This window comes from Pagrus pagrus, assembly GCF_965226575.1.
Source record: "Pagrus pagrus genome assembly, chromosome: 21".
Taxonomy (NCBI): Eukaryota; Metazoa; Chordata; class Actinopteri; order Spariformes; family Sparidae; genus Pagrus; species Pagrus pagrus.
This window is the reverse complement of record NC_140208.1, coordinates 18,112,210-18,253,693: the sequence shown is the minus strand read 5'-3', so window position 1 is coordinate 18,253,693 and position 141,484 is coordinate 18,112,210. Positions and strand designations below refer to the sequence as shown.

The following is a 141,484-nucleotide window of genomic DNA, read 5'->3' as shown; positions in this document are numbered from 1 at the left end:
ATGCCTTGCTGACTAGCTTCATCACCATGAAGTTAACATTTTTATCACGTCTTACTCCATATCTCACCTCTGTGCCGGTATCAGGCCCAACAATGGCATAAAATAGCCATTTTGTAGACATTTTTATTTTAGAGTTTATAACTTCCTGGATAATGATAAAAAAAACATGTTGATGACTCATCCTGCACTCAGAGGCGTGTACCAATATTCCATCCAATAACACTCACAGATAACTTACAAAAAACATAGTTTAATCACTTAAAAACACAACTTTAGAAATGTATTCACTGATTGGGGTGAAACTGGAGTATTTTCTGCTGTCCTCCAGCTGCTCTGCCTCAACTCTGGACAGTCAAAATCTATGGTTGTAAGGTTTTGTTTACATCTTTGTGAAATCTGGGACCCATCATTACAAATTTTGCTAAGAATTTCATGCAGTTAATTGGCCAATCACAATCACGTTATTTGTACAGAACAAAAAGGTCAGTTCTAAGAAGCTGCAAACAAAGAGACACATGACTGCTGTTAAAAGAAAAAAAAGTTAGAAAAATAAATAAATACACCCCGACACTGTTGTTATCATGTTGCTCTGTGGGCGTTAATGGAGCAGCAACTGGTCAGAAATGTTTAAAAAAAAAAAAGTGAAGCAGCCACAGTGCCAGCTCTGCTTTGCTCAGCACTGAAAGGAATTACAGTTCTGTGATGCAAACGTGGCACCAGGAGCTGCCCTCAACAGCCCCCACCTCCACACACACACACACACACACACACACACATCCCCCTCCTCTCCGCTTCCTCCCTTTTCCTGCCAAAGCCAACGCGACCACTCAGGCCCCAGGGGCAACTTGTGTGGCACAGGATCCCCTCCCCTCCCCACCTCCACTTCTCCATCTTCTCCTCCCTCAAATCTACTCAGTGAAGCAGAGTCTTACATATGTAGCTCCTTATCTATTTCCATTGCAGCTCATGTCAGAACCTTTGACATCGTTCGTAGTACCGTAATAATTCTACTAAATAACTTCTCTGTAAATCGGCTCCCCGCAGCACCACACTGGTAAAACAACACGTTCTCTCGTTCTATCTGTGTTCCTGACTGATGATTAACGAGACTCTTTGTGAGGAGACATTGAAAGTCATCCAGGCGAAGTTTACTTTGACCTAGACTGTCTCCAGTAAGCATTAGTGTACCTTAAACTTTTATTACTGTGCAACCCCCCCGACCAGGAAGCGGGAAGAACAAGAAAGATAAACAGAGATCGCAGCTTGTTCCAAGACTCACACACACTCACACACACATCCACACACATATGGAGCTGGCTCGCAGAGATCAAGAGATGTAAGAATGAGCTGGTATAAAGGTAAGTTTAAAGGGGGAGTTTAGAAACAAGCAGTACATAGAGTTAAAGCTGAGGAACAAACAAAACATCCTGTCAAAAGTTGTTTCTTAAGCGTGTTTGACTGTTTTTGAAGGTCAGATCTGGTCTTTTTCTTTTCTGTTTGTTTATCTCACTGTACTGTATGTGATACAGGACAGCCAACAAGCTGGTGGCATTCTAATAGTTAAAGGCACAATATGTAAGAATTAGCCAATTAGTCAAATTCATACTTACAACAAATAGGGGGCAGCATATCACCAGAGTAACCGCTGACAGCTGCTAACTATAGGCGCCGTTAGCTAGTTAGCTGTGCAGCTAGTGGGTCAGACTGGGAGCTTGTGGACCAGGGGAGTCTTAGGGTTTAGGGTTTGCATACCGGGGATTTGTGGACAAGAACAGGCTGGGGCTAGCTGGTTAGCATGCTAACTTCAGTAGATGCCTTCTCAACACAATACATAGACACCAATGTCGAAACTACTATGTCTTCGCATCCTGTTGATGATTTTTGTTTATTTTTTAATGTTTTTAAGTGCAATTCTTACATATCGCCCCTTAGGAATAACCAAGTGAGGAGGGGGGCTGAACCATGTGTTTCTTTTTATTAAGAAAAGTTTGTTTCACCATTGACAACTAAAAGTACACATAGAATTGAAGATGATGCACTCATATTTCAACCTTAATAGTTTAATGTGACAATAAGTGAGCAAATTGCACCATGAAAGTGGAATAAGGGATTGCCAAAAATGATGGTAAACAGGGGCATTGAGGGGCATCTTGTCCAGCAATTTTAGTTAGTCACTTTTGTTTTTTGTTTTTTTGTTGTTTTTTTTACAGTAGGCTAAACCTAATAAGGGAAGGCTGGACTAATACATTTGGGAAATGAAAAAAGGTGAAAGTCCCTCCCTTGTTTCCCCCTAAGAACAGTGATTACCCACTCTTCAGCAAAAAAAAAAAGAAATAAATAAACCTCCCCCTTTTCTGACCCCTATTCCCTCCCTTATAATTCTAGCTGTAATACCCACACCCCAAGGACACCGACAGGATCCAGGTTTTTTAGGGTTTTGGAAGCAACTAAAGACGCCTCCGAGCATAAAGACACTGGAGACACGACCAGAGACAGCGAGGGCATGACGTGACCAAAGTCAGGGGCCGGATACAAGTCTCACATTTACATGGTGGGCACATTAACCAAGAGAGCAGCCAGGACACCCACAGTCTGCAGCACTTTGCCTCACTCGGTTGGTTTTCATCCCACAAATGTGCTCATGTGCAAGCTTTCTTTTCCAAATGCTCTAGGTATATTGCAGGCCTGATTTGCATTAATCCCCATTTCCCATGCTTATTTATTTCTCATAGGGAGTCAATGGAGGAGAACTCTGTGCCTCATGAAATTTCATCTGGCATTTAACTGCTGTAATGAAGAGCCTTGGGTTTACATGATTGTTTCAGCCATGTTTAAACAACTGTATTTTGGTTGCAACCATCTCTTGTGTAGTAGAGGAAGAAATGTAATTATTTAGGTGCAGCTGAAAGAGAAGGGTTACGGGAACAAAGTCATGCTTAGTGGGAAACACACAATGCTTAGTGGGAAACACACAGTGTCTCAACTGGTTTGAATTGTGCCAATTTGGGTACGGCGCTGTCACCATAAGAGGAGAGAGGCAGAGAGATACAGAGGCAGCAGGACAAAGATAGATTAGAGTGACACAATTGATATTTAAAGTCTGACAAAACAACCACAGCCTGAAAAAAAAAGTGTAGGTATGACTGCATGGAAAATACAGAAGGCATACACAGGCCAGATGATGTCAAACCACACTAAAGGCTGCACACTGGGAAAATAATGCTGAATCACACATAAACCTGAACGCACCAAGCAAGATGTTATATAAGCGCTGTAACACTTACAATGACGTCCTTTAATTCATGGGCAGAGCCGTCTGAATCCAAGTTAGGTGAAATACCAGCAGCTAATGTTCAACAAGAGTCCTGAGTCAATCCACTCTTGGAAAGAAAGAAATACAGGCTCTGTTGTTCACTCCTTACATTTCAGGCAAGCAAGCCGGTGACAAGCAACTCGGGGAGCGACCCAGATCCTCAGTTTCCCACTTAAATGTACTACAAGGAACTTTTAACTGGTTATGAAACGTTTAATACTGATACCTCCATGTGACCTACATAACAAATAGGACTATCTGCGAGAAGATTGGCTATTTCTGTATAGTTCTTCTTCGCACCAAACCATTTGTGCGTTTGGCCTCCTCATCAAAACAGCACAGTTTCATTCTGTGGTCAAGTTATTAATAAAAAAACATGACATGTCGGGTTACATTTTCAAAATAAAGGCAGCAAAACTACTTGGTTAGATTCAGGAAAAGATCATGGTTTCGCTGGAAATAACTAGTTCCTTAAAGTTATAGAAGAACTTATCATACTTTTTTTTCTTCTCATTTTCTTAGCTCCTGTCTCTTTAAGGCCTCCCCGCATGAATACCCAGTCTCCTCTGATTGGTCAGCTTACACACACCTGACCCAGGTCCACTAACAACAACAGAGCAGATGTGCTTAATACATTTTTACATGCCAAACTAGCCGCTGCACATAAATTATGCAAATGTGTGACTCCATGGCATAGTGTGATGTCACAAAGTCACAGAATCAAAGGCGGGACTACTGGCGAGGCATTTCAGGGAACGTTTACCTTTTTTATCATCATATTACAGTTTATTAATATTACAGAGCCACATCACCTCTTCTGCATGCAGCCTGCAAACAGCTGTGTTTTAAAAAGCTGCTTCTAAAGCTTCAGCACATGCTAGCCAGAACTAGATCATAGACAGAAGGTGACGGTGCTCGAAACTGTTTTTGTCCACAGGGGCCGTCAGAATCAACAAAAATTTAAACTCCCTCGTTGCTGCTTTAAAAGTCGATTTTACAGATATGACTAAGCCTTTTGGTAAAACTATGAAAACATTGCATGACTCTTTAAAGCCAATCTAAATCAAACTTCATGAGCATAAATTTTCCCTCAGAGCTGCAGATGCCATCACCAACCACAGAGAGAAAATAAACAGCTGTGCAACCTGATAGGACAAATTCTAGTGACATAAATTGTCATTTTTCCACTATCCTGCCATGTCATGCGGTTTGGATAGAGCACTATGTAGGCCAGCAGTAATTATGCTATATTGAGAATGTGTGTGTTTGTGTGTCTGTGCGTGTTCAATCAAGAGTGTTACTGCCCCTCTTCTGTCAAAACCAACTGATTTATGCGAAGGAGAAAATAACCACAGTCATCGTCGTCTGGTTCACTGACAGGGAGGCCGAGGACGGCTTGAGTAACAGTTTGTCAATGTCGTTAGGCCACAATAATAAACCTTATTAATATGGCACATTTACAAAGCAGAATTACAAACTGCCTCGGGATGGTAATGAAAGATGACAGCGCAAAAATACAGAAGAAAGGGTAAAGTAAACAGATAAATCAAAGCTTTCTGCTGACTTATTGGTGAGCTGTTTATGTGGGACTTTTGTTCACTTTGCCTGAGAATCCAGAAAAAGCTAAGCACACAAGAGTGAAAAATACAGGCTTTGGTTGCAACTTGCTGGTTTCGTATTTGTTGATCTGCAACGTTTCATGGTAACGAGGTTGAAAGTTGACACCAGTTTAAAATAAACAATGAGGCAAATTCAAATCCTGGTACAAGGCTGCAGCCTCTACGGTATGAGCTGCTGTACAATCTGTGCAAGCACAAGCTATACTGTCAGGAAATCACAGCAGAAACTCAAGTAACAATTTTGGTTTGGTAAATTCTTACATAAAATAGACTGCTGTTTGGAAGCAGACGCGAGCCTCAGTCTGAGCATACAAATGCACCGTACTGGAATTCTTTCCATACTTGCGTCTGCATTATCGCTCAATAGTAACGTAACATTTTCAAACAGGAAACCAAACATAATGTTAAATGTGATGGATTGCTTTTCGTGAGCATGTTTCTGTTCTCTACATGATGTTTAATTTCAGACCACACTGAAATGAGAGGCTTCTTGGAAATTATAGAAGGGATTCAAATATACAGTATAAAAGCAACAAGTAGGCTGTACTTGGAAAAAATGCTAAGTAGCATTGTTGTAGTTCATCAAACTGTGGGTTTAGCTGCTACAGTCTTACTTGGTAAGCTAATATTAGCAATCGTTAGATAGAATTGTGAATATCAGCTCAGTGCAAGTGCAAATCTATGGCGACGACGTCACAAATTTGTGGACTATTTTAAAACCTCAAGTTTGGCACTAAAGTCGACGCCATCTTAGTTTTTCTGTAGCCAGAAGTGGCCATATTTGAGAGAAAGACTGGAGCGCACGGTGGCCATTTTCCTCAGATTGGAAATCTTTTTAATTTCACATCTTCCTTATTGATCAGCAACAGAAGACATTTAATAGTGAACATCTAGAGGGACATCGCATCATTTTTCAAGGTAAAACAACATATTTGATAACCCATTAGCTACTGTTACACAGCAGCTAACATTGGCACACAGTAGCTAGCATCAAATGAGTCCAAGTTGTACGTTGATACTTGAGAATCAATTTAAGGCTTTTCTATCATATCATGAAATGCTATCAAACGGTTGTGGGTGATAGCTATTGTTTGCTGTGCCTACATTATATGACTTGCAACCAGCAATATATCACTACGACTTTTGAGCTTCTTTGTCTTCATTTCCCAGAATTCTCTTGAGTTACGTAGAGACATCAACACTGTGACTGAGGACGGAATGACATGCCAGCAAATCAGTATCGTCAGTTACACAACAGTATCATTTCAAATTTGCTAACGTTTGCTAATGTTATTGGTTGACCAAATAGTATCAGCAAAGGTCTTGAGTGAGTTTTTCTTTTAAATTTAAAAGTATTTCTGTGTATCAGCCTGTCAGGTAGTCTATTTGTTTCTCTGACCTTCAGGTGACCACTGCCTCACTTTTTCCCACTGCTATTGGAAAATCTGTCTTTGATAAAGCTCATATCAGTGTCTAATACCTTATAGAACATGAGGAGATTCTCCTAAGCTACAGTCTGGTACAGTAAAAGCCCCGAGACAGTCTGCTGATTAGAACGGAGCTGCCCAGGAGCCTCCTGATTGGCCGCAGGGCAGGGATTGGACATGAGGAGATGGTTACTTTGGCTCTGGGGGATTTAGTCATTGTGTTTCACCTGCATGAGGAGGACGCTTGTATGTGTGTGTGTGTGTGTTTGGCTGGCACACTTGGCCAGCTTTGCGGGGGGGCGGGGGTGGTGTTTACAGCCGATGTAGTTCTCAGACATGGAGCTGGTGTCTTGGTTCAGGCAGATGACGAGGCTGTCTGGTCAGTGTGCTGATCCTGGACACAGAGTTCAGTTAATTGGGTTTCTGTCTCAGTGTTAATAAACATGCCGAGACACGCAGCTGTCTGAAAGGTGTACATCCAGCACTATTTACAAAAAATGGGCCCCACCATTAAAACATTATGTTTACAACATTACATTTTAGAGTTTAAAATTAACCAAAATGATCAATAGTATGTGAAAAAAATAACAGTTTTGACATCTGACATATTGTGCTGCAGGGACATCTACTGAATCAGCTAATGCTGGCTTACCTGGTCTAAAGCTCCTGTACTGGCGGTTTAAACACCAAAACTTCCCCAGTGCTCTAGTCTCCCAGTCTAAACCACTACCTGCATGTCTAACTGAGCTAACTAGCTAAGTAGCTCAGTTAGCCATGGAGCTAGTGGTCCTATCAGCAGATTTCTTCACATTCTGTTTACAATCATTCTATTTATTGAATGTTTTAAAGTAAAATTCTGGCCAAATATTGTACATTGCACCTTTTGATCAGGTATATGGTTAGATATGTCGGCCTTTTCTGTATCATCTCCTAAACAGGACGTCCAGCAAGCTAGGGCTATATTTGTCAGTATCAAGATCAATCTCAATTTAACTAGCAATGTGTAAATCTCTACTAAGTAAACTACTTATGTAACAACAAGGATATGTCTGAACTTAGAAGAAGTAACACAACCAGCTGCTGAAGAATAGTGACCTAAATCTGCAATTCTGCAAAAAGACATGCAGCCTTTAGATGCATCAAAAAGATGGGAATCTTGAAGTGTACACTAAATGAATGAATTTGGTGGCTAGAGGTAATCTTGAAAATTCAAGGAAAGAAAGGGCCTGACAGTCTCTTGTGACAGCCTGTGGTTAATCTTGAAATCAGACTTACGACTGAAGGAACTGAAATGTCAGCCTTTGTGAGCTGTATTTTGTTTTATAAATGGATTTCTTGCCTGATTGTGAGGTGGATTGGTCAATTTGATTCTCAATTCCTCAAAACAGCATTGCTTACATGTTATGGTTAGTTCAATCAATGATTCTCCCTTTTCATGCTATAAACTGTTCCTTTCTATGAAGAAAAATGGCAGCAAAGTGGAAAATTACAAACTGCCATTATAATAAAAAGAAAATGACATCAATGTTGATAGTATACTGTTGGCGGTGGGGGATCCAGGCGCCACATACGGACTTTGTTTTGTAATCTTGCATTGATTGTAGACCCCTTGGAAACCTGCCTCGTCTCATAACACCCTCCATTGGCTCTGCTCCCACTGGGCGCTGTGACGTGGTCTGTCAGGCCATGGGGTGACCAGGTTTGCAGTTGTAGTTTACAGTAGAAGGTATTAAAGGACTCACACTCACACCACAGCATTAGGCGAGGTTTAGGTGTGCGCCGTTGGGTTAGGTAAGTGGAAGTCCGGGGATTAGCTTTAAAGCCACCATCACCAGCCCGACGGCCACACGTACGCCTGCAAACACAAACACACACACAGACGTACACACTAGCCACACATCCCTGTGCTGAAAGGATTTGACCTCTTCTTCTATTCTGGTTTGAGTCCTCTGTTATTCTGGACAACAATCTGCTTTGCATAACAATCCTCTGCATTTATCCAACAGAGAGCACACACACTCCTCTTATAAACATCCTGATGACTCATGAGTGACCTCCACTTCCTGTAAATCAGCGCAGGAGATTATTGTAGGTTCACTAACATCAAGCACACATTACACCAAAATGGATCAGCCGAGCCAATGGTGGCTTTTGTTCAAAAGTGAGAATGTTTTCCCGCTGAAAACATCAAGATATGTTGGAGTATTTGCTTATTCTGAGCTGTTTATTGCTGCTATGAAGCATATTTGGAAATGGAAGTTCCAGCAAACACAATAATCCACAGCTATTTTATTCTTTTTCCGTCAGTCACAAATAATCAAATTAAATCTCAGTTTTACACAACGTAATTTGATCATGCCTTTGAACCACAATGGTTGCGCAAGTAGCAGAAAGAGTGTGTAATAAGGCCTACCTCAAAACCATATAATACCTTCAGTAAACTAACGCTATTGTTCTGTTGGTGCTTCTCTGGGCTTATGATAAGAAGGAAATTCCTCTACTTCTACTGGGGAGAATGTCAGTTAATGCGCCAAGTTATCAGGATTTCATCAGAACATCAGAATACACCTCTGTGGCAGACGGTCCAAGAAAGTACAGGTTCTGGTGTCCCAGGTGTGCAGGCCAGTGAGAGGATGGAACTGACATACTTAACTTTTGTTTGCAGCCATTTGTTTTGGTATAATGTTCAGCACTCAGGTGCTAAACTGAATGTGAAAACCAGCTCTTTCTTGCGGTGTGTTTGTGAGGAAATGCCATGCTAAATCAGCTGAATAAAAACATGGCTGACATTTTCCGCCTACTTCAGGTTTATAAATCCATTTCAGTCAGGAGAGACTAGTGAGTGAAGTAAAGGAAATGTTTGTTACAGCAGATGATATCAGATAATGAGCCTTGTCAGAAAGCCTTGGCGCTTAGGCTCCATGGGGAGATTTCGTGATCGAAGGGCGTCTGCCCTGTGGTCTCCAGACGCTTGTGGTGGTGGTGGTGGTGGTGGTGGCTGATGACTCTTCTGGGACAGATAGGCCGATGAAACGATGAAGCTGGTAAATCTGATAGCAATTGAGGGTCCCAGATAATGAAAGGCAATTATGAGTCAGCCTGTCATCATGCCATTTCCTGCTTAGGATGAGCAGGTGACGGTAGCGTAGCTAGTTCTACAATATCAGCTAGTATTTAATAAAAGCTAACATTCTTGTCAGTGACTGATTTGTGAGGGTAAACCCATTTGACGTGAACATGAGGTCTGGAGCTGTCAAACAAACACTGCTGCTGACAGTTAGCTTTCCATTTAGCTTTAATGGTCAGTAGGAGAGGCTGTAGTCTGATTACAGACCATAAGATGGGAATTTCCAGCTCTGAAGGCAAGATAGAGCTTGGGTCCAGTGGGGGTGGCGATTCAGGAGTTCTGCTGCGGTGTCCAGCTTTGCTCGTTTTTTTAATTTTACTCTCACTTTTGATTCACCGCTTCCTGTGGGCCAGACTGAACCACCATACTGACAGCAGAAAATTTTATTCAGGCAAATGTACAGCGTGGTTGTAGGTTTACCCTGTGATTCAGTGTGACAGGCTGTGTTTGATTTGTCTTTGCTGGGAGATTTTTGTACAAAATAAGTGAGGCTATTTTATTTTAAAGCTCTGGGCTGAAGTACCTCTGGTGAACAGGTCAACAATAGGTCCCAAGACAAAGAGATTCGATGCAGTATATGCCGCACAACTAGAAAATAAAGACAACTCAATCGATATACTTAACATATGTATGTTAATATGAATGTAAACTTTGGTCTCACTGTGTTGGCTGGTGCATTTGAGCACTGTATTTTAAAGTAATCTCTCAAAATGTTAGTCATGACTTCGCAGGTCATTGTGGAGGGTTAGTGTAAACTTGCCGGTATCTGGAGGTTTTGCTGCACACAGAAAAAGGCCAGAGGAAAAAATAATACACACACACACATTATGTAAGAGTTTCATAAAACACACTGATTGAGAGCCAAGCATGGGACAGTGTCATGTCCAGACCCCCCAGGGTCTCTGCTGTGGCGTCAGGGTCATCCTGGGTCTGTCGGTGGGGGAAACAGAGTTTAGAAGAAGGCTGACTGGCCGAGTGACCACAAACACAGCGCTCCCTGTGAAATTCCACCGTCAATAGGGGCTTTTTCCAGGCCTGCTGCACCACAACCCTCCGGAGACCCTGTGTTGACTGTATTTGCAGAGACTAGGAGAGAGAAAGAGACAGAGTTGTACTGCTTGAAAAGTTCCCTCTTCGTGTATTGAGAAGATTTGTTAGCTGCTTCAAATTATGCAGCGTGACAGTAATAATAAGTATTTTCATAGTACAGCAGTAAGGAAATGCCTCTATTGGCTTTTTACCATGACACAGGGAGTAAACCTGAGCAGACTGGTTGCATTTTCTGCTCCAAACACAACTGAACCAAGACAGGAAATGATTAATTTTACAGTTCTGATGTGTTTGTTACAAACAAACAAGGACAAAGTTCTCATTATGTTATACATGATGATGATGATTAGATGGTAAGAGCACCACCTACAGACACTTCAACAAGAGAAAATTCTAGAAAAAAAAAACACTACCTTCCCTCCTACACTGGTTGATTGACAGGTGACTGCTGGGAAATGCAGTACTGAAACATGACAGCGATGTGAGCCCTTAGAAAACATCCAAACCATTTATATGGCCATTAAACCACCTTTAATTGTAACTACCGTGTCCACGCCCTTATTTTGAAGAGGTTAAAAGGCATTTTGGGAAATGTAAGAGCAATTTCCTTTGCTAATGTCCTATAATTCACCTTTTAAACCCTGTAGTGAAGATTCAAAAGTTTGTCTTTGTGAAAAACAACTTTTCCATGGTCCATATTTTTACCTTCTCAGGTTGTCCAACGCTGCTTTCAAGGAACACATACTGTAAATCATGTGATTCATGCCTGAATATGTTAGAGGTTTAAACAAACAAGGCCGTCTGTGTTCCACCTCCCTGCCTTCAGTCCTACCCCGGCCAAGGAAGCCTTGGGTCACTCGAGTATTTGCACAAGGGCAGAGCACCATCTAGTGGTAGAGACACATATCTTTTTCTTGCATGGACACAGTCAGCCAATAAAATCAGATTTTTGCCTCCTTAACCAATTTTAGCCTTCATTTATTCAAAGTAGGAAGAATTATTAAGAATCTTTATTCACCCAAAATTGTATTCAACATGATGGAAATAAAATCAGCATATGTGCAAATGAAAAATAAATTGTGGTTGTCATTTAGAAATGTCCATCATTTGTTTGACTAAATATACAGACACATTCTAAAGGACAGTTTGAAAAAACATATTTAAAAACAATATTTTTATTTGATTTCTCTTCTTTGAGTAATTTATGGCTGTTTATATGTGAAAGTTTAAGTCAACTGCAATACCTTCTTTCAAGTTATTAAAGGGGACATATAATGCTCATTTTCAGGTTCATAATTTTATTTTGTGTTACTACTAGAATAGGTTTACATGCTTCAATGATCAAAAACACATCAGTTTTCTCATATTGTCCATAAACGCTCTGTTTATACTGCTGTCTCTTTAAGGCAATCATCCCGGATACCCAGTCTCCTCTGATTGGTCAGCTCACACATGCCTGACCCAGCACTGCTAACAACAACAGAGAGTTAAACACATTCTTACGTGCCAAACTAGGCGTTAAAATATGCAAATGTGTGACATAGGAATTGAAGGCGGGACTACTGATGAGGCATTTCAGGAGCAGTGTTTTCTGTTGGAGAGTGGAGCTTCTCTTGGTGCGGACTTTGACCTTTTTAATTTTCAACATCTTTTACATGCACAAGAACATAAATAAACACTGAAGGACACGGATGCATAGAGTAAATGTGGTTTGAATTCTGAAAATCACAGAATACGCCCTCAGAAGTTCTAGTAAGTGGAAAAAAGCTAGTAAGTGGTCCTTGGTTTCCTATTTCATACATTAATAACTTTCCCTAATGCCCAAAACTCTTATCCTAACAATTTCCCTCTAGTTTCCAATAGAATAAGAAGCAGAAGTGACATGGGACTTCAACTTTGACTAAAACAATCATAACTGAGGTGAAGTTGCTGGATACCGGACATGTGACTTTGGTCATCTGGCCCAGGTATTAAGCAAGTCCCAAATCCCTTTTTCCTGGGCAAATCATGTCAAGTCACAGGTTGTGTTGAGTCAAATCATATCAAGTCAGCAGGTCAAGCCCCAAGCCACTCTTACCTGCAGTATCAGTCTTTTTAAAGAGAAAAGACCAGGTATTAGTACCTGTCTAATCTTATTTTACCTATTCTAAAAGTATGACACTGAACTGACTTTGTATTTTATTTATATTCAGTTTATAAAAGCTTATTTCTGAATTTCTTTTAAATAAAAAAACGCTTTTTACATAGTGAAATATTGACAGCAAGACTGAAAGAAAATTAAATCTAAACATAACAAAAACACAACATGCTTTGCTTCTCTTCACCCATGTACTGTGTTTTTAACTGGAGGTTGGGAAAGCAGAAGAAGACCTCAGTGTGTCTGACCATGAGTCAGAGTTTACATGTGACATACTGAAGTGGAATCTGAGCAGCGCTGTGACCTTGAGCCCCTTTACCAAGTCAGAGACACAACATGAACTAATGACGAAGTCTCTGTTCTGCACTTTCAGCGTTTATTGCACATTGCATTAACGACATCGGCTTCACCCTCACTGGTGTTTGCACTTTACCTGATTTGGCCTCCTGTCAGGACTGCAGAGAGTGCGGCTCACTCCAGATCACATACTTCTTCTTATAACTTCCATTACGTCCTGCAGCTGCACTCACAAAGTACATAGTGTTGAATGTATGCACACAATTGGGACATACTACTTTGTCATAACATTGCCTTGAACTTTGACCCTCTTGCTCACACATCTGTGGCAGTCCAGATTTTTTTTCCATAGTGCACAAAAAGTAGAAAAGAACATTATGCTATTTGGAACAAAGTTTCAATGAGTTGTCATCTGTCTGCAGGATTGTGGGTAGTAATATGTCCACGGTCAGAGTAGACCCTATTCATGGCAGACATTTCGGGTGTGTTCCTAAACGCAAACTTTCTCTTTTTACTTTTAGTATGTACTGCAGCTGCCTTTACAAAGTACATACTGTTGCATGCAGTATGCATACAATTGGGACATACTACTTCATCATGACAGTGTGCCTTGAACCCTGCAGTTTATCCATAACCATCGCAGCCTTAGCACAACATTTTGGAGTACAAAGACTGAGTCCTTACACTTAAATGTGCTTTCATCTGTCATTGCGGTGTCTGTCAGTCTGTCAAATAAGCTGTCATCTTTCACTGAGCTGTTAAATATTTGTGCTTTGGCCAGAAAAGGATGCTGGCTTCCATACTGCAGAATGCGACCGGATTTACAGTCGTAGTAGTAGTCCATTTTTGGCATACTGCATTTCACATACTTCTTATTGGGACATACTAAATATTTTCTATCATACTAAATAGTATGGTAGTAGGGGTATTGGAAAACAGGGTAGGTTATAGCATAGCTCTATATTCCGACAGTAATCACTGTTATAGACTGTTCAGTGGTCAGTAACCCATGTCTCTCCTCCACCCGCTCATGCAGTGAAAGAGAAAAGACATTTTCTGCCATCCCTGCACATTTTATCCAGTCAGGACTGAGCACTCCATAAGGAGGCGGTCCTGTCTGCTGGTGGACCCGTTCAGAGCAGAATGGTCCAGTCTGCTGCCATGTCTGCCGATTACTGCTCCGTGTTAATGCGGTGATGTAGATGTAGAGAGGAGGGCACTGTTAACTGCGAAATGGACAGGAAGTTAGCTACAATGACAATGCTGACAGCAGCTTTAAAGGGGAACATCACATCATTATGCATTTGTATTCCCTTCTCTTAACACAGTGACACTCAATATTTGAATTGCTTGTTGGAAAATGATTGTTTTTTGTAACTTGTGCAACCCTCAGTGAGCAGGTTCCTTCTAGAGATCTCTCATACCTCTTTTCCACCAACATAGAACTGGTTCCATTTTGGTTCATGCAGCTAATTTTTAACCATTCAGAGCATTTTGACCAAAAATAAATAGGAAAACAAAAGGTTTTCCTTCACCTGAAGTGTGAATCAAAGTGGGGTGTCGCTGGCTGCATCCAAATGTCCGACTTCACCACTCTTGCACTTGCAGACTCCCATCGATTACGCTCCGAAGTCTGCAAATGCTGACTGCTGTGCAAACCCACAATATATTCAGTCCACAAAGAAGCCGCTATTGGGTGCAGACTTCACTGATTTACAATTCATTGCAATACAGACTTGACATTAAATAACTTACTATGAATGTGTGAAACAATTAAGTGAGCGCAGGCTATAGAGGTAATCAAATGCATTTATATCATTGCAGTCTTTAAAACTGTCTATCAGTGGCTTGTATTAGCCTTGCAGTCTCACGCCCCCGCAGACTAGATGTGATGACAGTGAACATTGCGTGTCTTGAAACACCCTCCCTTGATGACGTAGCTTTATTTTTCCCCTCAGGGATCAATAAAGTATTTCTGATCCTGAATCTGATTACAATGGTTCTGGTGAAAAAGTGGGCCGGATAGCACCAAGAAACCGATATGAGAACCAGAGCTAATTTGTTGGAAAAGGGCCCTGAGGATTGCAACTTGAGGAACTCCTTAAAGTTCCTTAAGCCCTTTTATGTTGTAGTAATGTTGTACCTTGGTTTGACATGACACGATGGCTAATGGCTGTCAGTAACGAGTTAAAAGTCTCGACAAGCACGGGGACCGATAGTCAGAAACATGAAGACAAACACCCACAGCTCACTTCAGCAAGCACACCGTAACAGGAGACGCTATCGATGAAGTTGTCAACAGAGCTTTTTCCCCACCCCGAGGCCCAATGACACCTCAACCTTCACAGCTGAGACGTGCACAGCAGAATGCTAAACGGACACAGGGAGGGAAAAGTTGTGTAGGCATTTTTAATGTTGAGATATTTACTCTGTGAAAAGGTGAGAGCCCATCTGAAGGGTCAAGACGACAGCTGAGAATACATTTTCAAAGTGACAAACATGAACATTTGAAACAGTTGACAGAGGCATCAGAGTATAGCAGGCTTGTACCTGTACTTTGACATTTCTTTAACAATACTCATAGCTGGTGCTCTATGAAATCTGTAGAGTCAGAACAAACATGATATGAGGTCTATGTCTATTGTATTGCACATACAGAGAAAAATGCTGATTCAAGTTTGCATACAATGATTAACAAAAATCCCCAGATGAACCATTTGTAAAAGAAAAAGCAAAAAAAAGGTTCAGAAATAAACCAAAGAAAAGTGTGATTGTGATCAGTTGAAACTGGATAAAAAGACACAAACATTATGATTTCAAATAAAACACTTTCTTGATGTGGTGAGCTGTGGCTCAGTTAGGCTTCACACTGATGGTTCAGTTTTATTCCCTCTATGATCACACTGCTTGAGGATTGTGTGACAGGAGCGGTGAATGAAAACAATGCACATCGAGCTGTAGACTAGTACGCTGGAGAAAAACAGAAAATACTGAACTCTTGTGACACCCACGAAATACAGGCTACATTCATAAAGCAGGTCTTGATTCTAAACCCTAAACTGCCTGAATATCTATTCCGGGATGTAACCCAAATCTGATACCGACATGACCTGAAAGAGACGGGGACGCAAAGAAGCAGAGCAAAGGGACTTTTATATCTTTGCTTCTCACCAAGGGATAGAAGACATGTCCAAAAAACTTACTCCTTGTTGTTTTTAATGTAATCGCCAAGAAAATAGTATCAGTCGTATCCTGGTGTGCGCTGGAATATTATCATTTTTTTGGTCCACAGTAGAAAGCAGGTCGTCTGAATTTCCCTCAAGATTCAAGATTTTGTTTTTTGTTGTTGTTTATTTTGTAAAAGTTTCACAAATTGATAGAAAAAGATTCATATTCAACAAGTCTATAGCTATGCTAGCAACTCTGTGAGGCTTTACATAGGCACAGACATGCTTTGAGCTATATGCTACCGTCAGCATGCTAACATGTTCAAAATAACAATGTTAATATGTTTTGCAAGTATAAAGTTCACCATCCTAATTTTGCACATGAGCATGCTAACAGAAGCTAATTAGCACTAGACACAAAGAACAGCTGGGGCCGACGGGATATTATTAGCTTAGCATGTATTTGGTCATAAACTAATGTATTGGATATTGGATGTTGGACCCAACTCCATCAAATACTAAATATAGATATTTCAGTCTGGGCTAAAGTGGTGGACTGCCCCACAGAGCCATTCCTGGAGCCACACCGCTAGCATGACTAGCATTCTAGCTAGCAAGAAACAAAGTCCTGCGGTATCTTAAATTTAGTGAGTCTGTCATCTTGCAGATCTAAAAATTTGAGTCAGAAATCGTATCTTGGTTACTTGAATCTGTATGTGTGAATTACAATGGCTCACTAGAAATGTGAAAAAAAAACATCCTAGTGCTATAAATTGGTATTCGCAGTGGTATTCACAACAAGGTATTTAGTTACTGATAAATATATAAATCATTATGGCCTTTCCTTGCCTCCATATATATGGACTAAGCTGAGAAGAGACCTTAAACAGCAACTATGTCTGTCATGTTCCCTTCAGTGCGAACATACTGCTCTGAAGAACTGCCATGTAGTTAAACATATAATACATGTCTCAGATTGAAAATGCAAAACTTTATTGTGATTTCAGGCTTTAGAAAAATAATTTCTTGCATGCCCGCATAACTCATGGGAGCATGAAACCAAATGCAGCTGGAGAATTTTTTTGATGTTCACAGTAATCAAAACTCTGCTTCGTCACATGTGATTGTGGGGGAATAACTACACTTTGAAATTTGAGCTGCAGTGTGAATGTAGCCCGCAGTGTTTATGCCACTTAGATTGTCAGGCCAAATGGGAACTTGAGCCGTGAGCTGCCAGCGTAAATTCAAGGCAATTATGTTCGTGGCCGTCATGTTTCTATCTTCCGGCGGCCGCTGCGGTTGTTGACAAAGCTGGAGACTCTCTTCCATTCAGAACAAACATCGCTGTCATAAGACAACGATCAGTCAGAGTCGCTGCAGCTGTACTTCTATTTACAGGCAAAAGGCTGGTACGGCTCAGTGTCAAAGTGAAGAATTCAACTAGCAGCTATCTAAAAATAATAATGTAATGTTTCTGCTCGAGCAGGCCAACAGTGGACAGTCACAGAATGTATGGAGAGTAGTGGCACTCCCTTTGCCCTCCAGATGAAACAAAAGGAAGAAAAAACAGTTGATGAATAACACTCGTCCAACATGGTGTCTATTTTTTAACAATTTCTGATCAAATCTGAATGTTTATTTCAACAGAATAACATCTAATTAAAGGGGAGCTACAATGAATAAGTGATTCACTTCCCTAAACTCATATTGTGAGACATATTAAGAAATTACTGGTGAAAATTAAGGGAGCAGAATCCGAGATGCCTCAACTTTAAGTCCCTTGTATGGGGACAATGTACAAAAAAAACTGGCTCCTACATTTCCCATAATGCAGCTGGACATGGATTTAGGTCAGAGCCTCGCTGACTGCTAATGCCCATTTCTTTTAAACGCCGCACCTCCAGTTTTTAATGAAGCTTTTTGATGTAAATTTGTGGTCTCGAAGCCAGAACTGAGATAACATCGCTGACATCATCAGGGTTATTTTCTCCGACCCAATAAAGCTCCTCCAGATCACCAGAAGGCAGATAATAATTAGCTTCACACTTACCACAACAGGCACACTGACCTTCACGTCTAAATCGGTGGAGTGCCCCTTTAAGCAAGCTAGTACTGTGAATCAACACCTAAATCTACAGCTTTTCACAGCCGTCCGCTCATTGTTTTGTATCACCGCTCCATATAGACTGCTAATTGCTCACCAATCCCACATAGAAAACGCACAGACAGCCGTTTCACCGTGCCGTCTGTATGCTGGTGACAAAAGTCAAACATCGAGTGAAAAATACGTGACAGATATTTTTCTCTAAAGTCATCGGAACACATCAAGAATAAAAGGCAAGTGAATACTGGATTTACATTCATCAGGTGGCAAGAGAAGGAAAACTAGCCCTAAGCAACTGAACTGAATATATCAGGGCTGTTCCCTAGTGGTCTGAGGGTCATTAAAAGTGGTTAATAATGCAGTTTTTAGGACCGTCCTTTTTACATGGGAATTCCTCTTTTCCTAGATATTATGATATGATTGACTGCAAAGCTATGTCTTGCACACCAGGTAAACAGTCTTGTCTCTGTGAGCTACGTTAAACTGAAATGTATATTGCATACACACACGGACACACACACACAGACACACACACACAGCCCCGCCAGCACCCACACAGTAAATGTTTTGTCTGCAAGATTCATGAAATCATTAAAAAAGGCAGCAGTTATAGCTCAGATTGATCTAAGAGTTCCTGAATCTAAAAAAATACAGATGTCTTAGCCTCGTGGTAAAACTAGCATCTTTCAGAACATTAACCCTTTTTTTGTTTCGTCTTTGAGAAGGCACACAAACTACCACAAAAGTATAGTAATAATCTTCAAATGTGCAAAAAAGCTCAGTTTACATTATTTCCTTGATAAAAGAAAGAAGGAAAAAAAGAAGAAGAAGAAAATGTTCAGTATCTCACTCTCTGCCGGCCCCTCCTGTTTCTGTGGAGGAGAAAAGGTCCATGGGCGTCATAGTAGAAATGTGCTTTAGAACCAACACAAACCCCTCTGCATTTCCTCCATTGGCACTTTAGTTAGCATTAGTGCAGATACAAAGGCAGAGGCAGAGTCTGCATGTGCACCTGGGTGTGCACATACTGTATGTGGTTTAAAGGCTGCACACCAGCATCGTAAGTTTGATTCAAAATGGTTCGAAGAGACACGGGGGAGGAGGTTCTCAGGAGCTAGTGTGGCGACTGGATTCACTCAGAGAGCAACCCAGCAGACGCCCAAAATACAATGACACATGGTAGATAAACAAAAGCAGCACTTTTGAGTTTCTCCCTCATGTTTTTGCTTCAAACTAGTTTTGTATCTCCACAGTTTGATTTTATTTCAGTAACAGCAGCTGTTTTCAAAAAGCTAACCAGTTATCCAGCAATAATGAGGCACCTCTGGTCCTTTAGAGTCTGCCACCGTCCTCTCTACCCACTGCACCACCACTCCATCCATCCTCTGTGTCCTCAGTTATTCAGATGCAGGTGAGGAGGCAGTGGTGGTAGGAGACAGCTTGGGGGATTGGAGGGCCTGCGGGTTGACGATGACCTGGATGACAAAGTCCTTCTGGATCTTAGTGTCTTGCAGCCGTGTCTTGTCCGTGAGCAGCTTCCCGGAGAAGAACCAGCGCTGGTGGATGGCGTCGATGTCTTCCTGGGCCTGCAGCTGCTTCTTCAGTTGCCCTATGGTGTCGGCCATGCTGGCGCTGAGGCGCAGGTCCTTGCCCGTGGAGAGCCGTACCTACAGGGAACAGGAAGTGGGGAAATTAACAGTGGCGAAAACAGCAAGGGTAAAATGTGTCATTCCAAACCAAGACAGTAACGTGTAATACTGGCTGGTCGTGAGATGGTGGAGACTGACATGGATGTCAAAATTTTGTGTTGACCACACAAGAACAAACTACTTATAATACAGCAATGTAATATTACTATGGTTTACATCTACATTACCTATAATTATGTGATAAAGTTACTATTCTCTGGACGAGCAACAACAATATCAAGGTTATAAATCAGTGTTTGTGCCCTTTCTGTCTCATGTTCACATAAATTCATAACCATATAAAGAACCTCACAATTTGTGAATCTCTTTACCCAAAATGACAAGCCGCAAAAATGCCATATCAAATAACTTCTACTAGACATAAGCAGGAGATTAAAAACTGGTTCTTATTTCTCTGCGAGATTGCTCAGCATGCTAACAAGCTCACAGTGTCAATTCTAACACGCTAATGTTGATCGACGTTTACCTTGTTCACCATCTTAGCTTAGCATGTCAGCATCCCTGCGTGTTGCTGAGGCTGATTGCAGTGTCATTAGTTTTGCAGGTTTCTGGTCATAGGTTTTGTCCCAACTACACTTTTCATCTAATAATAGCTCTACAGGAAAAGGTAAGGAATTAAAACTATTTAACAATACATACTGTATATCCTTCTGACAGCTTGTTTGTTATCCAGTTTCACTGAGCAACAAAATATGGCAGTGTCCGTGTAATGACAACATCCTCCAGGTACGCAACATGTTAGGAATGTATTGAGTGACCTAGCATAATTCTAGCTCTGGGATCAACAAAGTCATTATTATTCATCTGCTGGGAACCATGTATGTCAAACAATTCAAGGCAATTCATCCAATAGCTGTTGAGATATTTCAGCTTCAAGTGCTGAACTGATCCACATAGACTGGGCTGGAGCAAGCTGGTTAGCATGCTAACTTCTGTAGATACCATCTAAAACACAATACATACACGTCCTGATGTCAAAACTGCTATTTCTTCATATTCTGTTGATAATTTTAGTTCATTTTTTAATGTTTTCAACTAAATTCTTATATATTGTACCTTTAAACAGTGCAAAAAAGTGCATTGTTTGTGGCTGACTTACTACAGTTACAGTACAAATACTTACACAAGTTACACACTTAACTTTCAATAAAATTAGTGAAACAAACAGTGTCACGGTACCTTGAGCTGGAATTCCTTTTTGGGTGCTACAGGGGGCTCGGGGCTGTCGCTGGGGTCCTCGTCACTGCGCTCTGAGATAAGGTTGACAGGTGGAGCCAGGCAGTAGACGGGCAGCTGGTAGCGGTTCCCGAGTTCATCGTAACACTCTGCGAGAGTACCTGCAGAGGGGCGAAGAAGAAAACAGGACAAGCTGCAATTTAAATCTACGCATAGAACAAATCATGTTACCCAGGGTTATTCTGTTCATGTTTTTTTGTGACCTATACATCCTCTGTCCTCACCATGTGGCAGTGTGATACTGGCTCCATCCACTATAGCCTGCGCCAGCTCATGGTCGTTACACTCCAGGGCCACAGCCGCAGCTTTCAGGGCGTCCCAGATCTCCTTGCGGCCCTCGAAGGCCGGCGCCGTGTCCCAGAACTCGTCCCGCTTGCTCCGTAGCTGGCCCTCTGTCATCGGATAGTCGCTCTTCCACTTGGGCCGGTCTTTCTTCAGAGGCTCGTTACGTCCTGTGATGGAAGGGGAAAGCAAGGAAAGATCAGTGCAGGTAGTGAAAAGGTCTGCGATTTCTTTCGGTTTGATACAGTCCACAACAAGTGTGTTACAGCTACTAAAGCTTTGAAACCCTTGAGGACAAACAGCCTTCAGGGTTAGGGTTAAGGTTAGTTATCTGTATTGCCACAAGTAGTAGAACCTTTCTGGTCCGTGCAGTGATCAACAGGGACACAAATGGAGCCCAAGAAAGAAGAAACTTGCCGTGAACACGCTGACCTAAATGATAGGGAATGAAGGGAGAACAGGAAGCAGGGGAGCACACAAGATAAGGTTTAATGTGTGGAAACAGTGGTCTACATACAAAAATGACACAGCAATTGAGAGATAGTGACACAAACTGACAAACGGAGGGCAGAAGGTCTAATAATGTATATTTACGAGTCTGTGTGTGATGCATGTTACTAATCCGAACTCATTTTTATATGCATTTATTGTTGCCAATATTAATCTTATGCAAATCCGCTGCTAATAATTTATGAACTAGAAGTCAGAAGTTTCACTCATAACAAGAGTTATTGGAGAAGAAAGAAGTGGAATCTATCGACAAAGGTTTTGAATGTACTTTCAGTACCACGGGAGATTAAAATGAAATTTGCAGTCGTGTAAATGTGCACCACAGAATGCAAAGAATTGGCAGATTGATTAATGAATCATACCATGTCCCATATAATTCATATCCTGTGTTATCATCTCCTTAAACTCATATGCTGAGGTGCTAGCGGAGAGAAACGCTAGCCGTCACTGGAGATGGATCATCCCATCCAACCCCACCGCACTACGCCATCCGATTCTAAAATTAGGAGATTATTCAGAGTTTGCAATATGCATGAAGCATCTGTGGCCTATATCCGTCTTGACTTGTAACCATACCTGTGTTTCCCACCATTCAATATTAATACAAAGCACACCTACACCAGGACAGAGGCCAAACGCAAATAGTAAGCATGCATCAGGACAGAAAACCAACTTTTCTAACCACCGTCAAGCAGGTAAACATCAACAATGGCTACCTGCCAAGACACTAAAATTACCATACAAGCAACTCACTGGTGTAACATTTCCCACCATGGCTGATTCTTTAATAAGCTGTGATGAAGTCCTCTGCAACAACTGTAAATGTTGTCAGCTGCCAGCCACCACAGACGATGTTATCAAAAAGCACCTTTGGATTTAAACCAGCATGAGCTTATATTTCCAAATGCCTGAGAGGCTGAGATGCCAGGCAGTGAGGAATGTAGGGGTGGAAAATGAAGAGGAGTATAAAGGAGACGGCGCACATCCAAGAGGTTGCATTTCTTTCAAACTAATTATTTATAGTGCGGGCGGCTAAGGAGGAGTAATTTGGAGGACATAAGGTGGTGTAGGATGAGCACTTGGAGCAGAGTGAATCCCAAAGTGAAGCGAAGGGGCTTCCTCACTACTACTCTGCCAAAGTAGTAGTGGACACGTGGTGTCTATACAGTATAAGAGACATTGGGTATAAAACTATATCTGTCCAAATGCATACTATATATACACTCAAGGTGGTGATATTTACATGTTTTTATGGTGTTTTTTTCTCTGTAATGGTGGATTAACAAAGACACAGTTTACTGTAATATGGGACAAGTGAAAGCAGCAAATGCTCACATTTGAGATGCTGCAGCCATTAAATATTTGGCATTTTTTCTCGAAAATGGATTCGAAAATTCATTCATTCGATTATCAAAAGGAGTTGCAGATTATATGACTAATCATTGCACCTCTAAATTTAACCACATTTAAGTTGTGAGCACATCCATATTGGGTACAAGTTCAAACAAGAACTGCTAAAAGCTACTTCTGCATATATTTTACAGTGCTTATTTGCCACAAAGTAATTATAGGCTTTAAAAAACAAAACAAAAAAGGCTCCAGTTGTAGCCCATGGCAAACTAAGTGTCTCACTTGCAAAATGATACTTCCTGTTTACAAGGAGGGGGGCCAAATATACCGCTGTACATCCTCTTTTCACGGGAAGCTTCAGTAACAGCTATCTGCAGCCTGTGTTTGTGACACAATCTCTTGGATAAACGCATCACTAGTACACTGGGACCAGTGTCTGTTCTGTTGCAACATAGAGACAGATGTGATGTGATGTGATGTGATTCGAGTGAACTCTGAACACTATTCTGGTTTCTGGCAACTCAATCTGCTTCCAGTAAGCCAGTGACGTCCTGAGGTCTGGTCAAGTCATAGTAACCACCCGTGAAACTACATTTTGATGCCTTTACTATAGTGAGACCGATAAATTGGTCAGATAAATTGGTCGCATACATCGGTAGCAGTGTTTCGCTGGCTGATAAGTAACAATAAGGTGCTGTACAGAAATGTCAAACTAGGTTTGAGGTCAACAGTTGTTTCCAAATAGATTGCAAATAGGTGAAGTAGGGGAAAGGAAACTAATCTAAAGGGGATTCATAAAGGTCTTTCAGCTTTTGTTTTCCCAAATGCAGATATCAATATAAGCCTCAAAAGCCCACTATAAGCCAGACTATTGTCTTTAGACTTGATTTTTGTATGAATTAAACAAACAAGATATAAAACACTTATTTTGGAGCTTTCCAGGTGCCATCGGACAGTGTGAGGCTAGCTTTTCCCACCTATTCCCAGTCTTTATGCTAAGCTAGGCTAACCATCTGCCGGTTGTAGCTTTGCATTTACCATACACAGAAGTGGTATCAGTTAACAGGGTTGAGATTATTTGCAGTTTGGTGCACATGGTTTCATTAACAGAACATGGCTTTGCACATTTATATCTTTTTAATACACTTTTTATCAATTCATGTGAATAAAGTTCTTGCTATGCATTTCTTATCACAGCATCATGTTGTGATGTTAAAGGTGCAATATGTATGGATTTTGGTTCAAAACATTCAAGAGTTCACTAAAATTATCAATAGAAGGTAGAGGAATAACACTTCTGATGTTATGACATCTATGTGCTGTGTTGCGATGTTTAGCATGGTAACCATGCTAATGAGCTAGCCCCAGCCTGTCCGGGTTCAAAGCTCCTGTGCTACTGTTGCTGTGTAAACACCAACACTTTCCCGGTGCTCTGAGCTCCCAGCCCGGACAGCTAGCTACATGGCTAACTGAGCTAACTAGCCAACAGCAGCTACAGTTGGCATCAGTTAGCGGTTACTCTGGTGATGTGCTGCCCCCTATTAGTCGCACGTAATAATTTAACAAATGGCTTATTCTTACATGTTGCACCTTTAATTTAGTAAAAATAATGTTACATTGCAGCACTGTGATTTCAGCTGTAGTGACTCTTTCCACAGAGGAGGTCTGACTCAGAACTCTGCCTGGTTATCTCTTAGCGACACATTGAGTCAACATGACATCTGCAGAGGATATTTTCTGAACAGTCGACATGCGTGACAGCTAAGGACTTTCAAGCTTGACAAAAGTCATCAGAGGCGGACTTGAGTTAAGAAACAGAGACAAGCAATACAAATCAGAGAAGCTTCCTCTGCTTCTGACTTTTTAACTGTATTTATGCGAGTCCTTGAAGTTAAAAGTGAGCTAAACTCTTTACAAAAGAAAAAATACTGAACAAAACCACTTGCCAGAAATTGTATGCTATAAGAAAACACTGCACAAACAAGTGGTAGGAATAAAATCTAAAAGGGACACTTTATAGAAATAAGTGTGGTTTGGTGGAATGTGTGTATGAAAAGCAGTCAGTAACATAAGGAAATCATTCAACAAACGGTTCTGTTGAACCTGACTGAAGGCCACCAAAACACAGACATGAAGCAATGCATTGCAGACACGTGAAGCAATATCAGGGTGTTTTCATACAGCTGGCCTCATAAAAGCAGCTGCCATGTGATGAGGTTATCGTGAAGCACGCTGTATTTATGAGCGTTAATGAAATGTGCCATAAACGATCCTTCTCCATGCTGTATGTTGGGACACAAACAAAACAACACACCCAACAGCCATAGGTGGCTGTTAAAGGATTAGCTGCTCCTGGGAAAAGAACACCTAGCTGTAACATAACGTAGCTTTGGCGCTGTAAAGGCATTTAACAGCCTCTCACATTCCCCAACATGAGGGAAATGTTTTCTGTGTTCCTCTTTACAAGCAGACATCAGTGAACACACACTGGAGGAGATCAACAGTGGATAGAAGGGAAGTTGGCTCTTTAACCGGACACGCACTGAATCCATGTATGACTGCATTTCCTCAGTAGACACACAGTCCCACATGCCGTCAAACATTTGCCTTTTAGCTGGTTATCTTATCATCACAACAGTGCGTTCAGCTTTCTGCACATGCAGATAGTCACTGACACAGAGTCCATAAAATTACTTTTGAAAACACCCTCATTCTGTCACATACTGCACGAAGTAGTATTTCAGAGAATACACACTTTTATCACTGACCCTACCAGGGACTGGTAGACCTCTAAAGAGGAGCTACAAAACCAATCTACTGATCTTCGATGATGTGCATGCATTATTCCCTGAGAAATTAACAAAAATGTTGGGAAACAAACCCTATATGGCAATGTTGAAGAATGTGAGAAAAAAAACCTAGATTCGTCTCTTTACCTGGTTCGCACCAAAAGTAACTGGGGTCTACTCCGGGCCGAGACCCATCCTCCGTCCAAGCTTCGTTTAAATTTCGTTCAGTAGTTTTTGTGCAATCCTGATGACAAACCAACCAACCAAACAAACAAAAACACAAACCAACACATGCGAAAACATCCTTGTTTGAGGTAATACGTGTGTCAGTGCTTACTCTTTGGTGGACAAACTACGCAATACCGACATCAACTTTAAATAAGTTAAGAGATTAGTTAAGACTTTATGTATATTTCTGCCAATGTCTTGTTACTTAATGGCCAGAATATACTCTGATACCAATAAACCTATGATGAGCTAATATCGGTATTTATCAGTCACTAAAGTTGCTGATAGATGCTACACAGTTAGACCTATAAAACCTAGCTATGAAGTTTAACTCGAGGATGCAAAGATGTTAGCAGGGCTATCAAATCACCCAACCGTAGGGATACGATTAATACACAGCCCTAATCACAGAGGTATTTCACCCAAAGAAAATACAAACAAATCTTGTTAAGAACTGAAATCAATGATTGCATATCGTGAAAGATGGGGATATACAACATGAGCCTTCTTTTATATTTAACATGTTTCTTACACTTGGCAGTCTGTATGTCTGTCTGTCTGTCTGTCTGTCTGTTTGTTTAGTTGCTTCCCCTTCTAATGTTAGTGAATGACAAAAATTGATGATTGGTGGGGGCATGATCCTTCTTTCAGGTTCTAAAGAGGGGCATAATAGAAAAGATTTGAGAACCTCTGCTGTACGAGGGTGTGTCAACAGGAATATTACAGGAGCCAGTGAATGACGCAATAGAACATGATGTGACTTGCCATTTTTTGATCAAATCCTCGTCTTCGTAGGGAGTGTCTGTTGATACCAATCAGAGTGGGAAATCACCATGAGACACTGCTGAAGCCCGGGAATCTTTCCTGTGACGACTTTAACCTTAATTAATGTGTACATCTACAACTTTGGCGGGCGACAAATATAAGACACTTTAATTTGAAGGTCGCACTGTGCTGTATAAATTAACATCAGATGTTCAATCCTAAAAAATGTCCCGTCTATGTGATGTAAACTGGAGACAATTCCTGCTGGAGAAAGACTGCAAAACTTTCCGTCAGTACAGTTGGAGGAAACAAAGAAGACTGAACCTGCATCCAAATGAATAACAGACACTTAGATTCCTCAACAGTCGCTATAAAAGGGAACTTTATTGCTCCAGTTATGCTGAATGCGACAGTAATGCAACGAGCTGAACTGAATTTGTTTAACTGCTGAGTGTGTGGTAGAGCTGACCTCAGCAGACATTTAAATACATCTCAGAAGGGTCCTAAATGGTTGTTTCCTGTCCAGATTGAGTTTATTACAACATTCATAAACATGCACGTCAGTAAAGCCTCTAATCATCCAATAAACATTAAGCATTTTCATGTGTCACACCATTAATTACAAAAAGGTCGTGCTAAATATCATTGACATTGTCGTCTGTATGCAGAAATTCAGAATGTCTGCCAGTTCAGCTGCTCGGCGCCTGCGTCACTCGGTTTAGTCTGGCTGTAAATATAACATTTACTCTTCCTAAGTGCTGACGCAGCGATCCAAATTCTATCTGTCACTATCGAACACAAGTGTGAAGGAACAAAACGTGGCGGTCGTCCAGTGTTTATCTTCAGGAGAATGTTATCTTCCGGGAAGGTAAGTAACTAATGGACCTGAACTCGAGTCCCTGAAGTGAATAAATCTCCATATCGGCAACTTTGGGAATCAAAGCGTTTCCATTTCCAGTAACCACACCAACTCTACCATAAAACAGCAGCCTAATATGGTGTTCACAGGGCTACAATACTACCACTTTTAAAATGGCAGTTGGCCCAACAAGCTCACCGTCGCGGAATTAAGTGTGAGGGTGGGAACTGCTGGGTGAGAAAATTGTCGGCCTTGTTATAGGGGCACCGTCAAGCGATTGTAGGTGTAGTGTTGGTGAATTCTGAAGTAATCAGCGTCAAGGGTGGGTCTGATAGTAGAGTTCGCCTAGGTGCTCTACTTAAACAACACAAGGGAGTTACACTAAAGCCAGTGTACTTGCAAAACAAGGGAGGGACTTTCACTAACCAGCGAGAATTAGCAGCTGACTGGTGTTTGCCCTGCAGAGGACACACACACACAAACACGGACACACAGACAATGGCTCTGCACTGGTTGTAACATGTGAGCTGAATCCAGACAGTATACAGGTGAACTACAACTGCATTTACAATTAAAACTAAGAAAGTGTCTCCAGCATCAAACAGATTTCTGACCGCCTATCCAGCACCTCAAAACGCACATCCATCAGTGCACTTCTGCTTTATTTTCCGTTGTGTCGTTCATCACCGCAGGCCTTTTTGCATATGTGATTGTGCACAATACGATAGCTATTTAATCGTCCCGCTTGAGGATAAAAAAAAAAATTGAATACACATTTCCAAACATGCCGATGTAAAACGTATTTGTGGTGCATTGTGAATGCAAATTAATTCCCTGTGAATACCATGGAGAAAGACCACCCAGAGTGATGTACCCAGTAGTCCACTCCTCACAGAAAAACAGTGTGAGCAAGGAGGTGAAACCCAATCACAAGTGGTCACTTGAGATGCATTCGACTCTGAGGCAGGGGTGAAATGAAAGAAGCGAGTCTCGACCACATCTGGTGCTGTTTGTGTGCATTTAAATGTGTATTGGGTGTGCATCCTCTGTATATACATGCAATTAAGCAGAGCTGGGAAAGCTGTCAGGTGTCAAATGCCATTCTTCATCCCAGCAGGGGTTAACACATTGAGCTGGCAATGCCATGACTGAGGATAAAAGTGCATCAGAGGAAGCTACAGATAATGGTGTTGCAAGACTAACAGCTTTTAGAGTTACACACACACACAACCCACAGACTGTAAGTAGTCTCACCTCCTCGTCCACCATTCCTGGATGAGCCTCGGCTCTGCGTGTCCTCCCAGCCTTCCCAGTATCTCCCCACACATCCTCCCATGGTTAGAGGGCTGCAGATCGTTTCCACGCGTCGTACTAGCTGAGCAGGGGGCCCATCACGGGCGAAGACGGTGAACTAGGTCCGGTGAGGAGGACGGGTCGCAGGTCCAACGTTGCGAGCCTGACAGGTCATCCGTAACGGCAAAGAGGGAGACACTGATGTTTGATAGCGCCGAGCTGATCTAGACATGTAATATCAGGGCTCAATGTGCGTTTTCTCTCTTTTTGTATCTGGTTGTGTTTGACTCGACCCCTCAAGAGTCAAAGCTCGTGGCCCACACTAACGTTACAAGAGTTTGATAGCCAAACCAGCAAGCCGCCGCGACCTCTGCCAAACAGGTTTTTTTTTATGTTAGGATATATGCAGCAACGTGACAGTTCTCTTACTTGCCTGGTAAGTTTGGCTAGTTGTAAATGTTGATGTCTAGCAGTCCAAACAGCGCGCACCTTCCTCGCTAACAAGCTAACAGGGCCAACCAGCTAGCTACCGCAACATCAGTAAACACAAACTTCCGCGCACTCGTGATGATCATTTCCCTGCTCGTTGAGCTTCTCCCAAATGCAGCAGATAGTTGCGCTTTCCCGCAGCCCTCGGTATGCCGCTTCAATTCTTTGACGTTGTCTCCAAATTCCTGTTCTTTAAATCTCCCAAACGTTACTTCCCTCTCTGCTGGTAAAAGGTGACTAGCGGCGGAGCTAGCGCCACCGAACTTTTTTACGCCTGCGCGTAAGCACGCAGGCAGGTGTTGGGTTCTCTTACGTCAGGACGAAAAGCAATTATGAATGGACGTGAGTGCGAACGATTTAAACACCCACGGATGTGTCACATAGTTATTATCAAAAGCTACAATGTGATGTCACTATAACTAATACACGTCGTAACTCGTTTGAAATTGTTGGTTCAAAAACACAGCGTGCCTCGTTGAAAGGGGGAGGTGAACATCACAGAGAATTCTGCCTTTGCCAGGTTGTACTTTGTGTTTCGGAATTCGGACAGCACCTGAAGGCAGCACCAAAAACTAACAGTGGCTTTATTTCAACATTTTGGAAACGTTTTAATTTGCAGCGACATTCACGTAACCTAACGGTCCTTACATTAACCTCGCATTGTTTATTAACGGTCCCGTTTGATAAAAGTTTATATTAAATTGGTCACTTTTGCGTCTCATCCCTAACTTTTCGCGCATGCGCGTATCCTCTTGTTGAGTTTCAGGGGCACGATGGCTGCGGACACTGCCTTGCTGTTGTCTCTTGTGGAGGAATACGTGTCGGGACTACAGGACAGCAAGGCCAAAGATACAGCAACAGGTAAACAGGTCTTTATCACGTTTCTCTCTCACCTGACCAGAGAAGCTCGTTGCGAAAAAAGCGCTGTTGTAGCTGCTAAGCTGCCGCTTCGAGGATGCGCAACACGGCATGATGGTTAACTAGCTAACTTAGCGCAACAACATCCTGTGTGGTGTAACAACCTCATGGTACAAAAACACGCGTTTTGACACTGGTCTGCTCGTTTTATCATGATGCCTGCACAAACTGAATGTATCCCTAACGTGTTATTGTACTGTCATTCAACCAGTAATGTGAACTCTGATGCTAACCCGTGTGGTTTTACAGCATGCTGTTTGCTAGCTGCTGTGTTTGCCTCCGACTGAAAGCATCCTGTCAATGAACTCTGTACATTTGAACCCCGCCGATGCTGCTAGTTAATCTGTAGTTGATGAGAGATACCATGAGAGATACATTAGTTATTGCCATGTGTTTGTATGTCTGTTTTCTCTGTGTGTTTGTGTTTGGTTAACGTTGCTACAATTCACTAAACTAGGCTTTCTGTTAAGGTGTCAAAGATGGACAGTTTACAGTACTGCAGCTAGTGGAAGCACTGGGGTAAGATGCCACCATTTTTACCAACATTATAGCAATAATATGAACAAAACAAAAGCATGCCTTATATATCTTACTCTTATTTTTAGTTTTAGTACGTGTTAGACAAGGGAGGTGGTGGAAGTTGTGATGTTACAGAACTTGTTTCACTTAAAAATATTAAGAAACTTTTTGGCAGTATCACCCAGCCAGTCAGGGTAGAGGTATGTTTAATATATTAAGTATATTAAATAATCATATATTATAAAAAAAAAAGAAATCTACACTATATTAATGACTTCTACTCATTGAAAGATATCTATTTAACTGTAATCGCTCTTTTCTTTCCCCTCTGTTTTAGACTGAGTCTGACCAGCTCTCAGCCTCACACTCGAGCCAGAGGCGTCCAGCTCCTCTCTGAAGTCTTACAACAGTGCTATGGAGATCTTACAGAGAGAGAAGGTACACATCTCTTTCATTTTGTAGAGTTCACATAAAGATTGATTTCATCAGCTTGTCCCCCTGTCTCTGTTCTCCGCAGTGGAAGTGCTCATTGCCTTCTATGAAAACCGGCTAAAGGACCATTACGTCATCACACCGCCTGTTCTACAGGGGCTCAGAGCGCTGGTGAGTGTCTGTCCATGATAGACTTTCAGTGAGAACCGTGTGTGAAACATCCTGCGTAGGATTAACTGACCGTTTAGTTTGAACGTTAGTGTCTGCTCAGCAGGTTTAATAATCATTTTGAGAAGTTCCAGATGGGATCGCAGCGACCAACATGCACATTGTAAGTGTGTTTATGCTTTTGTCCCCTCCAGACAAAATGCACAGCTTTGCCTCCTGGTTCAGCTGTGTCCATGCTGAGGTCTTTGTTCCAGGATGTTCACGTTCAGGTAAGACTCGCCACTGTGTTACAATAAAGTTGTAGAAGTTATCACTGGCCTTCATCTGAGGAAGTCTGTTAATGTCAGAGGAGTTTTTTTGTGAGGGATTAATACAACAGTGGTTTTAATCCATTAGGGACACCAGTACATTAAATATCATATATAGATATATATGTATATGTTTTATTTGTGAGAAACAAAGTTCAACAGAGAAAAACTGTATATGAGTTAGTGTACAAGTCTTATATTCATCTGATCGTCCTTGGCCAGATGTTAAAATGCACAACAGCAGTGTGTAACCGACTAAATGCATCAAACTTCCTCTTGATTCCTGATGTATGCAATACACACCCATGCAATATTTGACCACACTGAGAGTGTGTGAAGATGCTGTCTTGTTTCCTCCATGTATGCAAAGCACTTCCTCTTTTATCAATTATGCTTTTTAGGTCAGCTTGACAAATCTAATTTGTTCTTACATTTGGGCATCGTGCGTAAAATGCTCATATGGCCTGTTTGTTTTTCTCCAGTCTTTGATGCTGGCGGAGAGAGCTTGTGTCTACAACATGCTCATCAACCTCATGGAGACCAGAGAAGCTGGTAAGAGATAACAGGTTTAAGTCTGACTCACAGCGGCTCAGTTAATAAAGTCCAAACAGTTTCCCACAATGATCAAAGCTTTTACTGCAGTAGAATTAAACATAACAGTAGCAAAAAATAACAGAAAATAGACCCAGGTATTTTCTACTCTCTGGTCATAGAGTTACTTGTACTTTACTTAGTTTCACATAACAAAATGAATCATTTTTGTTCCGGTGGGATTAGATGAGATATTTTCTGGTTTCTTTACTCCTCTAAACACAGAACTGAAAGTCTTTTGGTTGTGACATTTTTTGCCATTTTCCAACTTTTTATAGAACAAAGAACTAATCAATAAATCAAGAAAATAATAAACAGACAAATCCACGATTTAAATAATCGTTAGTTGCAGCCCTTGATTAAGTAATCTCATTACAGTTGTAGCCGACACCTTACATCCAGACAACTTTCTCAGATTGTCAGAAAGAGGTAACAGTGTCAGCTGTCTGACAGAATTAAAACAAAATTGTGTATTCCTTTGTGACTGTTCCACAGAACTGAAGGGTCTGGGCGCGGACTTTGTGTTTGGTTTTGTCCAATCGATGGACGGCGAGAGGGATCCTCGCAACCTCCTGTTAGCCTTCCAGATCGCTAAGACCATCATCCATCGAGGTTATGATCTAGGTGAGAGCACATGCAGGTGCCAACAGCATTTTTCCTCTCCATTGTTTTTGACTCTATTTAGCCTCCTGTTAATTTCCTGTGTGCTCTCTCAGGTAAATTCACAGAGGAGCTGTTCGAAGTGACGTCCTGCTATTTCCCCATCGACTTCAGCCCCGTAAGTCCCTGTTTACTCAGCTGCATTTTCCCGAGAGCTGACGAAAGCAGAGCGGACAGCAGACAGAAATGTCATCACTGGCTTCCTGTGACCTCAGGGGAATTGTGTAGAAAACAATAACACAGCGTCTGCCTCCTCATCTGCTCACGCACGTTTCCCATCTCTGCCTCACAGAGGATCGCAGCTCTGTGATTGTTTGTTGACTCTCTGGAGGAAACCAGTACATGCCACAATGCTGCTTTGTCATGTCAGGTTTCGTGTGACATAAGCAACATTGTGTTACCAGATAATTATGAATGAGCTTTTTAAATACTTTGTGGATCTTTGACACTATGTTTAGATGTTTTGTCTTTTGGGCTCAAAATATACCTTGAAATATGGCAGCAGGAGAAATCCTGTAGGTTTAAATCCAACCAAAAAGCGAAGCTGCAAACAGTGATTTATCAACAATGATTAAGATGCTCAAAACCCATGCTCTTTGCCTAAATGGTGATCTGGTCTTAACATGGAAAAGCCTCTGAAACAGCACACAATTTCCAAAAGCACTACATTTCCAAATTACTCTCCATAAAAACACAGAACAGTTTCCATTTTTACACAAATACATCAAACTCCTTTTGAACCTTAATGAATCTTTAAACTTGATTGACTACTGATATCTAGTGTGAGTTATTTGATGAAATGCAAATACCAATCTGACATATCGTTGGACTGAATATATAACAGAACAACTTGATTTTCTTTCTGAAACAAAATGACTAAGATGCATCCCCTTTGTGGACCTGCCTTCCCTCTCTATACCCCTCTGAGATGACTTATAGGCTGACTGCTGTCTGGGTCCCAACATCCTATCCTTATCCAGACCTACAACTGTGAAATTGTTAAGCGTTCAAATTTTAAGCTTTTATAGCTGTTTACAGCACTCACAGCCCAGGAAATTCAGACCAAATGCATGAGTTTTGAATCACTCTTGACACTCACTTGATCAGACATCAACCCAAACATTAGTATTTCGCAACCTGGAGATAAGACTCAACAATCAACTATCTTTTTCTCTGAAAATACGTTAGAATTGGCCACCTTGAATTCATACTCCAAAGAAATAGTGGCAGCATTTCACCAGAATAACTGCTTATTCCTGCTAACTTTATTCTTTTTATACATCCATGACTTTAGCTACTGTTAGCTTGTTAGTTCAGTTAGCCATGTAGCTAGCCAGACTAGCTGGTCAGCATGCCACCTTCAGTAGATATCTCTTCAACACAATACATAAAGTAGATATCTTTAACCTAACATCAAAATTGCTATTTCTTCACATTCTGCTGTTGATGTGCGTTCATGTTTTGAACTGCAATCCCTATATATCGCACCTTTTTATAAATTCCAAATATCACATACCCGAGAGCCTCATGTTATGGATATACACATTACATGCATGACTAATTTGTTGGTGTATTTATGATATTTGTCTGTCTCTTCTTTCCTCACCCTCATCCCACCTATGCACACCACCCTCCCATCCATCTCAGCCTCCCAATGACCCCCACGGCATCACCAAAGAAGAGCTCATCCTGACACTGAGGGACGTCCTCGCTGGCACACCACAGTTTGCTGAGGTACCATTATCAATTTAAGTTTTGATTTTTTGTACGATGATGTTTTGCCCTGAGAAGAATTGGATCACATAATTTTCTATGAGTGCCGTAAAGAAAATGTATAATCTTTTACAGTTTCTGTTACCTCTCATCATCGAGAAGCTGGACTCAGATGTTCAGAGTGCGAAGCTGGACTCGCTGCAGACTCTGGTGAGAAATCTGTGCTATTTTCTAAAAAGTGCCCCTGATGATATGAGTCTGTTGAGTTAGTTATTTAAACATTTGACTAGATATTTACCAGCTAATATGCTCATCTGCAAAAAGCCTATAAATGTAGACGATGTACTGTTAATATTCCCTTCAGCAGCACAGAACCTCATTACAGCATCTGTGCCCCCGTTTACTTATCTCACCACTCTTTGTTTTTCAGACTGCCTGTGTGTCACAATATGAACATAAGGACTTGGCAGAGTTTCTCGAGGGACTGTGGGCGTCTCTGCGCAGAGAGGTTTGAGAAACATTTATACGGAAGCAGTAATAACACTTTTAACTGACTGATTTGAACATCTTTAAAAGGTGCAATATGTAAGAATTACTGTTCAAAAATTATTTCAAAAATTATCTTAAATTCTCTACAGAATGTGAGGAAGCATCAGTGGTGACGTTATGTCAAAGACTTATCTGTATTGGGTTGAAGGGATGTCAAGTGAAGTTAGCATGCTAACCAGCTAGCCTGAGCCCTGGTTACCTCTTTCTCCCAGGGGTCCAATCTCCTGTGCCAGCAGTATAAACACCAGCACTCCCATGGCTAACTGAGCTGACACGCTAACCATAGCCACGGTCATGGATGTGTAAAAGAAAAACATTTAACATCAGTTAGCGGTTATGCTGCCCCTATTTGATTGTCGTATGAATTCATGGTGGCATTTTTTTATATATTGCACCTTTTTAAGTGTGTGTGTTTTTTTTTGTGTAGATGGAATTCTACTTCTACTAGTTTTGTACCACTAAAAAACAAGAAGTATCTTTATAGCTGTGTTCAGATCAACCAACTCTGCAACTGTAATAATAGGACATATGGAAATTGTGAGTCACATTCTTCTAACAATAGAGCTGATGGATGGATAACAAGAGAAGAGAAAACTTCCTCCTGCTTGACGCTCTGAACACTTTTGAAATGTAAAAATCAAACACATAAATATGTCAAAATGAACTTCTTCATACACATTTAGACTGAAGTAAAAAAAAAAACTGTTAATGTGGATGCTATTGCCTCTTAAAGAATCTTGAAAGACAAACTGATGAAAAATGTTCCGCTCTTGTTGTTTCACTGAAGGTGTTTCAGACATCTAGCGAGAAGATTGAGTCTGCCGGCCTCGCTGCGCTCACCGCACTCACTTCCTGTCTGTCTCGCTCAGTCCTCAACTCTGACTCTGAGGACTCTCTCTGCATCTTCCTGGATCTTGTACTCAAAGGTGAAGTGTTGTGAAGTCGAGCTTATAAGAACATATAATTGCAAAAAAGCATTCAGTAGTGTATAAAACGTGGATAATGTCAGTTTTATTAGAGCTGGAGTTGGATCAGACAAAATCAACAGAGAGTCAACTAAGCATGTCAAAGCTGTGGTAATGGGAGGGTTTATTGCAGTAGATGGGCAGGAAGTTCTACCACAGTGACTGTTCAGATCTTTAATTTTACATGTCTTGTCAACAAGATATAAAAGGTTCCCCTCAGATGATGGTTCGTTTCCTGCCAAAGTGCAGTTAGAGTTAGAAAATATTCACAACCAATAGAGAGTTTTATATTTAGTTCATCGACATATAAGTGATTATAAGTACCTTAATATAAGATCTTTCATAATTTAGAAGGCACTCGACTGTAATTATAGTAAAGACAGATATTGGTTGATTTTTGTAAAGTCAATTTAGATTTATTCTTTTATTTTTTTATTTGGAACTTCCATCCAAACAAAAGTAACTGCCCTAACAAGGACACTTTAAGGTTTCAAATGAGACCCCTAATGTAATTGTTGAATGTGGTAAACAGACCTACGGCCCAAATCACATTACTTTGCATGGAGGCAGCTGGCTTCACAAGATTACAAGATCCCATGAGAATGGAGCCCCAAGATAATATAAAAGAGACACACCTGCCAAGGCAGTGTTGCCAGATATATGATAAGTATCGCATTTGTGCAACAGTTATGTCCTTTTGCTTGTACGATCAATAATGCCCAAAAAGGTGTAATGTATGATAATTTGATTGATTGATTGATTTTGTGGCGCTTATTAGTAGTTGGTTTAACGTTTGTGTAGTCTCATTTTAATTTATTTCATGACATTATCAAGAAAGCAAAATATGGTGCTTACTGGTCCATCATTTTTATGATAGTGTAATATCTCCCATCTGCCAACGCTGTGCAGTGTAAAACAATATTGCCAAATCTGTACCTGTGGACACATTTGTACAGTCACATGGTGTCATATCGCCCACCCCCAGGGTAATTTTAGTGCTCTTACCATATCATTATGATGCAGTAAAACATGTCCAGTGGTCTTGTTGTTTTTTTTTTTCTGAAAGCGTGATATCATTCCAGACTGCAAACATCACCTGTGTGAACCAGACCTGAAGCTCGTGTGGCCCAGCGCCAAACTGCTCCAGGCCGCCTGCAGCGCCTCCAACAGGGCGAGCCACATCATAACAGCCGCTGTCATGCCCTCTCTCATCGAGCAGTACAGCAACAGAACACAGGTAAACAAGTGAAGCTAAACTCCAGATGTTTAATTTAATATGAACAAGTTTGGCTATAAGATGATGTAGGCTCTTACTTGTAACGTTTTATTATAACAACCGGGTTGTATTTTTGAGGCGATTGTCTTTTTTATCTTAATTCACATATTTATGCAATCTTTCGGTCAGAATGTTGGTTGTGTGTGATGATATCATTGTCTTTTTCTCTTTGTACAGTATTCCCACAGACGAACATTACTGGAGGTGGTGCAGCGATTCATCAAGTCAGTAAAAACCTGCCAGTCCCCAGAGAATGGTGAGTGCTGTTTATTGTTGTCTTTCCGCAGGGTGTCCACTCATGCTCGACATCTTTTACTTTCAGCTACATCTTGTTTCACTTAATAGCTAATCACACAGTTAGCTTGTGTCTGATTTGAATCTGTACATCTATTTTGATAATTGATGCTTGAATTATTATTTCTTTATAATGAAATCGTCTTGATAGATTATTAAGAATATTACTGAATTACTGCTCTGCTGTAGTGTGGACCCTGATAAAATCTAGATATTTAAAGGTGCAAAATGTAAGAATTGACCACCTGTCGAATTCAAAACAAATGAGGGGCGCCATAGAGTAACCACTAACTGCAGCTAAATAGCTAGTTAGCTTCATTAGCAGTGCAGCTGGCACGGAGTGTTGGCGTTAACATCGCTAGCGCAAGAGCTTTTAACCAGGATGGGTCAGGCCAAGCTGGTTGATATGCTAACTTCAGTGTATATCTTTGCACCATGATAGGTAGACATGAAAAATGTCAAAACTGTCATTTCTTTACATTCTGTTGAGAATTTCAAATGTTTTCAAATAAAATTCATGTTAAAATACTGTAACTGTTAACAGTGCTGTTTGTGCATGACCACAAAGACTAAAGACACAGACCCCAAACTTGTTTCTGTTTTCTTTGTCCTTCCACATTAGAAGAGAGTGTGTTCGCAGCCTTCCGTCCGTCCCTGTGCAGCATGGTGTTTTCAGCTCTGACAGAGAATATTGACACCCTGCAGATCACAGCCACCTCTGTGCTCTCCTCACTGGCACAGCAAACAGGTGAGATGATCTGTGACACTCACAGCAGATTCAGATTTAGTCAGAAATTCAGCGCTGATATAATAATACAAACGTGCTGTGTCTGTCAGGTCTGCTGTTGGACTCTGATATTGAGCTGGCCGTAGATCACCTGACCAGACTGTTGCTGACGGAGGAGGACGACGGAGTCAGGTCAGCTCACGTGTAGCATACTTCCATTTGTCTCTCTCTCATCCTTTTATTTTCTGTGTTGCTAATTCTCCATTTCCCTTAAAATACACAAAGCTGTCATATTTTTACCTTGTTTTTTCTTTTTGACATAATCAGAAACGAGATATTTCTCTCTCTCTGTTTCTGCCTCCAGTCTTGCTGTGGTGGAGTGTGCTGGAGCCTTAGCAGAGTTGCACCCCGCAGCTTTTATCACTAAACTGATCCCGAGACTAAAGACGGAGATGTTTTCTGGTAAGTGGAAAACATATATTGGAAATATAACCTATGGCTAAGGGAATATATGAAAATTAATATATATATTAATATATTTTGGCACTGATAGACAATTTGTTCTTTAATTTTGTAGCGAAAAGAAATCTCTGCAACCCTAAATCCAGTCATTTTCTTCATTTATCAGTTTAACATTATGTCGGCTGACTGGAACATCATGAATAAACCTGACAAACCATTTCCTCTCCCCTGCTCAGAGCCCATGGATCAAGACAACAACAGAGAAGCTTCTGGGCAGCAGTCCCATCATGCATTGCGCCAGCGGTGTTTGTCTGCCCTGGCTGCGGTGTCCATCCAGCCCAGTGTCGTGCAGGAGAGCACACCTGTCCTCGTGGAGGTCCTGAGCTCAGCACACACAGGTAATCCGCCTGGACTGATAGTTTTCTTACTTCAGATGCAGACTAATTTTTGTCTCACCTGATTGGTGGAAGTCGACTGTCGAAGAATAAACATCATCGTTTAGATGACACAAAATGCTTTTGCATTTTCTCATAAGTTGCCTTAAATCAGTCCCAATGATCGCTCCGTATTTCAGCAGAAGTGTTAACTAAGCTTTCGAGCCGAATAGACTAAAAGATGACATTGGTCCCTGATAGTCCACATATTAGTCTGTCAAGCAGGAAAAGAGGTACGATACAGTAACGTTAAAAATGGTGTATAATCTAACGGTAAACATGTTTATGATGCTATTAACACTTAGAGTCTTGTTTATCTTAATAAACATCTTATGAGGGAATATGACATTATGATTAACGCTTTTTCCTCGGATATTAATATACGCGTTACCGGGTTCAGACGATTGCCATTGTAATGTCTTGGTTTTGGTTTTTGGTTTTGTTTTTTTCAGGTAGTGTTGGTTTCTCAGTGGAGGAGGTGGTGTTGGCGTGTCGCAGCCTCCAGAGAATAGCAGGGCAGATTCAGGACACCGAGGAGACGGGACGATGCTTCCATGACAACATCATCCCGCGCCTGCTGTCTCTGGCTCTGCAGGCAGCGCTGCAAGGTGAACAGCTCTAAGCCTGAAAAATGATGACAATCTTCTCTTTAACCTTTCACCAAAACCCCACATCTTTTCCTACTGTGTCCGATATAATGATTCACACTTCCACCAGAGTCATATTCAAAATAGTCTGTCTTCTTGGCGTATGTTTAATGGCTCCCTCTCTCTTCATAACTGCTCCACTATTGGTTTACCTTTTTTTACATGACAGTTGAAAAGGTGACTTACTTCAGTTGAAATTCCCTGCGATGTTTTGTAGGTGAGGGGTCAACTGGTCGTCGTAGTCCTCTTCTGGAGGAGGTGGTCCTGTCTGCCATGGTCCCTGTCATCAGTACTTCCTGCTCCCGGCTGCAGCCCACGTCAGTACAAACTCTCTCATTAGTCTCTCGTTATGTGTCAGATATAAGTGATACTGATATCTGAACTAACTCATGTAAATGTAAAAAAAATACTAAGCATTGTCATGAGAAGTTGTTAAGTTTTTCAATTAGTTGAAGAGAACAGGGTTATAATAAATAGATTCATGTCATACGCTTCATTACCACGTGCATCCTGTATTTAGTTGAAGGACAATGAAACTATTCAGTTGGGAATGAGTTGTTTTCACCTGCTGAGTTTTTTTTTTTTCTTTGTTTTCAAATTGTCTATCAGTTCCAAGCTTTCCTAAAAAGAACAAACACGTAATATGTCTCCAGTTCCTGTCTGTTTCTCACCTTTTCTTATTTAGTCAGTCTCTTTGATTTGTTTTTCACAAAACACTGTCGGAGCGTTTTTCATGAGGTTTGTGTGGTTTCCTCTCGGGGTGTTTCATGTCTTCAGGTTGGCGGAAAAGACGGCGTCGAGGGCTGTGTCCCTCTTCCTGGACGGTGATGTTTCTTTTTTGCCTGACAACTCCTTCCCTTCACACATCCAGTTGCTCAAGGTTTGTATTTACCTGGATTTCAAGTTTGTTTACTTAAAACTGAATACAACCCTGATTCCAAAAAAAGTTTGGATGCTGTGTAAAACAATAAAACACTGGCATTATTCTCAATAGAAAAAAGTACAAAAAGTATGGAACATTACACAGGAACACTGTGTTGTTAAACACAGTTCGTTTGCAAATGATTGCACTCTGTATTTGTTTTACACAGCATCCTAACTTTTGTGGACTGTGGATTGTATTAAAAAAATACTTCTTAGTCATTTAAGACACAGTCATAAAATGTCAAGAATTTTTCATATCATTTCTATTTTACAGACCGAATGTAGTGACTGAGAATCTTTGGATTTGCAGATCTTTTTCAAGTTGGTGTTTCGTGAAAATGTTTTTTCATTAAGACAAATGTTTCCACAGAAGCAGAAGGGGGACTCATGGAGCCAGTCCCAGATGGTCTGTCTGCTAATGGGATGTGTGTGTTCGTTACCTCGCAGCGTAAGTCTACATTACATTTAATTCTGCTTTTACTAATTAGTCACAAATGTTTCTGTCGCTGTTGCTGTTTTCTGAGTGGTGCATTTTGTCATCCAGGTGGAGGTGCCTCAGATGGATCAGCTGCTGTCTCAGCTGGAGGAGCTGAGCTGCACCTGCAGCCACCCGACGTCATACACCTCAGCTGCAAAGTGCTTTGCCGGCCTGGTTAATAAGAGAGCGCAGGGTCAGTTTGTCTGTACACTCTCCTCCTCCTGGTTTTTGTTCCAACATGACAACCTAACCGTGTCAACTAACAGCAGCTGTGATGGTTTCTTCTTCAGGTGATTCTCTGGACAGCCTCATTCAGAGCACAATGAAGAGAGTGTGTAGTGAGCTGGACTCTGAGTCTTCGTCTGTACGCACTCAGGCTTTCACCCTCATGATCTGGGTAAGAGTCGCACTGTTTTCAAGAAGTCTGCTTCATGATTGTCAAAATGTTTGAACAGATAATTAAGACATTAAGTATGTGACATTACACAAAGGTTTTATGTTATTTTACTTACTGATTTGCAGTCAGTTGTCTATGAACATACTAAGTTGATTAATGAACTTATGTGAGTGTGAAAAGCAGCAGGTGAAGTAAAGTTGCTCTTGTCTCCAGGTTGCCAAGGCTCTGCTTCTCAGATACCACCCTCTGTCCACAGCACTGATTGACAAGGTAACAACAGTTGTTTTCGTTCCATTTACAGTTCCCAAACTTTTGTAGACTTGTGGTTTAAATATTTGTCCACTTTGTGTTGTTGAAGCTTTTCTCTCTGCTCGATGATGCCGACCTGGGTCCGATGGCAGCAGACGGCTTCTCGCTGCTGATGAGCGACTCTGCCGATGTCCTAAGCCGCAGTTGTCATGCAGACATACGCATCATGTACCGCCAGCGCTTCTTCAGCGAGAATTCAGCCAAGTTGGTCCAGGGCTTCAACGCTGCACCCCAAGGTATTTGGCACTGCTTAAACCATTGTTTGAAAAATGTCTTCTATCATGAAAGACACTTTAGCAGGCAGCCCTGGGTTTAAGCATTTACCGATTCAAATTGATCCTCATTTTAATGGTCTGAATACAATTCATAAAATCCTGAGATTGATTTTCAGTGCATGCCATTTCCTGTGGATGCATCAGGGTCCAATATTTACACTTGCCAAGCACCAAATGCACGTAGATTTTCTAATTGCTGAGTAAATCTCTGAATGTTTTTCGCCACACATGGACAAATGTTTGTACCAAAACAGTCATGTGATTAAAAATATGCTGTTTCTGTCCTCTGCCGTCTGTCTGTGGCAGAGTTTCACACACACAAGGAAAGGGACTTCATGGTGCATTGAGGTCCACTTGAATGTACCTCGTATACTCAGAAATTGCTGCTCAAAGGCCACAAAGGTTGTTAAAACAGGAACAGGTCTTGATTCTCTGGTCTCTGGTCTCTGGTCCGAGAATAAAATGAATGAATATATAAGGAAGAAAAGGGAAATGAGAGAAGGAAATACAACCTTCTTATTCCTTTTACTCTCTGATTGAAGTCTCTGGCATTTTAACCTCTGATCTTTTGTGGTGTGACCATCAATAGACACATAGAAGAGTCAAAAGTTTTTATTTAGTTCTGCAGTTTGAGATTAAATCAGTTACCTTCCTCCAATTGCAGTGTCTTAAAGATGTTTTTCTCCTGGGCTACATGTAGTTACAAGCTGCCACAGAGGCTTGTTCATGCTCAATAACTCAAAGAATATTTACAGGACATTTGATATGTGACATTTCCAAAAGAGAACAAATGACCTCAGGGTGAAGCTACTTTTTTTTGGTCATCTTGATCCCACATCAGCTTTGCTCACTGTCTGTCTCCCCTGCAGAGAAGAAGCCCAACTACCTGAAGGCTCTGTCGAACATAGTCAACAAACTGCCTAAACAGGTTCAAGTCACTGAACTACCAGCGGTGAGTAAAGACCAAACTGCTGCGAGCTGTCACTGCAAGTTCATTTTGAGTCACTTCTTTTAAAGAACTTCAATAACTACAAACGGTCAGCATTAATGTGAAGTTTTTGTCCCCGTCCAGCTCCTGTCTCTGCTGTTGGAGGCCCTGTCATGTCCTGACCAGGGCGTCCAGCTGTCCACCTTGTCCTGCCTGGAGCCCGTCCTCGTCGACCCACCAGCAGCACTCATACAGCAGCTAGAGGCTTTGGTCAACAGGCTGCTGGCCCTCATAACTAGTCGAGCCATGGTTAGTGAGATGTCACACCTTGGAGGATTTTCTCTGCTGATGTTTCAGAATAAAGAAAAACAGAATATGTATAAGCGATGACAAATGCATGTCCACCCTAAAAATATACATTTAAAGCCAAAGAAGTCTCATAAATGTAGAAAATTAAGAAAAATACCAAAAAAACAAGATTAACCAGCTAATCCCTTCTGTTCTGTACTGCACATATTCAGTTGGACCATACTGTATCTTGATTGGTCAAATGAAAGCTGCTCATTCTATATTATGAGCATGGTAACTATCTGATCTGTATCTCTTGTTTGTTGCAGGACGTAAGAATCGCTTCATTGCGGTGCATCCATGCTGTTTCCCGCTTCCCCGTACATGAGGTAAAACACAAATCTGTCCATGTTTTAGCTGTTAAAACATGTAAAATCACACATTTATTGTCTCTTCTCGGTCAAGTAAAAATCTGCTTTGAGGAAACTCATTTATCACAGAATTCTCAATGTTTTAACCTAAAGATCTTACATATTGCACCTTTAATTTCCCCTCCACTTCCACCAATAAATGTGGATTCTTCAATGAACCCGTTTGGGTTTCTTATATATTGAAGACAGATAGCTGCACAAGTTATGATTTTCTCAAAAGAATATTCCTGTGAAAGATGGCTGCAGTAGGAAATAGTGTGCCACCCCTCCCAGTATATAAATACAGCATATTTGACCTATTAAATTATTACAGTATTAGTATTTTTATGGACACTGGAAGAAAATCTTCACAAGCCACGAGAAGAAAACCTGAGTTTTGTGATTCTGTTGCACTCAAATTTTTAAACTACATATTATATACATGTACAAACCCAATTATGCCCATCTACAACTACTACAAAACAATAAAGTTCCTTCCACCATCTGTCACTGTTTCAGGTGTTGCCGTTTCGGGCCCGAGTGCTACGAGCTCTGGCCCGACCCCTGGATGACAAGAAGAGGCTGGTGAGGAGCGAGGCGGTTCAGGCGAGATCAGAGTGGTAAGAATCAGATCCCACACTGAAAACTCAAATTATAAATACATTTGAAATGACAATGTGTCACATTTTGTCATAATGTCAATGACTTTAGCCCCTCTAATCCTGTAAAAATGAAGTGACTATGAACCAGGTGTTAATATGCAAAGGAATGAAATATCCTTACTGTTAAAACATAAAGAAAAGATACAAAATATTTAAAAGGTACCAGTTACTGCACTGTGTCTTTATAGTTGGTTCCTCACAACACGGTGTCCCTTTCTTGTTTTCCTCGTAGGTTCCTGTTGGGAAGTCCTGGGGGAAGGTGATTTTGTTCCTCAAGTCTCCCTTCTTCCCTAAACGTGAAGAATATAGATGTGGGGAAAGTCAAACTCCAAGACCAGGTACCGAGAATCACAGCTGTGCAATCCAAACAGCAGCTCCCTCTCCTCGGTCGCCTCCCTTTTATTATTACTGAAATGTTTTTGTTGTAACTGTCTGTATCTTCATGAACGCACAAATAAGAGTATATGGACTGACTGCGGAGCATTGTCTAAGTAAAAAGAATGAAAATGATCTGTTTAAAATGTAACACGCCTTGTTTATGTTGCTGTCTTTCTTTCTGCCTGTTGGAGTAAATGCAACATCAGATTGCATGGAAGCATTTTTGTTGACAATGCCCATCACAAGAGCCCAAAGTTTCATCTTTTAGGTTTCCTACTCAGTCATATTAGCAGCTAAAGTAACACCCAGAATTAATTTTGTGATTAGAAATGAAGGACAGTATTATTGCATATTGAGTATGGTTACTTTATAATCGTTTTAGTATTATCATGTGATGTTCTGGAACAAAATAATAATAATTTTTCATCTAATCTAATCAAAGTTGTGTGGATCTGGTAAGGAAGTTAAAGATAATTAAGTTCTAAAATTCAAAAATGGCTCCTGATGAATGCACTTTGAATGGGCCAACTGCTATACATCATTTTTCTTTTTTTTTTAATGAGCATTTTGAGAATGTTTGGCTCCTGGAAACAACAAGAATCACTTTGTTGCAGATAAAGATGTGGACCTGAAGCCAAATAAGAGCAGCACTGAACCCAGCAGGCACTGACAGCCTTTTAACTTCTCATCTGGATGAATGTGTAACTGAGCAGTAATGTCTTAATAGCTGGTGCATTTGATTTGTGTCACTCTAGTATGCCAGCTGGGTGGATTTCTTGTTGTGACCTGGGAAAATGTGGATGTGCCAGACTTTCACTGGATTTTCACTGGGTGGCATCAATCGAGCACTTCTACATGTATCACACCTCCACTGACATGAGTGACATTTTAAAATTCATTTTGCAAGTTGATGTACATTGAATGAAGATTGCAAGTTATGAGTGTCACCCATCTTCATATTCTTTCAATATTTGAGCAAATATTGATGCTATATTGTAGTTGAGTCATTTCAGCGAGGTTGGCTGACTTTTGACCTCACATCGACTTATGCCAAGGAAGTGAAAATATTTAAAATGTCTAACTTAACATGTCATTAAACTTTTCTTTTTAATTAAACAAAAATAAACCATTTGATGTCATTTGTATTATGTTATATATGCACACTTACGTGTCATGGTCGCCACTTGTGTGTTGTGTCTGTAAGGATAAACGGCTTTGGCATCACATCACCACTTCCGAATCACAAAGGAAACTTTAACCGGAAAACCCTCCTCTGCGTGGGACGCAAAGACCCACTTCCTTCACAACACCTCTCTAACCAGTTTACTACTAAAGTTAGTTCTCTTTGACAGGAGGAGATAGTGCAGCAGAGTTATGTCCACGTTCATCAGATACTGTAGTGGCTTCAATATAATATGTGTAGTATTTAACGTGAATAACGGAGGAAATGAAATAAAGGTAGATGTGTGCAGCACAGTAAACAACATACACCCCCCTGCACAGTCTCTGTCTCCATCTAGTGGCCAACTGCATGTACTTCTGGAGGCAGCAGCTACAGGTAGGTAATTCACTGTGCAAAACTATCGGTGCAAACCAAGTTCACTGTCATTTCACGTAAAGATAGAGCATCCAAGGGGGTTTAAATTCTGGTGTGATGTTTGCAGTAATAAAGTGTATTCTTTCACCAAACAGCCAGTTAACTGTAAATAAAGCAACGAATGCAGTGTTGTAAAAAGTACCCAACAGTCATATTTGAGTAAAGAAAAGTAAAAGTAAAGTTAAGAAATATTACTAGGGTAAAAGTAGGAATAACTTAGTACTTGATTAAAAGTGTCAATATTGACTCAACTTAAGTATCAAAAGTAATTTTCTGGCAATAAACATACTTAGGTATCAAAGTAGCCAACAAGTAAAAAGAAATTATACATATATATATGTGTGTATGTTTATACTGTACTATACTGTATTATTGACCTGCTCGATTATCTGATCTGATATTCATCATTTTTCTCATTATCACATGATCAGAAATATTTCTTTATATATAATTGACAATAAAAAATAATAATTTGACATGGAAACAGATGACTTTTCCAAGTGGATTTTTTTTCTGTTGTTCTCAGAGTAACAACTACCCAAAACACAGGACAAAACTTGAGTTAATTCATTCATTTAGTCTATAATGGAGACGTTAAAGCAGAAACAAATGATGCCAGGCTGCCTGCATGACTGGATCACCAGTCAGCCTTCATTTTCCCAGAAGATTTCATCCCTTGTAGCAGAAAAAAAGGCACAATGAAAACGAGCTTTATGGGGAGCCAATGTAAACACTGATGGTGGGTTTGGGTGAGAGATTTCAAACTTTCTGCCATAATCATTTCTAGAACACAAATTAAAACCTGGGACAGCTGGTTTTATTTTAGTCCCTGGTCCAGTTTTAGGTTAAGTTCCTTGTTAGTAGGAACATGTCTAACCTTTGTGCTTTGCATCCTTCAGGAATCATGACAAACATGAATATGCAGCTGAGAGAGGAGGTGCAGTCACTCAGACAGCAGAGAAACACTTTTACTCCTCCTCATTCACCATTACAACCAGGACATTGCTGGTGCTTTCCAGGTGACCGTGGACATATCGTTGTCTCTCTCTCCCACCCGATCTTCATCACTCACGTGACGATCAGCCACATAGCAAAAAGCCTTTCCCCCTATGGCAACATCACAAGTGCACCAAGGGAATTCGCTATCTATGTAAGTCATCCATTTTCTGTCATTATCCTAGATATATCCTGCATACAGAGGCAGTTAAACTAACTTTATTATAGGTAGAGGTAGAGCTGCTATTAAGATTTTACAGTGTTGTAAGCACACAGAATGTGTTCATATAGCACAGAAGTATAAAGTAGCAGAAAATGGAGATGCTCAAGTGAAGTACTAATACTCAAAATTATACTTAAGTTCAGTACTTGAGTTAATGTACTTAGTTGTATTCCTTCACTGAATGAAAGAAACAAGAGTTTGTTGAACACTCTCTGTCTTTACGGATGTTAAAGACATTAAAGGTAAGTATTTTCAGGGCCTGCACTTGTGGGGTTTTCTCCGGGGACTCCGGTTTCCTCCCACCACCCTATCATGCCAGGTAAACTGGTGTGTTTGGTTTGAAAAAACACAACAATTATAATTTGAAATAATAAAAAAATAAAGGCATTGAATTGGATCTATTTTGCTCTGTGTGTTTTATACAGTATTTTCTTCAAGTATGACGATGCTTTTTTTTTACATTATTTTAAGTTGAATTTTAGGTCCAGCACATCCAACAAGTTTTTTTGTATGCAGGCATATTTTTGGTGTATGTCTTATTCAATAATAAATGAACTCATCATCCATCCATCTTGCAAATGCACACACTGGTCATGTGACAAATCCAACAACTACCTGTATGAAATAAGTATCACTGCCTAATGTACAACTTGTTGGTTTCAGAACAACATATTAATTTCATTCACTACATTTATTTATCAACTTTAGTTAATAGTAACTTCACAGATTGGATGCTGCCTCAGACAACCACTGATTGTGATGATCAAAAAAACCCCACTGCATATCAGATCCTATAATGGGTCGACCCATAGTATGCAGTATATGCATACATGTAAATATATGTAATTTACTCAAGTACTATTTATATCAGTCACTTTCACTTTCAACAAAGTCATATTTTTAACACAATATCTTAACTTTTACTCAAGTAGGATTTTGGGGTACTTTTTACAACACTGGATCCAAATCCAGTGTATCTTGAGTTGTAGCAGAACTTCCCTGTTATATTCAACCTGCAGCTTCTATATGAACAACCTGCCTGTTGGCCTTTTTCTACATCAGCAATTCTTAATCAGCAGGAATGATAAACTGTCCTGGTTGGTTCTCAGGTTGTTCTACAGTAAAGTCAATGTAGACTTTGCCTTTATTATTTTACATTGATGAAAAGGAGGTTTCCCGTTGGCAAAAACTATTTACAGTGAAAATAAATGACAGCAATTGAAAATAATACAACAAGGTTTGAATAAATACTAACACAAGATATCAAACTAAAGTTAAGCATTAAGCAGTCGCATGTTAGAAGAAAATGAGTTGAAAATAGTTGCTGATGCTGGAGACGCTTAACATGGAGGTTGGGAGCCGTGGAGACGTTCAAGCAAACAACTGGAAACTGTAACAATGAATAGGTTTTAAATTCAGGCTCTGTCAGACTTTCCTACCTGTCCTTTTGGGTAATACTACTGTGTGTTCATGTTAAATGAAGTGATGGGAGTATAAGCTACGGTTACAGGAACTGGAAAGATTTCATAAAATTAAAGGGACAGTCAACACATTTTACAAAGTAAGGTTTAAAAATCCATTACAAGCCTGTATGAACACATGGACTTTTAATGGTGCACTAAGCAGTTTTGAGGATTTCTGACTGAATAAACTGAATAAACAAACTAAATATTAAATATTAAAATTTTCAGTTTAAATTTCTTCTCCAAAACTACATAGTGCCCCTTTAAAGATGTGGTTATTTAACAGTCAGAAAGGGTCTTATGAAAACATTCTTTAATATTAGTGCTATATGTAGAATGCAGCATTTTTGGAGCATGGTGATCCATTGTGACTAAAAGTCAGGATATCAGCCTCAGATTTTGATTATTCTTGTTTTTCAGTCAGTCTCTTCTGGATGCCCCAGCTCTTAAGAAATGCAACACCAAATCAGTGGAGTAATTTAGTGTTAAATAATTTAATTCTTGACAGTCGCCTTCGTTGAGAGAGACCACATCGCGGATGTTCACGTGGCCCGGATTGGCGTCACCGGGGCCCCACCCTGGAGCCAGGCCCGGGGCTGGGGCTTGCAGGCGAGCGCCTGGTGCCCGGGTCTTTGCCCACGGGACCCGGCCGGGCACAGCCCGAAGGAGCAATGTGGGCCCGCCCTCCCGTAGGCCCACCACCCGCAGGAGGGTCCATAAGGGGCAGGTGCGGTGGGATTTGGGTGGATGTCCTGGGCGGGTGACCCGGCGACCCAATCCCCGGACTGTGACTCTAGCCATGGGGACATGGCTCGCCTCCACGCACAGTCTGGGCTCTGGAACCCAACTCCTTGAGAGGGGCTGGACTCTCTTCTACTCTGGAGTTGCCCGCAGTGAGAGGCGGCAAGCTGGTGTGGGCTTGCTCATAGCTCCCCAGCTCAGCCACCATGTGTTGGAGTTTTCCCTGGTGAACGAGAGGGTCGTTTCCCTGCGCCTTCGGGTCAGGGTGAGTGGATCCACTGGCAGGGGAGGAAGCTGGACAGACTTGGCAGACCTAAATGTATTGTGAGGGTCTGCTGGGAACATCTGGTGGAACCCTCTGTCGGGGAGGTCTTCAACTCCCACCTCCGGGAGAGCTTTGACCAGATCCCGAGGGAGGCTGGGGACATTGAGTCCAAATGGACTTTGTTCTCCGCTTCCATTGTTGACGCGGCCGTTCGAAGCTGTGGCCGTAAGGTCTCTGGTGCCTGTCGTGGCGGCAATCCCCGAACTCGGTGGTGGACACCGAAAGTAAGGGATGCTGTCAAGCTGAAGAAGGAGTCCTATCATGCCTGGTTGTCTCGGGGGACTCCTGAGGCAGCTGATGGGTACCGGCAGGCCAAGCGTGCTGCAGCACGGCTGGTCGCGGAAGCAAAGGTTCGGGTCTGGGAAAGGTTCGGGGAGGCCATGGAGGAGGACTACCGGTCGGCCTTGAGGAGATTCTGGCAAACCATCCGGCGCCTCAGGAGGGGGAAGCAGCCCTCCACCAACACTGTTTACGGTGGAGGTGGGGAGCTGATGACCTCGACTGGGGATATCGTCGGGCGGTGGAAGGAATACTTTGAGGATCTCCTCAATCCCATTGACATGCCTTCCATAGAGGAAGCAGAGGCTGGGAACTCGGAGGTTGATCCATGCATCACCCAAGCTGAAGTCACTGAGGTAGTTCGGAAGCTGCCCAGTGGCAAAGCACCGGGGGTGGATGAGATCCACCCTGAGTACCTCAAGTCTCTGGATGTTGTGGGGCTGTCTTGGCTGACACGTCTCTGCAACATTGCGTGGCAGTCGGGGACAGTGCCTCTGGACTGGCAGACCAGGGTGGTCTATTGGGGGATCACACTCCTCTGCCTCCCTGGTAAAGTTGCTGCTCCTCCACATCGAGAGGAGCCAGCTGAAGTGGCTCGGGCATCTGTATCAAATGCCCCCTGGATGCCTCCCTTGGGAGGTGTTCCAGGCATGCCCCACCGGGGGGAGGAGACCCCGAGGAAGACCCAGGACATGCTGGAGTGACTATGTCACCCGGCTGGCCTGGGAACGCCTTGGGATCCTCCCGGAGGAACTGGAGGAAGTGTCCGGGGAGATGGAAGTCTGGCTGTCCCTGCTCAGACACCTGCCCCCGCGACCCGGCCCCGGATAAGCGGAAGAAAATGGATGGATGGATGGATGGATGGATGGACAGTCGCCTTCGTCTTTGTTCAACAGATCTCATGAAAATGTTTTTGAATGCCGAATAAAGAACAGATTTCAAAATCACCCTTTTAAAATGAGAAGAAATGCAGCATTCTTTATGAAAAATGATCCCCCCCCAAAAAAACTATTGATTATTATTATTATATTAATTATTATTGTTATTATTATTATTATTATTGTTATTGTTATTGTTATTATTAATCATTATGCATGACCATTTTGATTTAAATCCTCCACTCAAAATGCGTTTTGCTTACTGTTACTTTAGCTGGATGTTTGTGCTTCATCCGAAAAGTTTGACCAAAGAAGTATGTTTGCATGATCATCTGCTGAAGGTTACAACGTACAAGATGATTTAGTGGCATCACAACAAGTTTGGAGGCCAATATGTTCCACAATGCAACTCGTTAAAATGTGATGTGGAAACTTTAAAGCTCGAGTGCATGCATACACTGTGAACAGATTTTTCATTGAAGTAGGAGACAACTTGTGTCCAAAATTTAAACTTCTGAAGTGAAGATTATCTGCATATTAATAGATTTTGAATGTTTCAATGAGTATAGGAAATTTTAAGAATTTTAAATGAGGTATATGACTTTTTTGAAGAAGAAACCCAGATCACACATCAAATTATTATTCAAATAATAATAATAATAATAATATATGTATATTATCTTAAAATATGTCTGGTGGAGTTCTCTCAACATACACAGTCCACAAACTAATGTTACTGCTCTGGTATTGTACATTTTCTATGTTAAGGTATAGTATAGTCTCCTTTTTGAGAAGAGGAAAGAGGACACTGTGGAAATTCCTCCATTTAATTGTTTCCAGCTTTATAGCTGCTTTTTGTTTCTGTGACATTTCTTGAAAGAGATCAAGACATTTTTTCAACAGAGTTGTTAAGTGGAGACAAGCGTCTTATTATGGAGGGATGACAACGTTCTTAAAAGGCCACATTGGACCGTGATAATGAATAGAGGTTTGCATGTGTAGAAATATGCAGCTTAAATCCTCTTTAGACTAGTTTCCAGTCCTGTTTATCCAGCATCTTCTCAGCTGATCAGTGTGAACAGTGACAACTTAAATCAGGGGCAAGAATCTTGTATTAGTTTGCTGCATTTGTACACAAATTCACTACTTTATGTATTCAGGCCAGAACCTCTACTCAAACAGTCCGAACTCTTGATAGCATGTCATTTGTGTATATTATTATGCCACATTATGTGCTATATATTTTTTTTTTAAAAAGGGCCAGACTCTTGGCCAGTCCATCTGTTATCAAACAATATCAAACACAGACTTCTTTTCATATTCTTTAAAGACATCCAGTATTAAGACAATATGAAAGAGAAAATATGGTGGATGCAAATTTCCTCCTCTGTGGAGGCAAACTAACCACCATATTTATTCCTTTTTTCCAGACGACGTGATGCATCTGAGCTGTCAAGACCCTGCCACTCAAAATAGGTTGCACAGATTTATATTTATACATTTACAGGGACGCCAACACTTGATTTTGGAATCTAACTATTCTTTCAAAGTCTTACTAGAGCCTGCTTAATAAGACCAACATGACAATTATGACCAGATGTCAATTTTAATGCTCTGTTCATTTGCTCAGGTTTATGTTGCACATTTTGTACATATTCACTGAGTTTTAAGGAAGAGGATAGATCAGTATATCACTGTACATCTCTACAAATATACCAGCAACTCAACCTTATAGATAGATTTTAGTAACATCACTGGAGCCAATATAAATAAATGAGATCTGTGAATTTTTATTTTACAACCCATTGGCATTTCTGTAATACAGAAAAGATAATCTGGGAGCAAAAAAAAACCCCACAAACACTTAAATGTACATGGAACCAGACACTTTACATACAGTGGGTCAGAGGAAGAGAGTGGTATAACTTCACTTCATGTGATTAACTTCTTCTTCTAAACATTTTATTGATCATCTGATCTGATGTACTGATCCTCAATGTTGAGGATTTGGAGTGAAATTCAGTTAATTATACCCAAAGAGGACCAAAACCAGCTGACACAGTAACCTCGGTTTGTTCTGAGTGGCCATATTGCCCAGTAAAAGCAAGTTGTAATATACAGCATCACATCAGTGTTCAGTTCTTCTACATTGTTCACGGTAGAATTGAGTGTGCAATACAATTTCAGTTCATTGGGTTAAAAGTCACTTGTTACCCTCCAAAAAGGGCACTGATAGTATGGGATGAAAGAGGAAATCAAAGTTTTAATCATTATTGTACTGAAACCAGAAAATGCACTGCAATCCACTCCCCTTTTCCCACAAACTCTCCTACTACATTTCAATGGACCCACTGCTATGGAAGCACATTTCTGCCAAAAAAGGGGCCCGACTGCATCATAATACAACTGATTAAAACTTTATTGATTATGTGTTGTGGTTAAATAAATCACAAATTCATCAAGCAGACGGAACCATTTTTAAATATAAACAAACATAAATATAAAGTTTATTTTGAGATGTTTTTAAATCTAAACCTAATTTGTATATAGAATGTTCATTTCTTCCACGGGGCTTTGATGTGACGTATCCATGACAATATAATATTGATGTAGCCTGAATCATTCTCTGAACACCACGTGCTTTAAAGCTGTGTGAGAGGAGCAGGAGATATAAAATAATCTTTATAATATCACTAAGGAAGACATTTATCTAGAATCTATTTACCAACAAGGATTTCTACAGGACCATCAAGGATTTCTACAGGACCAACAAAGATTTCTACAGGACCATCAAGTATTTCTACAGGACCAACCAGTATTTCTCCAGGACCAACCAGTATTTCTCCAGGACCAACAAGGATTTCTACAGGACCATCAAGTATTTCTACAGGACCAACCAGGATTTCTACAGGACCAACCAGTATTTCTCCAGGACCAACAAGGATTTCTACAGGACCATCAAGTATTTCTACAGGACCAATAAGGATTTCTACAGGACCAACCAGGATTTCTACAGGACCAACCACGATTTCTCTAGGACCAACCACGATTTCTACAAACATGTTGAGAAGAAGCCTGCGCCTGCAGCTGTCAGGATATTATACGGAAGAAGGAACTCCATATATTTCCTACAAGGAGGTGATATACAGGTCAGTTCTCTGTGCTATATGAACACATTCTGTGTGCTTACAACACTATACATTAAATCTTCACACGTATCAGTCTTTTCTAACTTTCATTGTATCCTTCAGGGTCTTTCGCAGGAGGAGATTCCACAACCGTGGTCACATGAACGCCATTAACAATGGAATCGGCTCCCAGGACTCTATTGCCAGCGACGACCACTTGGATGAGTATCAGGACGTGACTGACGATGAGGAAAGCACTCAGGCCAGTCGGACTAAGGCATCACTCAGGTCTACTTGCAGCACCGTGATGAATGCCACTTTCCTCCTGCTGGTCCTTCTGGGTTTTGGTGAGTGATTTCAAACTTTCTGCCATAATCATTTCTAGAACACAAATCAAAACCTGGGACAGCTGGTTTTATTTTAGTCCCTGGTCCAGTTTTAGGTTAAGTTCTTTGTTAGTAGGAATGTATGTATGAATTACTGTAAGTCACTTTGGACAAAAGTGTCTGCTAAATGTCCTAAAATGTAAATGTAAAATGTAGGAACATGTCTAACCTTTGTGCTTTGCATCCTTCAGGAATCATGACATACATGATAATGCAGCTGAGAGAGGAGGTGCAGTCACTCAGACAGCAGAGAAACATGATTATTCCTCTGGCAGACACGATGCCCAACTTTGCCTTAGAATCACAAGGTAAGTTATCTTATCATCCATCATCCGTCATCAGTGTTATGATAATTCATATGTGTGTTACTGTGGAACGTGTTTGGAGGTTGATTTCTAACTTTGTGTTCTTGATTTGTGTGCATGCAGGTGCTAGGGTTCGGCATAGTTTATCCTCGGACACATATTGGCACTGGAAACCCATCTGGAACATAATGGACAGACTGAATCACTGGTGGTATTCATTCATTTCACAGCGACGTGTGATCCAGGTAGGAATTCATATTCACTAACTCTCCTAATCTTTTCTTATAAAACTTAAAGTTGCACTATGTAGTGGAAGAAATAATATTTGTATGAGTTTGTATTACCTCATTGATATTGTAAATATTACAATTTTAGTTTGAATTTATACAAATACATAGGGAGAGGGCTTTTTTACAGTGTTCATAGATCATTTTACAGTGGATTGTAAATTACACTTTTGCAACTTCTGGTAGTTCATGTGATCATAGAGAAACAGTGGTAGTTTATGGAGTGTGGAAACTAAAATATTTCATTTCTCTCCTCAGGGACATTCACCATTACAACCAGGACATTGCTGGTGCTTTCCAGGCGACCGTGGACATATCGTTGTCTCTCTCTCCCACCCGATCTTCATCACTCACGTGACGATCAGCCACATAGCAAAAGGCCTTTCCCCCTATGGCAACATCGCAAGTGCACCGAGGGAATTCGCTATCTATGTAAGTCATCCATTTTCTGTCATTATCCTAGATATATCCTGCATACATTGCACATCCAACGGTTCAACTAATCACTTTCTCTGTATTTTTTTCTCCAGGGAATGAGGAGAGAAGATGAGAACATCTACTTGGGAAGACTAGTTTACGATGAAGACGGTCCAGCAATACAGACCTTCGAAGTGCCTGTGAGTATACTATAAGTGATGCAGCATCACTCCCATGAACATGCAATGCAATTGGGTCAATGGACGCCTAAATTTATTGTCCGACTCTATTTTTTACAGTTAAAAAAACGTTTAAATGGAAAAGGAGAAACCACAGATATGCAATATATTTCCCACATATATACCTACTTTAACTTTTCAAAAACAGCAATTTTTGTGCTCTTTAATGCGTCAAAATATCATGTGGTGCGACTGTCCGGCCTTAATTGTTGTTTCGAAAACCTCTTTAAAATTACCCTAAATCTGTTCAAATTTATTTTCTTTCCTATTTGGCATGATTTCCAAAGTGTTTTGTAGTCCTGTACACATTTTCAAAGCATTTTTAAATGCAGGCCAAGCTGTGGCAGACCCCAGACTTGATAATTAATCCACCAGTGTCCTCCACACCAGATCAGACACGGAATACAGCAGAAAAATATTGCAAAAGACTGCAAAAAGAGAAGTGTGAATTGAAAAAGCAGGTCATACATCTGAGGAAACAACTAATTGAGATGAGAAAACAAAATGACAAATTCAGACAAAAAAATCAAAAGAAATTCAAATATTTTGTTTCTAAACACTTTAATAACTGAGGACAAAAAAATGTTAAGTACATTATGGAAAATAACTAATTTTAAGATGAATCACGGTCGCACCACATGACATTTTTTAAGGCCACGGCCAATTCATATGAATTGAAAACCACTAAAAATGCTTAATTAAATGTTTAATTTTAATTTCTATGTGCACAACATTCCTAATGTTTGAACAATTGCAATATATTCTAATTTTATTTATTTTAAATTTGGCCTGTTGAAAATCCTTACACGTCATTGACCCATTTGTAATTCCAAAACATTGTCTCTGATGTCCTGTCCTCTTATCCGTTTTGTTGCAATGCCTGACGCTCTTTATTCATGTGTCTCTCTTGTCTCTTACCAGTACCAAGACAAAGGTGTCTTCCATCATGTGAAGCTACAGGTAGACAACAACTGGGGAAACACGGACTACACCTGCCTCTACAACTTCAGGGTTCATGGTCAACCCCCCATCTAACAGGACGGTATTGTATGTATATTCAAGGTAAGTATTTTCAGGGCCTGCACTTGTGGGTTCCCTCCTACCACCCTATCATGCCAGATTAACTGGTGTGTTTTTGTTTGAAAAAAAAAAAAATAGTTAGCTTTATTAATCCCTGAAGGAAATTAGGTAATTGTAGGTATATTTAAAGTAAGTATTTTCAGGGCCTGCACTTGTGGGTTTTCTCCGGGGACTCCGGTTTCCTCCCACCACCCTATCATGCCAGGTAAACTGGTGTGTTTTCGTTTGAAAAAAAAAAAATTGTTAGCTTTATCAATCCCTGAAGGAAATTAGGTAATTGTAGGTATATTTAAAGGAAGTATTTTCAGGGCCTACACTTGTGGGTTTTCTCCGGGGACTCCGGTTTCCTCCCACCACCCTATCATGCCAGGTAAACTGGTGTGTTTGGTGTGACAAAAAAAACATAGTTAGCTTTATTAATCCCTGAAGGAAATTAGGTAATTGTAGGTATATTTAAAGTAAGTATTTTCAGGGCCTACACTTGTGGGTTTCCTCCCACCACCCTGTCATGCCAGGTAAACTGGTGTGTTTTCGTTTGAAAAAAAAAAAAATAGTTAGCTTTATCAATCCCTGAAGGAAATTAGGTAATTGTAGGTATATTTAAAGTAAGTATTTTCAGGGCCTACACTTGTGGGTTTTCTCCGGGAACTCCGGTTTCCTCCCACCACCCTATCATGCCAGGTAAACTGGTGTGTTTGGTGTGACAAAAAAAAAATAGTTAGCTTTATTAATCCCTGAAGGAAATTAGGTAATTGTAGGTATATTTAAAGTAAGTATTTTCAGGGCCTACACTTGTGGGTTTCCTCCCACCACCCTGTCATGCCAGGTAAACTGGTGTGTTTTCGTTTGAAAAAAAAAAAAATAGTTAGCTTTATCAATCCCTGAAGGAAATTAGGTAATTGTAGGTATATTTAAAGTAAGTATTTTCAGGGCCTACACTTGTGGGTTTTCTCCGGGGACTCCGGTTTCCTCCCACCACCCTATCATGCCAGGTAAACTGGTGTGTTTGGTGTAAAAAAAAAAATAGTTAGCTTTATTAATCCCTGAAGGAAATTAGGTAATTGTAGGTATATTTAAGGTAAGTATTTTCAGGGCCTACACTTGTGGGTTTTCTCCGGGGACTCCGGTTTCCTCCCACCACCCTATCATGCCAGGTAAACTGGTGTGTTTGGTTTGAAAAAAAAAAACAACAATTATAATTTGAAATAATAAAAAAATAAAGGCATTGAATTGGAACTATTTTGCTCTGTGTGTTTTATACAGTATTTTTCTTCAAGTATGACGATGCTTTTTTTTACATTATTTTAAGTTGAATCTTAGGTCTAGCACATCCAACAAGTGTTTTTGTATGCAGGCATACTTCCGGTGTATGTCTTATTCAATAATAAATGAACTCATCATCCATCCATCTTGCAAATGCACACACTGGTCATGTGACAAATCCAACAACTACGTGTATGAAATAAGTATTACTGCATAATGTACAACTTGTTGGTTTCAGAACAACATATTAATTTAATTCAATTGGGTGTTTCAATTTTCTGCTACTTTATACGTCTTCTCCACTACACTTTGGGGGCAAATATTGTACTTTTCACTCCACTACATTTATTTATTAACTTTAGTTAATGCCTAAACAAACTAAATAAACAAACTTGTTTTCTTGACTGAATAAACAAACTGAACTTGCAAAACAATACAATTTACGTGGTGGACCCTGCCACCTTTCTAGCTTCAAACAGTGTTCTGGGTACCTTGTTCTCCTCTGGGAACAGCTTGTTTATTCAGTTGTGGAAAAAATAAATATTTCTTGAGTTTGTATTATAACCTCATTAATATTGTAAACATTACATTTCTGTCTTTGAATTTCTTTTCAAAACAAACATAGTGCCCCTTTGAATAATCAAATTTTTGACAGTCGCCTCCATCGTTGATGGACAGGTCTCGTGAAAATGTTTCTGAATGCTAAATAAAGAACACATTTCAAAATCACCCCTTTAAAATGAGAAGAAATGCAGCATTTCTTTATATAAAAAAAATATATATCCTTGAGTCAATTCATGTGCAGTGGGTTCAAGGTAAGAATGCAGTTTAAAATTGGAAATTAGGCTGTTTTCTGTGTCCTACAGTGCAGGTAACGGTTTTTAATAAAGCACCTTTGTGATTTTTGAGGAAATAAACTGAAACACTGAATAGTGTTCGACTCAACTAAAGCACCTCAAAGGCAGCACTATTGGGGTAATGTTAAGGTAAATTGAACTACCCAGTTGTTTGATTATTATTATTATAATTATTATAATTATTATTGGCTACAACTATGGTTTCCCTATAATGAATAATGAATTAATACTACTTGGTTTGAGGGTGCTCATGCTGCCATCAGGGTTCTTTAGTCGTTCACAGAGGTTTCATGAATTTCGTCCAAATAACCACAAATACCGGCTACGGCAAGCGAGAAGGTTCTGTCTTGTTTAAAGCTTTCCGGTTTCCCACTGTCAACACTTGGCTCGAGCGCTGCTGCGGAGCAACGACGATGTCGGAACAGGAGTCTCTGAGGTGCTCCAGTGCCAGGAACCGTGGAGGTGTACAGAGGGTGGAAGGAAAACTGCGAGCCAGTGTAGAAAAAGGGGATTACTATGAAGCACACCAGATGTACAGGACTTTATTTTTTAGGTAAGTCTTCGTTTCACGCTCGTAGGTGCAGTTGTAATTGTCACTTGGCTTTGGGGCCTGCCTGTTCCAGATCATTCGACTGTCAACCTTGCTTCTATGCCTGGCCGTTTATGATTGGATGAATTTCACCGCGGACCCACCCACTCACGTCGGTCCCACTGTTTGTGTGGACTGCTGTGGTGTCAATCTCCTACAGTCACAAACTAGGACTGATAACTACGGCTAGTTAGCTAGCTAGGTGTTAGCAACACAAACTGATAATAGCCGAAGCAGAGCTAGCTGGACTGCTAATGCAAGACAGCTAGACAGTCTGTGTATATGCGCCTCTGGAACAGATTCGTCACGTGTAAATTGTCAGAATATAGAGGCTAACTGCTCTGTTCACCGCTGTCATTTCCTTAACGTGTGTTGAAGCTGTCCAGCTGTGCTAGCGCTAGCCAGATAGCCACATACTGCACCACCGCAGTCTGAACCTGACATGTTTTTCCTACTACCTGGTATATTTTTTTGACTAGCTTGATCTACAGCTGGTTATGCTAACATGACTCCCTGCCATATTTGCAGAATCGGACATATGCGTATTCAGAATAAGTTATGGTTTGTTTTCCAGTGTGTACTTCATCAATGAACACTCACATACTTGCAAGTGTACATAGCTACCTGCTTCGGTTCAGTATGGACACCCGGATAATGTTCGGGGTAATGATGGTAGTTATGCCACCAAACTGGTAGGCTGTCCACCTCGAGAATAGCTTACTAAACAAGGTGATCTGCTCAAAATCCAATCCAGTTAAGGCCAAACCTTCCCCATACGACAGATTGGGCTTGGTACCCTCCTACTTCTACCTCTCTTGTTCTTTCTCATGACTAGCACTCATGACTGCAACATTAACTCCTGAAATCCTAAAACAACTGCAGCTGTCCCCTGGTCTTCAAGAATATTATATGATTATTCTAATTATTGTAATAATTTTGACACCTTGTTTTGTATCAAGCATAATCGGTGTGCACGCATCTTATCTTGCAGCCCCATGCTGGACTAGTTTTGAGTGACGTAAACAAGGCTTGTGTCAGTCTTGATAAGAAGATAGTATCATCTCATGTGCGTAGTGCTGAAACTTCTGTTTTCCCATCAGGTACATGTCACAGGCTAAACATGCTGAGGCCAGGGAGCTGATGTACAATGGCGCTCTACTCTTCTTCAGCTATAACCAGGTACATCATCCTACACTGGATTTCTGTTTTGTTGGTTATGTGTTCATTGTATACATGTTCACGGAAACACTCTAAATAAGGAAATTATAATGTTATGTTTCACAGAAGCTGACTGTGTTTATTGTCTACTTTTGCATAATTGAGTGTATATATTATAATTCTGGTGCAATATGTAAGAATTGGCCAATTCTTACTCCAAACAAATAACTGGGAGCATATCATGGGAGTAACTGCTAAATACTCCTAACTTTAATTGCTGTTAGCTAGTAAGCTCATTTAACTGTGCAGTTATTGTTGTATTAGCCGACTCTGCCCAGACTGGTGGCTCATAGGACCATCACCTGTTGAGGTACAAACTGGCTAGGGGCTAGCTGGTTAGCATGCCAATCTCAATAGATATTTCAGATCACTGTAACACAATTCATTGACATCTTTGACATAACATCAAAACTTCTGTGAAATTTCTTCACATTCTTCTCTCGGACAGCGTCTTGACTCAGTCCCTTTTTTTATGACTATTGTCATAGAAGTAAATCAGCTTAGATACTGTTGTGCCTAACACACAGTACATACATGTTTATATTAATCTTTTAATAATAGATAAAAAATGTTATGCCCTGAATAATGCGTCAGTTTTTCCCTGTGTTATTGGACATCATACATTTTTTCAAGGGATTTTGTATGTTACAAATACCAGTATCATGACAACCCTAGCTTTGAGTGTGCATTAAAAGAAAGCCAGGAGTCAATTAGATGGCAGATTGCTAGTTGGCTGATACATTAATGTGAGATCAATCGATTAAACTAACTAAACCCAAATTCTCTTGCAAAATATGGAATTAAAAATACGGTTGGTTGTGTTTTCATCCCCAGCAAAACAGTGCAGCAGATCTGTCCATGCTGGTACTGGAGGTGTTGGAGAAATCTGAGGCGAAAGTTGAAGATGAAATATTAGGTGAGTGGCAGCCTTCGGCCTTTAAAAGACACCTAATCATGTACAAGACTACCAGTTCTAAACAGTATATACTTTTAGAGAGTTGTTTAATAGTGTATAGTTGCAGGGATTTGTTTTCTGCTTTCTCATCTGTTTGAGAAGTCCCATTATTAGAATGATCAACTTTTCAAGTTGATCATTCTATACCAAGTGAGAGATACTTTTCACCACTGAGCAATGGAAAAAATAATTAAATTAGACTTTCTTTGGAAATAATGCTTTAGATGAAGAAGGTAACCCTTGCCAAAAGTGCAAATGTTAAAATGTTTTTACAAGGTCTCCATTATTTACAGTGCGTCCTGATGACACGTACCAGTGTTTTATTGCAGTGAGTTGTATTTATATTGAGATGGCAGTGGGCTTTATGTATGCTTTATGTAGCATATACAAACTATTTATACTATATACTGACCTACTATTGATTGATTGATGCTAATACTGTACTGATCAGCTAGTAATATCTCTAGTCTCCATAACAATAACAAATCACTTTTAAGTCTGCCTTTCAGAAGGACACCGGGATATTTCAGATCAGAACGGACATTATCTGATGTTATTGGATGTGTGTGTCTGTGTGTGTGGTTGTGTGTTGAGTAGAAAACCTGGCTAAGCTGTTCAGCCAGATGGACCAGAACTCCCCAGAGAGAGTAGCATTTGTGTCTAGAGCCTTGAAATGGTCCACAGGAGGATCCAGCAAGTTGGGTCACCCAAAACTACACCAGCTGCTGGCTGTCACCTTGTGGAAAGGTAATCGATTAATCATATAGTCTAAGGTATAAAGGACAATTACAAGCGATCGTCACAAGACAATAAATGTTGAATGTAAGTTAATATCAAACAAAGTTTCTGAGTCTCTCATTTGATTTCATTAATTATTAAAATATCTATCAGTCAAAGTCATAAAGATGCTTCCATAAAGACAAACGAACTACAAGGTAATGTGTCACAATAGGCCACTGTCCTCTTTCTCAGCTCTGACATCGGTTAACACTCCAGGGAAGCAACATTTTTATTCCATTCGCTCCCCAAACTGCTGCACTTATTCTTCCATCTGTATGGCATCACTGGTGTGCATTGCCCTTAATATTGTTCGTAATGTTGAAGCTGCCCTGTCCCTCCTTAAAAGTGAATATCTTAATCGATTTAATTTGGATATTGAACTACTTGTGTCTCCAGAGCAAAACTACAGTGAGTCTCGTTACCACTTCCTGCATTCGTCTGACGGGGAGGGCTGTGCACAGATGCTGGTGGAGTATTCAGCGTCACGAGGCTTCCGCAGCGAGGTCGACATGTTTGTGGCGCAGGCCGTCCTACAGTAAGTGAAGAGTTGATCCCACAAAAATAGGTCTATGATATCATCACAATATAAAAGCTGAAATCACCTTCAATGTTTAACCAACATCAGCTTGCCACCAATAAATGTCTTGACTTTTCATCTGAAAGTGAGCGCATCAGTAGTATGTAGTGTTCAGTAAATGTAATCTAAAATGCTCTATTAGATTTAAGGTGGAGTATTCAGAGTCTGTCTGTTCAGTGGATCAGTGTAGTTGTATTGATGTATCCTCCTCCAGCATGTTGGCCTGCAGTCGGATCCATTTTCTGTTCGTCAGCAGCCTTTTTAAAAACTCTTTTGATTTCTCTTTTTCTCTCTCTCTCTCCTCCTTCATCCTCTGTGCCACACTTTGTGTCATGTTTTCTTTCCCATCTTCTTTTTTTTGTTTTTAACCTCTGTTCCTTTTTCTATTTCTGTCCATTCCTCATGTGAACCTCCGCCCTCCAGGTTCCTCTGCTTAAAGAACAAAAACAGCGCTTCTGTGGTGTTCAGCACATACACAGAGAAACACCCGTCCTTAGAGAAGGGCCCTCCCTTCGTCCAGCCTCTGCTAAACTTTATCTGGTTTCTGCTGCTGGCAGTGGATGGGTGAGGAAAAACTTGTTTTTAACACTCAACAACGTTCGTCTTATTCTGTCGTATATCTGTACAGACTCCTTGGACTGAGGATTTTAACGTACAGTATTTAAAATGTTTCTTCTCTTTGTATCTTCAGGGGTAAATTAACAGTTTTCACAGTGTTATGTGAGCAATATCAACCTTCCCTGAAGAGGGACCCCATGTATAATGAGGTGAGTGTTAAAAAACTGCTTGATGCTTAGTTATTTAATGCCATGAATCAGGCATTAAATGGCCTTTATTATTGTGACTGTAGCTGGAATGAACCATGTGTACCTTATGTATTATACTGCATAATTTGACTCACCTTTACTCTGGTTAAAGGTGCAATATGTAAGAATTTACTGCCTGTCAATTTCAAAACAAATATTGCTAGAGTGACCGCTAACTGTTGCTAATTAGCTGACAATAGCTTGTTAGCTCAGTTAGCTGTGCAGCTAGCAGTCTGGACTGGGAGTTCGGAGGACCAGGGGAGGGTTGGTGTTTACACTACTAGCACAGGAGCTAAAGTTCTTACATATTCCACCTTTTCAAGGTAATCAAAAACATGACAGTGTCCTATTTATTGTCATTTTTATGTTATGATGGAATGTTTCAGTCCATGTAAAGACAGTGACTGTCTTCAGCTGTAATATTTTAATATATCTTATTCACAAACGCATCTCTCTGTCTTCTTCTTCCTTTGGACTTCCTGGCTTCTCAGTATCTCGACAGAATAGGGCAAGTTTTCTTTGGAGTTCCACCCAAACAGTCCCCATCGTACGGTGGTCTGCTAGGTGAGTGGACCAGGACTTTGTTTATTTGAACTGATGTCAAAGATTATTTACACACAAGTTTTGTTCCCCATATGTGCTGATAAAACTCAACTTGACATCATGCCATCATGTCTTTATGGCACAAAGGGAGCTAAACATTGTCTGGGTGCAGTGACTTCTGTAGTCATGTTATCAGGAAGGCAACCAGCAGAGAGCTGAGTCTGTACTGTTGGTATAGTGAGCTTGAGAGATTTTATTACCTTTTGGACAGGCTAGCTGTTTCCCCCCGTTTCCAGTCTTTATGCTAAGCTAAGCTTATTTTGTATGATATAATATTGATCTTCCCAACTATTTCTTGACACAATATTTTATTTCCTAAAATGTCAGACTATTCCTTTCAAAATGCTGCAGAAATATTGAAACACCACTATTTGAAAAATAAATCTTGGCAATGCTTAATTTGAAGTACTGACATGGCTGTAGGTATAAAAGTAATCTAGGGCTGCACCTAACCATTACTTATCAATTATTCTAATCATTCTTTTTTTTGATTAGTTGATCAACTAATGCAGTGGAAGGATGGCATTCCACATCCCCCCTTCCATCACATTCACATTACAACAACAACGTTAACATGCTAATGCCGGCTAGCCAGTAGCCACCATTAGGGCAGTACAGTCAGAGACAGTATGCTGAGCACATACTAAAGAACTCAGCCATTCTAATGTTTTTTTCCACAAACTGTCAAAAACTACAGTGTACCTTTTTAAAAGTGACATAATAGCTGAAAGACACTTAATGACAACAGTGATAAAGACTCCAGCATGTTTATGACAGATGTCCCTGCATGTTATGTACACCCCTTGAAAGAAAGTTGTTGTTGTTGTCTGTACAGTGTGCACCGTTGCAGCATTGTATGCACAGAATGACGATCACTATGTATCATCCTGCAGGAAACCTGCTGAACAGCCTGATGGGTTCGGGTGAGGAGGATGACGTGGGTGAAGAAGCCCAGGAGGACAGCAGCCCCATAGAGCTGGACTGAGCCCGCCCCAGGACAAAGAACAAACGAACACACAAAAAAGAGGAAGACCACGCCGCCTCCCTCCTTCACCTCCACAACGAGGGTGGGGCGAGGCGCCGGTCTGTGTTTTCAGAGGCGTGCTGTTTCCAAAAACCCCTTCCCTACCCATACAGTCTAAAATCAGAGCAAGTATCAGGCCGCCAAAACATCCCTCTCAGCACTGCCGGGACTGGCTGCGCCAAACTGCAAACTCTTCCCCTGTTGAATTATTGTGAAATTATATTATTTTAATCATTATTTTTGTCAGTTTGGGACTCTTGCTCTCTGTTTAGGGTGTATGATTTTTAAACATAACAAACCCTCTCCCTGTGAAAACCTGCCCCCAGAGATGGGAATGGTTGCAGTCTCCCAGTGGAGAGGAGAGCATCACACATGAAACCCCCTTCATAACTGATTATTACATCATTAAAAGAGGGTTAATCAACTCACGGCCAAGATTATCCAAACGTTTTGTTTGCCAGACGGCCACGCAGAGCTGCTGTTGTTGGCACTTGTCAACAACTTTTTCCGTTAAAAGTTTCTTCTTTCAGTAGTAGATTAAATTGTACTAGTCATGGCCAACTCTTAGTTTCTCATCTTGTTTGTCAGTTAGCTAAATGGACAAAAAGGCAACAGAGTAAGTTATTACTAGAGGTCATCTTGCATCTTAAATATCAACAAAACAAACCCTTTATAATAATAGCTCCATTGTAGAGGGCCCACTTTTTACCGTGCACTTGCTGATCTGCAGCTTGTTTGCATCTCCAAGAGGAATTACGAGGAGAAATCTGTTTTATTTATTTTTTTGTTTACAGTTTGAATTGAAGCGTTTAAAGCACTTCTGAGTTTGTGTTTTGCTGGTTGTTGGCTCTGACTGTCTACATGTCTCTGTGAAAAAGAAAAAAAGACAAAAAAATTCTCATCAGATGAGCAAAGTGAGATGACCTGTTGGAGTGAGTCTTGCTTTTCATGTTACAAAAGCTGTGTACCTAGCTGCTTCTGACTTGTCTTTCTTTGTCCATTCTGTTTTTAATTTGGTGTTTTTCCGTTACAACAGTTCCTCTTGGAGGTGGATCAGGAGTCCCACATCACTTCAATTAGTGCACAGTTGGAAGTGTGATTCATACAATAGCTACCGTTTATCAGTGTTAACTTGATTGGCCCTCAGAGAACACTCTCGCTCTACTCGTTCCTCTGGATAGCTGTCTTTTCTTGTCTCACATCATTCAATCTTCAGCTTCTTTTTGTCCTCATAGTGACATACTGTTCAGCTCAGCTGTTTTAGGATTTTATTTTAAATTATTCTAACCTGTGCTCCAGATCATCTTAAAATGGGGAATCAAATTTAATTTAATATTAGGGACCTAGGAAAGTCCAGAGGTCTTCCAGCATAGAGTAATTTACTCTACGTTAGAGTTTATTTACTTCTATGTGATTATCTGTGTGGGACTTACAGAACACCAAAATGGCCAGTACTAAAAAAGAAATGATGAAATCAATAATTGTGTGATGGAATAGAATAAAATATATAAATGAACCAGTATACAGCTTGAAAGAACTCCTTTAAGTTTCCTGCATTAATGAAAAAAATGAAGTCTCTAAAAAAAGCAGATTTAAATAATTCCACAAAAATGAGTTGTTTTAATAACTTATTCAGTTACATGACAGGTTATTGGTTCATTTGAAACATTTACTCATTGTATTTGCATGATTCTTTGTTTGATAAAATTCCTGTTTAATATTGGCTGTTTTGGCGTACTGTTCAGGACTAGCTGGCTCGACGTCGTAGTGCTACAGAGGGACAGATAGAATAGTATTGAGTTGTCGATGTACATACTCTGCTGTGATTATATCTATTAATGTTGGCATTGAAGAGAAGGAAAGCAGCGAGGTGGCAGACAAAGACTTAACAGCAGTGGCCATTGGAGACTGAAAAAGAAAATCTAAAAGAAAACCTAACAGATATCTCAATGACTCGGCTTTAACAGTATTGTGTTTAATTGTGATGGAAAGTCCCATTTGTTAAGGAGGATTGTCTTTTCCTGCAGACCTCCCAGTTAAACCACTGAGGTCGACCGTCTGAAGGGAAATCAGGCAAAATTGACTTTTAGGTTCCTCAACTGCGCACATTTTTCCAAAGAGATCGATCACTTAAACAATACCACAGAACATGCTCTGATACACACATTACACAAGTTTTATTATTCAGTGTTAACACTTTTAGTTCGCTGACTGCAGCGAGCAATAAAACATCAGCAGATCATTTATTTGTTAACCTGAAAGTCAGTTTTGTTAGAATTTCCCCTTTTTAATTAACTGGCAGTGGAAAAAAAGGGTGTGTGACCAAATCTGTCAGAGAACATCATTACAGCTGTTTGCTTTTGTTTTTTTAATAATTCTATTCCTTTGAGAACTAAAGGGGAGTGTTTGCCTTTTCGATGATTCACTAATTGAGTAAATAAACTACAACTGAGAAGACTTTGAGAATGTCTTGAAACTAATATTGTCCTGTCCACTTTTTTTTATTGCATCAACAAGGGGTGCATGATATGCATCAGACTGATAAATTACTGCAACATTTACAAACTCTGATACAGTCGGGGGCTGTTTGCATCTTAAAAGTTGGATTGTGATTCGCCAATAAACACAGAGGAGAAGAAGGAGACGAACAAGTGAAGCCCATTGTGCAAACCTGGGAGAAGCCACGCAGTGTAGAGTAGAGAGACAAACAATTAGTCGCTGATGTGGACATCTTGTACAGTTTCGGAGGAAGACCACACAGCTGCAATTTGCAATCTCATCATCAATCTCAAATCATCCATGTTTGCTCACTACATATCGGCCTTTCTTACTGTCAGCTGTGCATAAACTACAGGTTAGGAACTTATTTTTAAAATACAAAAATGTGAAATAATCTGTTTACCAATCAGTATCGGGCCATGAGAAGCAGGTGATTTCGGTATCAGCTGAAAAAATCCATCATTCCATCCATATCCCTATTAAAAACGTTGGTGCAGGGGGTAACAGGAAAGAAAACCAAAATTGTCATTTGTAATGTAGGAGAGACTAGAATTACCACATCACATCCTTCAAGTTGCTGAGCTATGGAGTTCAACATTGGCCAGAACATTTTTCGCAGAATATTATGATGTCATGTGAAGTTGACCTTTCACCTTTTGGATATAAAGTGTCATAACTTCACCATTTTATCCTATAGACCACATTCACACGGCGGCCATTTTCCTCTGATGTCATGCTCACAGTGGGAAGCTCAAATGCTAGGATAATGTCATGCTGCTGTGTTTTAGGTTGCAAGTCGTATAAATGTATGGGAATCTGGCTAGCATTCAATTGCTACCAAGCAAACATTACTCTTCGACTATATCCAGTGTATGTCACTTCCAGGCTTAAATAAATGTGTCCATGATGTGTGTTAGTATTTTATGATTTATTTATGCTTTTTATATCATGCTGTGTAACACTATCAAATGGTAATGTGAGCTATGAAGTGGTTGGACACTATTATGAGCTGTTGTTGGTTAACGGGTTGTCAAATATGTTGTTCTACCTTGAAATATGGCCCAATGTCCCTCTGGATTTTTACTAGCCATCGTCTTTTTAGGTGTTGATCAATGACACAGTGGTGAAATGATAATTTCAGATTCCCTACGTTTATAAGACTTGCAACGTGGGAACACATAACATTATCCCTTCATTTGAGCTTTCCACCCTGAGGAAAATGGCCGCCGTGTGAAAAATAGTCTATCAGCAAAGCAGGACGATTGTTTATTTTTACACATTTATTAAGAGGACAACATGTTAAATCACTTACTAAACCTGCAGTATTACATTAGAAAAACTGTATGTTTGAAGATAGATTATGTTGTAACACAGAGATCAGATGTGGTGGATTTTTTTCTTTGTTGAAGGTGCAGGGAAACACTGCAGGTAACAACACCAGACATGTTTATAATGCCTCTTTTGGCCTCTTCTAAAAGTCAGTGACTTATGGCTATACAGTAGAGCAGAGAACATGCAGAGAAGTGTTATTTTTCTTCTTCTGAATAATGTACCCCCCAAAACAGTGACACTGCATAAGAGAAATTAACAATCTTTAAATATTTATTGTACTATGATGGTTCAATTATTTGCTATTTTTAACTTGAAAATGGCAAAAACAAGGAATTTTGGCACAAGAACAGCTCCCTGTAACTTCAGTCTACAAGTATCAATACTGAGCTTTTTACATTGGTCCAAACTGACGGTAAACATTCAGTGCCACGTAACCAAAGTGCTTTTTATCCATGTACACCTCTTCAGAATACATTAAGGCATGTTCTCTCCTTCGTGCTTGCTGGCATCTTTTATTTACACAATCCTGGAGCACAACCACTTTAACATAATTCGTTGAGGTTGATGTTCAGGTGCGGGACTGTAGTGCTAGCCTCTGGACTGTATCCGTCAGGTGACTCATGTCAGGCTGCAGAGCCTGGTGTTTGATGTACTCCAGAGTCCGAACCTGGAGCAGAGACAAAAAGGAAGTCACTAATGCTGCATTCACCTGAAGCATGTTCAATGAATGAGATTGCTGCACTCACCAATGATAAGAAACATTTAAATGAATTATGGTTACATATGTTGGAGATGTGAGGGTGTGTCAACTCACTGAGACACGAGTCTCACAGTATCCGTGTTTGTGGCTGAGGTTCCACAGGTTGACGGCCAGCTGGCTCAGCTTGTTGTTCCTCAGGTCACCGTGAGCCAGCAGGACTCCGAACAGGGAAAAGGCCAGAGCGCCTTGACGCCGTGTGCTCTGCTGCAAAGGGGGCAAGAGGAACAATGTCAGTCAGGTTTTGTGAGGTCACAATGACCTTCACCTTTGACCACCAATTTTTAATCAGTTCATCCTTGAGCCCATGCAAACTTTGTGCCAAATTTGAAAAAAATTCCCTCTAGACGTTCTTGAGATATCACGTTCACAATAATAGAATGGAAAGAGGGATGGACAATCTGGAAACATTATGCGGCCACGGCTATTAACGGCATGGAGCCATAAAAATGTAATACAATAAAGTACAGGAGGAGAAAAAACACTGCAGCCGATGGCAGTGGGCCCCCTTTGCCTCACCTCGTCCCGACCGAGAGCCTTCAGGTGGTCCAGGATCTGTCCGATCAGGGTCTCGCACAGCTTGTTGATCTCTGATAAAAACTTTGGGTCTCCTCCATAAAGTGTCTCATTGGAGTCCACTGAATCCAGGAAAGAAGAAAAATGATCAATTTAGTTGAAAAAATGCTCGCATAAGATCCCCCCATAAACCTCTACAGCGTACAGTAGGAAAGGATTAAAAGTACAGCCTCTTGTCATGCAACACTTAAAACCTGGTAATCCAGACGTATACAGAAAATAACCTTGGAGTAATCCATAGAGGGGGATTAGGAAGTTCTGTTATCTGAAATTCAGGAAAATGATGGATTTAGTGTTCTAAAAATAAGTGCTCAGAGAAAAGCAAATTAAACTTGTCACCTGGATTTGTTTTTGAGAAAGCTTGCCTGCTTTTAACATGCATAGCCAATGTTTTTAAGACTTCCAGCATGAAATAGCCATCTGAATAAAGGCTTTTTAAACATTTTGATAGTAGAGTGCCTTGGATCTTTCTTTTCTGACCTTCTGTGTTTCCTACCAAACAGCACCTTCATCACACTATTTTTAAACATGAGCACTCCTGACTTTTTCTTTCTGAAAAAACATGAGCAGTACAGTTCATAAGAAGTAGTTTTACAACACTTTGTGTGTGTGTGTTTGTGTGTGTGTGTGTGTGTGTGTGTGTGTGTGTGTGTGTGTGTGTGTGTGTGTTTGTTGACCTTTAGGGATGGAGTAGAGGTAGGTTTCCTGGCTCATGGCGGCCAGCAGGGGCAGAGCACTGACGTAGACCCGCACCTTGGCGTCGCTGTTGTCCTCCCAGGTGTAATCTTGGACCATGTTGAGCAGACCGCGAACTAGATAGAGCACACCGTGCTCTGGGTGGTCCTGCAAACACATTCGCACACACACAAATGTGTAACTTTTAGAGAGACTGGCCTGTTGCTTTGGTGCCTCATCGTCTTTGACTCTAAAACTACACCTGACCTCCGAACTAAAACGTCTAAACAGAGGAATGAAGAGGTGCTGAATGTTTCTGCTTTGGATGATTTCCCTTATCTTTCTTTTCTGAAAGGCTTATGAGAAGAGATGGATTGTGTTACCGGGACAACAAGAAGCGTGGCCAGGAAGTTGTTGATGAAGTCCAGCAGGAAGCTCTCTGAGGAGCGAAGTTTCCCCTCCACGCTGATGGAGCGAGGAACCTCCGGAAGAATACTGACCGCTGCCTTTAGGAAAGCATCCGCTGGAGGTGTGCAAAGAAGGGCGGACAGAGGGAGGAAGGACAGGTGGTAACAAAGAAAGGAATATTAGGAAAAAGGAGAAGTAGTGAGAGGGAAGTATGGGAATGTTTTTTTTAAAAAGGTAGGAAAATGATTTGGAAGATACAGAGAAAAGGGAAGTAGGGAGGAAAGACCGATGTCAGTGAAGAAGAGAGGAAAGAAGGGGAAGAAAACAGAAGAAGAATGTTATGAATGACTAATTAAACAAGATAAAATGAACTGGCCATCATCTCATGTGCTGAAAATCCTTAAGGGAAGCAGCAGCTCACCCTGGGAGAGACACTGGTTTGCCAACGCAACCTGACCAGACAGCAGGTAGAGGCTGAGACGACTGAAGATGCTGCTGAGAGACGGGATGGTGATGAAACTGTAGGCAGCACACGCCTGGAGGAGAGATAAACAGATCAGTCCCTGAATTGGCAATGATTGGTTGATGAGACCAGATTTCAAACACTGTCTGCCTCCTGTCTGGTGCTGTGACGATCCGTGATTCTGTGTGACGGATGAGGTTGACTCACCCTGACAAAAGCCGCTGTTTTCCTGGAGTGACTCCCTCTCATCACCCTGCTGGTCTCCATCGCCAGCTGGTTCACCGTCTGGAAACGACACGTTGAGCATTGAGGATGGTGTGCGCACGAATGTCACATACAAATGAAACATACTGATGTATGCTTACATGAATGAGCTGCACCAGCACTGGCTCCAGGTTACAGAAGGTGGCTCTGGCCTCCACACAGAAACTCAACTGCTGCTCGAAGTCACGACCAAAAGAAACCTAAACACAAACAGACAAAGTAAATGAGCGGAAGAAGAGACAATGGTATTTTATTACATTTACTACGATGACATCGTAGTGTCATTGATTGATTGAATTAGTAGGGAAAAAAAGGTTAATGATGAGAGATTGTGTAAGTCAGAAATATATACTGCGTAAAATAACAACAATGTGAGGAGGCAAGTTTTATCAAATCCCATAAGAAACACCAAAATCCTACTAACAAGTATCGTCTGTGCATTCACAGCCTGATATATGTTATTTCTCTGTGCCACAGAGCTCCAATTCTTGTTCAAAAATCAGTGATGTGCACTGGGTGACATGTTTCTGCCATTAACATTGGCTCTGTACTTATTTTAGTCAGCCCCACGTGCACCTAACTGGACCAGCAGATGGCTTTTTACACAGAACCATGTGGAAAGGCAGCGGTGGAAATTGTTTAGAAAAGGGCGGGCACTTTCACAAAATACTTTGCAGGTGATTGGACGAACCATCTGTCTATGACCATCTATTATTGGCTAACTTCAACCAATCAGATCGACAGTAGTAGAGCATTAAAGGTCATATCAACAACATTTTTATGTAGACAAATCATTTTTTACAATAAATAACATTAGCAAGAGTAAGCAATGTTAACGTTTGCTAGCTATGTTAGCAACTGCCAGCTACTTGAGGGGGCAGATGATTCAAACAACAGTGGTGTTGAATGCAATGGAAAGGGGGAGATGAAATGCTACATTTAGTGGCTGAATGTCATCAGCAACACCTTTAAATCAAACTGTTACAGAGCCACTTGAGAGAAGAGTGAAAACGTCTTTCAGTGCCGTTCTTTGTTCTTTGAATGAAATAAACTCTCCAATTCTGATATAACAGATGCTATAGTGGCCATGCTAATCTCGTTAGGAGCCATCATTGTTGTTTTCAAACAAACAGTTGCTTCTTTCATACCTAAACGCCTGTAGCTGCCAGTAGTTCCTCATATGACGCTAACTGGTTCAATCACTGTGTGATTGCGCAAAGCTTGAAGCCTAGCAATTTGGCTGCCTCGCAAGGTAAACACGCACCATCCTGCTACTGGAAGTACTCCACATAAAAGCACCAAATGTGTATTAATTTTCCACAAACAGCCCCGAGCAAATACATAATCTGTCCTGTTTGCCTTTTAAAAAAAACTAAACTACGTTTTTGTGAGTTGTTGTTAAACAATACAATGGAAGTTAGAAAGTATAGGGACAGACTAATGAATATTTCCTCAGTAAGAAAATCTAAAATAACATCTAGAAAAGTCTTGTTTCTAAGTCACAGACAAACGTCTGAGGAGTCTCACCATGCGGATAAAGCCGATGATCAGCAGAGCCAAAGATCTTTTCTCATCCTCAAGAGTGAGAGCGCTGCAATACAGAAAGGAGACAGATGTCTGACGGGTGACTTAGTATCAATCTACTTTAACAGGGCAGAAACTAGAAAGAAAAATAGATGTTCACTGACATTCCAATTCATATTAAATATATTTTTAAATAAAATAATTTCTCCAAGTCTCTAAAAGAATAAAAGTAATAACTAGTATATAACATTAACAAACACACAAAGAAATATCCTACTTGACAGAGTCGTGCATGGTCTTGCAGATGTGCAACATGGCGTTGAGGATGACCGGGTCTCTGGTGGGCTCCACCTGGTGTCTGCAGGAGACAAACAGATAATGCAACATTTGTGAGAAGTTGTCACTTTTGTGTCAAAAATGGAAAAAATCTAATTTCATCAATCTCTCACTTGATGAAGACCTCCATGATGGATCTGCAGACCTCCACCCTCACGCTGTCCTTCTGGAACATGTCGAGAAATGGCAGGAAACGCTCCTGGGAAACAGAGACATTGGGTAAAGATAATTTATTATTGATTATTTCAGGCCTCCAATGTTTCATCGTAGTTGCTCACCATGGAGAAGAGGACGGAGAAGTCGTGGAAGTAGGTGAGGATCTTCCTGATCACAGACTGCAGCTGGATGCGGAGAAAAAATAAGTTAGAGTCACTACAGAGCAGATGGCAGGAGGAGGAGGAATGCTTCAGTTTCAAGGGAACTGGGCTGAGCTGCTAACCTGTGGATAAGCGTCCTCAAATGCCCGGTCAGGAGTCATGTGTTTGATGATGTCAGCCAGGACAGTGTTGACCTCACGTTTCTGAGAAAAGAGATGAAAGGTAGGAAGGAGTCATTTTAAATTACACACAATAACAAGTGCCAAAGGGCCTCCTCTCTGCTGGGATTTACTCACTGTGAAGTGTCGGCAGGTGAACTCCACCCAGATCTCAGCACAGCTGACGTAATCCTAAAAAACAAAATCGCATATACAGTCATAACCTGTTTTAATGGAAAATACCCATCTGTGTGTGAGCAGCATTGTCCTCACAGTACCTGAGGACTGCGCACTTTGGTGACGACCTTCCAGGCTTCATTGAGGATCGTCAGCCTCTCGGATTCTGGAGGGTCAGCGCAGGCCAGACTGCGACCCAGAGACCCAAACAGCAGGTGCTGGAGAGGAGACGAAGGATTAGCTTTTTGTTTACACTTTTACTTTTATTGGATCAGCACATCACAACTGTTGATGTCCTCTGACCTTCGGGAAGCCGGTCTCGTCACAGTCTTTGATCATACCGATGAAGTCTGTCGCTCTGGCTGCAACAAACTCTGGCCTGAACGCCCTCATTACTGAATTCAGCAGCAAGGCACTGTAGGAAAAAAGTTTGGGTTTTTTTGCAGTGGAAAAGAAATTCCCTGTTTTTTCACCTCAAAAAGAAACCCTTGAAACATGAGCTGTAGTTCCATAGACAAACTTTCGTCAACCCAGTCGTAATCGTAGAATTAGAATAGTTTTACATGCTTTAATGCTCAAAAACACAATTTTTTTCTGATTGGTAAGCTCACATATATCTGAGCCAGCACCGCTTACAACAACAGAGCAGCTGTGCTAAATCAATTCTTACATGCCAAACTAGCCACTAGGCCTAAACTATTCACAGAATTAAAGGCGGGACTACTGACGAGGCTTTCCAGGAGTAATTTTTCTTCTATTGGAGAGAGGAGCGTCTGTAGGTGTAGTTTGATTTGCTACTGCCATGTAGTGACTGATTTGAAAAGATAGAGGTACAACTGTTCTGGAATTCACAAAAGGGAAAAGCAAACACTAGATTAAAGTCTGAAAAAAAAATCATTTGGTGTAGCAGAAATATGTGTTTTTTTTTTCTTCCTGTTAATCATCCTACACTCCCTGAGATGTATCTTTCATCCCCTGGTGGGGGCTGGGTACTCAGGTACGCTTCATAATATGATCAACTGTAACATACTGCTTTTTTAGTGAAGACCTCTTGTAGGACCTTGTCTTTCCCCAACAGAAATAAACCTACTAATTAAATTCACCTCATTATTACTCACTTGTTCCCCAGCTTCTTGCATCTCTCCATCATCTCTGTCAGCAGAGGCTGAAAAGGAAACACGAACAGCATTTTTGACTGAGTCCGACACTGAAACTACAAAAAGGTTAACCATTTCTGCCAACATTAAATATCTTTTAACATGAAAAAAATCCATCTGAATAGGCTCAAGTATAAAGTGTGTGACTGCATGCCTCTGGAGCTCTGTAGGCGATGCACTGCAGGATCCAGTTGATGGCGGGCGAATAAAGTGTCAAATACTCGGGCACCTCCACCCTCTGCAGGACCAGCTGGTTCTGGACACTCTCCCCGCTGATCTGCCGGAAGGTGCCCAGCAGGTCGAAGAAGTTACGATTCAAGCTGTCTTTCAGATGGGGGGCGACTTCCATGCCCACCTAGAGGGAGAGAGGGCACTGGATCACTTATCTCTGGCCCAAGACCTCCTTGATTTCCCTGAACCAGTGATCATGGGAATAACTGGAGGTTTCTTCTGGACATGCAAATGCAACTGCCAAACATCTAAGAACTTCACTTGGATCACCAGAATTGTTTTATTTTTTTTCCATTTGCCTCTCAGGGCTTCCATACTTCACCCACTGGTATCACCCCACCAATGCAGAAACAGGGAAGAAAAGACTTGGAGAAAGAGAGACAGACAAAAACACAGGATGTAAAGTAAGACGTCGGTAAGTCTCACCCTGCAGAGGTAAGCTCTGGTGTACGCTGCCACCAGAGGGTCTCCGATCCCTCTGATCATGGCTGTCAACCGAGGGAGTGTCTCCTGAATACCGCTGTGGAGGGCGAGAGCCAGCCGTGTTATTAGTCTGAAAGTCCTCTCAAGCAGAAAGGTGGGTGCAAAGAAGGTTTTTTATTTAAGTTTTGGCAGGTGAATATTTTTTTTGCCAGGGTCATCTTTTTTGGGGGGGGTTTGTAATACTCATTTTGCCCACACGAGGAAAACATGAATGCTTTGAGTCCTATTTTGAGCATGGGTAGGGATTACTGTGATGCAAAAGTGCAAATGCAAAAAACTTACGATTTGTTTAAGAAGCGGTTACACTTGAGAATGGCAGCCTCAACGTATCTGTTCACAAACGTTAAAGAGTCAAATTAATCCGAGGTAAAGAAAAAAAAAAGCAAATCAACCTATACCAAGACAGTCTACCTCTTCTTCTAAATATAAAACTAATGCTCAGATATGGAAAAAAATAAGAAAAAATGAGAGTCAACAGAAAGAGTGATCAGAAGTCTAAGTCAAAATAGGTCTGACATTATTTCTGGTCCTGGAAGACAGGCTGAAGCAGTGAGGCCTCTGCTGACAGTGGTAAAGGATACAATCTGGGCAGAAGCTCTCTGATGGAGGCGATCTTGAAGAACCAGTTGAGACACGTCTCCTTTGCCGTGTCATTCACATCTTCAACTGTGAAGGACTCTGAAGACGTAGGAAACAAGATTAAATACTCAATACATAATGTGCAGTGTCCCCTCAGAAGCTAGACAAAAGTCTAAATGCTTTGACCTCATGTGTATCAACAGGTTGAAATTAAATCCGACTAGATATGGGAAGGTAGCAAACACAACATCCCATCTGTACCTGGTAGGGGTCTTGGGTCCGAACACATGGTCCAGATTCTATCGTACACCAGCCGGCCTACAAACAAGTGATATGACAGTCAGAAAACCTGCAATGCAATTTTTACTGAGCTGAGAGAAACAAGGCTTCTGTACACACCGAAAGTGTCGAGGATATCAGTGATGAGAACAAACTTGCTGGGGTAGAACTGGATCACCGAGGTGTCGGACAGAAGCTTGGAGCACTGGAGCACAGATCACAGATCAGCGCTGATGATTTCACACGAGACAAGAGATTTTTCCTCATTGTTTTGGTGACTGCGTGTTTTAAACTGCTGGATTACCTGGATGACGATCTTCAGGGCTTTAACCTTCTGGTCGGAGGCCCAGGCCTCCTTCAGGGACTGGTTCAGCTCCTCAATGCGGTTGGCGTAATCCTGCTGGGAGAGGTTCAGCAGCTCTCTCTGGGAGCCCTGAACACGCAGACAAACAAGTAGGTCCATAACACATCCTTGCTCTCATATGGATTCACTCTGCTTAGCTAAAGTGATGGTCAATGAAAATCTATTGAGCTGCATCTTATTTAAGCACTGATGGAGGCAGTTAGGTACCTTTGTATGTGTGTGTACAGTATGTGCATACATATAAACACAAATAACTGAGCGCTCACTTTGATTCAAGGAGTCTTACAGGACCAGGAGTGAAGAGGATTTTAAAATGAATACATTTGGAACTGAACCTCTAAAGCAGGGCTGCCACAAGTAGGTCCACCTAAGGTTTGTGGCTTTAATTAATTAATGAGCAAATGATTTTTGAGTAAAAATACACATTAAATATGTCGAAATCATAATTATCAATTATTTTTCATAATCCTAGCATGGTGTGCTGAGTGACAATTTTCACAGGATGTCAGTCAATTAAGGGAATTGGGATTGCAGTACCAGTTAGCATCTACACAATACAATAGGTGTGTGCTTTTGGCCCATGGCCCACCATTAAGTTTCATTTAGGCCACCTCTGCTCTAAAACTTGATTTATGGCAGGGCGCTCAACACTGTTGCTCCACAAAAATCACATATTGTCGAAAGAAAAGTCTTTACTTTTCCATTCATGTCGTGCACCTTGAGAAATTTGTTTTGATGCAGATGCCCTCATATTTTGTTCCACAATGAACTTTAGCAGCTAAAGGAAGCAACTGGTCGCCAAAAGAGTCAAGAGCCCTAGAATAAATCAGGCTTAAAGGTGCAATATGTAAAAATTTGCCACCTGTTGAATTCATACTCCAAACAAATAGGGGGCAGCATGTCACCAGATTAGCCACTAACTGCTGCCAACTGTTGCTGCCGTTAAAGACTCCACCACAGAGAAAAAAAATAAGTAAAGCCAGACAAACAATCCTGTATGTCCCATGTGCACTTCTAGAGAAAAGGTACCTCCTCCAGATCGTCCAGTTCCTCCAGGCGAGTACGAACTTTCTCTGAAACTGCTGATCCTGGACTTGGAGCTTTTCCTGCAGGGACAGCAGGAATGATTATTTAGCTTCTGATGTGTTATTGTCGTATCGGCGTAAGTTGATGCGTTTATCAAGTTCGCAATGTCAACAGTTAGCAATTAAGAAGTGTTTCCGAACACTGCGAAAATTCCAAGTTAATTATATTATTATGATGAATACAAACACAGATCTTACCTTTATCAGAGCCCATGAAAAGATTCTATGAAGACAAAGAAATTGGAATTATTTACGGTCTAACAAAGCAAAGCTGTGCACACAACCTCTGATCACACATAATTCTTTAGGAACAGAACGACTCGGTCTTTGCAGTTGTGATGGAGGATGACTCACAATTGAGAGTTTTTCGGTGGTGGTGAACCGGGCCAGGATCTCTCCTCTTTTTGACGACCAGGGCTCAAAGTCCGGTCCCACCGCCTCTTCCTCCTTCTCCCTTCTCTTCCTCCCCAGGTCCTGGAATCACAATATCTCTCCTTAAAAACAAGTTTGGGTATCATCACCTCTCCATGTCTTGTGTGTGTTGAAAAACATTTGTCTAAATATCAACTGGTCTGTATGTGTTACCCCGGTTGAGGCGCTGTGTGACATGGTCGGAGCCTCGCTGGCCGAGGCTGCGGCAAACAAGGAGAGGGGGTCGGTCCCATCCAGCATGGAGCTGAGGGGGTCCGCGGGTGCCGAGGAGGAGGAGGAGGAAGACGAGGAGGTGCTGCCTTTACGAGCCCCGCGGCGGGTCTTTGTATCTGTCACCTGGGTTTAGAGGAGGAGAGGAGATCTGAGCTGATACAGGGCCATCAAACAACTGAATTATGATTTTCACCACGTCAATGGTGGATTTAAATTTCTGTCATATAACATAACAGACTGTGTTGAACTATGCTGCCATGTTTTGACAGAGTGGTGTTTGTGAAGAGTCGAAGCGGTAAGAAAACAGTGACAACAGCAGATGGCCTACCATGATGGGCTTGAGGGGATGGTAGTCTCCAAACTCAACCGGAGCAGCTTCAGGACCACATCTCTGCAGCTCTGCGTCATAGTTGCGCCCACGGGAACGCCTTGTTACACGACAGACAGACAGGAGACCACAACAGGTTCAGCTTTTTCTACTGACTATCCTTCCAGTCACCATGTGGGCTTATATTGACACTCTGATTTGGCACAGTGTTTATTTACTTGCATTAACTTGAATTCAAATAGGCAGCAGGATATCACCAGAGTAACCCATAACTGCTGCTACCCGTAGCTAAAATTAGCTCTTTAAATCCGTTTAAATGTGCATTATGTAGTTTTGGGGGAAGAAATTTTAATCAGGAGAGAGAGATCTTCACCGATTGATTTTTAATGCCTAAACAAACTAAATAAACAAACTCTCTTTGTTTTTGTGACTGAATAAACTGAATAAACAAACTGACCTTAAAGGACAACTCATCTCATACTGTTTAACTCTGTTTATATGTGGCGGACCCTGCCACCTTTCTAGCTTCAAACAGTGTTCTGGGGACCTTATTTCCTCTGAGAACAGCTTGTTTATTATGGAAAAAACACAAAGATGAAGGTCTTGTGTGGCAAAGGACACCCAGCTGTCAAGAGGGAGGCAAGTGTCAGCTCATGACAGAGATATGAGTTATTACAGTATTACTCTAGAGAATGAAAGACAAAAACACTTGTGTAAGGATGCACTGCTGCTTTCGCAAAAGGGAAAAAAACCTATCATATGTTTATGACAAAATGCTATTAAAACTTAGTAGTAATCCAGGGTACGTCCTCACACGTACATTTAGCCATTAAATCTAAAGTTCCTGAACGTCTGCTAAAAAAAAAAAAACCTGCGTCATGTCTTATAACACATCCCCATAAGCTTTGCTAGACGACAACCAAAACATAGTCAAAGAGGGGATTTGATTTAGGCCACAGCCATAACAACACTTGGAGATGTTATGGTGAAAACCTGCAAAAAAAAGTGGACATTTCATTTGGCACGCTAAATTACAATTAAGCTCACGACCCACGCTTTGGTACGTTCAAAAAAGTGCAAAATGTCAATATATACATGATATAACCGATTATTTTGCGCATACTGAGAGTTTTTGTATGAGAAAAAGAGCATCTTACCACTGCACCGCAGCCATTTTTCTACCATCATATGACACCTCAGTACTTCCTGGTTATGCCAGGTTTAGAGAAAGCGCTGTTTTTTGTTTCAAATGGCCGGTCTATTCATTAATGTCTGTTGTTATCTGGAGGACTGATAATGTAACAGTGGAATACGGCGTTATTTTCCCGCTCGTAACAACGGCAGCGTGAATTCAGGGACATTTAAACGAACTGTTACAGCACAGTACAACTACATTTCCCAGGAAACATTGCGCGCTCCCAAGCGAATTGCCACCAAAGAGAAGAATAAAGATGAAGAGGTCCCACTTTGGATTTAATTTGTGCACTAAACTTGTGCACTGAATTTTTTGTTGCCTAATGTGTTACTTGGAATAAATGAACCAAACTAATGTGTCCTGGTGGGTCAGTATTTGACCCAACAACGCTACATTGTTCTTAAAAAAATCGACATTCCTCCAGCGGTCCACCGGAAGACGTGTTCGTTCGCTACAGTTGAGTGAAACGTCTTTTAGATAGACAATCTTCGTCAGCACCGCCACTCTTTGCTGTGGTTCTGCAGTGGGGACCTTAGCTAAACCTTCCGCCTGACCATGACCTGACCGTAGTGCCAAAGGCTTGTCCGCCCAGCTCACCTGACCAGGTACAGTATTCCATTGACAAGTGTGGTCGGGGTGTGTGTAACATAATTATTTAAAATGCCTGGTAACATGGGCAGGTTGAAGGGGTCTGGAGGCAGCTAGCAGCTAGCTAGCGTTAAAGCATGACATGTTGTAGCTAATGGGAGGAATGCTTTCATCTACTGGCTGACAACATTAACCACTTGGTTAAATGACTGAATGGTGTGAACTGTCTTAATGTGGACATTTGTTAAACTGTTTCGTCTCAATCGTCTATTGAATTCTTCAGCCCCCTCATTTCCTGATAACATCTGTGTACTGAAGAAGCAATATAGTACATTACAAAGTAATACAAGATGTTTATATAATAGTATAACCATGATCTGGGTGTGACTGTTGGTGCTATCACTCAGTATCTAATCCGAACTATAGGTAGATTATATAATAAGAGGGAAAAATGGTGACCAAATGGAGGGAAAATATGTTAATTTCACTCAGTTAACCAATTAATCTGCAGATTATTTTTCTCTATACATAAAGTAAGCTGAAGGTGACATCCTCTCATGTCTTGTTTACAGTATAAATTGAGAAGACATTAAATTGACAATAACATAAAGCATAGAAACCATCACATTGGAGAGGCTGGAACAGGATATTAACCATTTTTGCTTGAAAAATGATTGACAACAGTGCCACACCGAACTGTAATAAATCCAAAGGAAGTGTTTTCATCTAAGCCCCATTTCAGTCTGCCTCATGCAGTATGTACAGTGAGTGAGTACATCGGTTTGAACAGACATCCAGAGACATTAATTTGTTTATACCTGGCCAAGTTTCAGATTTAATAATCAGTAAAAGACAAATGCAATAGATCAGTTAATGTGGTCAGAGTAATTGAAAACTCTAAATTAGTGATTTTAATGATTAGTCAATAATCGATCAATTGCAGTTTAGAATATAACCAATTAAAAATCTATTAACTGACCATCAGAGATGGCCACAAATACATCAAACATGATCTGTTACAAATTACAAAAAACAGGCAGATCGAATATATCAACATTGAAATACAAAATGCCAGTATGAGAAAATGTTTTTAATTAAAATCCAAGTAATTTGTAGTTTAAGAATACAAAAAGACATTCTATATAATACTTTTATTATTACTGTTTAGCTTTTTAGTAGCTTCAGAATAAACTGGATTTTCTTGAGCCAGTTGTTGAATAGCCTATCCGTTCATTTAATTCCTAATGTAACCTACTGGGATTTTGCATTGAACATAAGTCATATCGATGGTTAAAACAGTGTTTTAATGGAAAAAACATCCAACATATTACGTATATTATAAATGATTAACCAACAATCGATTGTTAAGGCAGCTGGCTATCCATTAAAAAAATCAAAAATTGCTGTTAATGCTTGTGGTGATTGATGAATTAATATCTTCCCTGTAAAATCTCAAAAATAGTGACATATCAGTAGCAAAGTGCCAGAGTGACGTTAGCCTTCAAACTGATTTCCAAAAAGTATTTATCTGCTACCACTAAAAAAGGATGTAGATCTTCATTAACTAGTGTTTTTGGATGATTTAAACACATTATTATTAATTATTATTATTATTTTACTGAAAGAAGATAAATTAAAAGTAAAAGTCAAGCAGGCACATGTTCCTCCTCTTGGACTCAGAGAGAAAGACAGCAGGGCAAAGTAAAGCTTATTATAGTGAGACACACAGACAGTGATCGGCCTCGCTCTAAGACCAGAATTAGGGCAGCGGGTTGCCATAGAGACTGTGGTGCCCTGCTGTGTGCCACTCTCTCATGTTCTTACTATCTCTGCCAGGTACAGGACATGCAAATTAATACTGCGCCTTTTAAAGGTCCTATTTATTCAACAACAGCCTGCCTGTGTGACGAGCAGAAGTGTTGGCACATTTTTTAATTGATTTCCTCTTTCTCTCTCTTCTCTCTGGTTGATCACAAAGAAAAGGTAGAGGTCTCGTCTGTACGGAAGCACATTTATGCCAGCAACAACAAAAAATCCTGAAATGTTTTGAATGACAATAATATTCAAAAATGTCATACTTAGTCAAAATTATGAGACTGACAACATTTTCAGAGCTGTGTTGTACGGCTAGTCAGAATCTTGTTTGTCTTACCAGTCAGTGTGATTGGGTTGGTCTGAACTGAACTCAGTAACACCTGCTAACATTTGACTTTTGTCTTCAATGTAAATGTGCACTGTACAATCTGCATTCACTCCCAGGTCAGAAGACTACAGTTACTGATATTTATCATCTCCACCTTCGATTGGCTGTAATGTTAGCAACATAGCGTTAGCTAGTGTTAGCAACGTCAGGTAGCGCACAAACTGCCAGCCACTTGAGGGGGCAGGTGATTCGAACAACAGCTGAGTTGTAACCTGAATGTAATGGTAGGGGGAGAGGGAATGCCACATTTGGTGGCTGAATGTTGTCGTTGCAACGTGACACACGAAGGGAACAAAAATAAATCCACAACAGGGAAACTTGTCCACTGGCAATGTGAATGGAGTTAATCACCTGTTTCTGGCAGGTTAATCCACATTTAAAGGATTAACCTATACACTCATTTCCATACATTTGTGTAGAGTAATTACACTAATGTAATTAAATTAAGTTGGTCATGATTTATTAATGTTGTATCTTTCACCTCTTAATGAAGATGGATCAGTGTCATCATTTGCGGTGTTAGACCGCTTATCGCACGTGCACTCTTTTACTGTATGTGTGTAAAACAGTAATATGGATCAAAGTTTGCAGCAGTGGATAGTCAAGAAGCAGCTGATAGCAAACAAAGGGGGCAGATTGTTTCCAGACCTTACTGTTACTGTCTACTAGAGGTCCCAGGTTGGCATCTCTCATTACTAATGCCATGCTATTTTGGAGAACCTGAACAAGCCTTATCAGTGTAACCAATACTCACTTTCATGAAATGATGCCCTGGATCAGGTAGCCACTTTATTTCCCTCTTGAGACATTCACCCCTTTGCATTTCCCTCTTACAGGGTTACCACTCTGCATCTCCCCTGCAAGTTTCTAATAGGTTTTTGGCCTGGAGATGTGGATTTGCCTTGAATTATTAACGGGAGAAGTTTATTTGTAGGAGCTGATGGGCGTAGCTCATTACCTGATAGCCCCAGTTCCTGTTTTCTTTGAAGGACACATGTCACACAGAAGACGCCGTCACCAAACTTTAGTAATTTCTAAGAAAGGGAGCACTCTCAGGCTGTGGAAGTCCCTCACGCTGACTTCTGCCTCTGCTCTTGTATCTTGGCTCACTCGTCATCAAGTAACTTCACTTGAGATGACCATGGAACCCTCAGCGGCCATCAAGCTTCGCTACGAAGAGCTTCTGTTTTACGCAGCCTGCGTTTCTAACTGTTGGTGTGTGTGTCTGTGTGTGTGCGTGTGTCTGGAGGGCAGAGTGTGTAGGAGAGGGGGTGGCGGTGGCATGCGTATGAGCAGCAGCTGGAGGTGGCAGCTCTCCCGGGCCATGCGACTCGCCCTGCGCTGGTGCCGGCTGTGCCGCCCGCAGCGAGGAGGCCGAGGCAGTGGAACCAAGCCGTGGATCAGCGGCAGGTTCTTGGAGCTGTGGAACTATAGCAAGCTGCTGCTCAAGTCCTTGTACTTCAACACCCTCAGCAACTCGGACACTCTGCTGGACTGCGCGTTTGAACCCGTCTACTGGATTGTGGACAATGTGACCCGCTGGTTTGGAGTGGTGAGGGGCTGGATTTCTATTCTGGATGCTTCCACAGTCCCAAACTGTACTCCTCACCCTCTCTTGTTTTTCCCTCTCAGGTGTTTGTCACTCTAGTCATACTGCTCACGACCTCAGTTGTAGTCATCGTCTACCTGTTCGTCCTACCCACAATACTCAGCGCTTACCCTTTGCACTGGGTCGTCTGGCACCTCTGCTGCGGCCACTGGCTTCTCCTCATGGTTGTCTTCCATTACTACAAGGCCACCACCACTTCCCCAGGACACCCACCCAAGGTACTGATTCTTCATAAGCTGACATGGTGTAGCAAGATTTCTACTGTGACTGCTGTCAGCTGCAGCTCAGCTAAAGGAGTGCCACACTTTGTTTACATTAGAGCTGCAATGCTTATTCAGTTAATTACAGAAGACGAGGATTCGGGAACTGTAAAAAAACAAACACTTTGTGTTCTGACTTTTTTTTCACAATTCTGATTTTGCTAGATTTTTTTAACCACATTTTGACTTTAAAGTTTTTTAAACAGCAGCCCTAATCCTCTTCCATAGTTAACTGATTAGATGGTCGAAATAAATCAAATAACCAACTATTGGGTTTACTGATGCAGTCATAAACATTTGCTTGTTCCAGCTTTTTAAGTGTGAGGATTTGCTGCTTTCTTTGTTAGTTGTGACAATAAATGAAGAGTCTTTGGGTCACCTTTGGCTCTGGTAAATTGTGATTAGCTTTTTTCCCATTTTTAACATATTATAGACTAAACGATTTAAGGGGAACTATGTAGTTTTCAAGATGAAATTCAGACTTTAATATTTACAATATTAGTGAGGTAATAATACAAACTTAAGCGATAGTTATTATTTCCATAACTGAATAAACAAGCTGTTCTCAGAGGAAAACAAGGTTGAAGTTTGAAGATAGAACGGTGGCAGGTTCTGCCAAATATAAACGTAAAAGTAAAATAGGTATGAAACTGTGTTGTCCTTTAGGTCAGTTTGTTTATTCAGATTATTCAGTCATGAACATGAATTTGTTTAGGCAGAAAAAAATCATTCAATGATGATCTTCTCCTCAGATTAAAATGTTTTCCCCAAAACTACATACTGCACCTTTAGTCAATTAATTGCAGCCCTAGTTTACATGCTGGTTGACATCACATGTCAGCTTAACACAAGGGTCCTTAACAAAATTGTGAAACTAAAAAACAATTATTCTTGCCCAGGATTACCGCCATATACCAGTTTTCATGGTATATCGTGATATGAAAATGTTAGTGTACAAGTGTTATTTAAAAAATAATATTTAAAGTTTATATAAAGTTTAAAGGATCTGTTTTCATTCTGTTGAGGGTCATTGTAACTGATATTATAATTATTATCTTCATTGTGTAATACTGCACATGGTGAAATGGCGAAACCCTGATATTTTTGAGAGGGTTATTGTACTCTATTGTACTACTATTGAAAATCTCATACGTTGCAACCTTGTGTTTTGCATTTGTTAAAGTTATTTCACTAGTATTTTGCAGATAAAAGGTCTATTTTTTCACTGCCACAAGGTGAACACTTCTTCCAATAAGACATTTCTACATCCTCTCTGTTTTTTTATGTTTATTTCAGGACAAAATTCATATTCCCTCAGTGTCCATCTGTAAGAAATGCATCACTCCGAAACCGGCCAGGACACACCACTGCAGCATCTGCAACATGTGAGATGATCACACAATGATGCTCGTATACAGAGTTTGTTTATTTCATTTTTTAAATGATTTTTAATCATTCATGGTGAACTGTCTCTGTTTCATTAAAGGTGTGTTTTGAAGATGGACCACCACTGTCGTATCCTTCTAACAAGTAACACATTAAAAACCCAAAAGAGAGTACATGAAAAAGAAATGTTACGTTACTTTTAAATTTACTTTTTAATATCCAACCTTGTACAAATCGAACTGAACATGCTTCCAGCCTGGTTGAACAACTGTGTGGGCCATTTCAACCACCGCTACTTCTTCTCCTTCTGCCTGTACATGACCCTGGGCTGCATCTACTGCAGCATCAGCAGCAGGGACTTGTTTCTGGAGGCCTACAGCGCTATAGAGGTGAGGCCGGATGAACTGAAACGCTGCCATCATCAGACCTTTGAACAATAAATGATTTCCACTTCTGCTGGTAGACTCTTGGCCACCTTATTAACCCCACAAATTAGACATTAGTAGATTAATGTTCTTTTTTCTTGAGGTTCGTCCAGGTGTTGTTAGTGGTGCGAGTTTAGGTGAGGAGCTATAGCTTCGTACCGTAGCACCTGCTAGACGGTAGTAAGAAGGCAGAAGCTGAGCTCAGATGGCTAATGACAAGCGAAACAGGAGACTTGAACAGGATCTTTTCTTTCTGCGCTGATATTTATCGGATCCAGGATGGTCTTGTCTCAAAGTTGATTGTGCACCATCTGGTAAACAAACAGCTCTAGGATTCGAATACCAATTACTTTGCAAATTGGATGTCCTGTGCAACCAAAGATCACTTAACCAGGAACAGGATCCAGCATGTTAGACTTGTAATTTTACCCATATTGCAAGTGGCCTTTTGATCCTGAGCCAAAATGACCTCAGAAAGCACTGAACATCCTCAAATCAGACCTTTAGAAGTGAAATATATACACATATATGATTCTGATATAAACACTCTCTCCTTCAGAGATACTATCAGACCCCTCCTCCAATGGAAACCTTAAAAGAAACCACTGCTCACAAGTGTGTCATCTTCCTCTGGGTGCTGACCAGGTAAAAAACACTTTACTACATGCAGCATATTCCCCCTGTTTACATATCAGGTGAAGGCTGACAACATCATGCAGACAGGTCAAGTTGTAATGTGTCCCCCCTGCAGCTCAGTGGCAGTCGCTCTGGGAGGACTCACACTTTGGCATATCATACTCATCAGCAGAGGAGAGACCAGCGTGGAGCGACACATCAACCGTAAAGAGACCAAAAGACTACGGGAGAAGGGCAAGGTACATGTGCACTTTAACAAAGTCAGTATTGGATGTGTACATTTTAAGACAAAAAGCTTAAAGGTTTCTTCTGTTCTCACACAGGTGTTCAGAAATCCATATCACCATGGTAACATAAACAACTGGAAGTTACTGCTTGGTGTAGAAAAAAGGAGGTGAGTTCAGTTACCCATTGTTTAATATGGAGCGGCAGCAGTGGGAAATGTTGGGCTTATATTAGCAATAACATAATATATCCCAGATATGTTGTAAAGATAGTAACAGTAAACAGTGCAGCTGCTGTTATGAATGAGACAAAATTCCTTTAGATTACATGCACGCATTCTTGTGAATACCTCGGGCATGTGAAGGCAATCTGAATCCGGGCAGGAGTGACGGACCCCGCCACTACAAATAGAAACTACATAGAAACTATCTAGAGAGATAATTACAGAATGTAATACATGGAATGGCTGTTAATTAAAGATATGATATTTAGTCATTCTTTATTAAAAGGTCTGAAAATGACAAGGTCTTTTTATATATTTTGTTGAGTTGTGTACTTACATTCTCCCAAATGTTTACAACAATGTTCAACCCAGAGAAATCCCCAAGTTTACTCAAAGTCACAGTGCGTTTCATTGGGGAAGTGAACAAAGAAAACTAAACTTGCATCGAGAACAGAGGTCTCCTCCGCAGATCACTGATTCAGTCAGGTTGATAGACGGGAGTAAAGATAAATCCACTTTTTAATCTCAAAAGTTAGGGAGTAATCTCTGAGAACAGCTTGTTTATTTAGTTATAGAAAAAAAATCATATTTCTGAGTTTGTATTATTCCCTCATTAATATTGTAAATGTTAAAATTTTGAGTTTGAATTTCTCTAAGTAAGTATGATTCAGATTATTTTTAAAACAACCTTGTTGTTTCTAGCCATAATTCAGGCTATTTGTCCTTCTGTTCCTCAGTCATTGGTTCACACGGGTCCTCTTGCCGTCCAGCCATCTGCCAAATGGAGACGGCATCATGTGGGACTGGACTTTCTCCAGAAGAGATCCCATGGCCATCTGATCTTCACCCTTTGAACCATACCAAAAAACTTGTACCACCTATAACCTGCATTTAGACTTAAAGCAGCGTGACTCTTGTCATACTGATGAGAGCAGCTAGAGACCGCTCAAGGAGAGAGGCTCTCTCTTCATGTGTGTGAGCTGCTGCTATGATCATTTGACAAGGAAAAAGAAGCTTTGTGGCTGCACATCAGAAAAGAGTGTTTTTCTGCATTAGTATTTGCACTACTGGAAGTGTGAACCACATGGATATAACACTGACGATTCACCTTTTTAGGATCAGTTATCATATCTCACCTGTCGCCAGTCGACCTTGTCCAGTATGTCTGCCTGTTGATCTCACCACCAGCCGGTTTCACCTTGCGACTGCAGCGCTGAGGACTGATTAGAATAATAACTGGTGCTGCTGGCCGGCATCGTTGTCGAGACTAAACCTCTTTTCCTCTCTCCAGCTCATTTGTAAACACTCAGCAAAGACGTTTGTGAGTTTCATGGACTGAAAATCTAAAACCAACCCTACATCCGCTTTTGACCTCTAATTGTGTAAGATAGAGGGATGGATAATGGATAAGATGGTATGTGCAAAGAACGAAATGGCATGTTAAAGGTGCCATGTGTTTTCAAACATCAGCACAGTACTGTACACTGTACACTCATGCTAAACTTTAGCATGAGTTGTTGCCGCCATCTTATTCTTATAATGCAGGCTTTTCCTTATCTTTGAGTTCTTGGTCACCCTTTGTTGAAATGTTTTTTCTTATTCTGTTCTTACGAACTACCAAGCGCGCGTGGCACTCGAGAAAAACAGTTTTATTTTCATCACCTCAAAGTGATCCTTCAGGTATTTTGATGCGGGGTTGTATGTGGTACTGCATCCCTAGTCAGTGTATTGCCTGCAGTAGATGACCATCAGCTCAAGCAGTACGCAGCACCAACAGGGTGGCATTGTACCGCTAAACGGGACCGACAGCAAGATGCATTTTAGCCACCCATATCCTTTTAAATGTATGCTGTATTTTGAACTCAGACAGCCTTTTCCTCTGGGACTACATTCCCTAAATTGTACAACATCCGTGTTCCTACATGCCTGCCCTGCATTACGCGGCTGTCTGACGGCAATGTAAAGCACCAAGAATGTTCAAAATATAGCGAACACTTAAACAGATACATTTATTGTTAGGTGTGCCTTTTTAAGTGGCTAAAATACATCTTGCTGTCGGTCCCGTTTATCAGAGCGATGCTCCGCTTCCCTGTCGCTGCTCCTCCACACGGGGAGAGCTGACCGTCATTTACTGCAGGTAATACACTGAGACAGAGACCTGAAGTATCACTTTAATGCTGATTTGGTAATAAAAAGAAATTATTAAAAATTCTCATATTGAACTCCTATTTTGATTGCATAAGGCATAATTGATTTATTTGTTATAAATATTTGAACACTTCTGACCCACCTGTGACTGTATCTGTTCTCTGGTCACACTAAAAAGCTCTTTTCCTTCATCATTCGTGTTTTCACTTTTTTCCTTAAGGTTCTGTGCTCTTTTGTCCTTTTCTGTCTGCGCACCGTGCACGCTACGCATCTCCAGCCTTAGCCACCTTTTCTCAAAAAGTACAGGGAAAAGCCTGTATTATTAATGTTTCAAGTTAAGACTACATTTCCCAGATACTGTGCGAGGAAAATATGATAGTCTTTTCTGGTTGGCCTTAACTATTTCCATCAGAAACTTTACAACTTTATCCTATTTTTGCTTATTTTCTGCGACAGCACCACCTTACTGACTCCTGCTGTAAGGCAGATTTTCCTCAGTCTTAACAGTCTGCTAAGAGGTCTTTTTTTAAACACTGTTTTAATGTGCCAGCTTCAGTGTACTGATGGTTCATTAATAAGAAAATGTAAAACAAAGCACCATTAATGAATGATGCTGTACTGTTGCCTGACTCCATGTTTAGAGTCGAGACATCATCCGTCTCTGAGAGGTCTTTAAGATTTCATTGTACAGGTTGTTCATAGTAACTGTGTTTGCGTGTCTTGGGCTGATGACAAATCCAAGTGTTTCTTAATGTGAGAAAGCAAGTCAGGACATCAAAACATATTTTCGATATTAATTTCCAAAAAACGTCCTGTGATACTTTGCTACTGTGCATGTTTTTACCTGCAATGTTTTTGCTGTTGTTGTGTTTTGGGGAGCGTGTGAGAACCATCAGCTGGTGCTTTAGTGCCGAAGAGAGCGAACAACCAAGAGTTTGATTCACTTTTTATAAAATTATGTCTTAAATCTTTCCCTTACTTGCCAGTTCAAGTACAGAAAACAAAACCCTGGCTCACTGGATCATCTTTAACCTTTGTTTTTTTGACACTGAATCAGAAATAGTCTTGTGCCTTGTTTGGTTTTTCAGCCTTTAAAATGAGGCACTTTAAACAAGTGAGGTAGGCACTGTGAAATGTACATTTTGAATTCCCACCGGATCATATTTCATACCAGTAACTCAGAAATGGATGAGTTGGATCTGCTGTAGTTGCCATAGAGACATGATGTACAGCTGTGATATCATTTGTAACCAATGGGAGCTGTGCTCCAGTTTGATTTATGTTTCTGTTTTGTGTTTTTTTAAATAAAGTACCTGTTTGATATTTTAAGCGTTCCCATGTTCATGTGGTAGGAGTGTGCATCCCTTCCTTGTAAGACGATCCGACACACATCGGGATACATGGGCTTCGATAGGATTCAGGGAAGATACATTTTTATTTAAGGACGATTTAGTTCGATAGGATGTAATCTAATACAGTTCCTACCATTTAACTAATCTAGTCATTCATTTTCCATTATGAATTAAAATAAACCAATAAAACTGGCAGTACTTGGGGAACCCCTGGTCTTTTATGAAGTATTTCTGATATATATCGCTCTTCTACAGAACTTACAAATGGCCTTTATTTTCCTTCTTTCTTTTTAAATCCAAATGTCTTCCAAATTTTAGATTTGATGGTGCACTGTGAACCATGTCGGTGTGGTCAGACATGTTTTTGTTTATCCATCGCAAGCATGGATCTAATGGCAACGGAGGCAGTGCGCTAGCGTGACATGAAGTAATGAGAGTGTCGATGCAGGGCTCGCACATTGATGTAAAGGCATCTTTAATGTTCAAAAACCAATTTCTAATTTACATCGGTGAATCTCTGCACCCCTAGTACCTGAGTAAATGTTACCACTACTACTGCTACTACAGCCATTATACTACTACTCTCACGTTTTTGAGAGTTTGTCAGTTCTGTGAGCTGCTGATAGACAGTAGAGGAAGCGTACTGCTGCCACACAAGAAAAATTAAAAAAAACACTATCACCTCATAACATGAAAACTTTTCTTGTACAAACGTGATAGGTATCACGTAATAACACGATCATGATAAGTATCATGTAATAACCTGATAATTTCTCATTGATCAGCTGGATACAAGCAACCCAGCACAGCTGGTGACAGAAATCTGTCTACATGAAGTTTGCCTTTGTTAGTCCTCTGATCAGACAAGAACTATCATTCTGATTAACAGGGGATGAGGTGAAGGGTGGGTGAAATAATTCATCTTTAATGAGGAACATATTAATAACATAACCTGCAATGGACTCCAGTAGCAGAAACATTCAGTGCGTCTCCCCCTGAAGAGAGATGCAGCGTCAAACTGGCAAAGAGAGACTCACAGTTTCTTTTCGGAAAACCAGGACCAGAATTTAAACCACCAAGCGAGTGGTTCTAACAGAGTGTGTTAACTTGTGACCTGAATCTAACCACTTGACTAGGAACAACCTCTGCAAACCAAAAAGTCAGTTTAGTCTAACATTTATGAAGAAGACAGGTTCTAATTGTTCAACACATTTAAAAAAAAAACCTTCAGATAGACCTGCTTGGAAGTTTTCTCCAGAAAGTAAAACATTAACGGCTGTCAGTAAAAATGTACAACATGCCTTCTTTCACTGTTACTTTTACTATTTTATGGACAACTTGGATGCATATGTTTCTGACACTGTTAACCCCTGATTGTAGTAAATATCACATACATACTTGGAGGTAGAGTGGTAGTACTCCCACCTTCACCATGTTTATCCATGTTTTGTTGACTACTCCGAGTCATTGAAGTATATGGAAAAACAGATAAGAAGGCAAAAAAACTATACACATCCATATCCATCCATTTTTTTTTCAGTTATTTAGTTTTGTAAAAATCCTCTCTTATCTTGCAGTATAAAGGTATTTCTTTTATCTGCTGCTTATCTGTGTCCCATCTGTAACATCATCACCCCCTCTGTTGTTTGTATTGTACTACTATATTTGTATGATTCCCTATCTTACTTTGTACATTTTGTCTCTGTTAAAATGCCATATAATTCAAACAAAAGTTACTCTGAAGTGCTAAATCCACAGATAGAGTGTTATTCGTTGTAAACATTTACCAACCTCCACATCTTGGTGCTTTAACTCTTCATCATGAAGTAAATGTTGACTGCACAATGTAATGGCTTGTCCCTTAATAGGATGCTACTTTTGATACTTACATTTTATATTAAGACTTTTAATCAAGCACTATTCATATGGGTGAATTTCACCTTCAACGCGATGTCTTTACTTTTACTTAGTATGACTTTTGGGTACCTTTTACAACACACTGCCTTCATTGCTGTATATGCTGTTAATTGGCTGTTTGCAATAATACAGTGACAATTTGTTCAGCAAACATCACACCAGAAACCCTCAGGGATGCAGTTAAAGGCTCTGTTTACTTGACAAGTAATAATGACACAGAGTGAACTTGGTTTGCACCAATAGTTTTGCACAGTGAATTACCTACCTGTAGCTGCTGCCTCCTGAAGTACATGCAGTTGGCCACTAGATGGAGACAGAGACTGTGCAGGGGGGTGTATGTTGTTTACTGTGCTGCATACATCTACCTTTATTTCATTTCCTCCGTTATTCACGTTAAATACTACACATATTATATTGAAGCCACTACAGTATCTGATACACGCCGACATGACTCTGCTGCACTATCTCCTCCTGTCACAGAGAACTAACTTTAGTAGTAAACTGGTTAGAGAGGTGTTGTGAAGGAAGTGGGTCTTTGCGTCCCACGCAGAGGAGGGTTTTCCGGTTAAAGTTTCCTTTGTGATTCGGAAGTGGTGATGTGATGCCAAAGCCGTTTATCCTTACAGACACAACACACAAGTGGCGACCATGAAACGTAAGCGTGAATATGTACATTTAAATGGATAGCGTCACAACATTAGCTAGTTTTCCCATCAGAGAGCACCGCGGCGTGACAGGCAGGAACTACGCTGAGCAGCTAGCTAACCTAATGTTTAGAGTTGGGTTAGTGGCTAGCAGATGTAGCATGCTAACGGCAGCTAGCTAACTTGGGGTGTCTGCAGTAAACAGGGATGACGAGAAGGTTTCAAAAGTAGCCGGCGTTAGAAATGAGTACGTAATGTTGTAGTTGGCAACCTTTCACGTTCATAATTGGTGCTTGTGTCCGATTTTACATCGTAGCTTCAGTTAAACCTGCGTGTTTTCTGTTCAGGTTAACTCCCACCCCAGACAAGCTAACAATAGCTTAGCATGTCTGTGTTTTGGACAGTGACAGCTGTAGGCTGCTGCCCCATGACATCTGTGGAAAGGCCTCCTGCAACGTGGATTCACCTAGCCCATATAATCCTTTCTAATAATTTTTAACCTGCTCAATAGCTCTGCCACACTGATAGAAGTACCGCGGCTCAGCATCATAATCCGCAGAGTAAAGGAGCAGAATAGAGAGAAGGGTTTGGCATGGGACGAGATCAGATATCATTCATCGCCTGTTGAACCTTTGCTCTTTGTGTTTTCTCAACAGAACCGTTCAAAGCTCCGTCCTGCTGAAATGGGAAAACGCCCCGTGCTGATTTAGTCATACAGGTAAGAAACGTGCTGAGTCCCTATCGAGCCTAGCTTACGACAGACGAGGTGGGAAACATCCGTAACCCCACTGCTGCTCACTGAGAATGGGTTGTAATTGTTTTCAAGCTGTGTGATGGTGATACAGAGCAGCTGTCTGTCTCTGTGTATACCTTTTGTAATTGTGATTCATATCTGAAAGGCTAGTGTGGGCGTGCAGAGAGGAATGCTGGAGTACAGAGTGTCTCTCTTCAATGCATTGCACCAGAGCAGTACACACAGTGCATGTCAGAACAGCAGCCCCTTCTTGGGAAAGTGAGGATGAAGCAACTGATGTTGCAGTGAGCATCTCTGGAAACTCATCTCTTTAATTACTCGTGTTACACCTGACATTGAGGTTGGTGTAGAGTCCCGGGCCCTGAGAAACTGAATTGTTGTGTACGCCACAGAGATATAAAGCCAAACATACTTTCTGATGTCTTGTTGATGGGAGATATACATCTCAAATATATGAAGAGGCAGAGATCACATGTTGTCTTGAAGCCACGTCAAACATTACAATGGTTGATTGCACTGTTTTTAATTCTACGATAATAATAACTGTAGATACTAGCAGTACATTATCGAGTACTAGTCAAGGTACAGGCTACTTTCTCATCATACTGCAGCAGCCTGACCCTTCATTCTCGATTTAATGCTGCACTTTAGCACTACAAAATTTCACTGTCATGTTATATCCTTCCCTTACCAAACCGGTTTCCTGGTTTGTTTCTTTCAGCCTGACTGGAAAGGCTTGTGACTCCCTTCGCTAGACTTGTTTTGACTGTTAACATCAGTACCATGTGATATCAAGCTTATATTATGAACAAGAGGAAATGTCCATGTGCACCTCCAGTCTGTATGCGTTTGCTGCTGGATTGAGGTGAGTCAGATTAGCAGATATACGAGAGAATTTGCTCACCCGTGCTGTCATCACACTGTAATGTACTTGATTGGTGGATATCGGGTGGTGTATCGCACACACGGTGGTGAAGATGTATGCAATTCCAAAGTAAGGTATCAAAGAGTATTTGTATTGATGGCAAAACTCTTTCTTTCGTTGTCACGAGTGCTTATAACCACATTTGAGGGATCATGGCAAAATTGTGTATCGGCTGATATCAGAATGCTTTTCGTTGCCAGTATCAGCATCAATCCTAAAAATCAAGTATTGGCCAGTCTCTGATGTTCACTACAGGCCAAAAACATTGAGAAATGTTGCTGTTTTTGGTTTTTTAAATCTAGTTTAAAAACACAATATTTGAAATATTACCTTTTGGAAGGAAGCCCATTTGCCTTTATTCTGATAGGTCTGCAGATATTCTTATATCTTTGTTTTAATTTATATTCTGTAATAGCAAGCATTACAAAAGGTCACCAATGTGTTAAACTTAGCATGATAACACTTTCACACATCCTGAGCCCAGCGACAAGCATACATTTAGTGTGTCATGTGGTTAGTGTGCCGCTATTCAGACACATGTGTGTGTGCTGGCATTGTGAGAGAGAAGAGTGACATCTCAGACAACACTGCCTCATTGTTTTCAGGCTCGCTGTGCAGCAATGACAGAATCCCCATCAGAACCCCTCGGCTAGGAAACACATATTTGCACAGAGAGCAAGAGAGAGATCAACACACAGCGCAGCAGCAGCAGGCGGGCCTGCTTTTGTAAACAACCGTTAGTGATGTGCTGCCCAAGTTACTGGGCCTGTTCAGTCCAGGGGAGGGTTTTCATGAAGGAAGAGAACCAGTTACACCGGGCGGCTTACTCCAGTAACTCTGGAAGAATCCGTTCTGTTAAGCAGGCGTAAATAAATTTGACCCTGGTTACAATGGATGCATATCCCTCTACAGCAGGCTGATCTCAGACAGGTTTGTGTTCACGTCACTCAGATTAACCAGTTTGTATTACAGATGTACCTGTCAGTCTGAAACATGGTGTTCCTCAGTAATTACTGCTGTGCTGTGCACATCAATATTTTGGAAAAATAAGTGGCATTTCAATGTATGTAAATACAACTGGGTTCGATATTAAAGAGTATCAAACTTCCCAATATGCTACTAGGATTTAGTTTCTTTCTAATTGATAATATTCCTTTCTCATAGAAGACATTTTGACTTGTAGGAAAGGCAAAGGTGTAATTAATTAAATTAATGACGGCTGAATTCCATTTTCTTGCTTCAGTTTCAACATCCGAGTATTGTGCATGCTGACCAACTGACAGCACGACTTACTGGGACACTTGAATAGAACCGAGTCGTTGTTAATGTCATTAGTAACACGTCCTTTTCCTGCTATGACAAGTCACAATGTCAGAAATGTCAAAAACCACGACAGCTGTGCACAGTTTCAAAAAACAGCTAGAATTATAAATAGAATGAGAATTAATAGCAGATTTGACATTATGCTGTCTGTGTATTGTGTTGCAGAGATATCTACTGAAGTTAGCATGCGAACCAGCTAGCCCGGGCCTATTCTGGTCCAAAGCTCCTGTGCTAGTGGAGTAAAAACCAACACTCTCCAGGTCCCGAGTTCAAAGTCAAAACCGCTAACTGAGCAAACTAGCTAACAGCAGCTACAGTTAGCAGGAACTTGTAAATGTACATTCATTTAGGGTATTGAGGAGAATTCACATTATTTATGCTGGACTGGGTCCTATAATGACACGTTTACAAGGAGAGGGCTGCTACAAATGCAGCCATTGCAGCAGTTCAAGGTGTCAAGAGTCTGTACTCACTAGTGGTTTATAATGTGCTGCCAGAGTTTCTCTGTGGCTTTGTCTGTGTTAATTTATGTGTAAAATGTGCTGCTATGTGACCATCAAAATTTCAGCTTTCTTTTAAGGCTCGAGGCTTGAGTTCGTCTGAATTGCCTGTAAAGATGTTAAGGCTTATTCAAGTCAACCTTTTTTACAGTAAGCCCCATTTCAACTTTCAGCTGAGCCTTCACAAACATTCACATCTTTTATAGCTTCCTTTATGAAATGCCTCCAGCTGTGAGGCTTGTTGAAGTTGTTACAAGGGTTAAATGTATGGAAATCACTCTGCGGTTGTTAAGAAGTTAAAAGAGGGGGAAAAAATCCATAAACAAAGTTGAGTCTGTCCGAAGCAGCGGCCACAGCAACAGTTGTAAAAGCTCAAACATGCAAATTCTTCCCTGATGGCGGATTTTAATCCCCTAGCCTACAGCCCTGCATTCTTCTTCTTCCCCAGTTGTTTGTGTGTATGTGAGGGAGACAGACAGACAGACAGACAGACAGGGAGTTAAAGAGAGGTCTTTAGTTTCCTGGGAGGGAACTTTTTGACTTGTTGTAGCTTGTAAAACGGCCCCGGGTTGCATTTGGTTTTTTTTAATTCAATGACTGGGTTCAAAACTCGACTCTGATTGGCCAATACAGACAATCTGAATATGCAGCACTTTTTCCTGATAAAACAAACCCTTTCTGGGGAAATACACTGTGAGACAGATGGAACAAAGGAGGAGCTAGGCCTTCAGAAATTAGACCCAAGGGTATCTTTACCAAACGTTGCCACATTTTACTAGTGGAAAAGTACAGTATACATACTTCTAGTAAGTATAAACTGGCTCAGGTGTTTTGTTGCCACACTGCTCAGGCTCACAGTAGAATATATGGCTTATTTTACTTGTACCATCTTTGTATTTCATTCCTGTCCAACTGGCAAATGGCTAAAAAGACACCAAACAATGAAAATACCACAGGTTGACTTTAAAATGTTATAGACTGTGATGCTGCGATGACTGTTGATGATTGAAGACAAACATCAGCCAGCAGGATTATGTGCTCTGTAGCTAGATCATAAGCTGCTTACCTGTCAGATAATGAAATGCCAACTCTGCATCAGGACTAAAGTTTTCTAAGTCTCGAGTCCCCAAGCTTATTCAATAATGCATTTTCTGACTTAGATATTAAGATAAAACTGAACAAAATCCATAGCATGTGGTGGATTATATATTTTACTGTTATTTAAGTATTACTGTCTGCACCTCAAAATAAACATTTCCAGTTCATTCTCAGTAGCTGCCGTCTACATATCACATGGAGTCTTTTGATGAGTTATCAAACTATTAATGTCCGGTTATTGCTACAGGTCTCTCTGTCACCATGGCAACGCTACACCCACAGAAAGGGGAGGAGCCTAGTCCTGGCAGCATGGAAGCCTCCAAGACGCCAGGTTTGGCCCCGAGCCCGCAGAGTGAGGCAGTGACCAGTGAGCTCCAGGAGCTATCCCTTCAGCCCGCACCCGACCCGATGCCTCTGCAGGAGAGAAAGAATGGTGAGATCATGTTGCATGCACACGTTTTGATTTTCGATCACCATGCTTAATGCCACATTTTGGTATTTTCTTTGTTTTTGGATGGATCATCCTGGCTCAATTTTTTTGCAGCAGAATAGTCCAAGAAACAGTTGTAAAAACTGCTGTTCAGTGTTTCAGCTTTGAAAAAAGCCCATTATTTTGATGCAAATCTATTTTTGACTTGAACACTGCTTAAAGCAGATGAATACGGAAAACCTATTTCAATGTGAAAATGAAAAGTACTTTACAGAAGCGTTTTTTTGGATGTTTTCAAAATGTTACCAGTCCACACTCATCTTCCTTCCTTCTTCTTTGGTGGTCAATCACAGCCATCATCTGCCTGGTTACTTTTCGCCATAGCATGTTAAACCTCCGTTCTTGCAGAAGGGGCTTCATTCAGCGATAGCCCCTACACACTTTGAATGTACAGTAAAAACATCACTCCGCAGACCTTGTAGGCCAACACTCCTGCCTCCAGCTCATGTAATATTTTGGCGGAGCACTAGTCATCCTTCACACAGGTGGCCTATTTCCAACATGAATTCCTCTCAGCTAAAAAGCGTGTACGGAGAACATGTTACATAAGTTGAGGCTAAGTAGAAGTGGGGAAGAAACACTTATCTGAGAGACAGAAGTTAAATGTCAAATGTGTCTGTACGTCTTGTTTTTGTCAGTGGAGAGCTTGCCTCACTGCAGAGGGTGGTACAGAGAGAGAAACATGAAGGTTTAAGTACTAAGGTGAAGCTGTGTGTGTGTGTCTGTGGGGAGGGCTGTGTGTGGTGAAGCCTCTAGAAAGAAGGGAGTGAAGAAGCTGCCGTACCTAATTGGCTTGCTCCTCTGCGCTGACCTCTTGTTACACTAGATTAGACTGTGCTGCACGTCTGCTGTGTGTGACTCTGAAGGCCTTTTTTTTTTGTGTCTGGAGTTAGCGCAGAGCTTAAAGCACTTGGCTCTCTGTGCAGAGTGACGTGCAGCAGCTTCCATTGGTTTGAATCACAGTGGAAAAATTGACATCACCGAGTTTATGTGTTTGGTTTGTTAAGGTTCACACAGCCAAATTACAACTGATCAAAGCTTATAAATGACAGTCACAGAACTCAGAGATGGCGTGTTTATTGGACAGGGTTTTGTTAGCATGGCTAGCTCTTGGTGATGGTTTTAATATAATCTGGCTCAGGTCTGTCAGTTGAGCATAAAAACCTTTTCTGCTGTCATGTAGTAGAAGCTGGATATGGGCATATACAGCTGAACTGATACATTGATTCAGTCAATTATACAGCAACTATCGTGAAAAACAATTAATTGTTAATAAGCGTGTACCGAATAGTTCGAAGCAATTCATAACGTTGACATTTAAATTCCAAACCAATCTTTGATTTGTTTTTATTTTCTTTTGTTTGCATGTCTAATGATTCATTTTAATGTGTTATTGCAGCTAATACTAATATTGTTATGAATATACAATTCGTAGAATTAGATTCCAGTGATTGCTGGAATCACTCCATTCAATTTAAGCATTTTATTTTATTCTGATTACTTTAGGATGGTATGGTCAAATTTTGTAAGTTGAAAATCTCAATAGAAGCTTTGAATGTAGGAAATGACATTTGGTACAGCCCTGATTTTTAATAAGTCATTCTACGAGAAAATATGACAGACATTTTCTTTCATTCTTGCTTCTCAAATGCGTGGATTTGTGGCTTTTCTCTGTTCTATATCATTCTGTTCATTGGTACTTGTTTTTTTAAACAAATCTCGATTTGCCTTGTTGAAAGATGTGATACATGCTCAGTATCTTTGGATTTTTGACTGTCTGACGAGGTATTTGAAAGCAAAGTTATTTAAAGCAAACATAAGTTCAGTTTGCAGTTAGTTCTTGCTTCGTGTTGTTATGTTTTTCTCCAAGCACCTGCAACTGCTGGCTTGCAGATGTAAACAATTATGTTTTTAGAGCTATTAAAACCGGATTCAAGTTATTTCCTTTCCTTGTCAGTTCCCACTATAAAAAAAAAAAACACACCAAAACTGGGTCGATAAAAGATCAAGACAAACAGTTTCTGTTGGTTTGTGGCAGCTATGTATGATCAGATAGCATCTTTCTCATCTGACCAAGTTCAACTAAACTGCTCTAAACACATTTGCACCATCAGTTAGCACACAACTAGAGGCACATAATATAGGGTGCGCACTGGCATGTGCTACTCAAAGTCTTTTAGTAAAACAAAGGCTCCAAATGTTTCTGCCGCCGAGTCTGTTTGATAAGCTGAGATATCAGAGTGTTGGTCAGACCTGATAATGGAGTAACTGTTACTCAATTTCATAAACACACCTTGCATTATCAGCCATTGTTCCCAGCTGGGCGTTGGCCGTCTCGTTTTGTGGAGACGCAGTTGGTTGACCCACTCTTGATTTGTCAGGCGAGTAAGGTACTGCAAGGTTGGACCAGTAAATGATTTACCTTCTTTAGGGTGGGTTCAACAGTGGCAGAGAATAACACACAGTGATACATACAATAAAAACAGTATAAAAAAAGAAGTTGAGGCACAGTACAGCTAGAGTTAACCGTGCACTGCAACGTAAGAAATAAAAACAGAAGAAACTTAATTTATAATACATGAACAACATTTCAAGAAATGTTTACATCATTTCAGAAATGTTTAAGAATGGAACTGTGACAAGTCATCACAGGACCATGTTTACCTCACTGAAACACACAAAGGCTCACTCTTTCTCACACACACATAGCCTCAGGCCACCACTCCCAATTTAAACAACCCCTGCTCTCGTCCCGTTCCTTACACACTTCATTCTGCTAGCCAGAAGCAGACATGTTGCTGCAGGCACTCCCGTAGCTCAGCTTACATGAAGATGCTTTCAGAGCTCTGGAGAGATGCATCACATGTGACTGCATACAGCTTGGGCAGTGAAACAGACTGGAATGCCCCTATAGTAAAGCTTATCAAAGCCTTATCTCTGACAACAGGTTATGCAATGTGTTTATTGCACAAGGTTCCTTCCTCAGTCATGGCCAAGTGCTGGGAGGTTTATTGTTAAACAAACGTGCAAGTATAAAAGGGAGAGGTGAGGCTGAGGATCCGGAACAGATGTTTAGGATATGCATTGGTGTGCATGCGTGTCTGTGAGAGAGTTAGCTGTGATTCTCAACATAAAGGCTGACACGACAGAAAATCATCTTCAAAGCAATTTACATTTCTTGTTTTCCATCACAAACCTGCCTCTCAATTGTTCCACTGCAAACAAAAGCCCCGTGAAAGCTATGATAATGTGACTGAGATCATTCAAAACTTGAAAAGAGGTGGAGAAGCTAGTTTGAGTGTGGGAGTGTGGGCTGCGGCGGCAGCAGCAGCAGCAGCAGAAGAAGAAGGAAGGGGAAGAGGAGAGGAGGGGGAGGTCATGTCTGTAATGGCAGTATTGCATAACTTCTCAGAGAGGGAACAGAAGGAAAGCGAGGGAAAATGGAAAGCAAGAAAGGAGGGGGCGTGTTGTATTTTAGGAGGTGAGGCTTGGCACTAGCTTGTTTTTCTTTTTCAGTTTTTTAACTTCCAAACTGGCTGAGAGAGTGCAGAGGAGTGACCCAAAGTTTGTACATGGGAGTGGAACAGAGGTGTAGCCACAGAGGGATTGGAACCATTGGGTGTTGTTATTCAAGGAGCAATAAAGGGGCAGACACACACAGACCTACACACGCCCTCGCTGTTGGGGCGTGCACACACTTGTAGACAGACAGTCAAGAGAAAGGGAATGTGAGGTGCACTACTACCTGTGGAGTATCAGCTGCGAGCCGGTGAGAGGAAAACATGTTTTAATGTGGCTTCTTCTGTCACTGGAACTTCTCTCCAGCCTTCTTTTCCCAATCCCTTTTTTATTCTGCTTGTGTTGGGAGTATGACTCGCTAATCTTGCCGGGAGGGTGAAGCTTTCCCTTCAGCATGGTGCAGAGGGATATGACTATCCAGTCAGGTAAAGTCCATTTGAGTACGCCGTCTTGTGCTTTCACGTCTCTGTCTTGTCTTTTAGAAATCGACGATAATGATTAAAAGTTACCTGTAAAGTAAGCTGGGCTTTGCTGACTGCAGGTGTGGTGTGAGCTGTTGCATGTGTCAGTAAATGTTAGGTGTGTTGACACTGCGGTCTTAAGTGTTGGTGCCCTTCTGTATAAGATGACGGCTGCTCTGCATTGTTCGCTGCAAAACTTTAACTCTGACTTCAGGCATTCTTTTCTGTACACATAAACCATTAATATCGAGCAAACATGGTCGCATTTAGGGTTGAAAACATGATTTATAAAAGTTTATTGAAAGTAAAAAAGTTAGAAAAAAAAATTCAAATCTTTTAACAGAAGATTTAAAGTGCAAACTTCCAGATGTTATGAAATGGTTAATGATGTAGAGCCTGTACACAGTTAAAGCAGTTGTTTAATCAGTCTGGGTTGGTGGCAAATACATGTAGTATGTAAATGTAGATTCCAGGGATGTACCTTCGAGGCTCCCCAGAACAAAAGCGAACAGGCGGGGCAGTGAGGCCAAGTTTGCGGGGTCTGCACTGAGCAGAACTGGGTGGATGAAAGTGTTGAGAAGGTGGAAAGGTCAATGCAGCTGTCAACTGTCCATCCAAGGCACTGCTGCTCCCCGAGGACCGGCTCCAGGCCAGGGGCCAGGACACGGTCAGGGCTGGAGAGTTGGAGGTTAGCTGAGGGTGGAGGAACAGAGAACACAGCCCGGGCTCACTGACGGGGACTTGTCGGGGGAAAGTAGGTTAGAGGTGTCACAGACTCCGCTCCACATTTAAGTGGAAATGACCCACTCATTTCATGTCGGAACAGATTGTTCCAGATCGTAACACAGACTACGGCTACGACTGCCAAGACTAGGCGGTAGATTGTAAATGATAAATGCAACGAGGCAGTGTTTTATGTGTCCTCAGGAAGCCAGAACAGTGAATTGTAATCATGAGCCACTGTGGCAAGAGAGCCTGCAGATTTATTTTTTGTTTACTGCAGCTGATTTTTCTGATTATTACACCTACAACCACTGATAGGGACTAATCAAACCAGTTGGCTGCTGCAGTGTGAGGCTTACAATGAAACCCTGCAGATTCTCGTGTTGCAGAAACACAGGCAAGTTAAAATCAGCTGGCCAGACCATGAATATCAGACCCTGACACTGGAATACTGTGATTTTTATTGTTTTTTATTCATGTCAAAGTGACAAAAACAATCTTGACTGTTAAAAGGAACATCGGCCAGCTCGGTTGCCACTGGGAGTTTAAGATTTTTGAAAAGTGGAAGCATGTTGGGACATCTTTCAGAAAGTGGTCTAAATGTGAACAGAGACAGCGATTCAGACTGTGGCTTAATGTTGGATGAGGAGCGGGTAAGCTCCAGCTAAAATTCCATCAGTGAGGTTTGGGATTTGGCTGACTTCATCACCCAGACTTGTAAACATAAAGCGATAAAGATCACGTCCCTATGCGTCCCCACCCTTGCATAATGACAATAGATGGGCCGTAGCTTACTGTACACCACAATGTTGTGCCATTAGTGCCGGTCTCTGCTCGACAGGCGCCAGAAACGATCAGTTTGCCCTCTGAAATTAAAAATGCTAATGCAATCTGATCCCACACAGACAGACGCTTTGCTGCTGGGCAGCATTTAAGATACGATAGCGAGATATGTAGCCTGGCCGAGGCTAGCCTAGCCCCGCAGTGATTCAGGGAGGCTGGCAGTACTGTTATGTAACAGATTGGGAGGCAGCCAGCAGCAGAGGCCCCACAGCACTCTGTCAGGCTGAGAGTAGGAGGGGAGAGGGAAGAATGAGACAGAGAAACTGATAGATGGCAAGAAAGAAGAGAGAGAAGAGAAGAGAGTGACGACATGTAAAATTGCATTAAAGAGGACCAGAGCGTTGAAAAATAAGACCATTAAAAGTTCTGTAGAACAGGACATGGGGAAGGAAGGGAGGGAGGGGGGTTACGTTTCAATGTAATCCAAACACACAGCTGCAGCAAACACAATCCAGCTGTCTGTCTCCTCGCCTCTCTGCCTCGCTCTGTCATGCTATTAGATAATCTCCATATTCCCAAGACAATCACATACATAGAAGACTTACAGTCAAAAAGAATACCAGGTGATTAAACGAAAGACAAAAAATAAAACGCGTCAAAATTATTATACAGGTTAAGATTAAACTGCAGCACAAATCTCAGCTTTCCAGTACCATAATGAAACAGGCTGAATCCAAACAGCAGGTGACCAAATGTCTTTGGCTGAATGTAAACAGCTTTCAGTCTAATAAACATACAGGCAGAAACATATTTATGCAACTGAAGCAAGTTTTGCGAGAGGTCTAAATCTTAAATGTGTCCACACCACGCACACACCCACAGACTATGCATGACTCACCAGGACTCACACACACACACACACACACTCAGACACACAAACACACACACACTCAGACACACAAACACACGCACTTTTCATCTCCCGTCACTGTCGGGACCTGGACATGCACTCACAGGCTTTGGTAGCCGTCCATTTTCACAGTGTGTCCTGACAGTACGGTATTTCAACAAGCACGAACACACTCACATCTTTGATTTGCGATCCAGTAAATTCCTGTTAGATAATGAGAAGCAAGCGAGACTCGCTCAGATTTGTAGCCTGAAGCTAAAGAAAAGCGCTTTATCAGCTTTGTAGGTCTGCTCGTAGCAACAGGAGCATGGTGACTGCACACCCACAGGTACAAGCCCACTCACGTAGCTAAGTGATGTTTAAAGACACACACACAAGCACACACACGTGCAGATCTTATACCATGCACGACTTGAGGGCATGTAAGCCTGCGACAGTCTAAAAACATGCATCATCGAGCAGCACATTTTCCCACAAATATCATACTATGTACATTTAGAGGTCTGTAAACACCTGAATACTGTGTTTGTAAATGCATGTATGATGTGGTGCATGATTAGAGCACAGCTGCAGCACACACTCACATATGCACATGTATAATCAGTGTTGTGGGTAGAAAGACTTTGTGTATCATCCTGTTCAGACATGCTGCGATTGAAATGTGTTCAGTATTAATTAGACTGCATTGTATGGCAGGACGAGCTGTACTGCTACAGCTTGTTTTTGAAGGGGGTGATGAAACGGTTCAGGTTTCTTTTAATAAAGGGTGATTTTGTAGCATAAATACTGTACTACTCTGCCTTAAAAACCAACTCAACCCAACATTATCCGCTGCAGAACCTCTACTTTAAAATATGCAAATGAGAATTAAAAGTTCCTGCTGCGACAGTTACAAACCTGATGCTGCTGGACTATGTAGTTTTGGAGAAGAAATTCAAACTCAGAATTTATTTACAATATTAATGAGGTAATAATAAAAATCTACTACTCTTTGAAGCTAGAAATGTGGCCAAATATCAACAAAGTAAAACAGTATGAAATTGCGTTGTTGTTTGTTTAGTCAGTCATGAAAACAAAGATAGTTTGTTTATTTTGCGACGCTAGTTAACTGTTGCATCTGAGATGTATTTAAGTACCTCATCCCATTAAAATGCAATTGTAATAATCAGGCACGTTTCCTAAATCATTTTGTTATGTTTATTATTTTTTATGATTTTATTTTTTTGGAGATGTCATGGTTTATAGGATAATGTGCAGTGTTGATAATTCATGGCTCAAAGTCCCAAACATTCTTAGTAAACATTCTTTTTCAGACATTGTTTAACCTTATAGATTAAATTGGGCTCAATTTTGACTGCTTTTAGAGTGTTTTATTACTTTAGACTGGGCGATAGGAATGTAACAGTATGAGATTTTTTTTAAAAAAGTGGTTTCGTAAGATCTTGGGGTCTTGGGTTGAAGAAGCTAATATAATTTCACAAAATATTTTGTCCAGACAAACATGAAACTTGATATAAAAAATGTCAATATATTAAGCAAATGTACATGCTACAGTAACTACCAATCAACCAGTAAACTTTTTAAACATCATGGAAATTAGTTGTTAGGAACATCCCTAGCTTAAACAAACAACCACACAAACAGAAGACATGTATCCTCTGGTTGATTTAGTCTCTGCCTCATCGACAACTCAAATTGCTCTGCCGTTTCTGAATAATAGAACAGCCATTAGCCTGTGACTCACCTGCTGACACAGAGTGTGGCACACTTAGCGTTTCCTGGTGAATGTAGCAGAGGTCAGTGCAAGCTAACCGGAGTCTTGTTTTGTCACTAAAGTGACTCAGATGCCACGCCATGTGCAGACGAAAATTCACAGCTGATGACAGCATCAGGTGGAAGCAATGTGGGTCATAGCTGTTTCAAGATGTACTTTATTTGGGACATGTGTGAAATATATTTACGAAAACATTAATTTATTTCTCGTGATCTGACAAAGCCAAGATTAATACCCAATAGTTTAGTCTGATGTCCAAGTGAATGTGAGAATTGAGCTGCATTTCTCCCACACAAACAGGAAACTTTGTTGTCAACAGTAGATTGCATCAACAGTGTCACCAAATTCCAGGGAAAACTCAGCTCCTGTCTCGTCAGTTTGTTACTCTCTTACTCCGAGAACACTGCCAGCAGTGTATACCCACTGTCAGACCAGACTGAAGAACACAGCTGTCTGTGCTCGCATTGAAATGTTCATGGTCATCAGGGACTTGTCATAATCACAGTACCTCCTCATTCTCACCTTCACATGCTCTCGACAAAGTGTTTCAAGTGTTGTCGGTGTTGTGCCTTTGTTTCTTAGCTTGGTGAGAACATAGCCGGCTTTCAAGTTTTGTGTCTCTCATATGCTTACTGTGAGAACAGTCTGTCACAAAGACAGGATAGGTTATCGGTTGGATGCATCAGAAAGCGAAAGACTTTTTATCGTGAACCAGATCTGCAAACACCACGAGTGTGTATGATATGTATAGTACATTGAAAAATTAGGTAATATTTAAGTAGATTTCTGTTTAAAATGAAAAATAAGAATAGAAACCAGTGTCCCAGTTAAAGGTCAGTGTCTAATAAAAGCACTGTCATTTTGGTTGCTGAAGCAAATTAACGGCCAGGCTTTTATTAGATGTATAAAGGGGGAAGGCAGGAAGGAGAGGCCTATAAAACTTGAAGGAAAACACCAGAAAAAACACACGCATACATTATCAGAGTGACTTTCTCATATCAGGCCGAAGCACTCTCTGTCCCACACTCATGCTGCACACATGCCCTCACTTCAGCTTTGTTGTCTTTATTTCTCTTTTCTCTCCTGATTTGCTTCGACAGCCTTTCTTTGCAGCCAGTCTACGCCGGAGTCTGTTGTTGTAGGACTGAAATGGAAGCCAGTCGTAAACGAGAAAAGAAAGCAGTGTTTCCCCTGTAAGTGGGGCAGGAGGTTAGGGGGTTCGTTACATTAAAAATGATTTTCAGATGTTTCAGTTATGTAACAGTCTGTTACAAAGCCGTCATCCCTGGTTCTGGTACTCAGTTTTTCCCTCTGTCTCTTTCTCTGCCTGTATTCCTCTCTGAAAATATCATTTGCTGAACGGGACCTCACCTCCCCTCCTCCATCCCTCCCTCCCTCAGTCCTCCCTGGTTTACAGTGAAGGCTCATGTTACCAGATGCTAACAGCTGCCAGCTGGTCTATGCCTCTGTTTGTCCTTTAACACTGGCGCTCTTATAGCTGCTTCTCTCTCCTTCAACAGTACACAATTAGACCACAGTTGGTTTACTTTTTATTGACAAGATGTGAGACGGCTGATGGGTGCAACTGCAGAGTGGTCAATGCCTACTCAACAAAGGAGCTTTGACCATTTAGAAAGCACTCTGTTACTTTGCTCAGTACCTTTTTCTTCAACCACAAAAAAATTGACCAGTGTTTAAAAGGCTTTAATTTCCTTTAGTGTTCTGTATGTGGGTGTGCACATGTGCTGAAGGCTCAGTGGGTATCGATGTGCTTGTTTTTAAGCTTATTGAAACCTTATGTCTCACCCTTTCATAGCTTAAATAAGCAAAATAAAAATAAAGCAAATTTGCAAATGCTGTCCGGTATGCACAGACATCCAGCTGTTCATGCAGTCACACGCACATAACCTCACAAACACTTGACCTCTGTGGCAGATTTCAACCTCCATATATATATATATATATATATATATATAGAAAATTGCAGTTGTTATAGGGTAGATTCAATGATAGCTTTTTGTTGAACTGATGGACCAACAGAGGGTGATAGAGCAATGAAAAGGGAACTCAATGATGCCACCCACAACAGTGTACAACAAATGGGTCATGAGTTTTGAGAGGGGAAGTTATGCGCCTTTTTGTTATAGTCCTCTGCCACTCCCTCTTTTAGTCAGTTGTCATGATGCTGAGAGATATGGCCATTAAATAATACTACAATATTTTAAGCTATATCACAATACACAATATACATCTAGATATTTTGAAGTTTTCTCAAAAGCACTTCATAAATGTTAAGACTGTGTGACAAACTGAAATATCACAGTATTTTTGACCAAATACGTCGATATCGATATTACAAGAATTAGAAGAACAAGTAGAACGGCCTGATAAGTTTGGAAAATAACATCACTTTCCTGTAATGCAGCAAAGACCTTATACAGTTTATATCAGGATACCAATATATATTGTATATATATTTCCTAGCCCTACTTCACACACACAAACACACTCAATTGAAGTTCTAGCTGCAAGAGGGTGTGGAGATTTTTTTGGACTAACTGATTGACCAAAAGAGAAACCAATAGAGCTGCTGGTTGCAGCTAACAAAACAACTCCATCTACTGAAGTTTGATAATACATAACATGTGTAAGATATCGAAACCCAAGACACCACATTATGACAAGACATCAGTACAGCAATGGAAAAATGTAATCTGTTTTGCACATCAACATGGGTACATATTAGTAATTAAAGACCTACCAGTGGTCTTGGCAGAATTAGAGATTACTTTGATGAGTAAAATGTGAGTACTCCACCAACTTTTTTTTTCTGCTCTCTTGTCCATTGTACAATTTCCCCTATGATGCATCCTTCCTTTATATGTGTCAATCATTTCTAGATTATTTTGCAGTAGTTAATAAATCTGTACATTGCACAGCAGAACTTTCTTTCAAGTCTTAGAATAAAACATGATTCCTCTTGGGAACCAAGTTAAAGTGCAGCACTAAGTCAGCTAGGGATCATGCCCCTGATATCCCAGAAGCACTTGTATAAATGCTTCATCTGCAAACACAGGCAGAGTTGGCTTACTAGCTTCTGGCGATGAGTTTACCTCCGCCAGAACAAACAGAGTGAGTACAGTACAGTAAGTAAGTGCAAGCTTGCTGTACCAACATTTACATTAGGGTTTTGTGCCAGATTCCACATCCTTTCTTTATGATTACACACATGGCTGCCATGCAGCTACCAGTGTGAGCACCTTGGTTCAGATATCATCGACTACATTCCTCAGGCTGGTTCTCTTTGTGGATCAAAACTAAGAAACCTTAGGCCTGATGTCAGTGTTGAGTCACAGCCTAATGCAAACAGTGCTGGTAAATTCCACAGCAGTGTAGGTGGGGTGGGCGGGGGGACCAGGAAGTAAAAGGAAAAAAACACCTTCTGTTTTTCCTGCTGGAATGTTAATGGCTGGTCTGACCTGTGGTAGACTGGCGCATGGCCTGGTTTGTTTTCTTGGCAGGTTGGGGGTTGGTTTGGTTCGTCTGTTTGGTGCACTATGTATCCATCTGTCTCGTTGGTGAACTTGATTGTGACTAGAACGTCACCAGTTAAAAACCCAGGGAATCCTGGGAGAATGCAAATGAGGAGCACTGCAGAGTATAGTACCAAAATATTACTCAAGTGTCTGTACAGATAATAAAAGGCCTTCTCTGACATCTTAGTTTGCGAATATTTTTATTGAACGGAAATGGCCAACTTTTGTATGCATCTGTGTTAACTAGAGAACATTGCCTAAATGAAACATAATCTAAAGTTAAGTTTCATCAATTAGATAATAATATGTCCGGTCAAAGAACAAGTACACATGCCTGAGATGCCAAATTTAGATACCTGACACATCACACACCACGCCACTAACACATTTTGGTCAGTACTGAGTGAGCAGAATGAATATGTAATGCTCTCCCTTTCTTTTAAAACCTATGTAAAGGTACACAAAGGAAAATCACATAATCCAGTTAAGCATATTGCAAGAGATGCTGGTCTCCCAACATACATATTCATTCAATCTGCCAGTGTTAGAGATGTGTTTCCAATGTGCATCAGTGAAAAACTTTTCTTTAGCAAGCAATCAAATAGCTGCTGTTTGCTAAGTTTATTAACTCAGGTCAGGTCACCATTAGACACACATTTATTGGCCAGTAATATCTTTAAGGACATAAATTGTTGCCATGCCAGCACAATTTTGCTGTAGCCCTGCACAAACAGCAAGTAAAGAAGAGAAATTGGTTGAAAAAAATGCTTTATTTACCGAACAGTGACATCAGAAAGCATTTTTTTCAAACACAGACATTTACAGACATGAATAGAAGAGAGTCTGAGAGCAGGAAGAGTTTTTTCATAGATCTAGAGAGTGTTCATGGGGCATGTTGTTGAGATTAAAGGTCAACTAAGGATGGAAATTCATGCTCAAATGGTTTAATTTCTGAGAATCTTCCTTTGTGGTTGACCTGAGTCCGGCTTGCCTGGTCTTGTTAGTTGGCGATGATTGGGGGGAGGTTTTCACGGAAACTGCTAATCGTTGTGGGAAGGTAAATGGAATGTGGTGGGATAATTGTTTTGGGCAGGTCGTGTCTGAATGACATACACTCTCTGCTAAGAAGGTCATGATGTTCTGTCACCAGGATAGAAAATAAAAATATTTGGACTGAAGTCACTTCATTCCCTCAACTTCGGCCATTTTGTAGATAAAAAAAAAAAAAAGCATGATGTGGAAGTCATGTTGTATTCTTCCAGCTGTTAGGCTATTTAAGTGTTGCTCTGATGTTTAAGATGCCACAGCAAGTAGTGGACAAAAGGTTAAACATGGTGCCATTTTATAAGAAATCACTGCTTTTGCTGTTTATGCCCTCGGTGGTCCAGGTTATGATGACCAACTGAAAGCTGTTGGGGAGTTTTCCATTCATTTACACATCCACAGGAAGTCTCGGAGTCGCTATTTCAGCAAGGCCTTCATACAGTAATTATATCCTGTCTGCACAAACAGCAGGGATTTTCTTTTGGTTGATTCCCAGAAATGTTTTTCAGTGACGAATAAAGAAAGACCAAGATAAGGATGTCCAAGGCCAAATAGTTTCACTGGAATGTTCCTGAAGCCAGAGCCATGATAGATTATTTCTATTACTAAAGGTTAACATCCCGACCCAATGCAGTGGATGTGACTAGAATACTGTACACAAACGCAAGAGCGTCATATAGGAATAGTGCTGGTATACATTTAAACATTGGCAATCATACTGGGAATCAGGCCCATCGTACTTAATAGTTCTTAGACTTGTTGTTAGCTGTTTTTAGACATGATAGCGGCATGTCTCTAGGGTTGTTAGTGAGTTTGTCCACTTTGGTTCAGACTGAAACACTACAACTTTTAAATGGATTGCCATGAAATTTACAGATATCCATGGTGCTTGGGGGATATGTTTTTTCAGATGACTGTGGCTGACTTTTTTCTCTAGCACCACTATGAGGTTAACATCTCTGGTTTTGAGTGATGTCACGACAATAATTGCAGTAATTGCCATGAATTTTGGGAAACATTCATTCTGTCCTCTGGAGTAATTACAGTATTTTGTTGGTCTTCCCCTCACTTTTTATGTGGTGCCACCGTTAAAGCAACACTATGTAAGTTTTTTACCTTAAAATAACAGCTCAAAAATCATTTTGATGGTACAGTGTCTTGTAATCAGGTGAATGGTGTCTCTGTCACAGCCACTCCGCCCCCCATCACTTTGTGTCTGCACTATGCAACTTCAATGAGAGGGTAGGATCACGGGATTACATACTTGTTTATTTCTAGATAGAAGTTTAAAGACATAACATTATTATGATGTGATGAGTTTTGTTTGTAGTTAGCACTTACATTACATCAGTGGTGTTGCACAATACATAATGTTGCATAAAGTCAAAATCTTGATTAGACCAATTCTTGATTCATGACGAAACACTTAAACCCAAATAATAAAAACTAATGACATTTCCATCAGCTTCAGCTGCACTTTGTCTTTGCTAACAAGCTAACATGCTAAGCTAATATGGTAAAACATGGTAAGCAATTTACCTGCTAAACACAAACATGCTATCATTATCATTGGAGGCATGTTGCCATGCTAGCCTTAGCATTTAGCTTAAAGCACTGCAGGGCCTACATACAGCCTCACAGAGCATGGCTGTTGGCTCTTAGTTACATCAATAGTTTCCTTGATACTTAGTCTACGGTTTCCTTAAGTGTACAAAGCTACTAATTCAGGTATAGTCAGGTCATGGGAAAGAACATAACCGTACTTCCCACAGACTATGGCCACCAAGTCCTAAAACCCTAAAAACTCCCCTGCAATCTTCTGCTTTATCCCGTTGGTCAAAGTAACAATGACAATTATCAAAGAACATAGAATTACACATTAATGTTGAGCTATAAATTGACGTCCTCTCATGGCATTTATGTTGCCATGGCAATTTGGCAACATAATCTACATGTTTTGTAGATTAGAAACCTCAAACAGAATAACAAAATCAGAGTAGGTAAAATGCAGTTGCAAGAAAAATGAAGTGAAAATAAACAATTCAGGATCTTTAGCCATTAAGATGAAAATGAAACGACATGTTTAGCATGCTGTTTGTGAGTTCATGGTGTGTGTGTGTGTGTGTGTGTGTGTGTGTGTGTGTGTGTGTGTGTGTGTGTGTGTGTGTGTGTGTGTGTGTGTGTGTGTGTGTGTGTGTGTGAGCGAGAGAGAGTCGCTGAGATTGGCTGAACCCACACAGCAACATCCTAATCCTTGTGTGTGTTGTCATCCCTGTGCTTCCTGCACAGACTATGAATCATAACAGCAGGTGGACTCTAATCACAGACTCATAACAGACAGTTATTGTAGATGGCAGCCACCGTTTGTTCAAGGTGTCGCCTGTGTGTTTTCAGGTGCACTGCAGTCATGAGTGTGTCACCTTTATGATAGGGGTGTTGTGGACTGGTCAGCAACGATGTCACTCTGTGTGCTGAGCTTTCATGTTTGATATTTTCACTCTTACTTGTTTTATTAATACTCCTCTCTGTGCTGTATGTATAGTGGGATGAATGGTATGAAAGCAATGTTATCCCCCTTTGTGTCATGCCTCATAAAACATTGATTTAGTACAAGAAATTGCAGCTTAAAAGTTTCCTTATGTTTTTGCAGGCTGTGATGTGTGTACCTCAAAGTAACCTTACCCTGCAAGCGCATAGGTGATACCAAGCTGAATATAGCCCCCTTATGGCCAGCTGGCCTTGCTATTTAAAACAGAGTGGAGAGAGGGGGAGGGGGTGCGTCCAGGGACGGCATTTAGCATCAGAATTCTGCAGGAGCCTGAGACAGTTTGGTGGACAGGATTAGGATGCGTCATCTTTGATTCTCCGTTCGCACCAGTCCTTCTCAAAATATATTTCATTGAGTCCTTGTCTGAATGAGATGCCTCTCGTCAAGGGCAGACTGTTCAAAAACAGTTTCAGAATTGCAGTCGTGATTGAGTATCAATCAATCACTCTGAAAGTGTATGATTCATCCTAGTATCAGATTTACCCAAGCATCTCTGACAAAGGTCGATCCTGTCAGATGAGGTCATCACAACCGAAAACGGTTACTGCCATCCAATAAAAACTGCTCATAGATCGACTGAGTCACCTTTCTTGAGAGCCAGTGTGTAAGTCTAGAAAGTGTTCAAGAACATATTGTTTGTGCTGTGAGTTTGTTCTGTGTGCTGTGTTTGTGTGTGTGTTTGATAGGGAGGAGGTTTTGTACGTGGCACCCCCCCTCAGCCTGTAACAGTGAATGAATGGCAACAGCTGAACAGGAGAACTTTATCGGCAGCACTCCCTGCTTGTGTGTGTGTGTGTGTGTGCGTGTGTGTGTTTGTGTGAGATTCAGGAGGAGCTGCAACCAGAGCAGTCTCTCTGGGCACTCTCTCTGGCGAGCTCACTGCTGTCCTCTCTTCCTCCGCCGCTGGCCTCTTTTCAGTTCTCTCCCCTCGGCTCTCTTGTTCTTTTCATCCACGACCGGCCCTGTGGATTTTCTCCCCCTCTCCTCGTCTCTCCGGGAATCCTTTTGCAGAGCGGAGCGGCGCTGTCGTGACTTGCCGGCTGCCACTGCAAGGGAAGGAGAGATCTGGAGGAAGAAGAGAGAGAGAAGCTGAGACAGACCAATCGATTACTCTGATACAGAAGAGCGAGGCACTGGAAGAGGCGAGGCCGTAGCAGCGTTTTCCCCAACACGTTTTCGTTTAGAAGGAGAATCTCTTGGACTTGTATGGGAGTCTTTTGAAGCATTTGATATCCATGTCCTTCCCTAGGAAAGAGAGGACAGCTAATTGAAGGGACAGCTGGTGCAGTTTTGACACATCGAGGACTCTTCTTTCCTCCCCTCTTCAGCCAGAACTGCCAACATTTGGGACTTGTGAGGAGGGCCGCTTTTGAACGAGGAGTTCAATGTTTACCAAATAATTGATCTCCATTCTGAATGATAATGCTGGACACCAACCATTGCCTCTCCTTTGAACCCTCCCCACCGGGCTCTCCTCCAATGGGAGAAGACATGGAGAAGGCAGGACTGACGATGGATCATGACAGACATGTCTATCACAGCCTGAAAGAAGGTGGGCGATTTCTGGAGCAGCACAGTCAGTAAAGACACAAGATATCTGATATGATTTGTGTTTATGTGACTGTCTGGTTCATATCAGTACTTTATGGCTTCAAACAGCATAAATAGTTTATGGCGTGTTGCTAAAGATAAGCACTTTGCTTCACTGGCCTGTGTAGGAAGGAAGTTTACGTGGTTATATGTTCTCTCTGATAAAGATGTTTAAAAGAGTAGACTTGACCACTATGAAAAAATTAAGGAATTATCGGCAACTGCAGGTGTGAATGGCTGAATGTGTGGTGTTAAAGTAACAATGCTTATTACTACAATCTTAAATGTGCCCTGTGGAGTTTTCTTGTAAACAAACGAATCAATGTTTATAGTTGGTGTTAGTCAAGCAGTCTTCTTCTTTCCTGCCTTTGATGGCACCTTGCTGCATTTCTTAAAGTATTACCGCCACCTGTAGGTCAGTGGTATAGTATGACTAACTATCAGCAGGAAAAGGTATCACATCACCTGCATGCACAACAACTAACAAAATGGGACCCACTCTTAAAAAACTTTATTTGTATTTAAAAAAACTGAACAGGGAACCGTCAATTTATGACCCAACTGTAGCTGCTAGCAAACACAGCAGTAACAGTAACACTGAACATTGAACACTGTTACAACAGTTACGACAGTCCTTGACAGAGGGCTTTTTTCTTTGTCTTCTTTCCCAAGAACATTCATTTATATTCTGGCATTTAGACATTCAAGTACAGCATAACTGGAGGCCATCTTTGTAGAAAATTGTCCGCTTTCATTTGCAGTGTTGCTGCCATGTAATCCGTTACATAAACTTGTTTCAGTCTCCTGAGTCCATTGAATTTGGGTCGGTGAAAGTGCTTTCCTCCTATTTACAGTCATGATTTTTCTAGCAATCAGTAAAAGTATATGAAGTATGCATCTCTGGTCTTTCCCTGTTACATTTTGGGCTTGTTACTCCAAGTTAAAAAACACATGATCCATTGGGATAACAATTTTCTCCCATCATCCCACAATTCCTCCAAGCAAATATTAAATACTTAAAAATCAAATTTTTAGCCAGATTGGAAGTTGGAAGTTTGAAGTAAGGCTGTATGAAATGTGATGGTGTGACACTTCCTGTCACAGTATATTTTTGTATTTAGATGTGATTTGCACATTTTTGGCAAAATGAGAGGAAAACAAACGGTCTTAGTGCTTACAAAAATATCTTTTTCTATAGAAAGGGAAAAGTCAAGACTGCTAACGGTGACATAATATGAGGTATTGGGGATACAGTCTAATATGGAATGGTTTGAGTTAAAATAAGCTTCTGTTTGTTTATACCCAACATTACAAGCAAGATTGAGGAGGTATAGAGAAAAGTGAGGGGGATACATTTAAAAAACCTGTGAATGAAACTTCTACAGTGGCGTAACAACAGCTGACACTAACACTGTGCATCCATGATGCTACAGCTGTCAGTTGAAAAGTCATTCCAGGTCTACTTTGTGCTCACTGCCAACCTTTGTTTAAGTCTTCAATGGAGGTGCACGTCATGTCTCGAGAAAGTGTGAGTGACAGGAAGTGCGCAAAGCCACGAAAGCTTTGGGAATTTGACTCATCTTTCCTGAACTTTAAGATAATTAGTATTCACTGCAACACTTCTTGCTGTCATCTGGCTTCCCAGCCCAGTGCTGCAGTGCGAGTGAATGGCCTTAACCTTGTATTGTTCCTGCCCTCTATCCGCTTTCCAATCTCACCGATGTGTGAAGCATTTGCTGTGGTCAGGTGCTGTTTTCATCTCTCTGTTGAACAGATGCAATCAAACTACGTTAAAAATTATGAGCTCATGCTGGAGAACATTTAGAGGCTGCCCAAATAGATTTCCAATACCGATGCCAAGTGTAACGTCCACACAGAGCGTCTGTTAGCTGGGCATGTGTCGGCGCGATCATGTCTGTTTCCGTCCTCATGTGCCTACTTACTCACCCGAGTGGGCGTGGATCGTGCTGCCTTCATGCGTGTTGCTATGGTCAGTAGCTGTGCCAAGCCTGGGGGTCTTTTGGGACAGTGACGAACTCAGACATGTTTAATCAGATCTAACGACACATGAGCACAGCAGGATTAGCCCAGTTGGCTGCCAAGAACTTGGCTAAACCTCGCTGACTTCCTCCTCCCTCTCTAACCTTAAACCTAACCCCCGGATCCATCTTTCCCCACTACTTTTACTTTGTCGAGGGTCTTGTGTCAGTGTAAGCTGACAGAGTTCCCCACCTGCCATGTCTTACTACTATACATTTGCAAAGAGTCACAATAGCACACGACATGAAAATCATGAAAGTTGGTTATCAAGTGAGAAATATTAAAGGCTTGCTGGTGCTGTCTTAGCAATGGTACAATGTGTTTGCTTTTCTTTGTTACATAACAAAAACATCTTACTTTTGACATCACATTGGGTTCCAATCAGTTCTGATGGGCATTTCTTAATGTTTGTGCCATTTTATTCATATATTTACAAATACTCATTTACTCAAAGATAACTTGGCAATTAAAATAACATCAAGATGTAGCCCTTCACTTCACACACAAGCATTTTAATTAAGAAATGAGAGTGTGAGGTTGTCATTCTGAAACTAAAGCTGCGACTTTCACTGTGAATCTCTGGCTAGCAGGTCATAATAGTGACTGAAACGAGCCGTCCTGTGACTTAAACATCACAGGCTCAAGTGTCCTTGTTTGAACCAGCAGGCTGTCGTTCACCACTGTTTCCTCTGCTTCATCTAAAAGCTGTAAATGAAGCCGCATATGCTGTCTGCCTTTCTATCTCTCTCCCTCTGTGTTCCTTCGCCATAACTTTTTATGACTGCAGAGGCCAGTTTTGGCTGTGGCCTAGTATCCCAAAAAAACTGCCCTGCCTTTTCATCCTTTTCTTAAATTAACCAAAATGCCCCTCAAACCTGATTTAGATGAAGCCATTGTCATATTTAATGTTTCATACATTTATCTTAACAATTACCAAATCATCAACATTGCTACCGAGTGTGTTTACATGCACACATGAAACATTACTGTAAGAAATTATACTAAGGCAGGATCAGAGCACATGTTTACATGCACTGCAATAACCTATTTATCTTGCCCATGTTTACATGCAGCTGGTCAGTATCATATTATATTTGTCTGTAGCCCTCTAACATATATATATTCTTACTGTGTGCATGTTTACCATTTGCCAAATAGTTTACTGTACCTCTGTGAAAACCTTTTTAGATGTATTTTATTTCATTTTTAGACTGATAAGTTAATTATTTTGGATACGGTTTTGCATTATTTGGAGTAATGGTCTTTATTTCATCCATCCACAATGCTGCCACTGCGATGATTCCCCTGCTTGCAAACATAAAAATTACATTAAAACCTCAGTCGGCAGTATACATGGGCATGGCCGAGATATCAGGTTTATCTATCGGAAGTCTAACTGTCCTTGCCTAAAACTGGACTGTCTTTACAGTAGAAAGACCAACCTTGACCAGAGAAAATAGTGGTATTTCCCTTTGAGGTAGAAAACTAACAACAGCCACCTTGCACTTCGCGTGACTAGACCAATAAACACTCCTGCTGATGGGTGATGTGAGAGTTGGGTGGTGCTTGGTTTTGACTCCTTTTTGAAACAGGAAGCAGTATGGCGGCTGGCTGGTAGCAACAAATATTGTATTACAGCTAAACGGTATGCCAAAAGAAAAAATGTTGGGTGAGAAAGTCAAAAGGAATGTGGTTCATATTTGATGAGCACTGCCCTGTTTACAGTACAGGAACAATATGGTGGCTACCTCCTATTCTGGACTTTCTAAAGTGCAGCTAAACAGCTTGCTAAAATATGTTTCTGAGAACATTTTAGAAATAGGCAGTATAGTAGCAGAATCTTGATTATCGGTGCTGCCTAGTTTAGACAGTTGGATCAGAGGTTGATGAGATGCTTTTCTTTGTCATTTATGATAGTAAATGAAGAGTCTTTGGGAATTGGACTGAACAAAAGAAGCAATTTGAGGACACCACCTTTGGGAAAGTGTAATGTGATTCTAGTACAAACACCTTTCGGCCTCAATATTTAAGTATTTGTTTTCCATTGCTATACATGTATTTCTAGATAATTGAGTTGTTATTGCTGCATGATTTTGGTCTCGCCACATCAGCCTACAGTTTCAACACCACTGCAGCTTTTCACAGTTGACACCTTCATCAGCATGTGTGATGTGTCACTGTGAGACTTCTGCATTTCTTTTTCAAACCACAGAGAAAATGGATTTAATAGTGATGCTATCATTTTGAAGTCTTGCTACGCACTGATGTCTTTACGTACCAGTTCACATGGTGGATAAAGTGATGGTAAAGAGAGTGCAGGAGAGAATAAATAAGTGAAGTGGAGTGTCCTGTCTGAAAGAATATGCAGAGGGAGCTTGGAGATGTGAGGCTGAGATAGAAGGAAAGTGTAAGATTCTTTTTCCCAGAATAAACCTCTTCCCTGGAAGTGCCAAGTGGCTCAGCATCGTATCCCGCACTCTGCCATGGCACGGTCAGTGTGTGTCTGTGTGTGCTTTTGTATTTGTGTGTGTGCAGGTTCAGTCAACACGTGAGTCTGCTAAGTGTTTGCCCTTGTGTTTGGCGCTGAGGGAGAATTAATCTTAGCTGCTGCTCTCGTGCAACATATACATGAACTCGCCTGGCTGTGTTTATATCTCTGTGTTTACGTCGCGGACTGAGAGCTGACATGTTATTGCTTCCAGAGGGGAGTCTCTAGTGCTAACATCATCCTTCAAGATGTAGAGCGTACACCCATGTAAATATATCGGAGGGTTCGGAGCCAAGGAATGACATTTAGCTGCACAGGCTCTGACGTGAATTTGCAGTGTTTCTCATTGTTTGTCATAACATAGGGCTTACACTGCAGCAGCTATGCATGGCAAAATGGCTAGCTAGCCTGCGAGCACCAATGATGTCACTTTTGTTAGTGGGAACGAACAGGTGCTGCTTGTGTGGCAGACACAACCCGGGCCTGACATGCTTGGGAAGCCTCAGTGTTGTGTTCTCTCTATCACACACACATGCACACATACACATGCTACCCCTTCAACAGGGACAGCTGGTACACATAAAAAACAAGAGTCTGAGCTCGGTGGAGCTGAGCTGAATGTCTGTGGGTGAAAATAGTATCTGCCGCGATAACATACAAATGCCTTCCTCAGATTTTATCGAACTTAAAACCAAGACGAGTGGTAAGTGTGTGTCACATCCTTGGTTTAAAATGGAAACAGGCTGTTGCCAAGAAGCACAGTGGAAGTTTAGTGCAGTATCAGTTACTTATGCACCTCAGAAAAGACATCACACCACAAACAAGTGTCTGCAGTGACAACCCTGTAGCTGTTCATTCTTGGTATGGCCTATGAAATTTGTCTGTGTGGTTGACTGATGGGTCCGGCTCACTTCCCTAAATTCTCACTGTGTTGTACATGATGAAACACAGTGCACTTGCATGATCCTGCAGCTGATGTCCGTGTTTAAATTGTTATTCTGTTTAGATTCTTCATCTCGTTTATAATTTTGCACTTAATTGAATAGAAGGGGAGCTAATAAGCTTTCAGCCCAGGGGTTGAGTCCTTAAATTAGTTTAACTTTAAAAGGTACCAAGAGGAGAACAACTGGGCTTCACAATGCACAACAGCTGAAACTTTGTGCACACTGAAAGGTCGAAAATGGTCCAACTTCTTTTGTTCGGGGCTGTGTTCCTTGAAACTCTCCCGGCCTCTGCGTTATGTAACAAGTGCTTCCTGTTTTGAAATGACGGCGCAATCGCCTCTTTTTTTTCCTCATCTTCTCTCAAATGGAGCCTTGTTTCAGTCTGTACTGTTAAGTATGCTCTTTTTCTTCCTCTGCTGGTTTCTCTCATCTTTCCTGCTGTGCCTGACTGTTTTACTGATTCTTTTCTGAATGCTCACTGTTTTTTTCACACACTTATGCGCACATTTACCACACAGAAATAAAAAAAAAAGTTCAGAAACAGGAAGTGTGTAGTAGGCTGCTCACGCCCTCCTTATACCCGCCTCCTCTGTAGCTTCAAAAAAAAGCACGGTAGAAGAAGGGGGAAACGAGAGGATGAATTGGGTCCTCTCTTTGTCAGCCTAAACGCATCTAGGTTCCTATGCAGGGTTATTTATCTAAACATGGTCGATGGACTACTGATCAGAGGACATTGAGATACCATAAGGAAGCTTAAGGAGCTCAGAGATCCATCGCTGCAGTTTCTCATTCTCACCGGCCTTCACTGACTCTGTTCTCCTCTTTTTTCTCCCCTCACCTCCGCCTCCCCTGTCTCCATGCAGTCCTTCAGCTCAAACTCCAGCAGAGACGTACACGAGAGGAACTGGTCAGCCAAGGGATCATGCCACGTAAGTCTGTGATGCTCAGTAGATGCGTGTTCTTTCAATTCAAACTCTACCCTGCAAACTTAGACACTGGTTATTTCCTACACATACGTTTTATTGTTACATCTACATCCTGCGCATGTACTCACTCTAAACACACTACAGACAACAACTAGGGCAGTGTGTCTGTGCCTTTGAGCCGAGGTCAACGGGTTAACCCTGATACTACAGCATCAGACAGCATGTCAGACCGTGTCAGAAATTAATGGGGTTATCACATAACACTAACACTGAGCTATATGTGTGTGATCGATTGATTCATAAGCGACATGGGCTCTGTTCTATTACATATCTGATTATTCTCAACTACTATAACCGGATATGTCGGCAAATTATATCTTCTGTTTGCCTTCCTGTAACATGATAGGTTACTTTTGCTGAAAATGTCAGCCCTTATCTGCATGTGTTATCGCATGACTGTGTCTGTGTGAGCGCTCTGCATGTGTCATATTTTGTGAAGTCTTTGCAACACTTTGTGTTATCAAATAGGGCAGCTTCCTCTTCTTCTGTATCCACTTCCTGTTTCACAGTTCCGCACAACAGAGGAGGCGGAGATATTTTTTCTTAAAATTTTCCTCTGTTTCTGTGTAGAACATTACTGTGGACAGAATGTACCAGGCTCTTTTCAAAATGTCTAAAAGCGGCATACAGTCTCATACAGTATACAAGGTTGGTTATCATCTATTACCAAGTGATTAGGAGCTACCATATGTGACTGTTCAGACAGAGAGACTAAGCATACACTCAAGGTGAGTCTTAAGAAGACGCAACTGCTCAAAATGAAAAGGAGGGGAAAATAGTTGTTTTCTGGATCCCTCGTCACTCATTGACGTTTGACAGATTAAGAAACCAAAAGGTGCCGTTTGTCCTTAAAAGTGGGACCATTTTACAGCTGTTATAAACTACCACTGCTGTTGGTTCGTGGTTATATGCAGCCCTGCATAAATAAGAGGGTCAACTGAAAATGCACTTATTAAAAGTGTGGTTTAGGCATGAAAGATTGCACAAGAGGGAAGACTCAGACCAACCTGAAGTCCATTTAGTAGTTACAGTAAATCTTGCTGTGTCCTCCTAATGCAACAGGCTTCATGCCAGACTGTTGAATTGGGATCAGCATGTTCTGGCATGTACATCACTCTCAAGATTCTCCTCTGTCGAGATACAAAGACACAAGATATGTAAAGAGGCATGGCTTTATAAGAGATTCATGAAAGATTGTGTTTCCCCCAATACAAGAGCTCTTATTTTGACACAGCAAGGTAGCGCAAAGGCTGTTGAGCTGTCAAGGCCCCTATTGAATTATAGGACAGTAAAGATCATATGAACTGCTGAAAAAGCAAGGAGGGAGCATCGTCATTTATAGACTCCCAGTGGAATTGTATCACGAGGATAAAAGCAAAACGTTTACCAAACTCTGTTTTATATACAGTTTCAAAATTGTGATGTATATCATTAGTGGTAAATTATTCTTAATGATATTGTAATGTGCTTTCAGTCATGTTGTTCAGCTGTAAAGGAGACAGTGAGTGCTGGGAACTGATGGAGGGTCAGTTTCTGCTCTGGTGTCAAATCGTCACCTTGGTTTTGCAGCTGTTGGTGGTGTGAATGACTAATTTTCCACCCTCCCACTGTCTAGGTGTTCTTGAGCAAGGCACTTTGTCCTCCCACCTTCTGTTGTTGCACTGTGTCCATATTGACCATGTAAATATGAGGCGGGACATGTTGCTGGACAAGGGAATCTTTTTACAATAACAATGCTCCTGTGTCCTGAGGTCAGTCATGATTTAACAGAGCACACGTGATGTCATTCACCAAAAACTCATAGTATGTCTGAGCTGTATGTCTAGTGCTGATAAATTTGACCGCTTGAAAGTTAAATATTGAACCACAATATCCTAATCAGCCTCTGATATTCTGTAGACTTTGTGGTCAGTGTCACGGTCGTTGAGTTTGGATGGTGTTAGGTCAAATTTCTGCGGCTATATGCAAGTTCTCTCTTAAGTTTGGGTGCAAAGTCCACACTGGACAATACGTTCAAATTAGTTAGTTTGATACTTAAGTTGTGTTGATGTTTAGTTGCACCACAGAGTTATAGGGTTCCTCTATACCTTCTCTGACATAAAGTCCGAAATAACTAAAATGTTGCTGAAAATGCCATTTTCACTTCCTGTTGCCGATAAGTAAAAAGCACTATTCTCAATGCAGTGTTGATTACCGTGTTGTCTCCCGTGTCCACTTATCTGCGAACACTCTGCTATGCAATAGCAAAGAGGCAATTGGCTAAAAATAGCTAACGTTAATCATCAAACAACAAAGCGTTATGATTAGTTGACAACTACCTGTATACAAACTTTATCTACAGCCAGTGAAACTGACATTGCAGTGTTTCCCACACATATGTTTTACTTGGGAGTTTACTTACTTAAATTACACTAACTACTGCATGATAGCGAACTGTTATAAATGAGTAGTTGTTAAATGTTAAAAGTGATCTAAACTTATATCTTTGCTTGCCAACACTAAAAAGTTAGTGTCTAATGTCAAATTTAGTTAAGTGTGCTGCTTTTGCTAGCCCTATAATGTTAATATTAGGTTAATATTTGTTTGTGTACTGTTACTGGGCTTTGGCTATGTCAGACTGTAAAGCAAGAAAACCCCACTAACCCACTCCTTTGCACCCTCCAATGCCAATCATTATTTTACGATGTACTTTTCAGCTACTAAGGGCTAGGTGTAAGATTTAAGTTGTAATTTATGCCTTTTTAGGCTACAATGCAACTGGTGCAACCAAGTACTGAGCAGTACCAGGCCAGGAATCGTGGCCAGTTACCTGTTCTTTGTATTTTATTGTATTCTGTTGTCTCTGACTCTATTGTGACATTTAACTTTGTGATTCACTATAGTATATTTTATTGTTTCTGTTATATACTATTGTATACTGTTTCAGACATTTAAGGAAGTCATAAATTTATGCTTGTGATGAAACATAATGTCAGTTAGAGCTGCATTGTGACTCAACAGAAGATAGTTTCTGAATATTCCAGTGAAGTGCTACGAGATATTGACAAGCTGACAATTATACATTAGGGTATTAGTTAAGCTTTCATCAGATGTTATCAGTCAAATCCTTGTTTCTGGAGAGAGAATGTTCACAAGTTCTTCAGTAAGAGGGTGTGATAGTGACAGGATCTGTTGTCTGTTTTGTTGTCATCTTGGCCGTTGGTTATATCACCACTGGTATGTATGTCTGCTTTAAAAGTTGCGGGGTTGTGACATTAGGAATGTCTCCCACCAACCCCACCCAGTCATCTGTGGCATACGTACAGCTGACGCCCAGCTGTAGCCAGAATGTCCACACTCACATACTCATGGCAAAGCGATTTCACCAGCTCTTGACCAATCAGACGATTGCTGTGTTGCATCATCACAACTGCCGCTGTCTTCCCAATATCCTTCCCGAAATAGAGGGAACGTCTTTGTACGTCTGTGTGGGGCATTTCTTAACTCTCACCTTGACATTTGGAATTAAAATGTTAAAGGCTGTGAGCGTTGCTGCTCTTTGTGTTCAAGTCCAATTATAAACATTTGAGTTTGGTTAGTCATGATGTTAGATTGATAACTGTGCTCTTGGCCCAATTCCTTGATGGTACCAGCTTGATGGTAGCTGCATTACATACAGACCTGAAAAGGATCAAATCTGTTGAGCAATTTCTTTAAATTTCTTGGAATTAATCAAAATAATCCAAAATTAAACTTCTATCATAAAATTCAAAATTATATTTGAAGATTTTACAGGTTCAAAGCTGTAAATGGTTGGCTAAAAATAAATGCATCTTTCTACTCACACATATATACCACATAGACATTCACTAGGTACATTACACACAGTAATGGTTGAACACAGTGATGGACGCAGATGTTTCATCAGTCCGCACTCTCCTCCATCCTTTTAACGATCCACTCCAGACTACTGGTCATCAAGAATTGATGTCTCTCAGACTCCCAGCTGCTGTCTATCTCTCAGACTTACTGTAACACATACAGTTGGCCTGAAATAGTTCAAACAGTCTGCTATCTCCAAATCTTAGCAAATATGTTATATATCAATGCACACCCGGCCTGTTTCCTCTTTAAAATAACCATTTAACTATTAGTGAAGTGTACTTGCCAACAGAAAAAGGTTTCACTACGTCGAAGGTTAGATATGTGGGAGGTTTGAGATTCACACAAACCTCAACTATTACCTGTTTTTGTGCTTAACAATCAGTATTAATAAAAGAAGATGCAAAAAAGGTCCACATGTAGCTTCAAACTAACTTCTGTACTCAGTTCAAACTAAGAGATTGAATTCATGGAAAAACTGTATGGAATATTGTGACCAACGGAGCTCCCAGGAGGCCGTATGGTTACAATTAGGCTCATGAAACTGCTGAGTAAAGGTTCGTAGGAATGTCTTGGTCATGGTTATAGTCATGCATTTCCATTAGGTTTGTCTGCATATTTGCTCCCTTAAAGAATAAGTTCACACAAAAATGATAATGCAGTCATTATCTACTCACCATCATACCAATGAAAAGTCAAGTCGAGTTTTGTAGTCCACAAAGCATTTATTGAGCTTCGCAGCAAAACAGCGTTGTAGCATTCTACTAAACTACTGAATTAGATGGGCACTTTTTTTAAAATGTTAAAAAAAACAAAAAAAAGTCTCCATACAGCCTGCATGGCGAAATCCAAAGGTGTCTTGAGATCCCAAATTAAACATTTGTAATTAACACCCTTGTTATGACAAAATCTTCACAATATGACAATAAGCTGTATTTGGTATACAAGTTTGACTGCTTGTTTTTTTCCCCCAGTTTTTTTATGTTAAAACAAACCCATCTACTTCAGTTGTTTAGGAGAAACGCTGTTTTGTTGTGACTGTTTTGTGGACTATAAAACTTCACCAGACTGTCCATCAGTATGAGGCTGAGTAGAAAATGACTGAACATTCGATTTTGGGTGAACTTCAACTTTAAAGCCTAAATTAACTAAGCTAAGCTACCATCACCATTGGCTGCAACACTTCCTGCAGCTGCTTTAATGATCACATGACTGGGATCTGAACAGTGTAGTAACAGGCCAAAGAAATCGACTGCAGTTGCAGTTTTTAGTGGTATCTGTGCTGGCTTGCACTGCAGACAAATGTTGCTTTATTCGTGCACACACAGCACGCTGCAGCAGCCCATCAGCCTCCTGAGCTGTCATCAGAGTGTGCGGTCAGAACAGCACTCCTACTGACCTTCTCGTCCTGCAGCCACTTCTGCTTTGAGTCTTGCCTTCCTCTGTAGTCGATTCTGTTGTCACATTGTCAGTTGCAGAAAGATGCACCACAACTCCCATCAAAATCTGTGTGAGTCGCATTCTCATCTCTCTCTCTCTCTCTTTCTTTTCCCGCCTCCATTCATCTCTCCATGCAGCACTGAAGAGCCCGGCAGCCTTTCACGAACAGCGGAGGAGTCTTGAACGAGCAAGGGTGAGCGTCTTAAAATACGGTGGTTTTCCTCCTTTCTCTGTGGACTTGCTTTGTTGAAGCTACGTGGGACAACATGTTTACAGTCTGTTAAAACGACATAGATCACAAAGCACTTTATGAAATTTAATTTTGCTGTTTTGCTGGATAGGCACTTATATGTTTACAGGAAATAACAAATCGAACTGTAGATGCCAGTCAAACAGTAGTGCTCTTCAGGGAAGGAGCTGCACAGACCAACAGGGTTGCACAGCACGCTTAGCAAGTTTTTTTTTTTTTTAATAGCTGAAGTTCAGATCTACTTCTGATTTTTTATTATGCAACCAATTTAATCAATGATTCGTGAATGCTTTTAGTCATAGCATAGTTAGCATTAGCAACAATAACTGTCTCTGCTAAACAAAGAAAGAAAAAATAAACTAAAATAAGAGTAATGTCACAATATGGGACACACTGTTAAAAGTGATCTCTGATAAGTACGGTGCTGAAAAACTACAGCACCTAAGAAAATATCCAGTCTACAAGGGTAACAAGTGTCCATTAGGGACTCCACACTTTTTATGTTTCTTCTTCTTTGGCTCATGATCCTCTTTTCTCACATCTCACCCCCCCTTCATTTCCCCGTTTCCCCCAGACTGAGGACTATCTGAAGAGGAAGATCCGGAGTCGTCCTGAACGCTCAGAGCTGGTCAGGATGCATATTCTGGAGGGTGAGTTTTTACCTAAAAGTGAAACTGACTCATGAGATCTTCCTTAGTGACATCAACAGTTACAACAATGAAAGGCTCAAGTTTCCTTAAATATAGACACTTGATTAAAAAAGGAAGTATACGGTAAACAAAACGGAACTAGTTCCATGTCATAAGGTTACTGTCTAAGTCTTGGTTCATATTTCTAAGTACTGAGTTCAACTAATAATTTGACATCATTGAAAATTACATTGAACACATTGACAGCCTCATGAGAAATGTGGCTCTTCCCATGGTCAGTCATGAAGTGGCACGTTGGTCTGTCAGTGTATGTCAGCTTGACTTGACGCTGTCCCTTAATTAATGTTAATGTTAAACCAGAAGCTGCTGTTGGGTTAGTTTGGAATTAAATTGAGCTTGGGCTCTAAAACTCTGTATCAGTGATCATCAGAAATTCAACTCCCTGTTTTCACAGATCTTGTGCACACACAGCACGTACCTGGTGTTATCTTGTTTGAGCTTTAGATTAAATTGAATCACTCGATGAATAAATTTGCATGCATGCAATGTCGCCTGTTGTGTCCACTGCAGAAACGTCGGCAGAGCCGTCCCTGCAGGCCAAGCAGCTGCAGCTGAAGAGAGCGCGACTGGCCGATGACCTCAACGACAAGATCTCCCACAGACCGGGTCCCATCGAACTGGTTCACAAGAACATCCTGTCCGTCAGCATCCCTGTGCACTCCCCATTGGGTAACTACACACGCACACACACCTCATATCATTCAGTCACAGATAAGAGCATTCAGTTACCGCAGTAAAGATGGACAATGTAATTACTAACACACATTAGTGTCACAATCAGATAAAATTCAAGCGCAAGCATGTTGGCACAAGGATCCACACAAACACATGCACTTGTACAAGATTCACATACACACCTGCAGGATTTCATGGAGACTGTAAATAAAACACGGCACTCTTGAAGTTGCTTTTGGAGTGGAGCTGCAAGATTATTTTGACAGAAATTATATGTATAGGATTACGATTGTTGGAAAGGATCAGTTAGACCAAAATACATATCTTCAGTTCGCCCTAGTTGATGGATGCTTGCTGAATTTTTTGGAGCCATGTAGCTCACGGATAAGTGCAGGTGTCAAGTTAAAACATGTTCACCTCTATTATTGAGCTGCTATTATACCTCTGCCTTTGTGTGCAGTTGCACCGCCTCTAAAATCTGACTTCCGTTCAGTCTGAACACACCTTTAGCTTTGTAATTACAACATCCAGGTATCTACGCACTCTTGTAATACTGTCTATCAAGGGTGAGTGTGCACACACACACACACCAACCAGAGGTTTCATCATCCTGGTGGATGTGATGTGATGTGGATGTGAAAAGCTACACCACACAGCCTTTGACTAACAACTGTGTTACAGAAATGACACAACAGCTCCATTTGGACATAGTCCTGTTTTGAAACATGGTACAATGTTGTATAACTTCTCCAAAAATTAGTCATCACTGTTAAGCAATCCATTAAACAGTCATCACTGTTTGACTGTCTTGCACTCACACAAATTCCCAAATTCATGTGCCATTTTCACTGCTCTACTGGCCACAGATGTCCATTACAGTCCACAGTGAGATTGTTTCTTTTAATCTGAAAATATCCGCTCTCTGTCACAGATTCTCCAAAGGGAGCCGGGGGAGAGAGCTCGTCCTTAGACGAAGACAGCAGTGATGCTCTGTCACCAGACCAGCTAACCAATCACGACTCTCCTCTTAGCGCCGTCCCTCAGCTGTCCCCTTCTGACGTGCACAGCCAGAACGGAGACATGTCCCCCAGACAGGTACCAACGCAGGATGTCATTTAAATCAAATCATTCAGAGTGGAGAGAGGGTCACTTGAACTTAATCAACCAAACAAAATTCAAATGAGATTTTATTGTGAAATTAACCAGAGTAATATCTTCTCAGTTCATTACACAGTCCCCTCCTCCTCCACCTGCACCACCACCTCCTCCTCCCCAGGTGAATGGGTCAGACTCTTCCCCATTCCCAAAAGTCACAAATGGGATGATGTTGACCTCAGTAAACTCCCGCCCCTCCACTGGACAGGTCAAGGTGAGGAAATATTGTTATGGCTATTTTCCTATCTCTTCACAAACACGGAACCATGAAGTATTTCCCTGTTTCGAGTTGAGCATCCTGCAGATTTGATGACTTATGAATAAATCTGACCTTAATCTCTTTTTGTGGAGCAGCTATAACTGGCTAACCCTCCCTCTCTTCTTCATTTCCTTACTTCCTGCTCCCCGACCCCATTTCTCACGCTTTCTGTCATCAGTCTCAGGCCAAGACGAGTTCAGACCGCCCTCCACAGAGACCTAAGAAACCAAAGGACAGCAAACCCAAGGTCAGCGGGCTCCTTGTTTGATTTCCTTTTTTAATCGGCCACAGAGTTGTCAGCACATATTTTTTTGCCTGCTTTGTGACAACAGTCATGTTTTGTTTGTCAGAATTAACCAACAACCTGAAGTTTCTCTCCCTGTGGTTTTGGTGTCACTTCTCCAAGGGCTTTTCTCAAGACTCAATGTTTTGACATTTTAGGAGAAGAATGAGAAATCCATTGTAGAAGTGGAAGAGATGCAATATCTCTAACCGCAATATCCTCAATACACCAGAATACATACTTTCTTTTCCAAAACTGGAAGTTCTTGTTATTTAACTGTAGTTATGTTATTACTGTTGATCCTTCCACCTACATTTACTAAATGCATGTAAAGTTTTCCAAATGTCCAGAGTGCTTTTTGAAATCAGTAACTTATGTAGACCAAGACAAGGCAAGATGAATGTCCTGCATTAAAGAGTGGAGACCTGTCTTAACCTTTTGGTCTCCTGGGTGCAGGTGAAGAAGCTGAAGTACCACCAGTACATCCCTCCCGACCAGAAAGCAGACAAAGAGCGTCCTCCCCAGATGGACTCGTCCTACGCGAAGCTCCTCCAGCAGCAGCAGCTCTTCCTGCAGCTGCAGATCCTCAACCAGCAACAGCAGCACTACAACTACCACACCATCCTGCCTGCCCCTCCCAAGTGAGTGTCAAGCATGACCGTGCGTGTGGTGTGGAAGTGAGGATGACTGGTTTTGTGAGAACTACTTTGCCACCCTCTTTTTTTGCCCTCCTCATATAAACCGGTAGTAATTTCCCATAGTTCATTTCTGCAGCACAGCCTGCAGGCGGTGTTCATAATGACTTCCTGTGTTCTCCCAACATTTTCTGCCACCACATTAGTGGTTTTTGGGTGAGTCTAGAGCCAGAAGCAGAAGTAATGTTTGAGACTGACAGTGTATCCCAGTTTAGCTTCTGTGGTTAGACGATAAAAGTGTGTGACTTGCGGATTTTACTTGGTCTGCAAGTAAGATTATTATGCAATGGAACTTCAAATCCAATGAAGAACTTATGGTTTTTGGTTTTGGAGGACTAAAAGAAAGTAAAGAAACATTAATATCATTGGTTAGTATAATAGATTATTCTGTACTGCATTTTTTTTATGTTTAATCACTATTTTTCACATTTAGAACCATTTCATGATCACAACGTTCCCCACTATAACAAAGACGTACAAGCAATATTCAAACTTTACTGTTTTCTGCCTCCCCTCAGGCCACCAAGTGAGCAGCCTCCCACTACCAACTCTGGCCCTTCCCCTTCCCGAAGCATTCCCACGACGACCACCTCGGCCCCCTCCAATCAGAGTGGGACTGCTCGCCAGAGCCAAACTGTAGTGGGTGGAGCCAAACCAAGCACTCTGCCAGCCAACCTGGACGAGTTCAAAGTAAGGCTACTTCTAAACGAAAACAACAAGTGTTCTCCCACCAATTCAGACAGGATCTCCGTCCATACTAACACGTCTGAAAACACACATCACATGAACATTCTCAGATAAACAGGAAGCAGATTGACTACTCTGTTGGTTAGCTTCTTAGTTACTGTGAATGAAGAAGAGCAGTGGGGAAATGTAAGAAGAGAAGATGCAGAATTTACTGTCAGACAGAAAACAAGGCCAGCACTGCTTGTTATTCATTATCCATGTATAATTCACCACTAATAAGCAAGGCTGATGTCGTTTGTTTTCTTACGGGAAAAGGGTCATATGATGGGGTCAGAAGGGAAGGACATATCGTGACCGATCAGACCCAATCAGGAAGCGAACGGGTGTGAAATTGTCATTGTGAAAGTCACTTTCCGCCCGTACAGTCTAATAGAGTCTTGAGTTCTGAAACTATAATAATGTCAGCTGCGTTTCCAAAAGTCTCCGTCTTAGTGGTTCTAAAATGCTGGAGTAGTGTGGTTGCTAGATGTAAACTTTGCAAAATGTAAGCATTTTAAAACAAAAACGAAATAGCATGGATGTAGCCTCAGTTAAATAGACAGCTTTGCCCAGTGAAATGCTCCTGCCGAAAATATTTTCCTAAATGTTTTTTATTGTTACTTTGATAGTACATTAATTCCAGGAGATCAGGAAGTGCATGTTGCAGCTATCTTGCTGACTAATAAAATGTATCCAGTCTGTGCTTTGAATTAATGTAGTAAGTAGTAAAAGTTTGCTGTCCTGAACTGAACGCATTTATATCATATAAAAAATATGACAACTGACTATTGATATATTGGTGTAAATGTTTTGGTATATTTGCAAAAGAAATGATTACTAATAATGTCCTTGCTGTCCCGTGTGTAGCTTCAACTTAAGTGTGAAAAATGTAGGCCTAGAAAGGTCATAGGGGATTCTTGGCCCAGAACTCATTGTTTTTTGTCCTTTACATATCAGTTATTCTGTTTCTTTCACTCTGAGTCAGTGCCTGCGAAGTAAGAGTAATGGTCTGGTTTCTCATCCTCCAGGTCGCTGAGCTGAAACAGGAACTGAAATTGCGTGGTCTGACCGTCTCAGGCACTAAGAACGATCTCATCGAGAGGCTCCGCAACTACCAGGAGCAAAATGGCGCCACCACAACAGTTCTGAAAAATGGCATCTCTCAGCAGAGCCAGCAGGGCATGACCTCAGCTGTCGGCGCCATCACATCCTCTCCAACTACAACCACCACCACCCCCGACCACCAAACAGGAGAGTGCGGGTTTAAGTTAAATTTGTCATCGTTGGCCCAAGTGGTTCCAGGGCGGGTCATGCGATTTGGCAGCACCAGCTCCAGCCCTCCGGTGTCACCTACTCCGTCTGAGAGGTCGCTGGCTGGGATGAGTCCAGACGAGACGAGCTGTAACGGAGACATGTTTGGAGAGATGGTGAGATCCATATGAGAAGCAAATATACTGAAATTATTCCTTCAAGCCTTTTCCTGACATTTGTCTTGTTTTGTCGTCCTTCAGGTGAGCTCCCCACTGACCCAACTCACCCTGCACCCCTCTCCTCAGCACCCATCAAACGTCTCCCCGCTCTCACAGGCTCTCTCCAAGGTCAAAGAGGAGATCCAGAACTCATGCAGCTTCTCCAGGCCTTCACCTGCCTCGTGTCATCCTCCAGAGTCCCTGCCTGGAGTAGCAATGGACACGATGGACAAGGACCAGATGCTCCAGGAGAAGGACAAACAGATCGAGGAGCTGACCAGGATGCTGAGGCAGAAGCAGAGGCTGGTGGAAACCCTCAGGTCCCAGCTGGAGCAAGGCAAGATGGCAGGTGGAATAGTGTTGGAGAAGGAAGGAAGTGAAAAGAGCAAATCATCCCCAGAGGTTAAACTTCAAACTCTGATAAAAGCCTCTGCCATCCAGCCCCCCATTCTCCCCAACGGCATTGTGGTGAAGGTAAAGAAGGAGGTGGAGCCCGAGGAGGGGATGGAGGGAGTAACAGAGGAGGCCCAGGTAAAGAAAGCGGCCCAGCCGATGCAGTGCTCACAGGAGACTCTGCTCAGACTGCAGCAGATTCATCGGCTGCAGGTCCAACAAGCTGAACAGCAGAAACAGACGCTGCTGCAGAATCAGGTGCAACTGCAGAAAGTGGCGGAGCTAAAGTCGAACCCGCAAAAACTACAACAGCAGAAGAAAGACGCCCAAATCCTGCTCCATCAGCAGCAGCAGCTGCAGCAGCTCATCATACAGCAAACCCAACAGAAACAGCTGCAGGCCCAGCAGAAGTTAGCACAGCAGAGACTCGCCCAGCAGAAACTCAGTCAGCAGAAGCTGGTGCAGCAGAACCAGCTGAAACAAACTCAAGGGCAAGGTCAACAGAGCCAGCAGAAGAGCCAGGTCCAGCTGAAGCAGGTTCAGGTCCAAAACCAGAAACCTGCAGTGAGCCAAACCCAGCAGAGGAAGCACCTGAAGGCTCAGCAGAGGCAGCAGCAGAGGCAGCAGACGGCAGCTGTCACCACACAGCAGGTAACATCCCAGCAGCTCCACATCACGAAACCGACTGGGAATGTAATGATTGAACTGGAACTACATTCAGTAACAACATCATAGCCCTTTTAAGTTGTCATTATCTGATTTTATCAAATCTTTGGTTTCCAGGTGGCTCCGGTCTTCATCAACCAACAGAATGGCACTCAGATCCACACTCAGGCCATTTCCTTAGACCTCCTCAAGGCTAACGGCACTCCGACACTGGTCACCGACAGCAACGGCAACCACTACCTGATCGCTCTCACCAGTAACACCACAGACGGACAGAACGGAGTGTCCTCATTGGCTAAAACCAACGGACGCATCACGCTGCAGGTACAGTGACACTGATATTCTTTGATGGGTTTATAATATGTGATGAAATATTTACCTCTGCTTGTTGTTCTATTTTATTCAGAGATTGCAATCGACTCCAAGTAAACTCCCCAGCACTGACAGCCAATCGAAAGAGCAGCCAGAGGCCGAGCCTGTGAGCCAACCAATCAAAAAGGTACACCAGAGACACAAAAAATATTTATTTATTAATTTAATGTTCAATTGTATAAAAGTATATAGCATGAACTAATGCCACATAGTTAAAGGGTGATTAATGTAATGTAACATTTTGTAGTGTAGTCACTGTCTTCATTTCCAAGCAGTAACATCTTTCTGCCACCAGGTGTCACCACAACACAGTTCAAAATCCTCCAGATCAGACAGACAGTAGACTGAAATCTAAAACAGCAGCCTGTTATTCGGAAAGACTTAACCAGCCAATCACAGTTGATTATGCAACAAATTGATGTCTGCTGTTTTACAGTCTAAATAAGTCTTTTCCCTGCTGTCTTCACTCAGGGACAGAAGGCAGGGCTGCACCTAGACACCAATGGCATGCCGCAAACCAGCCTGTCAGTCACCGCTCCGCCCAATCTGCAGCCTTTCTTTGACGACATGTCAGACAGCGAAAGCCAAAGCAACTTCTCTTCTCTAAAGGTAACACCCACACCACCACCTCCTCCTCCTCCTCCTCCTCCTCCTCCTCCTCCTCCTCCTGCTCCTCCTCCACTCTCAATCAGCTCCTCCATCATTTCATCTCTACTGCTCAGGTTTCTCCACATGGCATTAACTTTTTCTCCTTGTTTCTTCTCTTTTCATCCCATCACTCCACCCGGGCAGAGAGAGGAGGTGTGTCCGCCTTACGACCGGCACACACTGTTCACCCCTCCCTCTCCCAAACCCAACACCTCCCTTCCTACTCAGCGCTCCAAAGTATGTCCTCTTTCTTTCCATCTCTCCTTCAGTGTGTTTCTGTTTCTGTCTGTTCCTCCATTTTCCGTCTTAGCTTCTCACTCTGAGCTGTGGGCTCATTTTACTGAGCTCAGAAGGCAGTTGGAAAATGTTGGGCAGAGAGGTTGAAGTGGTGTTAGGTTTACTGTTTGATAGTTTATGACTTGTGTCTGAATTTAAAGAATATCCTTTAATGTTTAAAGCATTTTAGTACTTTTCTCAGTCCTGTCTTCTGTTGACCATAAGCATTATGGGAAACGTGTCTATGTTCCCCAGAGCGGGGATTGTGAACTAGTCACATTTAGATGTGAGATATCCTCAGGTAAAAAAAAGTAACTGGAGGTCAGTCAAGTGTTTCCAGTTGAGAGAAAGTGAGAATCACAGACCACAATATCTTGATGTCATGTCTGACTTCCTGAAGCCCTTGCTGTAGATTCCAAGTGACTGATACCAAAACCTGTTTTAGTTTGATTTGCATTCAGGCGATGAACCAGATAAGTTTGTCTGACAACTTGACAACAAGACAAAATGTTTAACACAAGTCGCTCCCAAAGTGTGGATTCATTCAACATACTGCTACTTAAGGCGACAATTAAAATAAAATATATTTATTATTATTATATATATTTATAAAACCCCATTTATAATGGTCACCAGCTTTCATTTTCCCTTCACTGAATTATAGGTCACTCTGTGTGTTAGCTAGTGAGCCACAGTAACATTCACCAGTGTTTGAAATAGCAAATGTAGCAAGGTAGTTTTACTTAGCTCGTTAGCAGAGTTAAGTCACTACTTGTTCAGGAATTTCTCTTGAGAAAATGTAATATAGTTGTCCACGTCAATGTTAACATTAGATTTTCACCCTTGGTCTGTCTACACAAGATGTGTTCAGGCACAGTATTGAGTGTAGGTCACCTGCATTCTGGCAACACTCAGCCCAACACACAATCAATTTAGTTAAGCTTGTAAAAGAGAAGGAAATCGACATGAAGTGTAAAATACATTTTAAAAAATGTTTCTGGTTTGGAAACATTTGGAAACTGCTGCTGTAAAAAAGAAAAAACTGCACTGTCTATGTAAATTTAGCTGTAATACTATGTAATCTACATCTTGCTAGATATCCAACAAGATAGGACAAATGCTAACGAAAGTAGAAAAGTCAGAGTTAGTGTTTGTCTGTTGTGTATAAGTCAGTGGTGTTATGTTTACGTGTGTGACCTGTGGCTGACTGATAACATTTTCCTCTGTCAACAGGAGAATGGCGGCAATTGTCAGCAGATGGACGACCTGTTTGACATCCTGCTGAAGAGTGGAGGTAATGAACTGTTACAAACATTAATGACAGAGACATCATGACTCTGTCACCTGCTGTGTTCATGACATTTTTCTCTCTGCCCTCCTTCAGAAATCCCCGGCTTCAAGGCCAACCCGGACCCTTCCCTCGCCCCTCTCCACTCTGACCCGCCCTCCCCGTCCTCTCCCCCATCCCCTCTCCACCTCTCCCCTCCTACACTGAAGGAGCCCCTCATTTCCCCTCAGCCTTCTATGGGAGAGCCCTGCACAGGCAGCGGACGCCTGGAGGACTTCCTGGAGAGCACCACAGGCGCCCCACTGCTGGGCGTGGAGCCCGACGGCGGCCTTACGCTTATCGACGACCTTCACAGCCAAATGCTGAGCACGCCCAGCATCCTGGACCACCCTCCTACCCCCATGGACACGTCCGACCTGGGTTTCTCCCCGCACTCTACGGGGCTGGACTTTGGCGACCCCACCCTGGACAGCATGGACTGGCTGGATATCTCCATGGTGGGGAGCGCCAGCGGAGGGAGCGCAGGCAGCGGAGGGGGACGAGGAGGCGGAGGGGGAGCTGGCGACGGGGGGACCAGCCTGGCCCCACTGGCGCCGCACACCCCGCAGAGCGTCTTCTCGACCGATTTTCTGGACAGCACGGACCTGCAGCTGCACTGGGAGTCGTGTCTGTAGCCCTGCACGCACACGGACACGCGCTGGCTCACACTGTGTACAGGCTCTGTCTTTATTTCATGCACATACAGAAACCTTCTCTATGCTGTCTGTACCACTGCGGGGGTCACTGGCACATGCAAACACACACATTTACACAGTTTGCCCTGTCTTTCACTGGCTGTTACTGTATGCAGGCTGAGGTGAAATAAGAGAGAAACATAGAAATTAAATTCATAGAGAGGACTTGAAGTTGGTGGAACTGAAGTGAACTTTTAAAATTTAATTCTATGAGGATCCAAACCGCGGACGGTTCATTTCCTGCGTCCCGACCTGCATTATGACCAGGTTAAAGTGAACCAGCTGTAGGTCACTGTAATACATCATTTCAACCCTTGGAAGCGGTTTGACGGATTAGAGCAGAGGAGAGGCCGTCAGTGGCGTTTACTCGGGCTCCTCGAGATAGCAGAGTGTGTGTGTGTGTGTCAGTGCCTCCTAAACTTTGCACTTATGCTGAATCTGATTGGTTTAAAGGAGGTGGGGGGGGGGCGTTCTGGTGAGGCTGAGCGAAAGCCACCGCGTGTTATCTGCTGTGCCGCCGGTGGTGTGAAATGAAAAGGCAGCTGTTGGTGAGCTCACCACCTCACCGTGGCAACCTGAACCCCACCCACACTAGTCAAAAAACACAACCGTCATTGGTTGGCAGTTGCTATTGGAATGAACCATATCAGTGGCAACAGTTTGAATTGAAGCCTCATTGGAGGTTGCGTATTATTGGTAACATTATGGTAGACCACTATGTATTGCTGTATATGGGGTGTATATTATCAATTGTCCATATGACTATTTTTCTTTGCTGGTTGCTTTAGAGTCGAGCTAGCCGGCTGGGGAACATAGGGTGAGGGCGGGGCCTCCAAAATACTTGGACCTTGTCATTTTTTAAAGAAAAAAAGTTAAAAAAATAAAAATACTATAAAAACTCAAAGGATGCGTCTGTTTTTCTTTTTCATGTACACAACAGGTAAACACGTAAAGTAAAAAAGTGTCCGGACAAAAAGACAATTAGTTTTATAAGGAGAAACATCTGAGTTTTATTCATGCTAATTAATGACTTTGTTACCTATTATTAAATCATTGCTGATCATTTTGGCTTTATGGTTTAATATCAGTGATTAAGAAGGAGACCACAAGAGGGCGCCATTGTAAAGAAATCAGCTGTCTTGATCAATCCTTCAGAAGCCAGGAAACCAACAAGTGGGAGAGGGTTGTTCCCTCATAGCAATAATAATTATAACATTTAAT

General features: G+C 41.3%; 7 protein-coding genes across 17 annotated transcripts; 5 read left to right on the top strand and 2 right to left on the bottom strand.

The window, feature by feature from the left end:
* Nucleotides 1-15,365: 15,365 nt before the first annotated feature.
* On the bottom strand, nucleotides 15,366-30,025 carry ubtd1b (ubiquitin domain containing 1b). The gene is made up of 5 exons (XM_084342824.1): nucleotides 29,696-30,025; nucleotides 29,224-29,425; nucleotides 21,411-21,638; nucleotides 21,130-21,287; nucleotides 15,366-19,908 (listed from the first exon to the last, which is right to left on the bottom strand). The coding sequence occupies exons 2-5, from the start codon at nucleotides 29,303-29,305 to the stop codon at nucleotides 19,639-19,641; spliced, it is 738 nt and encodes a 245-aa protein (XP_084198950.1). The 5' UTR covers nucleotides 29,306-29,425; nucleotides 29,696-30,025; the 3' UTR covers nucleotides 15,366-19,638.
* A 331-nt stretch (nucleotides 30,026-30,356) lies between these two features.
* On the top strand, nucleotides 30,357-45,885 carry mms19 (MMS19 homolog, cytosolic iron-sulfur assembly component). Its single transcript, XM_084342825.1, has 31 exons — nucleotides 30,357-30,612; nucleotides 31,140-31,188; nucleotides 31,526-31,626; nucleotides 31,706-31,791; nucleotides 31,983-32,057; nucleotides 32,579-32,648; nucleotides 33,183-33,311; nucleotides 33,404-33,465; nucleotides 34,995-35,081; nucleotides 35,196-35,270; nucleotides 35,491-35,568; nucleotides 36,397-36,535; nucleotides 37,657-37,811; nucleotides 38,028-38,106; nucleotides 38,767-38,892; nucleotides 38,982-39,063; nucleotides 39,236-39,333; nucleotides 39,570-39,731; nucleotides 40,220-40,375; nucleotides 40,632-40,731; nucleotides 41,192-41,294; nucleotides 41,709-41,786; nucleotides 41,883-42,009; nucleotides 42,107-42,213; nucleotides 42,427-42,483; nucleotides 42,572-42,758; nucleotides 43,667-43,749; nucleotides 43,870-44,034; nucleotides 44,343-44,402; nucleotides 44,943-45,043; nucleotides 45,318-45,885. The coding sequence occupies exons 1-31, from the start codon at nucleotides 30,525-30,527 to the stop codon at nucleotides 45,346-45,348; spliced, it is 3,096 nt and encodes a 1,031-aa protein (XP_084198951.1). The 5' UTR covers nucleotides 30,357-30,524; the 3' UTR covers nucleotides 45,349-45,885.
* An 8,706-nt stretch (nucleotides 45,886-54,591) lies between these two features.
* Nucleotides 54,592-59,047, top strand: LOC311250054 (SUN domain-containing protein 3-like). 2 transcript variants are annotated; one of them, XR_014621241.1, is made up of 8 exons: nucleotides 54,592-55,114; nucleotides 55,217-55,440; nucleotides 55,671-55,787; nucleotides 55,908-56,029; nucleotides 56,330-56,503; nucleotides 56,602-56,688; nucleotides 57,649-58,177; nucleotides 58,323-59,047. XR_014621241.1 is itself a non-coding variant. In XM_084341554.1 (7 exons), exons 1-7 carry the CDS (start codon nucleotides 55,026-55,028, stop codon nucleotides 57,760-57,762), a joined length of 927 nt encoding a protein of 308 aa, XP_084197680.1. In that variant the 5' UTR covers nucleotides 54,592-55,025; the 3' UTR covers nucleotides 57,763-59,047. The 2 variants fall into 2 exon arrangements, 1 of the variants encoding a protein (XP_084197680.1); XM_084341554.1 differs by having other exon boundaries at nucleotides 57,649-59,047.
* A 1,242-nt stretch (nucleotides 59,048-60,289) lies between these two features.
* get4 (guided entry of tail-anchored proteins factor 4) lies at nucleotides 60,290-68,959 on the top strand. The gene is made up of 9 exons (XM_084343042.1): nucleotides 60,290-60,480; nucleotides 61,617-61,695; nucleotides 62,569-62,650; nucleotides 63,287-63,436; nucleotides 63,866-64,004; nucleotides 64,470-64,610; nucleotides 64,738-64,813; nucleotides 65,344-65,416; nucleotides 66,349-68,959. The coding sequence occupies exons 1-9, from the start codon at nucleotides 60,341-60,343 to the stop codon at nucleotides 66,438-66,440; spliced, it is 972 nt and encodes a 323-aa protein (XP_084199168.1). The 5' UTR covers nucleotides 60,290-60,340; the 3' UTR covers nucleotides 66,441-68,959.
* Nucleotides 68,960-70,228: 1,269 nt separating this feature from the next.
* On the bottom strand, nucleotides 70,229-82,460 carry vps35l (VPS35 endosomal protein sorting factor like). Its single transcript, XM_084343041.1, has 30 exons — nucleotides 82,274-82,460; nucleotides 81,117-81,216; nucleotides 80,729-80,911; nucleotides 80,498-80,617; nucleotides 80,342-80,366; nucleotides 80,088-80,164; nucleotides 78,999-79,127; nucleotides 78,815-78,899; nucleotides 78,677-78,733; nucleotides 78,418-78,514; nucleotides 78,119-78,166; nucleotides 77,780-77,873; nucleotides 77,277-77,477; nucleotides 77,084-77,130; nucleotides 76,269-76,380; nucleotides 76,067-76,183; nucleotides 75,927-75,980; nucleotides 75,753-75,833; nucleotides 75,592-75,654; nucleotides 75,427-75,512; nucleotides 75,255-75,335; nucleotides 74,981-75,044; nucleotides 73,555-73,653; nucleotides 73,397-73,474; nucleotides 73,148-73,262; nucleotides 72,702-72,841; nucleotides 72,321-72,486; nucleotides 71,587-71,705; nucleotides 71,125-71,274; nucleotides 70,229-70,977 (listed from the first exon to the last, which is right to left on the bottom strand). Exons 1-30 carry the CDS (start codon nucleotides 82,288-82,290, stop codon nucleotides 70,879-70,881), a joined length of 2,904 nt encoding a protein of 967 aa, XP_084199167.1. The 5' UTR covers nucleotides 82,291-82,460; the 3' UTR covers nucleotides 70,229-70,878.
* Nucleotides 82,461-82,686: 226 nt separating this feature from the next.
* zdhhc16b (zDHHC palmitoyltransferase 16b) lies at nucleotides 82,687-93,343 on the top strand. 2 transcript variants are annotated; one of them, XM_084342681.1, is made up of 10 exons: nucleotides 82,687-82,916; nucleotides 86,357-86,654; nucleotides 86,735-86,929; nucleotides 88,268-88,356; nucleotides 88,458-88,486; nucleotides 88,613-88,746; nucleotides 89,342-89,427; nucleotides 89,534-89,657; nucleotides 89,742-89,812; nucleotides 90,604-93,343. In XM_084342681.1, exons 2-10 carry the CDS (start codon nucleotides 86,385-86,387, stop codon nucleotides 90,704-90,706), a joined length of 1,101 nt encoding a protein of 366 aa, XP_084198807.1. In that variant the 5' UTR covers nucleotides 82,687-82,916; nucleotides 86,357-86,384; the 3' UTR covers nucleotides 90,707-93,343. The 2 variants fall into 2 exon arrangements, with proteins under 2 accessions (XP_084198807.1, XP_084198806.1); XM_084342680.1 differs by lacking the exon at nucleotides 82,687-82,916 and having other exon boundaries at nucleotides 86,107-86,654.
* A 2,416-nt stretch (nucleotides 93,344-95,759) lies between these two features.
* On the top strand, nucleotides 95,760-141,167 carry mrtfab (myocardin related transcription factor Ab). Of its 9 annotated transcripts, none has more exons than XM_084341591.1 (20): nucleotides 95,760-95,938; nucleotides 96,584-96,645; nucleotides 100,775-100,960; nucleotides 124,241-124,306; nucleotides 129,802-129,857; nucleotides 130,489-130,564; nucleotides 131,123-131,293; nucleotides 132,231-132,394; nucleotides 132,522-132,668; nucleotides 132,892-132,960; nucleotides 133,453-133,637; nucleotides 134,210-134,381; nucleotides 135,446-135,844; nucleotides 135,929-136,930; nucleotides 137,063-137,269; nucleotides 137,352-137,444; nucleotides 137,789-137,926; nucleotides 138,110-138,202; nucleotides 139,475-139,535; nucleotides 139,626-141,167. In XM_084341591.1, exons 3-20 carry the CDS (start codon nucleotides 100,789-100,791, stop codon nucleotides 140,201-140,203), a joined length of 3,849 nt encoding a protein of 1,282 aa, XP_084197717.1. In that variant the 5' UTR covers nucleotides 95,760-95,938; nucleotides 96,584-96,645; nucleotides 100,775-100,788; the 3' UTR covers nucleotides 140,204-141,167. The 9 variants fall into 9 exon arrangements, with proteins under 9 accessions (XP_084197717.1, XP_084197719.1, XP_084197722.1 ...); XM_084341593.1 differs by having other exon boundaries at nucleotides 95,761-95,938; nucleotides 131,135-131,293; XM_084341592.1 differs by lacking the exon at nucleotides 95,760-95,938 and adding an exon at nucleotides 96,077-96,174.
* The last annotated feature ends 317 nt before the right edge of the window (nucleotides 141,168-141,484 follow it).

Excerpts from the sequence above, each read along its gene's own strand:
- ubtd1b (XM_084342824.1), bottom strand. The coding sequence starts at position 29,305 with ATGGGAGGATGTGTGGGGAGATACTGGGAAGGCTGGGAGGACACGCAG. Across the intron at positions 21,639-29,223 it reads CAGGAATGGTGGACGAGGAG|GACGTAACGAGCCTCTGAAG; the intron begins GTGAGACTACTT and ends CTTCCATCACAG. Across the intron at positions 19,909-21,129 it reads AAAAGGAATTCCAGCTCAAG|GTACGGCTCTCCACGGGCAA; the intron begins GTACCGTGACAC and ends TGTTCCCTGTAG.
- mms19 (XM_084342825.1), top strand. The coding sequence starts at position 30,525 with ATGGCTGCGGACACTGCCTTGCTGTTGTCTCTTGTGGAGGAATACGTG. Across the intron at positions 44,035-44,342 it reads TCATAACTAGTCGAGCCATG|GACGTAAGAATCGCTTCATT; the intron begins GTTAGTGAGATG and ends TGTTTGTTGCAG. Across the intron at positions 45,044-45,317 it reads GTTCAGGCGAGATCAGAGTG|GTTCCTGTTGGGAAGTCCTG; the intron begins GTAAGAATCAGA and ends TTTTCCTCGTAG.
- LOC311250054 (XM_084341554.1), top strand. The coding sequence starts at position 55,026 with ATGTTGAGAAGAAGCCTGCGCCTGCAGCTGTCAGGATATTATACGGAA. Across the intron at positions 55,115-55,216 it reads TACAAGGAGGTGATATACAG|GGTCTTTCGCAGGAGGAGAT; the intron begins GTCAGTTCTCTG and ends TGTATCCTTCAG. Across the intron at positions 55,441-55,670 it reads GCTGGTCCTTCTGGGTTTTG|GAATCATGACATACATGATA; the intron begins GTGAGTGATTTC and ends TGCATCCTTCAG.
- get4 (XM_084343042.1), top strand. The coding sequence starts at position 60,341 with ATGTCGGAACAGGAGTCTCTGAGGTGCTCCAGTGCCAGGAACCGTGGA. Across the intron at positions 63,437-63,865 it reads GGCTGTCACCTTGTGGAAAG|AGCAAAACTACAGTGAGTCT; the intron begins GTAATCGATTAA and ends TTGTGTCTCCAG. Across the intron at positions 65,417-66,348 it reads ATCGTACGGTGGTCTGCTAG|GAAACCTGCTGAACAGCCTG; the intron begins GTGAGTGGACCA and ends ATCATCCTGCAG.
- vps35l (XM_084343041.1), bottom strand. Across the intron at positions 80,618-80,728 it reads CACACAGCGCCTCAACCGGG|GACCTGGGGAGGAAGAGAAG; the intron begins GTAACACATACA and ends TTGTGATTCCAG. Across the intron at positions 75,981-76,066 it reads CCAAAGTGCGCAGTCCTCAG|GATTACGTCAGCTGTGCTGA; the intron begins GTACTGTGAGGA and ends TTTGTTTTTTAG.
- zdhhc16b (XM_084342680.1), top strand. The coding sequence starts at position 86,238 with ATGACCATGGAACCCTCAGCGGCCATCAAGCTTCGCTACGAAGAGCTT. Across the intron at positions 86,655-86,734 it reads TGACCCGCTGGTTTGGAGTG|GTGTTTGTCACTCTAGTCAT; the intron begins GTGAGGGGCTGG and ends TTTCCCTCTCAG. Across the intron at positions 88,357-88,457 it reads CACTGCAGCATCTGCAACAT|GTGTGTTTTGAAGATGGACC; the intron begins GTGAGATGATCA and ends GTTTCATTAAAG.
- mrtfab (XM_084341591.1), top strand. The coding sequence starts at position 100,789 with ATGGCAACGCTACACCCACAGAAAGGGGAGGAGCCTAGTCCTGGCAGC. Across the intron at positions 133,638-134,209 it reads ATCCTGCCTGCCCCTCCCAA|GCCACCAAGTGAGCAGCCTC; the intron begins GTGAGTGTCAAG and ends GCCTCCCCTCAG. Across the intron at positions 137,270-137,351 it reads ACGGACGCATCACGCTGCAG|AGATTGCAATCGACTCCAAG; the intron begins GTACAGTGACAC and ends TATTTTATTCAG.